The sequence below is a fragment of the Pagrus major genome, chromosome 10 (assembly GCF_040436345.1).
Source record: "Pagrus major chromosome 10, Pma_NU_1.0".
NCBI lineage: Eukaryota > Metazoa > Chordata > Actinopteri > Spariformes > Sparidae > Pagrus > Pagrus major.
In genome coordinates this window covers 1572505-1714755 of record NC_133224.1, presented here as the reverse complement: position 1 = coordinate 1714755, position 142251 = coordinate 1572505, and the positions used below count along the sequence as shown (strand labels likewise).

General features: G+C 39.3%; 10 protein-coding genes, 2 long non-coding RNA genes, 6 other non-coding genes and 1 pseudogene across 20 annotated transcripts in view; 14 read left to right on the top strand and 5 right to left on the bottom strand.

Moving 5' to 3' along the window:
• Nucleotides 1–802, bottom strand: part of LOC141003625 (uncharacterized) — a 2515-nt gene extending 1713 nt beyond the window's left edge. The window contains exon 1 of the long non-coding RNA XR_012179737.1: nt 548–802. This is a non-coding gene — a long non-coding RNA (uncharacterized lncRNA). The remainder of the gene's footprint in view (nt 1–547) is intronic.
• Nucleotides 803–2261: 1459 nt separating this feature from the next.
• On the bottom strand, nt 2262–4474 carry LOC141004047 (butyrophilin subfamily 3 member A2-like). Its single transcript, XM_073475543.1, has 5 exons — nt 4372–4474; nt 3865–4206; nt 3272–3550; nt 3075–3194; nt 2262–2794 (listed from the first exon to the last, which is right to left on the bottom strand). The coding sequence occupies exons 1-5, from the start codon at nt 4472–4474 to the stop codon at nt 2262–2264; spliced, it is 1377 nt and encodes a 458-aa protein (XP_073331644.1).
• Nucleotides 4475–5571: 1097 nt separating this feature from the next.
• Nucleotides 5572–10381, bottom strand: LOC141003651 (butyrophilin subfamily 2 member A2-like). 2 transcript variants are annotated; one of them, XM_073475065.1, is made up of 6 exons: nt 10164–10381; nt 9430–9541; nt 7944–8276; nt 7496–7771; nt 7279–7398; nt 5572–6904 (listed from the first exon to the last, which is right to left on the bottom strand). In XM_073475065.1, exons 1-6 carry the CDS (start codon nt 10182–10184, stop codon nt 6297–6299), a joined length of 1470 nt encoding a protein of 489 aa, XP_073331166.1. In that variant the 5' UTR covers nt 10185–10381; the 3' UTR covers nt 5572–6296. The 2 variants fall into 2 exon arrangements, with proteins under 2 accessions (XP_073331166.1, XP_073331167.1); XM_073475066.1 differs by having other exon boundaries at nt 7980–8276.
• A 27070-nt stretch (nt 10382–37451) lies between these two features.
• Nucleotides 37452–41659, top strand: LOC141003783 (L-amino-acid oxidase-like). Its single transcript, XM_073475244.1, has 7 exons — nt 37452–37535; nt 37981–38204; nt 38745–38857; nt 39043–39244; nt 39583–39651; nt 40067–40203; nt 40624–41659. Exons 1-7 carry the CDS (start codon nt 37505–37507, stop codon nt 41429–41431), a joined length of 1584 nt encoding a protein of 527 aa, XP_073331345.1. The 5' UTR covers nt 37452–37504; the 3' UTR covers nt 41432–41659.
• A 2540-nt stretch (nt 41660–44199) lies between these two features.
• Nucleotides 44200–52744, top strand: LOC141003733 (L-amino-acid oxidase-like). Its single transcript, XM_073475174.1, has 8 exons — nt 44200–44239; nt 45068–45150; nt 46919–47142; nt 47339–47451; nt 47765–47966; nt 48738–48806; nt 48889–49025; nt 49930–52744. The coding sequence occupies exons 2-8, from the start codon at nt 45120–45122 to the stop codon at nt 50735–50737; spliced, it is 1584 nt and encodes a 527-aa protein (XP_073331275.1). The 5' UTR covers nt 44200–44239; nt 45068–45119; the 3' UTR covers nt 50738–52744.
• Nucleotides 52745–55061: 2317 nt separating this feature from the next.
• On the top strand, nt 55062–61935 carry LOC141004046 (L-amino-acid oxidase-like; annotated as a pseudogene).
• Nucleotides 61936–80571: 18636 nt separating this feature from the next.
• On the bottom strand, nt 80572–85750 carry LOC141004045 (tripartite motif-containing protein 2-like). The gene is made up of 13 exons (XM_073475542.1): nt 85652–85750; nt 85054–85202; nt 84289–84469; nt 83935–84194; nt 83711–83849; nt 83430–83609; nt 82356–82482; nt 82091–82194; nt 81829–81996; nt 81512–81680; nt 81068–81138; nt 80813–80953; nt 80572–80724 (listed from the first exon to the last, which is right to left on the bottom strand). Exons 1-13 carry the CDS (start codon nt 85748–85750, stop codon nt 80572–80574), a joined length of 1941 nt encoding a protein of 646 aa, XP_073331643.1.
• Nucleotides 85751–96865: 11115 nt separating this feature from the next.
• On the top strand, nt 96866–96958 carry LOC141004186 (small nucleolar RNA SNORD14). The gene has a single exon (XR_012179792.1). It is a non-coding gene; the product is annotated as a small nucleolar RNA SNORD14 (small nucleolar RNA).
• Nucleotides 96959–97707: 749 nt separating this feature from the next.
• On the top strand, nt 97708–97800 carry LOC141004201 (small nucleolar RNA SNORD14). The gene has a single exon (XR_012179806.1). It is a non-coding gene; the product is annotated as a small nucleolar RNA SNORD14 (small nucleolar RNA).
• Nucleotides 97801–97976: 176 nt separating this feature from the next.
• LOC141004183 (small nucleolar RNA SNORD14) lies at nt 97977–98069 on the top strand. The gene has a single exon (XR_012179790.1). It is a non-coding gene; the product is annotated as a small nucleolar RNA SNORD14 (small nucleolar RNA).
• A 202-nt stretch (nt 98070–98271) lies between these two features.
• On the top strand, nt 98272–98364 carry LOC141004185 (small nucleolar RNA SNORD14). Its single transcript, XR_012179791.1, has one exon. It is a non-coding gene; the product is annotated as a small nucleolar RNA SNORD14 (small nucleolar RNA).
• Nucleotides 98365–99250: 886 nt separating this feature from the next.
• LOC141004182 (small nucleolar RNA SNORD14) lies at nt 99251–99343 on the top strand. The gene has a single exon (XR_012179789.1). It is a non-coding gene; the product is annotated as a small nucleolar RNA SNORD14 (small nucleolar RNA).
• Nucleotides 99344–99564: 221 nt separating this feature from the next.
• On the top strand, nt 99565–99657 carry LOC141004181 (small nucleolar RNA SNORD14). Its single transcript, XR_012179788.1, has one exon. It is a non-coding gene; the product is annotated as a small nucleolar RNA SNORD14 (small nucleolar RNA).
• Nucleotides 99658–100972: 1315 nt separating this feature from the next.
• LOC141003207 (uncharacterized) lies at nt 100973–102100 on the top strand. The gene is made up of 3 exons (XR_012179694.1): nt 100973–101219; nt 101720–101849; nt 101974–102100. It is a non-coding gene; the product is annotated as an uncharacterized lncRNA (long non-coding RNA).
• A 610-nt stretch (nt 102101–102710) lies between these two features.
• On the top strand, nt 102711–104794 carry LOC141003125 (uncharacterized). Its single transcript, XM_073474401.1, has 7 exons — nt 102711–102882; nt 102996–103072; nt 103172–103352; nt 103540–103788; nt 103889–104060; nt 104147–104295; nt 104491–104794. The coding sequence occupies exons 1-7, from the start codon at nt 102717–102719 to the stop codon at nt 104634–104636; spliced, it is 1140 nt and encodes a 379-aa protein (XP_073330502.1). The 5' UTR covers nt 102711–102716; the 3' UTR covers nt 104637–104794.
• Nucleotides 104795–105975: 1181 nt separating this feature from the next.
• On the top strand, nt 105976–113018 carry rnf175 (ring finger protein 175). Its single transcript, XM_073474416.1, has 9 exons — nt 105976–106086; nt 106422–106459; nt 106593–106734; nt 107671–107825; nt 107959–108066; nt 109162–109282; nt 109675–109808; nt 110625–110726; nt 111999–113018. The coding sequence occupies exons 1-9, from the start codon at nt 106066–106068 to the stop codon at nt 112117–112119; spliced, it is 942 nt and encodes a 313-aa protein (XP_073330517.1). The 5' UTR covers nt 105976–106065; the 3' UTR covers nt 112120–113018.
• Nucleotides 113019–114550: 1532 nt separating this feature from the next.
• Nucleotides 114551–117756, top strand: LOC141004044 (serine protease FAM111A-like). The gene is made up of 4 exons (XM_073475541.1): nt 114551–114589; nt 115196–115249; nt 116755–117343; nt 117401–117756. The coding sequence occupies exons 1-4, from the start codon at nt 114551–114553 to the stop codon at nt 117754–117756; spliced, it is 1038 nt and encodes a 345-aa protein (XP_073331642.1).
• Nucleotides 117757–118620: 864 nt separating this feature from the next.
• On the bottom strand, nt 118621–126920 carry LOC141003545 (toll-like receptor 2). 2 transcript variants are annotated; one of them, XM_073474910.1, is made up of 12 exons: nt 126841–126920; nt 125101–125395; nt 123946–124102; nt 123705–123854; nt 123142–123348; nt 122845–122967; nt 122504–122654; nt 122192–122356; nt 121885–122064; nt 121640–121780; nt 121054–121559; nt 118621–120255 (listed from the first exon to the last, which is right to left on the bottom strand). In XM_073474910.1, exons 2-12 carry the CDS (start codon nt 125369–125371, stop codon nt 119841–119843), a joined length of 2466 nt encoding a protein of 821 aa, XP_073331011.1. In that variant the 5' UTR covers nt 125372–125395; nt 126841–126920; the 3' UTR covers nt 118621–119840. The 2 variants fall into 2 exon arrangements, with proteins under 2 accessions (XP_073331011.1, XP_073331012.1); XM_073474911.1 differs by having other exon boundaries at nt 125101–125372; nt 126841–126898.
• On the top strand, nt 125249–134271 carry eslec (eosinophil lineage-specific marker). The gene is made up of 8 exons (XM_073474913.1): nt 125249–125353; nt 125657–125729; nt 129357–129433; nt 130154–130515; nt 131232–131323; nt 131459–131593; nt 132816–132933; nt 133891–134271. The coding sequence occupies exons 4-8, from the start codon at nt 130194–130196 to the stop codon at nt 133962–133964; spliced, it is 741 nt and encodes a 246-aa protein (XP_073331014.1). The 5' UTR covers nt 125249–125353; nt 125657–125729; nt 129357–129433; nt 130154–130193; the 3' UTR covers nt 133965–134271.
• The last annotated feature ends 7980 nt before the right edge of the window (nt 134272–142251 follow it).

Here is a 142251-nt window from a genome sequence, read left to right as displayed (position 1 = left end):
AGAGTTGACTGAAAGCAAGTCTGATACTTCAGTTCTCCGTCCTGTATCAGAAGATTAGAAACTGACAATCAGAAAACAGTCATTGCTGTTTTAATATACTTGCCTACCTGCTTTAACTCACCTTTACCTTAACTGTGTACTTTAACTTTGTTCAGCTAAAGTTGTTGAACCAATTTCTTTTGCCACCATGTGTGGGGGTTATTATCAGACTTTGTCACAAGCAGAAGAGGTGAAAAACCACACGTGGACATGTGACCTATTTTCACAAGGCCTGCTATACGTCTTCTATGTTTTGTTTTAGACACTACAGATGCTGCTGATAATTTAAGCTCCTTAGACACAAACCACGGAAAAAAGAAAAAAGGTAAAGGGTGAAGCGCTCGTCACAGGGTCTGTCTGTTTGTTGGAGGGTTAATATTAGCTTAACTGAAACAAAATGCAGGTCAAGCAAGATGTTTCATGTCCCAGTCTCAGTTCACACATACTTAAAAATAGGCAATAAACTGTATCTACAACCAAATTCTGGTGGCTCCCTCCCTCCCATCACCTTTTGAAAAATGCAGCAGAGGATCGTACGGGACAATCACTGTAATCTTGTGTTGATCATGGGATCATCAAGGCCAAGAATGCAGTCCGGTGGTGCTTCTGCAGCCATCAAAGACACAAGCTGGAACTGTTGCAGCAAAATTGTAAAATACTTAGAGGGTTAGCAACAAATAATATAAACGCCTGTGAACGATGAGTGAGGTTCAGGATATATTTGAAAATGACAAAATGAGTAGAGGGTGTCTCATTCTTTTCAACACATAAACTGAATGACATAGAGAAGTTCTAAATGGTCAACTCTATATCAGCATTGACCTCGCAAGGTTCAGAATTACTTAAAACAGCATATGTCATGTTGAGCCATTTTAAAGTCATAGAAGGCCTATTTGTATGTATGTATAATTTTTAAAGTCAATGTTTACACAAGCATTGATGTGTTTCGTCAAAGTAAAGTCTTATAATTCAGTTTACAGTTATTAAAACACATTCTAGTGTGCAGATGTGTATTTCAGCATAATGACTTCTTGTATTTGCATCTTTGTGTATCACAGAGATTTGTCCTCGCTTTATCTATGGAAGAAAATCTATTAATAGGAATAAAACTTGTGTATGTGTTCCTTCAAGTCTGTACATTTTTCTGTTTATCAAGAGCTTTGTTTATATTTTTGACAATTTAATTAAGCATAAGCATTTACCAGGGATGCTCTTGAGACAACAGAGAGTCCATGTTGTCTTGGATTGACAGTAGGAAACATGGACGATGACCTTCCTGGAGTAAATCAATTCATTTTGCAACATATTTTTTGAAGGGTCTATGATTGACTGTACTTTAATGTTTTATTGTTTCAAGAAATAAAGATTATATTATTATTAAACAGTTGCATTATTTCATGTGTCCATAATCCACTCTAAAGTGTCCATTTGCTGTTCAGGACAGTAATATATAATAATATGACAAAGGTTTATTAGTTATTACACACTTAGCCCCATGTTCGATTTAATCATTCAAACGCACACACACACACACACACACACACACACACACACACACAAACAAACAATATTCAGTCAGTGTCTCAGTAAAAACATGACATTTAATGGTTAATCAAAACAGAATATTGGTGTATTAAATCTAACCAAAGAGGCAAAAGTCATTTATCAAAATACTGCAAAACATTTAAAAAAGGTGACAAAACAATCAGCATTTCTGAGCTGTAACACAACAGCCACTGTAAAAAGTTTTGTTATGATTTCATCTGATTTGGGAAGAAACTGTACTGATTATGCTCCACGTCATCTTTGAGTAGATCTCACCACCAGAGGGTTGATGTTTACTGTAACCTGAAGGAAATACAACAACTCAGCAGGTGTGAACAGGTGATAATATCTGGGTCAAACTGGATTTAAAACGACTGAAGTCATTTTTAACTAAGCAAAGGGTTAGAAAACAAATGAAATAATTAACTTGTTCCATTAATAAAGGGAAAAAACGTATATAAAGTATCAGAAAACATTCTGTGATAATTTGCTCACACGTGTTGTACAAAGTATTATTTCTGTCAGTGAAGGACGGCCTCACATTTTACCAGCAAAATAATATTACAGCACAATAATTTCAAATCAGGCAATGATGTGACATAAGAAGAGAATAGACTCACAGTGGGACACATCTGGGTTGGAAAAATAAGACTGTTCAAACTGATGACACTGAGGCCCTAAAAGTTTTCTGTCTCTGACTCAAGTTTCCTCTCAGTCTCTTCTGTCAGTCTCTCTGTCTCTCTCAGCTTTCTACATATCTGCTCCTTATCTCTCTCTAGCTTTGCCCTCCTTTCTGTCATCTCAGTAATCAGATCATCTGTTGTCTTCAATAGATTTCTTGTGTTCTCCAACAGTTTCTCATGTTCCCACTTTGTGTCCTCCAGATAGTGTTTGCTTTTTTCCCACTTCTCCTTTTTTTTGTCTTCGTACAGCACTCTGCTCTTCCCCAGCCTCTCCTTCTTCTCCTCTATCAGTGTCTTCTCCTCCCGCTGTAGTGCGATGAGTTTCTCTTTCTGCTCGTCCAGATTCTTCTTCTGCTCTTTCAGTGTTGTAATCACATGTTTTACATGTTCCAGTTCTCCCTCAGTCTCCTGTAAGTCCTCATCAAGTTTAGCCTTTGTGTTTTCCAAATAATGTATTTTCTCTCTTCCTGTCATGAGCTTCTTTCTGTCCATCAGCAGCTGAAGTTCATTGCTGTTGGTTGTGCTTTCTATGTGGACAGGAGAGGAGTGAGTTTAGTTGGAAACTCTCAAGTTGCTCTTTACTCAGAAAAGATTTATGTGTTAAAGATGAACAATGAATCATATCAGTGTCTAAACAATGAAGGTAAAGTAGCATATATCAGTATCTGCTGTGGTGAATCTGCAGTCTCCTTGAAGATATTAACAAGCAGCAGGGAAGAGGGTGAGAGCAGAAGGAAGACGGTGAACGAAATAAAATCTCCTCTGGACAGACAATTTTAACAATATTATGTAGAAGTGCAAACTTACTGGTTGTGTTTTGTCGCCCTTTCCATACAATGAAGAGAGCTGCACAAATGGCCATGAAGCACACAGCGAAGCAGATGGAGATGCGAACAGCAGAACTGGACTGGACCAAAAAGAGTCCATCTAAAATTAGAAAACACAAAACAGATGTGATGAAAGAGTAAAACTCTATATTTATCTACGTAAATCAATTTTCATACCTGGAACATGTATGAGTGTCTCTCTGGTCTGGTTGGTTTTCTTCTGTTGGACTCTACAGGTGAAGCTGTTGCTGTGTCTCCTCTCCACAGTCACTCTGCTGCTGACAGTATAGAGGTCATCAGGACCTCTGACTGTCTCTGTAGGTCCAGCAGAGAGGAGGTTTCCCTCAGCGTCCAGCCAGAACACCTCAGGTTCTGGATACCAGCCTTTGGATTTACACTGTATCAGCACGCCGTTGCTGACTTTGGAAATCTCTATGTCGGGGAAGGAGGCCGAACCTAAAGCAGAGCAGAAATGATGGAGAATTTTTTTTAATTTCATGTCGATACGTCTTCAATGAGCCTGACGATTCATGTTCAGCTTCATGTGCAGTTCATACACTTTCCAGCTGAAAATTATCTTGTGTGGCTCGTACGCCTCACGCTGCTCATCACGCTTTAACTGCTGGTTGCATGTCAACATATAACATGTCATAATGCAGGCAATACACATAATTCATATTCATTCATACACAAGATGGCAGCATGGTTCCAGCTCCAGGGCAGGATTGACTGTGGATGGCTAGATGAAAAATAAACATGTGCTCACTCACCAAAGACGAGCTTCACAGTTGAGTCTATATTCATTATGGGAATGAAGCACCTGTATGTTCCCTTATCAGACAGTTTCACTCTGGACAGCTTCAGTGAAATGTCTCCGTGCTTCAGTTTGTTGATGAACAGCGATGTTCTTCCCGAGTAGGACGGATGTTGATCACCTAGAAGCTCTTGACCAGAACGCCACAGATGGACAAATCTGGGTTTCAGATCAGGTCGCGTCCACTCCACAGCTGTGGAAGCAACATCTGTGGCAGGCTCCAGGTGACATGGCAAAATGATGTCATCACCAACGGATGCCAGTATTGGCCGAGGTGGACCAATTACCTGAGGGTGACCTGGGAAGTTTAGTTAAATGTGTAAGTAAGAGGAAAAGAGAATTCAGATGCATCCATATCAATCAAAAAAGACTTTGTCATTATGAAACAGATCCAACACATAGTTACCTTCACTGACTTCGTATTAACTTCAAACACTGAAGGGAGAGTGTGATTGTAAGTTACCTGTACAGCAGTGTGGTAGAAGAAGCAGGACAACAGTGTGATGGAAAACCAGAACTCTGAAGCTACAGAGCTCGAGTGATCGTCCGTCCTTCAGCTGAAACATCTGGACTTCTGGAAATCGTACCAATTTACAAACCGCTGCTCTTCATCTGTTGTGTTCATCAACTGTAACATGAGTCACATTTAGTCGGCTTTGATTTTACAGCAAATGATACACTTTTACACCAGTGACTGAAATATATCAGACTCTTTCAGTGATGTGTGGACTTCACACACGTGTCTGTGGTTTGTTCAAACAGCTTTCAGACCTTCAGGAAGTAGTCCGACCTTTTTAGCTCTCACACTTTAATCGTTTTTTTCTTACTCTAGAGACAATTTTTCATTTCTTTCAGATCAAGTGTCGGTAAACGTTCTATAAAAAAAGCACAGAAGATAATAATCATATTCATAAAAGCTTACATACCTGTTACGGCGGCAGTGAAGTGTCACACCACAGACGACTAAACAGGGTCACATCAGATAAAGTGGACTTTCCCCCAGACGACAGGGAGTGTCACACTGTGTGATTAACTTTAAGTGTCATTGCTGTTCTGCTGCAGCTCTGCAGTACAATATTATCTCCTCATCTCATATTAAATGATGTGTTTTCACTACATTATGACATGATTTAATAGTATTGTGATGGACTAACGTGATGTATGTCAAGATCTGATCATTTATTGAACTTTATCCAGCTGAACAAATCAGTCACTATTCAACAAAATACACAACAAACACTTATACTATCTTTAGATCCAATGTTATGCTGTTATACTGACCTCACCTTCAGGACTGATTAAAACATTTTAATGTTGGAGTTATAACAAAATAATAGACGTCCACTCAAATGCAAAGGTAACAAACAAACTGAATAAAACAAAAGAGTAAATGACAGGTAACACTGAGGGTAGTTTATTGGATGATACTTTGGTTATGATGATAATAAAATAGTTCATATCCCAGCATGCCTTGCTGGGTTTGGCATCCCTCCAAATAAGATCATGTCTTCTGCCTGTCTTGGTACTGTGTGCAGTGGTTACATATATATTTATATATTTACATATATGTATATATATATATATATATCTATAGATATAGATATAGATATAGATATCTATATATATAGATATATATATATATCACAAAATACATGACATTTAACAAGAAAGCAAGTGTTATTCATGAAAAAAACAAAACATCAAAAAGGCAACATGTTCAAGTAATGCAAAAAAATCAGTTATTCTGAAGCATCAGAAACTACAATTGCACAAATGTTTTCAGAAGACGAAATATTTAAGTATTTAATCTAAATGCACATACATTTAAAATTAACCATTGAGAAAACAAAACAAATCTGAGGGAGAGCTGATACAGAGTACCATAAATCATTTGGGATCATAATCACACATACACAGTATTATTTATGTTCGTGAAGGAGGAATCAGCTTCACAAATTACAGAACAATATACAGTGAATATGAAAGAGGCAACACTCAAAAGATCATAATCACATTTTCATTTCATCCATTTTTGTGATTTTAGCTAAATACAAAGTAAAACAATCATACAGAATCACCTGAATGTAGCAGACTTTCTATCTTTCTTTGTTTTGGGCCGTCCTAATTAGTGCAAGTGTTGCTTGCCTTGCAAACAGCCGGACACCTGCAGGTTTCTTTTGTTTTCCATATTATCTTACTGAACACCTTGAACCCCCCCAGCCCCTACACACCTTCAGTTCTAACATTTTACTTCACTGGGGACTTGAGAGCTTGTAGGAGCACATTTCAGTGTGATTGTCCCTGAAGAGGCATCTGTTTATTGGTTTACTGTCCAAGTAGCTGACATTGGGCATCCCCTCTAGATTTACATGTTCTTTGTATATATTTTCATGTAGGTTGGGGCTGGTCTGTAAGCATTTTACTGCCAGAACCATCACAGGATGATGGATCATTACTTTCGTTTTCTGTCTTTGCCTGCTCTGACTTAAGTTTCCTCTCAGTCTCTTCTGTCAGTCTCTTTGTCTCTTTCAGCTTTCTACATATCTGCTCCTTATCTCTCTCTAGCTTTGCCTTCCTTTCTGTCATCTCAGTAATCAGATCATCTGTTGTCTTCAATAGATTTTTTGTGTTCTCCAACAGTTTCTCATGTTCCCACTTTGTGTCCTCCAGATACTGTTTGGTTTTTTCATACTTCTCCTTTTTTTTGTCTTCGTACAGCACTCTGCTCTTCCCCAGCCTCTCCTTCTTCTCCTCTATCAGTGTCTTCTCCTCCTGCTGTAGTGCGATGAGTTTCTCTTTCTGCTTGTCCAGATTCTCCTTCTGCTCTTTCAGTGTTGTAATCACATGTTTTACATGTTCCAGGTCTCCCTCAGTCTCCTGTAAGTCCTCATCAAGTTTAGCCTTTGTGTTTTCCAAATATTGTATTTTCTCTCTTCCTGTCATGAGCTTCTGTCCGTCCATCAGCAGCTGAAGTTCATTGCTGTTGGTTGTGGTTTCTGTGTGGACAGGAGAGGAGTGGGTTAACTTAAGAAGATCAAACTGTCTTTGTTTACGCAGTGTTGCCTTTCAACATTTAAATCATAGCCAAGAAAACGTATTTTATATTTTTGAACATTTGCAACAATATTGTAGGGATGATGAAGTGGGTAAATACAAGTCACAGACAAGGATTAGAACAAGTAGCACAGTTCAGAAAATCACATTACTGAAGTGTAACGCAGCTTTAAAACCAGGTAAAGACAACACTTATGACATATCATGATATTATAGTTACCAAAATCTGAAACAATATATAGCCATATATTATGATCACCATATAATATCAATATAATGCCCAGCTTTGATGAATTAACTTCAAGTTCCAACTTACTGGTTGTGTTTTGTCGCCCTTTAAACACAATGAAGAGAGCTGCACAAATGGATATGAAGCACACAGCGAAGCAGACGGAGATGCGAACAGCAGAACTGGACTGGACCATGAAGAGTTCATCTGAAAGTTAAAAAAAAATAAAGAAACCCACTTGTGTCGATAAGACGAGACTGTATGCAACTCATGAAGTGATAACATCAATAATACCATTCACTACCTGGAACATGTATGAGTGTCTCTCTGGTCTGGCTGATGTTGTTCTGTTGGACTCTACAGGTGAAGCTGCTGTGTCTCTTCTCCACAGTCACTCTGCTGCTGACAGTATAGAGGTCATCAGGACCTCTGACTGTCTCTGTAGGTCCAGCAGAAAGAGGTTTTCCCTCACCGTCCAGCCAAAACACCTCAGGCCTTGGGTACCAGCCTTTGGATTTGCACACTAACAACACTCCATTGCTGACTTTAGAGATCTTTATGCCGGGGAAGGAGACAGAACCTAAAAGAGAGTTTAGAGTTTAAAGAGTCAACTGCCCTTTTTTTGTACATTTAAAGTGGTAAAGTACAATCTGACCATCTAAATTATGCCACATGGGACTATATAAAGCATGTGTTCCTCTGCAGGATGATTATAGTTTTTATAAGTGCAACATAGATTAATGTTGACTTACCTACAGCAAGCTCAGCCACACAATCTGTCGGCCTACCACTTGTGGGAACGAAGCCTCTGTATGTTCCTTCATCAGACAGTTTCACTTTGGAGAGTTTCAGTGAAACGTCTCCATACTTCAGTTTGTTGGTGTACAGTGACGTTCTTCCCTTGTACAATGGATTCTCCTCAAGTACCAGCTCCACACCGTCTCGCCTCAAATGGACAAATCTGGGGTCCAGGTCGGGTCTTGACCACTCCACAGTCAGGTCACTGGCATCCACAGCAGGGTCCATTTGACATGGCAAAGCGATGTCGTCACCCATCATTGCCACTATTGGCTGAGATGACTCACCTAGGGGGAAAATAGCATGTTTTTTTGTTCACTTTATCAGCACAACAGTATTTTCAGTATTATTTAAACCATTTAGTTTTGACTGATTAATGCCACTATGTGAAAGTGAGATCATAGTATATAAATATATAACCAATTTCTCATGAACAGCAGACAAAAGAAAGAAATTACAGGATGACGACACATTGAATTTCCCATAATTTCCCAAGATTCTCAAAATTCAGTTGCTTTAAAGACTTAATCATTGGGTGACCTGACTGAGTGGCCCATTATTCTGAAACTCCAATAAGTCTGAAAAATGTCCCAGTGGACTGAGAGTCCATTTGTCCAACAGCCCACCTCCAGAACAAATGCCCACCTCTCCGAAGTTTGTCGTATTGTACAGACACTCTTCTTTGCGTTTTTTCTGCTATATATCCTCGGCCTGTCAGTGGCTTAGGCCTGCAGTCATTCAATTAACAACTGACATCAACATCAACTTCCATTTCTATTGCCCGTAATTTGGTAATATATACAAGCTAAGAAGGAGATATCTTTTGTCAGTGTCGGACTTCAGCATGCACACTTATGGATATGTTCTGGATGCAGTTTGTACCAGTACAGAATCAGCCTTGCAAAACAAACAGATTCAGTAATCATTCATGTTATACCAACAACACCATTACCAGACCAGGAAAGGCTTTTAAATATAGCTTATAAATTCAACTTCTCAACACAGCAAAGAATCCTGAACAGCTCCATTCATTTGGACAGTTCTCCACCTCACAATTTACAACATCTAAAATCCATATCTGATGTTTTTGTATCTCATTTACAGCAAAACTGTCACTAACGTTACATTTGAGACCTAGTTTAACTGTTGACCACAGGCTAATGAAATTTACAGCTTCAGTTTACCAAAAAACTAGAGGTTAGTCTGAGACGACAAAGATGCAAGTGAACCAGTCTAGTGCATCAGATTATCACAGTCGAAAGGTCAGATAGCTCAGACTAATGTGTTTTATTGTCTGTCTTTGGATGTCACAGTTACGACTGAAAAAGACACCAGGAATAAACAAGTTTTGCAGGTTTCACATTTCTCCACAATGTAAATCAACAGTTTTATACCCAGAAGTGACAGTTGTTACTACATCACAGTGAGTGTGTAATTTACCTGCACATGTCAGGAGAAGGATGAAAACAGTGTGATGTAACACCAATGCAGTGAAGCCACTGAGCTGGGGTCTAAGGAGGAGTCTGTCCTTCATGTAAATCATCCTGGAGCTCTGAAAAAAGAAAATGAGTCAACTATAAAACATGTGAGACCAGTTCAATCTTCTCTACTGCTCAAACCAACATGCTGTCTCTGCAGTGTCATAAAACTGAAGGCAGTAAATGTTCAAACGATTCAGCCATTTAGTGACCACACTGCTGGTTGAGCTGTTTTTATAAACGCCGAAACATTGTGATGTAACATTTAATTCAATTTATACAATTTAAACCTGTATAAATAAAACCAAACACTGTAGTTAAAACCAGAGGAATGCTAGGATTGAAAATGTGAAATAGAAGGTAAAATGCTGTGATTGGTTGCAGATTAACCATTCACTGATAACACAACGTACAGTCACTCTTTCATATTTTACATTTTTTTGCAAATCACTTTCGCTTTTACGTGCAATCGTTCTTTGTACATGATGTTTACCAAAAGTTACAACACATTTCTTAAGTTATTCTTTAAGCAACTGGTCGGTGGAACAAAATCCACAGAGAGCTATGAAATAAATGTGCAGATGAATCTAGAAACAGGCTATAAATAATGACATTATTAAATGGCATGTAAAAAATGTCACCAAAATAATCCATTACAAGTTATATGTATGAGTTTCTTGTAAAAAGGCTACATACCTGTTTCGTGTGTGTCACCATGTCGTCTCGTCTCAAAGAGCAGGCTGCACGGTCAAAGTCAGTCTGAATCAAACAGCCTCAGATAAAATCAGGTGTGCTTCACCACGCCCTCTGTAATTTAGATAAGGTCTGTTACAATGACATATAAATCCTTTCAGTTAGGCTCAAGTTAATAAATAAATCTTACACACAGAGTTAAATGAGTCTGCAGAGCACCGATCAGAGATCAGTGTTAGTCCGGTTTACTGGAAATGATCACGTGTGTGTGTGTGTGTCCTCCAACTGCACTTTCATTTTCTCTCACTCTGTTTATATTAAAACTTGTTTTTACGACTGACACTGAACTTTGTACCTGCTGCCGACTGAAAACCGTGAACGACATACAGTGGCACTGAGTCAACACATAGGGGTGCAACAAGGAAGCTGCTTCAGGAGAAAATGTGAATGATAACTATAGATGTCTGTACTTGGTTAACATAAATGTGTATATGGTGAGACATGAGGCTGATATTCTGCAGAGGGCAGAGACAGTGAATGAATCAAACAGAGTGGTGCTCAGAGGTGTCATTTACACTGAGCATGCTCCCCACCACTTTGTGAAGTCGGATTTTGTCCAGTTACCATCACAAACCATAATTTAACTAACATATAAAAACCCTTTGCTCTTCATCAGCACCTGCTGCAGTAACCAGCCACTGCTGACTCTCCAGATATGTAAACTGCAATAAACTCAGGGTAAGCAGCACCTGCATGACTTGTGTTATTGTTCATTAGATAATCATTTGAGCACATTCTAGCTGGCTACAATAGCTAGACTGTGACTTATAATACAGTGCTGCTTGCTATAGTTTCAAATGTCTCTTCCTATTTTTCCTCTTGGACGTCTTGCAGTTTCGGTTGGTATAAATTAGGCTACACATTTTTTTAATTTGTACCTAGCTATTGTACTTTTCTCGGATTGTCCTGTTGCATCCTTTATTGGTGTAAATTGACATATATATATATATATATATATATATATATATATATATATATATATATATATATATATATATATGTATATATGTATAACACATCCTCACACCTCAGCGTCTCCCAAAACAAAGACTTATTTCACCATTCCCAACACAACATGATTGTTGCAGCGTAACAGTGACACATCGGACCATCATTGTACGCTCATTATGTTACTTCTGTAACTTCTGGTACAAACGTATTGATGTTACTTAAGTAACTTTCCTTATGTTATGTACTTGATGAACTGCTCTCTCCTGAATGAACGTCCAGTTTTTCTTTAACCCAACTGTCCATCCCCGACCTCCTCCCTATACGGACTCCTCTTTTCCTTCTTTATAGCTGTAATAATTACTACAGCTGCTGGAAGTTGTCACCTAAACATGGACAATACATATCGGTCGAAACAAACTTAAATTGACAAGACAGACTCTTTGAAAAAAATGCAGCAAGACAGTTTAACTTAACATCATAGAAAAGCTTAATTTGCTTCCTTTAGTCAATGTTCTTAACATTATTCCTTCAGTTGTTTCTATTTTGTCATATTTCAAGGCAAAAACATTTGATATTGTTATAGCTGATATGTGACATTGGCATTGTTCTGTTGACACGGTGTTGCAGCTGTGAATGTGATGCAGATGAGTGACTGTTACATGTGCCATTATTGTTGTTGTAATTTAATATTGTCACTAGTTTGCAGTTTTGTTTCTGCTGTAACTGATTCCTGAAGACCAATAAAAAACTATTAACCATTAACTGACCCCTTACTGTATGTCCTCACCACTTTACAACACAAAGTGACCCCCTTGGTGGTTTTACCTTTATACAACATTTTTTTTTTTTTTTTTTTTTTTATTGGTTGTTTTTTGTTTTTGATGGAAAAACCCTTAAACAACAGATACAACACCCATTCAAAGGAGGACATCCAATGTTACAACACAAAGTGACCCCCTTGGTGGTGTTACCTTATATAACATATTTTCTTTTTTGTTTTTGTTTTTTTATTGGTTGTTTTTTGTTTTTGATGGAAAAACCCTAAAACAAGAATCTGCCCAGATACAACACCCATTCAAAGGAGGACATCCAATGATGATGCTTATGATGCTCTTTCTTTTTCCTACTTTCTAGTCATTTTATCTATATGATTTCTTCGAGATTTATTCTTATGTCCAAATTTCAAAAGTCATTTTGTGTTTAAAATATTTAATATATTTTTTTCTTTGTTTCCTGTTCACCAGTTGCTTTATAAACTCTAAAAGTCAGGTGTTCTGGCACCACCTGTTGACGCAGTGCTGTATTTAATCTCATAGCCACTCTGTCTGTCAGAGACCAGAAACATTCTGCTTCCTCAGTCATCACACCAGAAACAGGAAGAGGAGGAGCAGCTTCTGACTTGATGATATTTTTGCTTCAGTCTGATGTTCAGACCGTCAAAAGTGAGGCAGCATGGAGGTCACAGCTCTCTGCATCAGACTGTGTGAGTATTACTCTGTCTAATGTGGAACTGAATAGTCTCTTGATTTAATGTGCTCGCTAAACTCACAACTCTTTGGCAACGATGGAGAAAATGTTACAGACATATACGTGTTATAGTTTGGTTATAAGGCAGGTATGATACAGCACACAGCTCTCTTGTCTCTCCAGTGATGATGGTGTTGTTCCTGCTCATCGTACAAGTTGACTTCAGCTACTCTCAAGAAGCTGGTAAGTTGCAGTCAGATTTGGATTGCTGTATTAATGTTGTTCACGAAAAACTTTTGACATTTTAGTGCCACTATAATCATTCTTTGTTTCTCTGCGTCTCTGTCGTGGATGAAGCTTTCCCTCAGGTTGCTCCAAACAGGCAGCAGCACTTTCAACAAGAGCCCATTGAAGTCAGCTGTGAGGGACTGGAGGGACTGACTGGGTGGAGAGTGATGAAGAAGGTCAAAGGAGATATTAACACATGTTCTCCGGTCTGGTCGACATCAACAGGACCATGCAAAATTAAAAATGCCTATCAGACATCAGACAGTGGAGAATACTGGTGTGAAAAAGGAGGAGAGAGAAGCAGCACCGTCAACATCACTGTGACTGGTATGCAAACAGTAAAACATCAATAAGGGTCAACACAGGGACACGATACACATATTTGAGTCAGTTTGACTCACACTTAGAAGAAATCGTTATTATGCAAACAAACGTCCATAAATCTGCTTAGAAACCATGAGGAAAAAACACTTAAGAACCAGCCTCGCTTAATCCAGTGATAGTTAGTAGAACAGGAACAGCTAATAAATCATTCAGCATTCTTTAAATGGTGCCAGTTCTCATTCTACATGAAAGAAAGATTTGATTGTTATTCTTAATGTGTAACAAGTCCTACTTTCCTCACAATTAAGATGTGTTTTATCAGATGGTTCTGTAATCCTGGAGAGTCCTGTCCATCCTGTGATGCAAGGAGATGCTGTCACTCTGTATTGTAAAAACAAGATGACTTCCTCCAACATCACCGCTGAATTCTTCAAAGATGGCCACTTCATGGAGAGCAACTCTACAGGAAACCTGACCATCGAAACAGTTTCTACGTCCAATGAAGGACTCTACAAGTGCAAAATCTCTGGGGTTGAATCACCAGGGAGCTGGCTGACTGTCAGAGGTGAGACATTACCAGTGGTTCAACATACATTTGTGTTACTGTATTAAGTTGTTCGAGGATATATTAAGAGGATATGTTTAAAGTTACTTCAGGAGAATGGACATACTGATCTAGACTATGTTTTATCTGATGTAATGTAATGAAATCAAAAGGCATGTCTTTTACAGCATTAGGATCGAGTCTCTTAAGCAGCACTTACCATTATCTCTCCAGTCGCTGATGAAGAGTCTAACTCGTCCTCCCATCATGCCCCTCTGCCGTCTCTGCTGCTCTGGAGTGGCCTCGGTTTTCTGGCTCTGCTGCTGCTGCTGCTGATGGGATTACTGACGTGTCGGAAACGTCAAACAAACATCAGAGGTACAGAGATGAAAAATAAAGACAGTTAACCTCAGTGATTGACACTGAGCATACTAAAAGTTGGTAGTTCTGCGTGTTAAAACTTGCGAGTGAGCACTGATGGCTGTCACATGTTAACACATTTTCTTTTTTCCAAACAGACACCACAACCTGTTTTTACTCCAGCCAGCCGCCCTCTTCTCCACAAACAGGTGAACAGCACCAACACACACCAACCGCTTCTCAACATAAATGTATATGTGGGGATTGTCGGTATGTAAATTAACCAACACATTAGCCAGAGCAAATGTTCGCTAAGCACGTCTCAGGAAACACACAGATAAGTTGAAACTGAACATTTCTTTATGTTGCTACTTTCCATTTGTTAAGGTTGAATTTTCTGTTTTTCTCTTTCTCACAATGTTGTGAATATTCTCTCAACAAATTATTTAAAGTAATTATAAAATGGTAAAGAGTTGTGATGTTTCAGGCTGTTAAAACTGGTAGCTGTGTTTAAAAGAGTCCGAGGTCACAAGAACAACAAACACGTTGGTTAAATCAAGTGCTGGTTTATTAAAATCATACCCATCCTCCACTGGTAGAATGATATTTAATAAGAGTGTTTATTTTTGTAAATTATTGTGTTCCTTCATATTATATGCTCCTTATGTGTAAGTTGTTGTGTTTTATTATGTTTCAGTGTCTGAAGGGGCGAGTGTAGCTGCTCCGAGCGATACTGAGGTGACATATGCTGTTGTCACCAAACCCAGTAAGAAGGAAGGTAACAACTTGACACAGAGGAATACAAAATGCAATATGTAACACCTTTATTATAAAAAGCTAATTAATGAAAATATGTCACTGAGTGTTAAAAGCAACCTTCCTTTAGGGTGAAGTTTGCAGCACCACTTGTTGTTTTGTTTATATGGTGAAAACCACTGAATTTCTACTGTGACATTTTCATTTTTAAACTGCGTAAGTTTGTGTCTATTTAAGGAGTGTTGGCTCTCACAGAAGTCAGCACATCTTCTAACCACACGAGAAATCCACAGACAGTAAAACATCAATGGGCCCCTTGGTTCACTGAGTAGCTGCTCTTCTTGTGGCTGTTGTCACAGTTACAGCGCCTGTTTGCTGTCAAGTAGCCACCATGAAAATGCCGCACGACAGTGCACTCGCTATATCTATTTTGGTCAGGACACCAAGTACTTCAAGCCTTACGAAGGCTTCAACTGAGTCGGTGGTCAGTATTTTTATAAATAACAATGGGTCAGACTACTAATCAGCAGACTCGTGTAGTGTAGCAGATTTGGACCCTATTTTTCTCACAGATACAGCATGCTGGGGATGTGTCCCCACCACTTTGTGAAAAGTCAGATTTTGTCCCATTACCATCACAAACCATAATTTAACTAACTAACATATTAAAACACTTTGCTCTTCATCAGCAACTGCTGCAGTAACCAGCCACTGCTGATTGTCATGGAAAATTCTGACAAAATTGAAATTAGTTTTAAATGATCAAGACCTGATATGTAGACTGGAAAAAACTCAGGGTAAGCAGCACCTGCATGACTTGTGTTATTGTTCATTAGATAATCATTTGAGCACATTCTAGCTGGCTACAATAGCTAGACTGTGACTTATAATACAGTGCTACTTGCTATAGTTTCAAATGTCTCTTCCTATTTTTCCTCTTGGATGTCTTGCAGTTTCGGTTGGTATAAATTAGGCTACACATTTTTTTATTTTGTACCTAGCTATTGTACTTTTCTCTGATTGTCCTGTTGCATCCTTTATTGGTGGAAATTGACATTGGTGATTTTTGAGTTTGGGTGAATATAACACATCCTCACGCCTCAGCGTCTCCCAAAACAAAGACTTATTTCACCACTCTCAACACAACATGATCGTTGCAGCGTAACAGTGACACATCGGACCATCATTGTACGCTCATTATGTTACAACTGTAACTTCCGGTACAAACGTACTGATGTTACTTAAGTAACTTTCCTTATGTTATGTACTTGATGAACTGCTCTCTCTTGAACGTCCAGTTTTTCTTTAACCCAACTGTCCATCCCCGACCTCCTCCCTATACGGACTCCTCTTTTCCTTCTTTATAGCTGTAATAATTACTACAGCTGCTGGAAGTTGTCACCTAAACATGGACAATACATATCGGTCGAAACAAACTTAAATTGACAAGACAGACTCTTTGAAAAAAATGCAGCAAGACAGTTTAACTTAACATCATAGAAAAGCTTAATTTGCTTCCTTTAGTCAATGTTCTTAACATTATTCCTTCAGTTGTTTCTATTTTGTCATATTTCAAGGCAAAAACATTTGATATTGTTATAGCTGATATGTGACATTGGCATTGTTCTGTTGACACGGTGTTGCAGCTGTGAATGTGATGCAGATGAGTGACTGTTACATGTGCCATTATTGTTGTTGTAATTTAATATTGTCACTAGTTTGCAGTTTTGTTTCTTCTGTAACTGATTCCAAAAGACCAATAAAAAACTATTAACCATTAACTGACCCCTTACTGTATGTCCTCACCACTTTACAACACAAAGTGACCCCCTTGGTGGTTTTACCTTTATACAACATTTATTTTTTATTTATTTTTTTTTTTATTGGTTGTTTTTTGTTTTTGATGGAAAAACCCTAAAACAAGAATCTGCCCAGATACAACACCCATTCAAAGGAGGACATCCAATGATGATGCTTATGATGCTCTTTCTTTTTCCTACTTTCTAGTCATTTTATCTATATGATTTCTTCGAGATTTATTCTTATGTCCAAATTTCAAAAGTCATTTTGTGTTTAAAATATTTAATATATTTTTTTCTTTGTTGCCTGTTCACCAGTTGCTTTATAACCTCTAAAAGTCAGGTGCTCTGTCACCACCTGTTGACGCAGTGCTGTATTTAAACTCATAGCCACTCTGTCTGTCAGAGACCAGACACATTCTGCTTCCTCAGTCATCACACCAGAAACAGGAAGAGGAGGAGCAGCTTCTGACTTGATGATATTTTTGCTTCAGTCTGATGTTCAGACCGTCAAAAGTGAGGCAGCATGGAGGTCACAGCTCTCTGCATCAGACTGTGTGAGTATTACTCTGTCTAATGTGGAACTGAATAGTCTCTTGATTTAATATGCTCGCTAAACTCACAACTCTTTGGCAACAATGGAGAAAATGCTACAGACATATACGTGTTATAGTTTGGTTATAAGGCAGGTATGATAGAGCACACAGCTCTCTTGTCTCTCCAGTGATGATGGTGTTGTTGCTGCTCATCGTACAAGTTGACTTCAGCTACTCTCAAGAAGCTGGTAAGTAGCAGTCAGATTTGGATTGCTGTATTAATGTTGTTCACGAAAAACTTTTGACATTTTAGTGCCACTATGACCATTCTTTGTTTCTCTGCGTCTCTGTCGTGGATGAAGCTTTCCCTCAGGTTGCTCCAAACAGGCAGCAGCACTTTCAACATGAGCCCATTGAAGTCAGCTGTGAGGGACTGAAGGGACTGACTGGGTGGAGAGTGATGAAGAAGGTCAAAGGAGTTATTAAAACATGTTCTCCTGCATGGTCGACTTCAACAGGACCATGCAAAATTAAAAATGCCTATCAGACATCAGACAGTGGAGAATACTGGTGTGAAATAGGAGGAGAGAGAAGCAGCACCGTCAACATCACTGTGACTGGTATGCAAACAGTAAAACTTCTTTTCTGGGAAAAAGAGAGGGTCAACACGAAGACACGATACACGTATTTGATTTAGTTTGACGCACACTTTTAGAAGATATCGTTATTATGCAAACAAACACTTTAGAACCAAAGTCAACCTTTCTTGAGAATCTTTAGATTTTTAAGTTTTCTTCAGAATCAAAGTAATCCAGTGATAGTAAGTAGAAGAGGAACAGCTAATAAATTATTCAGCATTCTTTAAAAAGAATGCAAATTTGCATTCTAAAATTCCTCACAATTAAGATGTGTTTTATCAGCTGGTTATGTAATCCTGGAGAGTCCTGTCCATCCTGTGATGCAAGGAGATGCTGTCACTCTGTATTGTAAAAACAAGATGACTTCCTCCAACATCACCGCTGAATTCTTCAAAGATGGCCACTTCATGGAGAGCAGCTCTACAGGAAACCTGACCATCGAAACAGTTTCTACGTCCAATGAAGGACTCTACAAGTGCAAAATCTCTGGGGTTGAATCACCAGGGAGCTGGCTGACTGTCAGAGGTGAGACATTACCAGTGGTTCAACATACATTTGTGTTACTGTATTAAGTTGTTCGAGGATATATTAAGAGGATATGTTTAAAGTTACTTCAGGAGAATGGACATACTGATCTAGACTATGTTTTATCTGATGTAATGTAATGAAATCAAAAGGCATGTCTTTTACAGCATTAGGATCGAGTCTCTTAAGCAGCACTTACCATTATCTCTCCAGTCGCTGATGAAGAGTCTAACTCGTCCTCCCATCATGCCCCTCTGCCATCTCTGCTGCTCTGGAGTGGCCTCGGTGTTCTGGCTCTGCTGCTGCTGCTGCTGCTGATGGGATTACTGACGTGTCGGAAACGTCAAACAAACATCAGAGGTACAGAGATGAAAAATAAAGACAGTTAGCCTCAGTGATTGACACTGGGCATACTAAAAGTTGGTAGTTCTACGTGTTAAAACTTACGAGTGAGCACTGATGGCCGTCACATGTTAACACATTTTCTTTTTTCCAAACAGATACCACAACCTATTCTCACACCAGCCAGCCATCCTCTTCTCCACAAACAGGTGAACAGCACCAACACACACCAACCGCTTCTCAACATAAATGTATATGTGGGGATTGTCGGTATGTAAATTAACCAACACATTAGCCAGAGCAAATGTTCGCTAAGCACGTCTCAGGAAACACACAGATAAGTTGAAACTGAACGTTTCTTTATGTTGCTACTTTCCATTTGTTAAGGTTGAATTTTCTGTTTTTCTCTTTCTCACAATGTTGTGAATATTCTCTCAACAAATCATTTAAAGTAATTATAAAATGGTAAAGAGTTGTGATGTTTCAGGCTGTTAAAACTGGTAGCTGTGTTTAAAAGAGTCCGAGGTCACAAGAACAACAAACACGTTGGTTAGATCAAGTGCTGGTTTATTAAAATCATACCCATCCTCCACTGGTAGAATGATATTTAATAAGAGTGTTTATTTTTGTAAATTATTGTGTTCCTTCATATTATATGCTCCTTATGTGTAAGTTGTTGTGTTTTATTATGTTTCAGTGTCTGAAGGGGCGAGTGTAGCTGCTCCGAGCGATACTGAGGTGACATATGCTGTTGTCACCAAACCCAGGAAGAAGGCAGGTAACAACTTGACACAGAGGAATACAAAATGCAATATGTAACACCTTTATTATAAAAAGCTAGTTAATGAAAATATGTCACTGAGTGTTAAAAGCAACCTTCCTTTAGGGCGAAGTTTGCAGCACCACTTGTTGTTTTGTTTATATGGTGAAAACCACTGAATTTCTACTGTGACATTTTCATTTTTAAACTGCGTAAGTCTGTGTCTATTTAAGGAGTGTTGGCTCTCACAGAAGTCAGCTCATCTTCTAACCACACGAGAAACCCACAGACAGTAAAAGGTCAACGGGCCCCTCGGTTCACTGAGTAGCTGCTCTTCTTGTGGCTGTTGTCACAGTTACAGCGGCTGTTTGCTGTCAAGTAGCCACCATGAAAATGCCGTACGACAGTGCACTCGCTATATCTATTTTGGTCAGGACACCAAGTACTTCAAGCCTTACGAAGGCTTCAACTGAGTCGGTGGTCAGTATTTTTATAAATAACAATGGGTCAGACTACTAATCAGCAGACTCGTGTAGTGTAGCCGATTTGGACCCATTTTTTTCTCACAGATACACTTTGTTAGATCAAAATAACGTGAAAGAAATTACACCACACTAAGGGTATGTGTACAAACTGTGAAAGCAAGCAAATTAAATAATGCATTAAAACCAAGTATTTGACTCTGATGTGCAAGTAATGCTAACATTTTGTAGATGTCGACTTGTTAAGAAGAAATAACAAAAATCAACAGCTATTCTAAAATGTTTGAGGAATTGCTGTCAGTGCAGTCATCTAATGTTTTTTTTTTAGCCCAGATTGTAAATTGTGTATCATCTGCATAATAATGATTAAAACAACATCAAAATTGCAGATGGCCTGTCTCAGGAGAAAAGCCTGATTAAACCAGTCAGTATTCAAATAAATGTTGAACCATGTATTAGTGTATGTCTCAGGCTCTTTAAATTGTCTCTCTGCCAGATGATGAATCCTTCCATCAACCTGTTTACCACGTCTTAAGTCTGAGGGAGGATTGACAAGTCAACCATGAAAAGGTACTACAACAGATGTTATTTCAGTGTTATTTAGGGTCATACAATTTTTAGTTTTTGGGGTAAATTAACAAAAAAACTGAAATTTAATTTGTCTTCACAACAGAACCAGGAGGATCCAGCTACTCAGTGACACCAGTTCTCTTTGCAGGTACCAACCTACAAAGGATCACTTCTATTTTACAATGGATTAGGCAGAACTGGGAGTAATGCTGGTCTCAAGTATCTCTTAACTCTATTTTATTGCCATCACTGTCTTGTTAAGTGGAGTTCACAAACAAGAGTGTTAATGTTTTACCGATTGTGATGGTACTGTGTAGTGTCTTGTAGGTTAATGAGAGCAGATACACCTGACTGAATACAGGAACAGAAACCATGCTAGGCTCTTTAATACGTACAAGGAAGGGTGTTGTATGACCACACACATCTGTTCACATGAATGCAGAGGCCTTTAATGAATGCAGACATTTTGTACCTTAAACTGTTTTTGTCATGGTTTGGGTTTTTTCCTATTTTATTTTGTAGTTATATCCTCATGTTTCACGTTTCACTTTACACTTCCTTTGTCTGTTTTCCCGCCCCATTTGCTCCTCACCTGCGCTCCAGTAGTGAATCACTGTATTTAAGCCTGTTTTCTCCCCCACTCTTGGTCGGTTCATGTGTTTGTCTCATCAGTCCTGTGTTCTGCCCATGTCTACCTGTGTTACTTCCTGTTTTCCTTGTGTCTCCCTGGTTCGTATTTTGGATTTTATATTTTTGTATTCCAACTATCATCTTTCATTAAAGGTCGCTGGTGTTTACAGCTGCCTGCCTCCGTGTCTGCTTTTGGGTACCCTTTTGTGTAACTAACAATTTTGATCTGTTAGGCTACATGTCCATAAAACCTGAGGGTAATTTCATTTGTTCATGACAATAAAATTATTTTAGATGATATCCATGCTTATGCAATACATACTGAAAAAGAGTTTTTGCAGGTCATGTGCATATTTTAAGGAGAGTGAATGTATTCTGCATTAATGATAATGTCACCTGAATTCTCTGATTCTTCATCATTTTCATTATCTGGAAGTGAGAGTTTCAGCAAACTCATGACACCAGTGTCTGTTTTTTTATAGGTGTCAGTTCATTATAGTTTAACCACAATGTTTTCTCTTCTCTGTTCACATATCTGAAAACTGTTTCAGAAGAGAGCTGCTGCTGCCTTTACATACACTCACTGGGGTCGCATGCCATCACAAATGCTGATGTAATATTGACCTCGAAGTTGGAACGTTAATGTCATAAACTATCAGCATTATGGTCAACACAACACCTTTTCTAGATTATTATTTCACCAGCTGATGAAGTTAAAAGACACAAGACGGGAAATAAATGCAGCCATGTCATCAAAGATTGTGTAGTAAATCACACAGTATGAAAATTAATACTTCAGAAAAGGTTCCACCTCACATTTAAAATACATTTCTACATGACAACAAAATAAGCAGTTTAATAAAGCTGACAATAATTGTTTTAAAAGATTTTAAAAGAACAACACTGCAGTGCTAATTCTTATGTTCTACATGATTTATATAGTAAAAACAGACAGTCCATAAAAACAGTGCTGCCACCCAGTGGTTATTATAAAATGGTGGCAACAACATGTTACAAACAGTTTAACCACTACCACCATAACTAGTCCACAGCTAAAATACAAAACACCTTTTTATGAATGATACACAACTTACTCACAAGTCATGCTGCACAAGGCCTTTTACATTTAAATAACTTCATAGCACATGTTGATTAGTGTTTTTTTTATTCTTTGGAAATGACCTCATACATCCATAAAATCGCAGTGAATGCTCTTATCTCAACGCTTCCCCCCAATGGATCAGTTTTTCTTGTGGAAACGTATAGAGAGGATGCAATGTAGTCTAATGGTCAGCTGTAAAACAAAATTCAGTTCAAACATTAGCATGTAATATCTCCTATATGCTCCTGTAAAAAAAAAGCAAACTATGCTCTACAACATATAACACTTACATATAGTAAACAGTTGCCGATGATTGCATTTCTAGGACATTAGGCTCAAACTTCCACATAACATAGAGCAATATTATAATCAGAACCAGATTTATTGACCAAGTATATATATATACGGTTTCCTTGGTGTTTCACTAGGTGCTTCGCCAAGTGAAATGTTTATGTGAGTATAAACTTATTAATAATAAATGTATTAGTTAGTAACTCAGATGGCAGACTACAAGAGGCCCAGGAAAAAAAGAAAGTAATTGAAAAGAGAAACAAAGACAGTGAAAGGACTTCATGATCCCTGTCATAAGCTAGCAACTTCAGATCATCAAGTTAGTGGAAACCGGTGTTAAAACAACAACAGTAATTGCAATCACAATTGAAATTGCACAATTAATCCTCAAACAAACAAAATAATTATAACAAAATAAAATAATAAGCATGTCCTGAGACTTTCAGATTCACACAGACACAAATGACATTTGACATAAAAATGTTGTGTCAAACAACTGCACCCTCATCATTGCAAACTAAAAAGAGGAGGAAAAATGACGCCTCTATACATTTTATTTTATTAAACTTTTATACCCTGAGACATATCTTCATATTATATTCATTAGCCTCATGGAAATACTGCAGTTCACAAGAATAATCCTACTCCCCACGCCATGCATGCTGCCATTGTTGTGTGACGTCAGACAACAGCTTCTTCTTCAATGGTTCTGTGTGGAAAAACAGCACCAGGTTTAACAGATTTAACATTGGGGAGGTGAACTGATGGAAGTCATTGATGCACAACAGGTGTTTGTTCAGGGGCTCCAGAGCCGATCCGTCAGTCCAGAGCAGTGAATCCTACGATCGTTGCCCCTCCCCTTGGTGACTTTCTCTCAACTTCAAAATGGTGGCAGCAAGTTCAAACTGGAACACGTATGAAGAACCAACCAGAAGACTGTCACTGAAAAACACATCAAAATGTAAATAATATCAAAACAAAATGAAATCATTTGTTTTCAATGGCAAATTTTACTTCCACCTGTATTCTTAACCTTTGTAAGCCTGTTCTTTGGCCCACCCTCTGATATTTAACCTAACCACTGAGGTTATTTCTACCTTGACAGCAGCTCTGTCTCTGAGAAAACCCACACAGGAAGAGACCTGTCCTCACCAACAGTACACTTAAGTCTGATGTTCAGACAGTCAGTAGTCAGACAACATGGAGGTCACAGCTCTCTTCATCCGACTGTGTGAGTACTGACCGTCTCCGTTTGATATAAACTAAAAGATAAAGAGCTGGTTTGAACTTCAGCCTGTGAGACACATTCTGTCACGTTTCATGGTGCAAAACTGTGTTATCAAGGCTTTTAACTGAACTATTGTATTTTTATGCATCAGTGATGAGTTTTAAAAACAATGCGTTGACCTTCAAGAGTCGCTGTAAGAACTTTCTTCTCTTTTGTTTCTCCAGTGATGAATGTTTCGTTCCTGCTGGGTGCACTTGATCAGAAAGTTGGTGAGTTCCACTTAGCTGATGGCCTTGTGTTTATATTTTTATGTACTGTATTCATTCTTTAAAAATGTTTTAATATATATATATATTTTAAAATCATATTTCAACATATTATACGTGAACAAACCTCATTTGTTTCTTTGTTTTAGATTCATTGTCTCTTCATGTCGACCCAAACAGAGTGCAGTTCTTTCGATATGACCCTGTAGTTTTACACTGTAATGCATCATATGGCTCAGTTCAATGGAAATTTGCACATAAGTCCAAAGAAGAGAAACCCAAATGTAAAATAACTGATGGGGAGACATCAACAGGCTCCTCCTGCAGCTATAAAAATGTTTATCCAGAAGAAAGTGGAGAGTACTGGTGTGAAGATGGCGAGGGGAAGAGAAGCAACAACATCACCATCACTGTCACTGGTACGTTTGTATAAAGACAACAAGAATTTGTCATAAACTCATCATAAATGAAAGATGAAATAAATATCAAATATATGTTGTTCAGATGGTTCTGTGATCCTGGACAGTCCTGCTCTTCCTGTGATGGAAGGAGATGCTGTGACTCTGCGCTGCAGAAACAAGACGACTTCCCCCAACCTCACAGCTGGTTTCTATAAAGATGGCCGCCTCATCAGGAGCAGCTCTACAGGAGAGATGATCATCCGCAGTGTTTCCAAGTCTGATGAAGGACTCTACAAGTGTAACATCTCTGGAGCTGGAGAATCACCAGAGAGCTGGTTGGCTGTCAGAGGTGAGACGCTGAAAGGCTTCAGCATTGTAACAGACAAAACAGAGTTTTTATCTTTTTGCTTATAATAATAGCTGCAATGATAACGTTGAGTTTTTTTAGCTTCTCTGTTTGAAACAACCACGTCTACTGCAAAACATGTTTGAATACCATTAATTTACTTTTCAAAATGTGATTCTGGGGAAAAGACACCGCTGCTGGATTCTGTTCACTGGCAGTGTTTTGTTCAATCCAGAAAGTGAGACAAAGACATGACACCAGATACATCCTGCATCACATGTTTAGTTGGGTTCGGGGATCTAAAACATTTTGTCCAGGTTGGGGAAAATGGTGTTTTGGTCAGATATTGAGGCCGTCAACCACGTACATTGTTGCCTTAAAAAACCATAAAACATGTAATTGGATCGTAAAAGTAGATTGCAGTGAGTTCAGCCAATCTGCATCTGAAATGTTTTAACATCATTTTATTTCATGTTACTATATAATATATACTATACTATCATTAAATTCAGTTATAGAAACCATGTAACACAGTGACTCATCACTCTGTCCGATGTCATTACAGCAGATACTCTTTGTTGTCTTTGCAGCGCTTCAGCCAGAGACTCATCACTCCTCTGATCATGTCTTCCTCATCTTAAGAGCCATTATCCCCATTGTGCTGATGGCCATGCTGCTGGTGCTGCTGGGAGTGACTCACTGTGGGAAACTCAGAGTTCAACATCACAAACTTGTGTCCGCTCAGATGGAAATGCAACTACAGCAATAAAGAATAAAACGGGGTCGACGACAAAGAAATTACAAGTATGCTAATTGATAGTTTTTTGTTTAGATAGCGTAGCAGTTGACATCCCATCATGTTCTAACATCCTTCTTCTTCATCTGTGCTTGTTTTACTTGTGTTGATGAAGTTTGTCAGTCATCCAGGTCACGGTAATTCTAAGTACTGTATCGAAGACTTTACACCTCTCATCCAAGAGGCTTCTTCAGTTCTAACTAACTGGAGGGGAGTTGCAGGCTTTTAAACTCTGTGTGGGAGTGTCCTTACAGAGTCTTTAATGAAACGTGTGAGCGCTGAGTTTCAGAGTCGTTAGGGCCACTTGTGGGTCGTTGACCCAACCGGCCTTCATGGTGGTTGTTAGGGATAGGGGAGCCCAGGTGTGAATGGTTGTTGAGCTGTCTTGGGAGGGAACTCAGTACTCCATTGGAGGTGGGTTTTAAGTAATGTTGTCGGCTACCTCCACTGTTCAAAGATGGCCGTTCCAGTTGGACATAGATGGATTGTTTCCTCCTCTTTCAAACCATCTGTCTTCTCTGGCCAAGATGTTTACATTGTTGTCCTCAATGGAATCATTTTTCTCCTTCAACCATTTACACCCGGGCTCACCTAGTCCTAGCAACCACCATGAAGGCCGGTTGGGTCAACAGAAGCCTCTTGGATGAGAGGTGAAACATCTTCAACAAACTGAAACACGTCCAGTTGCCTACGATACAGCACTTTGAATGTTTTACTTGTAAATTTTGATCTGACATGTCATTATTAATGAGTGCCTGTTGTGCAAACATGTGATCATATTGCAACAACAGAATTCAGAAAAGAAAAAAAAAATCTGTAAATATGCTTGATAAGATGATGCTAATTAAATCTCCTGCTGCCCTGAGACATGTTATTGGTTGACTAACTCTTGTCTCTGAGGGTCTAGAAGCTGATGTGTTACATGCTGCGACAGTTTCAAGATGAGTTTCTCACAAGTCGATTGACCACAACTCTGACAAACCATCCGCAGAGTGACCACAGCATCTCTGCACCTCTGTGAACACACTGTGTGGGTGTGTGGACCTGAGTGTTAAATGTGTCATGCAGTAATGTTTATTAAAGTTCACTTTCCGCTTGTGTTTTCTTCCTACAACTATAAAACACATTTTTAACAATTAAAATATAATCTTGACCATATTGTTGTAATATTAGAATAGAAAATGAACATTTCATAACATTATATACAATTTTGTATATATAGCCACATGTATGTGTAACTATATGTAACTATACTTATCATTTTTATTGATATATGTGTAATAAAATTCATATCTGGGAAAATCTGTTTTTCATATGGTGTAGTTTGAATTATGTACTGCAGGGGGCAGAGTAGGACTTGTAAGTCAAGTGTGTGTATGTTTGACTGGGTTGGGTTATTCCAGAGGATGAATCCCACTGACTCATTAAAACTCCTGCTTTTCCTCTGGTGGCACCATGAGGTTGGCCTTTTTGTTTGCAATTGAAATATCTCAACAAACAATGACCCTCCCATCAGCCTCAGCTGTAGGCCTGCTTTGGATTAAGTGTAAATTATCACGGGTTAGCATGCTAATGTGCTAAACTAAGATGTTGTGTCTTCATCACCGTCACGTATGAGGTTTTTGAAGGGTTGTCCCAATAGGGGGAGATTTTCACCACTGCCTCTGACTCTGTTCTGGGGTGAAAGGGGGCCAATTGGAAATGCAATTGAGCTTTAGATTAGTTTGAGCCTCGCTGACACCTACAAAAAGAAGGTCAAGTACTCTCAGTTCCTGGTCCTGGTTTCAGGTCTGTGAGTCTCCACCCTCTGATATTTAACCTAACCACCGAGGTTATTTCTGACATGACAGCAGCTCTGTCTCTGAGAAAAGCCACACAGGAAGAGACCTGTCCTCACCAACAGTACACTTCAGTCTGATGTTCAGACAGTCAGCAGTGAGACAACATGGAGGTCACAGCTCTCTGCATCCGACTGTGTGAGTACTGACCGTCTCTGTTTGATATAAACTAAAAGATAAAGAGCTGGTTTGAACTTCAGCCTGTGAGACACATTCTGTCACGTGTGTAAAACTGTGTTATCAAGGCTTTTAACTGAACTATTGTATTTTTATGCATCAGTGACGAAAAACGAAAAACAATGTGTTGACCTTCAAGAGTCGCTGTAAGAACTTTCTTCTCTTTTGTGTCTCCAGTGATGAATGTTTTGTTCCTGCTCAGTGCACTTGATCAGAAAGTTGGTGAGTTCCAGTTAGCTGCTCATTTATAGTGATCAGTTAGTTTGAAGGATACATTTTTAGCTGGGCGGTGTTTGTAGTCGAGTGTTAAAGAAAAGAAGGAAGTAGGAAGTGTCTTTGGTTGTGAGTTTGATGGACTGATCCTTGATGATGGCCTTGTGTTTATATTTTTATGTACTGTTATTCATTCTTTAAAAAAATGTTAATATATATTTTTAAAAAATCATATTTCAACATATTATACGTGAACAAACCTCTTTTGTTTCTCTATTTTAGATTCATTGTCTCTTCGTGTCAACCCAAACAGAGTGCAGTTCTTTCAATATGACCCTGTAGCTTTACACTGTGATGCATCAGTTGAATGGAAATTTGCACGTAAGTCCAAAGAAGAGAAACCCAAATGTAAAATAACTGATGGGGAGACATCAACAGGCTCGTCCTGCAGCTATAAAAATGTTTATCCAGAAGAAAGCGGAGACTACTGGTGTGAAGATGGAGATGGGAAGAGAAGCGACATCATCAACATCACTGTCACTAGTACGTTTGTATTAAGACAACACGAATTTGTCATAAACTCATCATAAATGAAAGATGAAATACATATCAAATAAATGTTGTTCAGATGGTTCTGTGATCCTGGACAGTCCTGCTCTTCCTGTGATGGAAGGAGATGCTGTGACTCTGCGCTGCAGAAACAAGACGACTTCCTCCAACCTCACAGCTGGTTTCTATAAAGATGGCCGCCTCAACAGGAGCAGCTCTACAGGAGAGATGATCATCCGCAGTGTTTCCAAGTCTGATGAAGGACTCTACAAGTGTGACATCTCCGGAGCTGGAGAATCACCAGAGAGCTGGTTGGCTGTCAGAGGTGAGATATAAATTTCATATATTAATGACTTCTGTAGCTTGATAGGCTTGAAGCGAAGTCGTTGAATCTTTTCATTAATTCTCCTGAAAAACTCTTGTCAGATTCCCAGCATGCAACGCTTAAATGGCTGATTCATGTATCAGAACAGGTGCATTAAACTTGCAAGTTTTTTTTAGAAGCTCTTATTGGAAGTGTCGTAACGTGGCACACATAACATGAGTATCAAGAAGTTAGAATGGACATTAAAATCTGTGGTTTAATCATCTTCCTGTTTTTACTTTTCAGTTACAAACATGTCTCATGAAGATACATCAAAAGACCATGAAGGAGAGCCCTCCTTCAGTTCCACCCCATGGATCATTGTCACTGCTCTATTGCTGGTTCTGCTGCTGGTGGTGGGACTAAGTCACCTTGGCACAAGTCCCTGGCGCAGAGGTACAGATGCATTTCACTAAACACTGCAAACACATTAGCAAAAGCCTTGCACACTATGAAGGTGTTGATGCAGTGTGTCTGTAGATGGAGCTCTTTTATATACCATGGATTGCTCATCTTCACAGCCCAGTTCTGCTTTACGTTTTAGTGCACTTCCCCTTAATGGCATCTCTGCAGCGGATGTGATTTTGTTCTACAATCGAAAAAATCGGTTATTTTTAGATATCAACCTGTCAAGGATTGAAGGAGCTATGTGGTTCACTAATAAGATGATTATGGAAAAAACAGACAGATGAAACACAGATCTCAACCAGCAAAATAGTATTTTTTTGGGCCAAGTGATTTTTTTTTTATTCGCATGCAACTCTTTGGTATTTTAGGTATGGTCTAGTACAGTGTTAGGAGAGGTGCAGTGTGGGGTTGTTACTGGAAATCCAGCAGGAGATCAGCAGGAAAAACACAAACAAAATAAAACTAAACGGGGACCAACTGGCCACTCGTGGCTCTATAGTGATACTACATTGATAAATTAATAAATTGAATGTCATATTTGCCGTCACAAAAACAGAACAAACTCAAACTGTTTACACCGGGAAGTTGCTATATTTGCTGTATCATGTCTGATACTTCTACTACTATCTTCTAATCCTGATTTGCTAATGCTGACCGTTATTTTCCCCTTTTTTCTGCAGTATTGCTCTACCTGTCCACACTATCACCTGGGTCAGGCTCAACTGAGGATCAAATAGGTGAGAACAATAACTATGCATCACTATAAAGTTGCAGGAATGTGATGTTTATTACGATCTTTACATAGAGAGCACTTTCAGGCCACTAAGTGCTTCTGACAAGGAGCGGATCAAAATGACCTCACAATGACCTTTTGAGCTACAAATTGAGTTGGAAAGGCTAAAGCAACGTCTCCCTGTCTGATGTAATCACTGCCGCTCGTTGAGTCATTTGTGTCCTGAAACAGGAACAACTACAACGAACCTGCCAGTAGACAAGAATTCCCTGTTTGTTCATTTCACAGATGTTTATTCAAAGATTTGAGAAGTGAAGAAGAGTTGTTAGACGAAACGGCTTAACATGAGAATAAACACTTTTACTTTGCCAATGCCTTTCTGTGTTTTAATCTGTAGAATGTATCTGCTATGTGAGCTGAAATGTAGTTTTCTTTCTCCATAGAGGACAGCCCTGCTGATGCAGACAGAGCGGTGTATGCTATTGTCAGAAAAAAGAAGAAGAAAGGTACTTCACACAGCACTGCTATTGCTTTCATTTTACTTTATGTTTAACCCTTATACACGAAACACAGCAAGTATGCAACTCAAAAGCATATCAATGTGGTGTTATAATGTTATAATGCCCGTATACAGTAGTTCTGCTTGGTTTTGTCTCAGTCACTATAGGACGTCATGTGATAAATGTGTAGGTGCTCGTAATAATTTGAGCTTCCTGAACTCGAACCACAGAAAAAACCACAGAGAAAAAACGTTGAAGGGCCCCTCAGCAGTGTATGTAGAGTGGAGGTCATGAGTTGACTTTATTCTGCATAATAGAGATATAATCTGAGTCTTTGTATCATTCTGCATGTTTTGTACTTGAACTTTAAAAGAAATACTTATCGTCTTTGCACACTGATCACACCATCTTTTTAGCTCAAACTGGGGGATGTTTAAGATCTGAAAGTATTGACGCTACAGTAAACTTCATAAACCCATGAATTTAAATACGTAACACACACACAACTGATACAAAAACAGAATAAATATAGTAAAAACATGAGATAATTGAGCTCAGGTGGGTTTAATTCCTATTTTTACCACTGAATGCTGGAAGTTGGTAGCATGAAGCTAATCCAGTGCAAAATAATTTAAAAAGAGGTTTTACATTATTCTTAACGGGAAGCACATGAAACTATTTTTTGGCAACCAGTGGTCGACAGTGACACCCCTCAAATTGTCATCATGAAGTTGGAAGCTCCAGGAAGTCATTTTTGGTATTTTGTTAGCATACAAATAAAACAAACATTCTTTTTCGTTGTTTTTTTATGATCTCATGTGTTATTTAGCAAGTTTTAGAGGTGTTAGTGGGTGTTTGTTTTAACTTTGGACGGACCAAGGCAAGCTCTTTCTTCTTGCTGACAGTCTTTATGCCAGGCTAAGCTAATCTCCACATGGTTCCTTATTTAATGGACAGGTGTAAGAACAGTTTTATGTTATTATCTTTCTCCTGGCAAGAACTGAATACCTTATTTTCCTCGAATGGCCTTGTTTGGCTGGCGAAATGGACAAATAATTGCCGGGGGAAAAAAACAGGGTGGATAAACCTGTTGGTGCCTCTCATGACATATATTTCCATTGCTTTCATTTAATAAATTCAACAATATACTCATGCTATTTAAACACTGTTTAATCTGTTTAACACTGCTTTATCTGACTTCCTCCTTTGCTTCCGTATGAATTACTGTGCCCACTAGAGGTCGATGCCTAATTAAGGAAACATAAATGACTAACGCTGTCTCTCTCTGTCAGATGAGGATGAAATGTCTAAACGTGTTTACTACACTTTGGGTGTGGATGAAGACGAACAACTCGGTCAGACTCAAACGCTTTTTGATTGAAAACTGCTGTTGGGAATATCACAGATTTTGTCATAAACTGAATTAAGTGTCCAGTACGTGAATGTTTTGGCAACACGCTGACAAAATGACATCTGTTTTCAGAAGCAGAAGCAGAGCCAACAGGAGCAACCAGCAGCAAAGTCAAAAACACAATACATAACCCACCTTTACCAGAGGACGCCTTCTACTCTACAATCCAGTTGGTAAGCATGGAGACGAAACTGAATTTTTTGCCACATTCATGTCATATGGGGTAAATGATAGAGATTGGACCCTCACAGAAAAACCACATGAATTTTTCATGTTTTCCACATGTTGCCACATGACGCAACGTGAGTGAACATGTGGAAAATGTGATCACAGGTTACGTCACATAGAGCACATGTGGAAATTATGGTACTACATGTCACAACGCCTTTCAAATGTGGTACCACATGAAACCCATGTATTTGCCAAGATGGAACCTATGGGATTACATGTGAAATGTAAAACGTCTAACCATCGAACATAACTGCTTGTAGTCCTAGCTTAGATTTGTGTTTAATTGGTTAAAATGATTTACAGAAAGTGTAAGTCCTAAGACTTTTTTGTTTACACCCACACCCAAAGTGTATTGCTGTATGCAAGATTTGACATGACCTTCACAGTAAATAGGTTTACATGGGTGCACATGGGTTTTACATGGGTGTTAAGTCCACATTAAATTGAAGGCAGAGCTCTTTTTGTATTTTTCCTTTAAAAATGGTCAGGTAGGGAGGGACTTGTCAGGCTCGTCAAGGGGGATGTGGCTCACCTGTACCACCTGGCTCACCTGCATTTAAGCAGGCTGCAGAGTATGCTCTGGTTCACTCTCCGTCACTATGCCGGACCCCATGCACAGTCCAGTTCTCCACATGTATATTATTTGCCAAACTCTGTAAACAGCTTACTGGATTCCCTTTTGTCAAAATGGCTGCGGCTGGTCTCGGAGTTTGTGTTTGGTCCCGACTCGGCTCATTTGGTGCCCAGCACAGGAGGTCGCTGTAAGCAGTTACTGTAGCAACAAGTATTGCTATCTCTTTGTATTTACATGGGATTCACATATTATGGCATGAAAACATTCCAAACCCACGATGTGGTGCGACGTACATGTTTCAAAAGCAGGTGTTCCACATATTTCACATGTGATTTGAAAATGTTTTCACATGAAAAAATGTGTGTGGTTTCTCTGTAAGATTGTCATATTTACATCATTGGGCAACTGAAATATCTGAGGTTTTAGAGTTTAAGAGACGTAGTTATGAGTCAGATGTTGATGTTCAAACTTCTGGGAACGTAACACGAGTAAAACATTACTCCATCTGTTAACATTCCTGCCTGAGTCAAGCAGATTTTCATCCACAGTGGTAGCTGCTTAACAAAAAAAGTGTTGAAGCAGGTTTTGAACACTTACTTTGTATTTCTTTGATGCATATTATTTAGATTTGTTCTGTTTGTCCTGTGTGTTTTACAGGTCGATTAGTGACAGCTGACTGAAGGAGATGGCTTCACGCTGAAACTCAGTGAAGTGTTGGTATTGTAATTAAACAAGCTATACAGCTATGCTGTACGGTCATTTCTGTACAAATAATGTGGACAAACAAATTTACTTCATGTGATTGGTGTTATGTCATTACGTTAATGAGCATGTTGATAAAAATGGTATTGTGTGTGCATTCAAGTAGAACTGTACATGTATGAGAACAGTTAAAATTGTGTATTTTTATTTTTGTCACATCTCTTATTGTATCTCAATGAGCTAAGGACTAAGGCCTTCATCTTAGCAGCTAGCAGTTAGCTAAAGCAGTTCTCTGTGAGGGGGAGGGCCCATAGAGCTACACTGGGGGTGGGGGCTGACCAGGGTAAGTTAATGGAGTGAAACAAAGGTGAATGAATATAATTTATGTAAATAAACAAGACTTTGATGAAGTTATATCATGCAGACTTTATTTCATTAAAATTCAACTTGGACCCTTTTTAATTTGCTGCTTTTATGGTATGGCAACGTGAACCTTTATCTACTCGTTAGAAATAGTTTCAGAACCACTGCTACAGTTTCACAGTTAAACTAACTTGTTCCATCTGCCCTTCCTGTTTGCACCTGTGAGACAACAGTTCACAGGAGTAAAGCCGCTGCAGCTTGTTATACACTCGCTGTGGTCACCTGCTAGCTATTGGTGCTGCGTTATTTTTATCAGATGCACACTGAGTCTGCGGTCAAAGTAATCACCCTGATATAGTCAACGTCTAATGAAAATCTGAAGGTTACTGATGAGAAGAAATAGAACTGCTATTAAAGTATATAAAGGTCTGTTCCATGCGTCGAAGTGTATTTGTTTGTTCTCTGAAGTAAAACCACTTTTTCCTCTCACCTGGGTTGTTGATAGTTGAGCAGGCTGATTTTGCATCAAAGAATGTGTTTTAGGAGTGTGAGTCATGATTCAAATATGATTTGATAAACATTTACATTAACATTAATAAGCAAAGTTGTCTGGTACAAAGAAGTTTTTATTGTCTTAAAACCAGATAAACCAGAAAGTGGCGCAGTGAAATTAATTTTGGTGTCTTCATAATAAAGGCCAAACCAGAGGGTTGAAAATCAAGTTTTTAACCTTGTTAACCTGTCCAATACATTACACAAGACACATTAATGCCACAACTGAGCATTTTTGCTTAGTAACTGCAGTGTACCAATAACAGTCTTAAAAAACAGATTCAGACAGTCGTGGTTTCTGATGTCACAAACCTAAGGAACCAATCCGGTCAGCTTGCACAGTGGGACATTCCATCTCATGAACATAACCTTGCTGGGAAATGAGCTGAAGAAGACGTCAGGAGTGCAGATGTAGATCATTTTCTGTATTTTGAACTCTGAGTTTCTGTACTGATATGCAGGTACATTTCAGCTGCTGTGGAACGGAGCGGGCTATAATCTGGGGTGATTTGGGTATAAATGGAACCTCACATACTTAATGAGGCAAAAGTTGTGGAGTTACAACCAAGCCATTTTGAAGCCACATAGGGATTTTTTTCATGGAAAAAAAAACTCCAAATATGTAACTGTGAGGAACAGAGATGAGTTTCAGGGGTTTAACTAATACTAGGAGATGGACATTACCTTGAAATCACATATAGGTTTATGTTATGATCACCATTTTCAATGATTTTAACATTGTTTCTTTGTTTTGTCCGTCAATGTGTTACGGCAGACTAGTCTAAACACTACAATGTACTCAGCCCAGTCACCAGGATATACTGTAATGTAACTGGATGTAACTGTAATTTCCACAAACCACAGATATGTCTAAGACTGACATTTGTATCAAACATGTCATATCACGTTCACATTATTACGTATACATTATTTACAGCTGACATTTATATCAGGGGGTGGAGGGGAAGGTGGTGCAGTGCCAAACAGGTGACCAGCCGTTTGTGTGGCGACCAAAACAGATATTTTAAGGCAAAACATGATGTGTTCCCAACCCTAACCAGGCATAAGCACAGTGTTGTGACAAGAGGAAAACAGAAAAATTCAACTTAAACAAACAACATAAAGAAACATTCAGTTTTTAGTATCTGTGGTTACTGAGCAATATTTATTCTGGTGATTGGGTTGTCGTACTATACTTTATTAAAGGGGTAAGTTAAGCTCTTGGAGAACTCTTTAACTATCAGTTAGCATGCTGGTTAGCACCACTGGTTCCCATCCCATAGCCATTTGTAATCCAGTCCTCTTTAGTGCATGTTTAATTTGCCCCCACGAGCAAAACCAATGATCATGGATCACTGAGAAGTCATGCTGTAGCAACACCGGTCGCCTTCAGGTAAAAAAACGGCCGCTGATTTGTGTTGTGGAGATAAATGACATCGGTAAACTTGTTCATTTCTATTATTATTTTCAGCCATAACTGTAACACTTGAAGATATATAGTCAAACATGTTGGGCTGACTTATCTGACGTTTCTGCTGTCTTTATTTCATTTACTATATTGCTTTGCTAGCATCTTTCAAGTCTGGCGCAACAGTGACAGTTTATTAATGACTGAGATGTATACACTTTGAAATAACATCAGAAAAAAAACCAATCACACTGTATGTAAGTTAGCGCGTGATGCGGGGGTTTTCTGCTGTGGAGTAACTGTAATTTGGTCTTTTGAAATGAACTTATCTGGCCTCAAGATTCCGCTTTAAATCGCCACATGGTGGTGAAACTGAAAGAGTTTCTCTGGAAAGCAGAAATGTTGGTGCTACACCTTCCTTTGGGAATATGACCATGACAAGCATGTGGTAAGAAAAATGAGTACAAGATGAATCAATGACTGAAATCATGCTTTGTTTATTTCCTCCTTTCAGTTCTTTCCCTCCTTTTGAAATTTGTGTTGACTTTTTTTCAGTAACTGATAGTTCTGGATCAGCTGATTGTGAGGTCTCCAGGACCAAACCCCAGCACCAAATCAAAGTATTTAAGCGGCCAAGATCTCACCTCAGGTTGCTCTAACAGCAGATGCCAACATTTAGACTTCTCAAAGGGTAAGAATGCGTCATTTGATTTGTTTTTTTATCTTAATATTCAGAAGCATAAAATGTTATATATTTAACATACAAGATAAACAAATTCAAATAGAGCATGATTAAGAGGATTTTTTTAAAAATGTTTTTAACAGCATATATTTGAACATAAAATATGTAAATATAAGGAATTTACAGAAAGTTTAAAATCCTGTAAATGTAATCAAAACGTGGTGACTAACAATCAGAATCACATGATTCCATACATCAGGTTTTCTGTTGTTGAACTCATTTTGTATTTGTTTAAATACCAGCAAATGGCACTAAATTAAGGGGGGACACTACAGGTGAATGGGGTTAGAAGTTTAAATCATAGATATCACCATGATGTTGCAAGTATTGCAAGTTTTCTGATGTCTTATGTTTAAATAAACAGATGAATTTGCTTAAATTCCCAGAACAGAAATCTGAACATCAGATTCAAAATCTTGTTTATTTTATTGACATGTTAGAGTCGATTGTTTTTACAGAGAACATTATGTATATCTCTTTGTATCACTCCATTAATCAGAAAATACTGTCAACAGCCATACAAAAAAAATCTTTGTCATTTTTTAGGAATAAAATGTTTCATGAATCAGGCTGTGAATGATATATGAACGAACCACTCTGTAAAAACCTTCAGAATATAGACTTAAACTGGAAAGTCGGGTGTATGTGAGTACTACTGGAGTGGAGATTTCTGGCTCAGGGTCTGAAAAAAAACATTTTCATATTCCAAACACTTGAAAAAAGGTGAATACTGTAACATTTTAACTAACAGATATCACCATGAAACATCCCCAGCTGATAACTTACATTGACACGATTATTATCTGTATTGCAAGTTTTCTGACATTTTATGTTTACAGATGCAAGTAAGGCTATATAATTATATATGTGCTATTTTGCCTAATTTAAAACCTAAGTGTGTATTTTGAGCATTTTCTTCACACTAATTTCAAAGAAAACATGTTATGGAAGCAATATAGCCCAATCCTGTATCATAAATTTGACAAGTGCAAGAAAAGATGATGTTTTTGCATGTTGTGCCGCCACTTAAATATAAAAGTATGTGTACTGACTTTTGTTTCTTTCCCTTGATTCCTTCCTGACCAAAGAGCAAACGAAGACACACTTCGTTACCGAGATGGATCTGCCTGAGACAAAATGGAAGTTATGTGAGTATTTTCTGAGCCTTAACTCTCTTTTTGTGATCATGTGAATACTTTTACTGTAATTGTCAATTGACCCTTATTTGTGATAAAAAGGCTGAGTTATTAAGTCCCAAAGGTAGCTTAATAAATCAACTCCCACTGTGAGTTTGTGCGTTTGTATGAATGAAGCTGCTGTCTGAGAGAGTAATCTGCTGAAAGTGCTCATTTCCTCCTCACTTGATTTATTCCTTGTCAGCAACTCAGACCCTTTGAAGAAAGTTCTGCTTTTTCAGTGCAAGGTTGACACATACTGAAAAAGCAGAACTTTCTGAACTTTCAGATCTAATCACTGTCTGAGACTGTCTGGGACATTTACTACATTTACAGACAGTAAACTGATGCTGAGGAGTAAAATATTTAAATTGAAGTTCCCTGTTTAGAGTGTTTTTCTCTCCATGTGCGTTCCCAGTTGCCGTCAGTGTGCTGCTGCTCACACTGTACCCCAGCCATGCTGCTTCTCTCAGCATGAAGGAACATCTGGAGGACTGTCTGAAGGACAAAGACTACGAAGAGCTGCTGCACACGGTGCAGACCGGCCTCCCACACGTGAATACATCTCATCATGTTGTTATTGTCGGAGCTGGCATGGCTGGACTGACAGCTGCCAAGTTACTGCAAGACGCAGGACACAAGGTACAAGCAACAGGTTGATGTGCTCTGTATGGTATTGTAAAGGAAAAACATAGCTCCACAGCCCCTGTTCAGCTCCTGCTAACCCCTTGTAACTATGATAGTTTGTAAGCCACTGAGCAAAACATGTACAAAGACTTCAAATCAACATCTTTGTCGAACGTTCAAAAGACGTCCACTGAGGAGCCGGAACGAACGTTTTTTGTGACATTTATTAGACATTTTAACATTTATTGATGTTCAAGTGACATCCTTTCCCAGCAATACCCAGCAGTATTATTAGTCATAGTGGTAATAGTATTTCAGTAGTAACAGTAGCAGCATTGATTTTAGTAGATATTTTGGCAGTAGTAGTAGTAGTAGTTTTTGTAGTTATACTATTGTGGCCCCTGTAGCCGTAGTAGTAGATGTACCAACAGCAGTGGGAAAAGCAGACACAGTAATATGTTGTAGGAACATTAAAAATAGAAGTACTCCAACTTTGAAAAGCCTTTGAATCATTTCATGGCTGGCCTCACTTTATTGATCTGTTTTGGTAACCAGGTAACCATATTGGAGGCGAGCGGTCGTGTTGGAGGACGGGTGGAGACCTACAGGAATGAGAAAGAGGGCTGGTATGCTGAACTGGGAGCCATGAGGATCCCAAGTTTCCACCGGTGAGTTTATGTAATTTTTTTTTTTTTTTAATTTAGCATTTAACATATAAACACGTGCATGAATCCCTTTCCCCTCTAAAGGGCTTTTGAACACTGCATATTCTTAGCCCAGCACTATATTTAGCTTAGCCTAAGTAATTGTAGTCGCAAGCTAACACTTCTACCATCACCTCCTCTGTTAACAGCATCGTCCACTGGTTTGCCAACGAGCTTGGGGTCAAGCTTAAAGAGTTCAGAATGTATGACCCGAACACCTTTTACTGGGTTAACGGGATTAAGAAGAGGACATACGTAGTGCAAGCAAACCCAGACATCCTGAAGTACAACGTGTCGACTAGTGAGAAAGGAAAGTCAGCCGACGAGCTGATACAGCTAGCTTTGCAAAAGGTATGCAAACACAGGAAAGGAGTGAGGAATGGAATCAGGTCCTTGACCAAATAACAATTAACTTGCTGCTTAGGACATTCTGAAACTGAATGCCTGGTAATCACAGGAAAGTTGCAGAAATTAACACAGGACACTTGAGCTGTCACTTATTACCAGATAATAATTTAACACAAATCAAGCAAATGTATTTGACTCAGTAACTCAACAGTTGAGTTACATATTTTTGGTTCAGTACATATAGATAGCAGTTTACAAGTACTCATGATAACTGCATCAACTCAATAGATGATCCAATTACCTTCATCCATAGAAGTGACTTTTTACTCTTCTTTTTGTAGGTGAAAGATGAAGTGGAGACTCATGGTTGCAAGGCTGCGCTGAAGAAATACGACCATTATTCTGTGCAGGTAAAACACAATGTGATCAATAAAAGTAGATAAAAGTCAGTGGGTCAAAAAAAATTATCTTCAATTTGGAGTAGACAGAATTGTGTCCAATGTATTATCTTTTAAAATGCCAATTTAAGAGACTCATTTTCCCCAGCAGTTTTTATATTTTGCAATATATTTTTATGAAGTTAAATATTTCAAAAATTGCCAGAAAATTAGAACTGGGTGAGAACAGAGAATGCAAGGCTGACAAGTGGTTGCTGAAACTTCCCATCAGGTGGTGGGATGCATAACTCATAACTATCTGACTACATAACTCCCAATATGTGACACATGATGCTTGAAAACCTGCCTAGAGAAAATGTTTTGTTGTAATGAATTTTAAGCCTTCTTTCTGAGCCTGGCAAACAGCATGACTTTGTCCGTTGAACAGGAGTATCTACAAGAAGAAGGAGGTTTGAGCTCAGAAGCACTGAGAATGATTGGAGACCTCCTTAACGAACAGAGCCTCATGTACACAGCGCTGACTGAGATGATCTATGACGAGGCTGTCATCAATGACACTGTTACGTAAGGCCCTACATTCCTTTCTGTCCGCTATTACAGATTTCTTTTACACAGTAGAGTTACAAATTATAAAACCCCTTGCCAGAAAAAGTGATGGAAACCAAAGTCACCATGAAATGTCTGGGAAATGAAGTTCTTCACTTATTTGCAGATGATACAACTCTATACGTTTGTGTTTACACAGTTTTGATTTCCACGTTATCTGTGTATGATCTGATTCAAATCCAACAGCAATGGCAGCACAAACCAAATCTAAATAGATATGAATGACTGTGGGTTGGTCTCCCAGTCTGGATCTTCTAAACGGCATATAATCATCTAAATATCTTTAAACCAGAGCATATGGACATCATTTAAAATGTACCCCCTCTCTCTACAAGAAAGCATGCAATAAGAGCATTTATTTGTCTTTCTGTTTTAAAGGTATCATGAGGTGATTGGTGGGTCGGACCTTCTCCCGACGGCTTTTCTCAATGTCCTTGATGTCCCTATTCTTCTCAACTCTAAGGTCAAGCGCATCAGCCAGTCAGATAAGGGTGTAACTGTATCATATCAGACAGACCAACAGTCCTCTTTGACAGACCTTCATGCCGATTTTGTCCTGTTAACAACCACAGCCAAAGCAGCCCTCTTCATTGACTTTGATCCACCTCTCTCCATCAACAAGATGGAGGCCCTGAGGGGAGTCCACTATGACAGCTCCACTAAAATCATCCTCACCTTTAGTGAGAAGTTCTGGGAGAAGGACTTCATCCAAGGAGGAAAGAGCATCACTGATGGGCCCTCTCGTTTCATCTACTACCCCAGCCACAGTTTCCCAGAGAATGATCAAATTGGTGTCCTCCTGGCTTCCTACACCTGGTCTGATGACTCCCTCCTCTTCGCAGGTGCAAGCGATGAAGACTTGAAAGAGCTGGCTCTGAGAGATTTGGTGAAGATCCATGGCGAGGCTGTCAGGGAACTATGCACAGGGGTGGTGGTAAAGAGGTGGAGCGTAGATCCATACAGCTTGGGTGCCTTCGCTCTCTTCACACCCTATCAACATTTAGAGTACTCCAAAGAGCTCTTCAGTAATGAAGGCAGGGTGCACTTTGCTGGTGAACACACAGCCTTCCCTCACGCTTGGATCGAGACATCTATGAAATCTGCGATCAGGGCTGCTACAAATATTAACAATGTGGTGCTCTTGCATTCAGAGCCAGCTAAAGGTCCAGCACGAGATGAGCTCTAGGGTCTAGAGAATCATGTATTGTGGTAAAGAGAATACAGGTGCATTATGTCTAACTAATGCCACAGAAATATATATTTGAATGCACCTTTCAGAGAATATAATATAATACAAATAAAACCTGTATGGCACTGGTTTTCAGAAATTAGCTTGGGCTACATATGAACAGTATATTGAACACTGCTTATGTAACTGTCAATGTTTCTCTGTGCTTGTCCATTAAAAATGAATGAATAAACTTAAATAAAAAACTATGACTTTTTTTTCATTATGATTTAAGTGTACACAAAAAAGTATTCCAAAAAGATTTAAGAGTCAGCATCTAAGCTAACCTGTGCATTTTTAGCATGAAGGGCCCAACCAGCCACTGGGTTTGTACCCAGGACCTCCTGCTGCAACACCTCATTTATAAAATCCTTTTCATCTTGCCTCGGTTTTATTTCTACACAAACACTTCTGTATCATACATAATCAAAAGACACAGGTATGTTTGACACATCTCTCAAACTTATGGCTGCGACCTTTTGATTCAAAAACTAAAAACAAATGGCAGCAAATGAATGCTTTATTTTTGGGGAGTTGACAAGAGATAGTGATGAATGCAGCATTTTATGTTATGTTATGCTACATGTTAAGTAGAACTACAAAAAAGGGTCGCACTTTATTTTACAGTACATTAATAAGACGTAACAAGCCGTACTTTGTGTCAAATTAGACAAAAACAATAGCCAATAAGACGTAACAAGTCATACTTTGTATCAAATTAGACAAGAACAATACGCTAATAAGACTTAACAAGCCGTACTTTGTATCAAATTAGACAACTAGAAATAATGTAATGTTCATTAGACAGTAAACAAGAAAAGTTAAACTGTTATTAGACACCATATAGCCTACCCAAATTATGCTGTAATCAGAAACCGCATAAAGTCTTACTTAAAATATAGGCTACTATACTGAGACACTATTATACCAAATTATACTGTAATTACAAACCAAATCGGAGATCCTAATACACTACAAGACACCATTTTACAAGATCTTAGTCTAATAAGAAATCACACACAATGCCAGATCAGATCCAAAATATGCTAGTTAGTGTTTTGATTTTACCTTGTTATTCATAATTTTAGGTAATCATTTCAACCATTAATCCTTTACTTTTGACTAATTATGTCATGTGCATATTATCTGAGTTTACCATTTAAACCATTTATCCGTTGTTGTTATTATTGAGTAACTACCTCAACGTTTCTGCTAGTTTGCCACCTAGTTTTCATGCACTTTCATTGACAACATTTGGCTGAAATAATTCAATTCTGTCCACATTTTGCCATACCATACCTAACTTTAGTATCTCTGGATGTATAAGTTAACAGTAAGTTATCATTCATTAATTTGCATTGGGAAAATAGGTCACTTCATGTAACTCATCCAAAGCAACTCAAATTCTAAGCCTTTTTTCAAGGGCACTGACAGGATAATTAACTTATGTAACATACTTGTTTTTAATGGTGGGGGAAAACTGGAGTACCCAGAGGAAATCACACACACATGGGTGGAACATCGTGCTGTTATTCAGTGTGATGTTGCAGATAATGAGCAGCATGCAGAACTAATTATAACAATAATGGATTTATATGTGATTTTTGGATCTACGTGTAGAATACAGGATTTAAGATTAAATAAATTGTTATTATGCAATACACAATTGTATTATGAAATTTCTGTTTGAAATTTCCTAAACTACCTAAACACAAAAAACAATACAGACTAATTAATACATAATATCAATAATAAAGTCAGAAAAATAAGCTTTTCATATTGGTGTTGAGGATGAGTTCAGGAGCCTCACAGCCTGAGGAGAGAAGCTGCTCTGGTGTCTGGTGGTCCGGATCTCCTGCCATGTGGCAGCAGGCTGAACAGACTGTCACTGGGTTGGGTGTTGTCTTTAAGCATCCTTTGTGCTCTGTGCAGACACATCACTTCACCAATGTCACTGATGCTCATTGGGTGATTTTCTCAGCAGTTTTAAACACCCAATGCAGGAACTTCCTGTCCTGGGCCATGCATGAACCGTGCCAGTTTGTGATGTTTCCAGTCAAGATGCTTTCCATTGCTCCTCTGTAAAAGATAACAGAAATTGGGATGGGATTTAACTTTCTTAAGTTTCCTTAAGAAAAAGAGCCTTTTCTTTACTCTAATTACGAGAGTGTCGATATGTGAAGACCATGAGAGGTTCTCTGTGATGTTGATTCCCAGGAACCTAAAACTGTTAAAACTGGGCTCAATCACCAAAGGGCCCTAAAGTATAGTCCTCCCAAGAGTTGACCAATAAATTCACAACATGTAGATAAATGTGTCATATGAACACCAAAATTCCCTTTTTAAGATTTCACGTATTTTCCTTACTTCTTTAAAAGCTCACCCAGTTACCACTATGAGTCACACTGAAAACATCTGACTGTCAGATGACAGGTGTGGCTAACCAATTCAATCCAAAATGAATGGCTGGTTAAAAAAAAAAACCCTGCATTTCCTCATTGTAGTTGCATTTTAAGTGTGATGTTGAGTAATCTAACATTTTTATTGTGATCATGAGAACTGAGCAGGTTATTGCAGATCGCCTGATTGCAAGACCTGGTTCAAACTGAAACTGAAAACCAAACATATAGGAAGTCATGGCCATTTGAGATCAGACTTGCCAGTAAAAAATCCAATAATTTGGGTAAGTACGGTGTATAAAAGCTGTGATTTCACAACAGGTCTGCTCAGTGTAACATCAGATGCTGTCGTTTCAGGACCTTGACGGTAAGAATTCTTCATATCATAATATATTACATTTTCACTATGAATAGAACAGCATAACAAATTATTTGTTAATATGTTCTTCTACTTCTTACAAAATACATTTGCAAATTTGCAAAACAATTATATAGCAATATAAGATTGAATTAAACCAGACTGTGATGTAAAGTTCCATCATTGCAACCTAACAGAAGAGAAAGAATCATAGGTGTCATTTACACTGGGGATGCTGGGGACATGTCCCCACCACTTTTTGAAATTACCAATTTTGTCCCCATCACTTTTTAGAAGTATCATTAGTTAAAATTTGCTAACAAAATACCCTAATGTTCCTATTATTCAACACAGTAATGTCCTTGGAAAAAAAAAAAAAGTACTGTTCAAATTGAAATACGTAACAAATATGTTAATAGAAACAAAAATAACATCAGCATCAGCAAAGACAAGAATGACGCAAAAAAATGATTAATGTAAAATTAAAATATACTTAAAATATAAATGGCAATGTGTACATTTGTAATATGATGTAAGAATGATGAAATGAAAACAAAACATAGATATTTTAATTCACAAAATATTTGTAAAATTGTGTAGACTGTTGTGTAGATTGTATTGTACTGGACCCTACAAAACATACTACACCAGAATGAGCTTTGTAGTGTGATTCTGGTTAATGTTGCAATTTTTATTTTATTTTACTGTAACACTTTAAATAAATCACAAGCTAAATGCCAAAAACCTATTGTGTAACACACATACATACTTTTGCTGTCAAAGATGAAACTCCTGTCAGGACTTTCCAGGATTTAAACAGTCTGTCTCTGTTCCTAGACCTCACACCACAAAGACTTAAAGAAGACACGCTTACTTACCACTTACCAGGATGGATTTACATGCCATGAGGTGGAAATTATGTGAGTATTTTAAAGCAATATTGTGTTATCCTTTTTTATATAGACAAAGCAGTGAGAACAGCAATCTTTTACAATTCAAAAACTCTATGCAAAAAACTGTGAAAAATGATCTGTCTTAGCCATCAGGCTTGCCTACAGCTATGTTGATATTCCACTTACTGACTTGTGGAGGCTTAAAGGTTGAATTTGGTTTGATTTTTTTTATTTATTTATTTTGTTTATGTAATTATTCTGTCCTTTCAAATATGTGCTGCACAAGCATATTTTGCTGCTGTCACTTCCTTAATCCTCATCTGAGGTTTTAAGTCACAGAAGAATTGGGCACTGTATGTCATTCTGCTTTTGAGTACAGGATTTACATGGGTGCAGTTTCACTTCACTCACTAGGTGATGAAATTAGAAGAGGGAAGTATTTATTTTGGACTTTACGGGAATAAATACCACATGCTGAGTAGAAGAAGTCTGATTTGTGCAGAAAGAAACCTGCTCACTTTCGACTGCGGGTGATTTTTGGAACTGAAATCCTTCAAGTGTTCAAATGTTTTATGTCTACATTGCAAAAATGTGAAATTTGTCTATAGGGAAGCATGTGTAGAATGGAGTTACCATGAATAATAAATCAATATTTACTTTCGTTTCAACGGAGACTTTCTTTCAAGGAAACTTCTTTACACATACCATCCAAGGAAATTATCAAAAAATGACAAAAATGATTATTCCACAGATGGAATAATTATTATCAATAACCAGAGTGTATAACTTACGTAAAACATAAGTGTGTATGTGTACAATGGCGACGCAAAATACAGACAAGTTGAAGTTTCATAGAGAGCCTGAGTGAGACTTCCCAGTTCTTTTCCAGAAGTAACAAAACCTCAATCAAAATCCCATTTACATTTTGCAAGTAAATAACATTCCTTGGGAGAAAACCTTACTTAACAATATGCAATATATGTTTATACATGTTAACAATCTCATATCATTGTCAGTGATGAAATGTAACTAAGTACGTTTAATCAAGCAACATACTTAAGTACAATTTTGAGGTGTTTTTGAGGTAGTATTTCCATTTTCTGTTATATTATACTTCCTCTCCACTATATTTTTGAGGCAAATATTGTACTTTTGACTCCAATGCATTTATTTGACAACTTAAGTGACTGGTCACTTTGCTGATTACATGCTGTAGCAGAGCCAAAGTACAACATTTTAACAGATTTATTTTATCGGCAATTGGCCAAAAAAATCACTGATTCTGATAATCATAGAAAAAAGCTGAATATTGGATCGGGTAATCGGTCAACTCAATTGTCATACATCTAAATATATGTTTAATTTACTCTCACTTGTGCTTTTGATAGTAATGTATTAATACTTTTACTAAAATACTATTTGCATGGATAACTTAATAATTTACCACAATATCTTTATTTAATTCTAGGTATGACTTTTGGGTACTGATAATTGTTTAATCAATATATCTGGATATTATCTGCCTTAATGAACACAATTTCCCATGAGGCCTAGAGTTAAACGTCATCACATATGTCTGAGTGTTTATGGAAAATGTTTATTTTTTCCAGAAAGACATGGTGAATTAGAGATAGCATTGAATTAGAGAAGCTAGTGGAGAAGAGGTTAGACTGGACATGATGTCATGTGATGTGACCTTTTAATACAATAGGCAGTTTTTCTTCTCAGTGTTCAACCTGACTTTGTCTTTGCAGGTTGAGTTGCCTGTTGAAGTAACCACTGTGTTTGTTTCCAGTTGGTGTTAGTGTGCTGCTGCTCACACTGTACTACAGCAACACGACAGCTGTTAGTCTGAAGGAACATCTGGAGAACTGTCTGGAGGACAAAGACTACAAAAAGCTGCTGCACACGGTGCAGACTGGCCTTCCACACGTGAATACATCTCATCATGTTGTTATTGTCGGTGCAGGCGTGGCTGGACTGACTGCTGCCAAGTTACTGCAAGATGCAGGACACAAGGTACAAACAGCTACTTGAATTGTTTTGTTGGCCACCAGGGGGCAGAAAAACTATTAATCAGGCTGAAAGATTCAAAGCTTTAACATGGACTGCATGGACAAATTTATTTATATACGAGTGCATAAAATTACAAGGTTTTTTCTCATCATGAAGCAAACACATACAGTATGGTAAAGCACTTCATCTGTTTTAAAAGGTAACCATATTAGAGGCTAGTGGTCGTGTAGGAGGACGGGTGGAGACCTACAGGAATGAAACAGAGGGCTGGTATGCTGAAATGGGAGCCATGAGGATCCCAAGTTATCACGCGTGAGTAAAAATATGTCATAAATTTGGAAGTTTTCTCCTTAAAGGAATGTCTGTCACAGCGATTAGCTCTTGTTAGCGATGGCTAAATATGTTGTGTTGTCTTGATAGGCCCATTATGAACAGTCTTCCAATCTATGTGCTACTGAATCATTCACATTACTTAACTAAAGTCTCAACATCAACACATAACATCTTCAGATACATTATAAGCTTCTTTCTCAAGGTTATTCCAGTAGTTGTTGCACAAACAGAATCTTCTCTTACTTCGCTTCAATTTTTCGAGTCCCAAACTTATCACCCCATCTTTTTACAGGATTGTTCGCTGGTTTGCTAAAGAACTTGGGGTCAAGCTGAATAAATTCAAGATGGAAGACATGAACACCTTTTACCTGGTCCATGGGCTACGGAAGAGGACGTACGCAGTCAAGGCAAACCCTGACATCCTGAAGTATAAGCTGCGGAAAAGCGAGAGAGGGAAGTCACCCGACCAGCTGCTACAGCAAGCTTTGAAGAAGGTACAGTATGTCTGAAGGGAGGAAGGACTGATAGAGGGCATGGTGAGGTTGGGTTGGGTGGTATGGCTTTGAAATAGTATTTCAATATTGTTGGCCAATAATGAGATGATACATATTGATATTTTGAATAAATGCTTGGACTGGGCACAATATTACAGTATTTTTGACCAAAAACCTCGATACTTATATTGCAACAATGTCGTAGGGATGACTATTGGTACTTTGACAAAATTAATTTTTTGATCAATAATGAAGGTGGGTAAAGACAAGTAAGTAGACCAGTCTGTTAAGGTCACAAAAAGACATTGCTTAACTGTAATGCAGTCTTTAAAACCAGGTAAAGACACCACTTAAGTCAATAAAACCATATGCCGTTATCCAAAATCGAAGAGGAGAGTCTGATATAACAATAACGTTATATATATTGTTTATATTGCTGAGCCCTGGAATAAGGTGAAAGATAATGTTCTAAACATACATTTATTTACTTATTTGTACTTCTGATTGAATTAATATCCCATTAGATGTCAATTTAATCAAGTGTAGTTCCCAGTAAATTGTATAGATTAAAACTTTGTTTTTAAAATATCATGGTTCCAGCAGATAAACATATTTTAAGCAAAGGAACTGCCAGAATTAACATAACTGAAAGTTTTTTGCAGTATCTTAAAATGATGGTTTATACAAGGTATACAATAGGTGGTGGATGATTGTGTGTTCGCAGTGGCACCGCTGTAATTAAAACCTGGATGTAAATGATCTTTTCTGTAGGTGAAAGATGAAGTGGAGGCACATGGCTGCCTCGCTGCGCTACAGAAGTACGACCACTACTCTGTGAAGGTAAATCAAAATGAGTCAAAAACACAAGACTAAATTTAAGAGATTGAACACCAAATGTTGACAACACTTGTTTGTTTGACAGGAGTACCTGAAACAAGAAGGTGGTTTGAGTCCTGAAGCAGTCACGATGATCGGAGACTTGCTCAATGAACAAAGCCTCATGCACCTTGCGCTAACTGAGATGATCTACATCCAGAGTGATGTTAGCGACAACACCACGTAAGATTGGTTGATTTAAAACATTTATGTTTCTTGTCTTTCTCAATGTCAGAAAGGTGCTATGCTTTTGTTGTCGATACTCCAATGTGAGGTGAAATGACAGTTATCATTGAGAGGGCCAAGATGCAATCAGTCAATCAAATCTGAAATGATTAGCGATGCACACTTTCAGTTTTTCCTTGAAAGGCATTTCAGGGAACACTTTTATGTGAATGATCACAAAAGAAAAGAGCTGTGATTTATTGCCTTGTTGCTGGATTTCCTGTCTTTGATAGTTAGATAAACTCTCAATCCCAATACACCGCTTACCCTTTGTTTTTTGCGTGGTCATGCCTAGGGCTAGGGCGAAGTGTTCAAGCTACAGGGGGAGGTTTTTCCCCGGGGGGGGGGGGCGGGGGGGGATTCAGCCATTACTCTATGTAAATCTGTTCTGAGTGGCAAGGAGGCACCTGAAAATGAGAGTTAGGGATGACAACTGGAAAGGGGATTGAGACAGAATGATCCAGTTTGGCCAGTTTTGAGAAATCAAAGAAAACTTTTTCTTCCTCATTTCCAACTAAGTCTTTTGTTTATATGGTTATGGGTATTAACTTTGCAAATTGGTGACTTGGAGTACAATCAAATGCTTCTCTACTGGGACATAGTTGGTTCATAGGCAGATGTACTGCTTTGCTTTTTTTGAATCTTTACTGCAACAAGCTCCTGTCGTCATTTATTGAGCTTAATGGGATAGTCAGTGGCAGAAAGGTCAATCTTCCACTTAGCCAGACTTTAAAAACCTGCTCTCTATTGACCCTTTAGGATGTCTGTAAGGAAGCAAATGAGCCAGTACTTTGTGCAAACAAGGCAACCATTTTTGTCACACTTGATTCAATGACACTTAAAAATGTGTTTTGTTTTGAAGGTACGATGAAGTGACTGGCGGGACAGATCTCCTAACAACAGCTTTCCTCACTGTCCTTGATACCCCCATCTTCCTCAACTCTAAGGTCAAGCGCATCAGCCAGTCAGATAAGGGTGTAACTGTATCATATCAGACAGACCAACAGTCCTCTTTGACAGACCTTCATGCCGATGTCGTTCTGGTAACAACCACAGCCAAAGCAGCCCTCTTCATTGACTTTGATCCACCTCTCTCCATCAACAAGATGGAGGCCCTGAGGGGAGTCCACTACGAAAGCTCCACTAAAATCATCCTCACCTTCAAAAACAAGTTCTGGGAGGAGGACGGCATCCGAGGAGGAAAGAGCATCACTGATGGGCCCTCTCGTTACATCTACTACCCCAGCCACAGTTTCCCAGAGAATGATCAAATTGGTGTCCTCCTGGCTTCCTACACCTGGTCTGATGACTCCCTCCTCTTCGCAGGTGCAAGCGATGAAGACTTGAAAGAGCTGGCTCTGAGAGATTTGGTGAAGATCCATGGTGAGCGTGTCAGGGAACTATGCACAGGGGTGGTGGTAAAGAGGTGGAGTGTAGATCCATACAGCTTGGGTGCCTTCGCTCTTTTCACACCCTATCAACATTTAGAGTACTCTAAGGAGCTCTTCAGAAGTGAAGGCAGGGTGCACTTTGCTGGTGAACACACGGCCTTCCCTCACGCTTGGATCGAGACATCTATGAAATCTGCGATCAGGGCTGCTACAAATATAAACAATGCTGGGCTTGAGAAATCAGAGTCAGATGGAACGAAACACCATCATGAGTTGTAGGGTTTTTATATTGGCACATTTGCTTGGTGACTGCATTTCTTATCTTAAAAAGGAGGCTCAACGTGATGCTTCCTCCACCATGTAGCTCTAATCTAAATCAATGATTTTCAACATGTTATTCTCCCTCCTTTTTTAGGGAAAACTGTCAGTGATAATAATCAATACCACCAGTAGTGTTTCTCCAAGTTTGATGATAAAGTCGTGTTCATTTAAGTCTTTGTGATCGAACCACTATTAACTCTTCCCTGTATTTTGAACATTTTTTCAATTTGTGGTGAGACCTCACAAGAAAATGCACAAAATGCTTCCCTCTGCTGTTTAAAAGCGTGTTCAGCATGACTCTCCCCAACCTATAGAGTTTGTACTTCACACTATTAAAAAGCAAGAAGCACTCTGAGATCTTTGTCGACCTCAAGTGATGACTTGTAGGCGTTACAGTAATTTTTTAAAACATATTCCTATTTTCATAAATGATTAATCTAGGGAAATTGTTGTATGCACCAAACTCAGAATTAGTCTATATGTACAAAACACAATAGTTATGTACAATAAATTATTTTTCAAGTCATTGTATTCTGTTCAATTTTTTTTTTTGGGCACAGCCTCCCAACTTCTTTGGAGTCGAGGTTGCACAATTGTCAGTGTTGAAATTGCTGCTTGGTTTTCAGTCTAGAAAGATTTCTGCCAGATTCTCTGAAGGATTCGATCATATTATTGATTATAGATGCTGAAATCCCAGCATTCTTCGTGATTGCGCGTTGAGAATCATTGTTCTTAAACTGTTGGATTTTTTGCCCCATCCTCGCATGTGAACAACTGAGTCTTTTGAGGATGCCCCCTTTCATACCCAATCATGATACTATCACTATCACCTGCACCTGTTTACCTGTGGTATGATCCAAACAGGTTGTATGTACTTGTTGAAACATGTTGATGGCATCAAATTCAGAATGAGTGTGTATTTACAAAAAACACTAAAGTGTGTAAGTTTAACATTAAATATTTTGTCTTTGTACTATTTTCATTTGTTTGAATGATTTTCAAATTGTAGCATGCTACTTTATACATCATTCCATTTTCCTCTAAGATGTAGTAGAAGTATAAAGTTGCATGAAATGGAAATACTGAAAAAAAGTGCAAGTACCTTGAATTTCTACTTAAATACAGTACTTGAGTAAATGTACTTATCTACGATCCACCAGTGATTGAACCTTTTGTTCAGATGTTGGGTTTCATCCTGTTTCATAAGAAATGTTGTCAGACATTGCTCAATGCCAGGTGAAACTTCTGCATGCCAGTCAACAAGATGGTCCACGCCTACGTTTTCCTGACAAAAAAGGCAGTCTGCCAATCATTGTCATCACCTTGACCCCTCATAGCATGACATAGCATTTTGTTCAACCTTTGTTTGGTTTGGTTGGCATCCAAAGTTTTCTTAAGAAATTGCTCAAGACCTTGCTCAATGCCTGGCCAAACCACTTCAAACAAGGAAACAAGTTGGTCAAAGTAGGAAGAAAATACCAATAAGGTGCTTATCTAAAGTATACATAATTCTAAATATTACCAGGTTAATGGTAAGGATCATAGATATGTATGAGAAATTATATAGAGCTATGTATGTACATGATCATATCTGTGTATATGGTTAAACCATAGAAAAAAACATCAGAAGTAGTAGCAATGCTTCATGAAGTATGTGTTTCAGTAGTAGAGGAAGTTTTCAGATCCTTCATAGTAAAAACCACACAATGAAAATTAGTGACACATTATAATTCGTTAGTGTGTTTCAGTGTGTTTCGTCCACTAAAGGCAGTTCATATGCCATTTAACAATGGAATGTGCCCACATGTTTACAAAGACCTGTCTCCACCACAACATCCCGGATCAAGCTTGCTGCACTTGACAAACGGACTATTGTCATAAATGATTCGTCTAGGGAAATTGTTGTATGCACCAAACTCAGAATGAGTCTATATGTACAAAAGACAATAAAGTTAAGTAGTTTTTAAATGAAACATCTTTTCTTTGTGCTGTTTTCAGTTTAATAAAGGTCCCAAAATATTTTCAAATCATTGTACATATGTATCAGTTTTTTTTTGGGCACAGCCTCCCAACTTCTTTGGAGTCGAGGTTGCACAATTGTCAGTGTTGAAATTGCTGCTTGGTTTTCAGTCTAGAAAGATTTCTGCCAGATTCTCTGAAGGATTCGATCATATTATTGATTATAGATGCTGAAATCCCAGCATTCTTCATGATTGTGTGTTGAGAATCATTGTTCTTAAACTGTTGGATTTGTTGCCCCATCCTCGCATGTGAACAACTGAGTCTTTTGAGGATGCCCCCTTTCATACCCAATCATGATACTATCACTATCACCTGCACCTGTTTACCTGTGGTATGATCCAAACAGGTTGTATGTACTTGTTGAAACATGTTGATGGCATCAAATTCAGAATGAGTGTGTATTTACAAAAAACACTAAAGTGTGTAAGTTTAACATTAAATATTTTGTCTTTGTACTATTTTCATTTGTTCGAATGATTTTCAAATTGTAGCATGCTACTTTATACATCATTCCATTTTCCTCTAAGATGTAGTAGAAGTATAAAGTTGCATGAAATGGAAATACTGAAAAAAAGTGCAAGTACCTTGAATTTCTACTTAAATACAGTACTTGAGTAAATGTACTTATCTACGATCCACCAGTGATTGAACCTTTTGTTCAGATGTTGGGTTTCATCCTGTTTCATAAGAAATGTTGTCAGACATTGCTCAATGCCAGGTGAAACTTCTGCATGCCAGTCAACAAGATGGTCCACGCCTACGTTTTCCTGACAAAAAAGGCAGTCTGCCAATCATTGTCATCACCTTGACCCCTCATAGCATGACATAGCATTTTGTTCAACCTTTGTTTGGTTTGGTTGGCATCCAAAGTTTTCTTAAGAAATTGCTCAAGACCTTGCTCAATGCCTGGCCAAACCACTTCAAACAAGGAAACAAGTTTGTCAAAGTAGGAAGAAAAAACCAATAAGGTGCTTATCTAAAGTATACATAATTCTAAATATTACCAGGTTAATGGTAAGGATCATAGATATGTATGAGAAATTATATAGAGCTATGTATGTACATGATCATATCTGTGTATATGGTTAAACCATAGAAAAAAACATTTAAAAAAAACACATCAGAAGTGGTAACTGCTTCATGAAGTATGTGTTTCAGTAGTAGAGGAAGTTTTCTGGTCCTTCATAGTAAAAACCACACAATGAAAATTAGTGACAGTGTGTTTCGTCCACTAAAGGCAGTTCATATTCCATTTAATAATGGCACGCGCCCACGTATTAACAAAGACCTGTCTCCACCACAACATCCCAGATCAAGCTTGCTGCACTTGACAAACGGACTAAGCGCAGAGCTACAGTGGGACGAGGAGAGTTGGACTCTGTGTTAACGTTATTGATGCCTGGTGCTCTGACGCAGTTTAAGTGGATGGATAGTGTTTACCTGATGTTGAACTTTTAAAATGAATCTGAAAACCATATTATTATCACCATCTGATTGCTGCTGTTTACATTCACCTTGACCCTGTATGTTCAATGTTTGCATAGCATTTTTAGCAAATTTGTTATGCAACCCTGTGTTGTATACTAACAGCTCAATCACCTTTAACCTTTGAAGTGCTGTTTAAACTCACTTTCATGGAATCAAGAAAAAGTAATGTAACAACTAGTGTAATTATTACTTTTTACAGGGAGTAAAAAAGTGAGCAAACACATTCATTTACATTTTTTTGTTGCGTAATGTATACGTTACTTTTTTTAAGTAACTACCTCAACACTGATGAAAATACTCCACCAGTCCTGCATTGGATACATAATTTAAGTGAAAGCAAGTATTATCAGTAAAGTTTACTGGATTAATGTTACTGCTATACGCCTGACACCTTGACAACACCTTGACGCCATGAACAACAATGTCAATAACACACAGCAAACACGTGTTACTGACATTGTTGTTCATGGTGTCAGGTTTCTGGCTTTTGTTAAGGTGTGTGTTTGGCTACCATCCAAACTATCAGTGTTGCCAGCTGAAGCTGATGCCAACAAAGAAACAAGTTGATATGTGTATAAACCCACATTTCCCTGAGCATTTCTGCTTACATGTAATCTAAGAATCAAGGGTGACATTTTCCCACCACATTAGGTTCTGTGTAATTGGATAAGACCCAGACATCCTCCTCAATCGAACAACATAAAACCAGCTACAGGGAAGTCCTGTGAAAAACAGTCTGCCAGTGAAACACCAGTGATTGACCAAGAGAAAAAAACTGGCAGCTTTGGAAACCAGGCTGAAGACTTTGATGGGAACAGGTAGACTGAAACTTTTGCATCAGAGACTTTAATGAAGATTTTTTTAAAGAGCATCTTTGGGTTAATCAATTTGTGGGAAAATTATTTAAAAAAAACTGCTAATTTTAACCTTTTTTGGAGCAAGCTGCTTGAATGGAGTGTCTGAGGTTGAGAGGCTTTAATTTCATCTTTTAAAAACTTGTGACACTGTCATAAAAATAATAATTTATGGATTTCAGTTCATTTGACATTATTATCATTAATAATAATGGTAATAAAAAAGATCTCATGTGAAATTATTGATAAAAACCTGTATTACTGTTTTTTGCCTAGTTTTTGTTGTTCTATTTTTACAGTGAATACCAACCTATGAAGAAGCTGTTTATAACATTTGTCTGGTAGACATGGTATTTGGTATGTGCTGCACAGCGTGCTATGTCAGTTGAAGATAAACTTCCATGCGATAGTAAAGAAGGAAACAAATCTGTGAAATTTTTTGTCGACTGCGTCATTATTGGAGATCATCTCATTGCTACAGCTGGTGAACAATGAAACCAGAAAGGAATCTGTCATTTCATCCAATATAACTATCATTACAATCTCTATCAGCATACATTGTCATTTTTTTCCTTCTACTTCTAAAGTGAGTTGTTAATTAAAATGACAATGCACAAAAACCTAACACCTAATTTGTCTTTTTCTCTTCCTCATCGACATCCCATGAAGACGAAAAAAAGAGAAGCTTCAAATACTGAGATGGATCCACATGTCATGAAAAGGAATTTATGTGAGTATTTTGCAGCAATATTGTGTTAGAGACACTGGAGACAGTGATCTTATGATTCATTAAAGCTTCAGACTGCTCCTCTGCGCAATGTGATCTCATGAGATGGTATATAAATAGCACGCAGCATTTAAGACGTGTCATGTCACACATTTAAAGCTTTTCACGTGACATTTAACGGCCTCCACATTTTATGAGTTTTGGACGTGTCGGTGTTGGAATTGAACTGTTTTTTTGTCGTTATGAAAACCATAATAAATGTGTGGTAAACGTCAAATAGTCGCTGGATAAAGCCACCGTGTTGCCAGATATCACCATCTTGGCAGCGTCACTCCAGCGAGAGTGGGGATGAATCCACGTTTTAATCTCAAAAGTATAAAAAACAAACTCTGTGCTCCAGCTGCTGTCTGCTGGTTAATGCTGACATGGTCACTCGTTAATCCAAAACACAAGTGTCCCTCTGATACGGTCCATTAGTCGAATTAACCAAAAGGCACAAACACCACAAACACAGCCGAGAGGTCAAGTTCATCGACTTGTATAAACTAAGGTGAGGTCGAGCAGACAGCTCGCGGTCAGCTGTAACTCAAAGCGGCCACATAACCCTATAACTTAATGTAATTTAGAGCTATGGAAATGCAAACCATTTTTCTACCGAGCTGTAAAACACTGTCTTCTGTGTGAGAGTCCTGTGTTCATTTGACACCTCCATCCACCCTAACCTCCTCCTCTTATGTCACCAGGGATTTTTTTCTCCATTTGAGCCAAAAATGTCATTTTGTAATATTTACTTTGGTAGTAATTACAGGAAAGGAAGAGCGAGTACAATTGGTACAATTCCAATTAATTATTTTCAATTGATTTCTAGCTAAAGAGCAAAATGTGACATTTGTCTTCAAATGACTACAATAAGATGGATTCAAAGTTGGCATAAATAGTGAATGAATCATGATTAAAATCTTTTCTTGGGCCTGAGGGAGCTCATTTTTAAGGAGCTTTGGTAAATTATGAAACTTTAAAATGAAGGTTTTTTTTAAATGTAATCCCTACTGGTCCGAACAATGGAATAGTCGCAGTTGACAAAACAAAATCAAATCGAAAAAATGTAAAATATAAATCTAAAAGCAAACAGCTTTCAAACAGTATCACTGAATGATTTCTACCTGAATCTCAGCTCAAATACACTCAATGAAGCACCGCTGAAGGTTACACATCTTTTGATAGTTTCCAGTTGGAGTGTGTATTTTTTTTCTGTGTGTGTGTTTCTAGTTGCTGTCAGTGTGCTGGTGCTCACACTGTACCATAGTCATGCTGATGAGTTCAACCTGAAAGACACTCTGGCTGAATGTCTGACTGACAAAGACTACAATGAGCTGCTGCGCACGGTGAAGGACGGCCTCCCACACAAGAAAACATCTTATCACGTTGCTATTGTCGGAGCTGGCATGGCGGGTATGACGGCCGCCAAGTTACTGAAAGAGGCAGGACACAAGGTACATGTAACAGGCTGATGTGAACAAGCTAACTGCTGCTAATCAAAGTTACACAAAGTTGCCAAACAAATTACTTCCCGTAGTTTGACCATTTCTTCTCACATACATTTTTGTTTATCAAGTACATCTATACACAGCAGCAATACACACACACACATACCGGCTAAGCATCCTATAGCAAAATGTGCTTCGTATGATAACAAAGTTAATGCTAGCTGAGCTGCAGTATACACACAAAAAGCAACATGGAAAAACAGTAACTGGCATCAGACATACTAGCTGTTATTTAGTTGGCTTCAAATGAGGCTTAACGTTAACACGATTTATTTTGACTGTCCTTCAATTTTACAACATTATTGTAATATTCTAACATCGCCTCGGACTGGGAGTCACCACATTTGCTGCCTGATTCAACAGGCTGACCAAACAGTAAAACATTAAAACCCACAGCCTCCAAGTTTAAACACAGGTCACAGACAGCTATTATCGATCCATTCTTGAGCTTGGACAGTTACCGGCCCTTCTTGATAATGCAGTCCATAGTAAAATTCACACATCCTTGAGTGTGTACAGTTAAAATAATTATTGCAAGATGCATATTCAACTCCCCATAACCCCTGTTGTAACTTTAGTAATAGTATATTAGTAATAGTTAGTAAGTGCAATTGGTAATAATCATAAGCAGTATGAAAGCAAGAGCAGTAATATATTGTAGAAGTAGTAGACAGGTTGACTTCCTCTGAATTATTCCATGACTGGCCTCAGTTGCATCCATCTGTATCAATCTAACCAGGTAACCATATTAGAGGCTAGTGGTCGTGTTGGAGGACGGGTGGAGACCTACAGGAATGAAGAAGAGGGCTGGTATGCAGAACTTGGAGCCATGAGGATCCCAAGTTTTCACCGGTGAGTTTATGCAATTTGTTTGGCATTTACATATAGACATGTGCATGCCACCTCTCAGACTACCAGCTTAAGTAAGTAAGTAAGTTAAACTTTATTTATATAACGATTTTCTAAACAGAAGTTACAAAGTGCTTTACATCAACATTTGATGACCTGAGACGCCAGTCAGTGATGTATTGGGTCAGAAGTTCAGAGATATAAGCAGGGGCAAGGCTGTTTAGTGCCTTGTAAGCAATTAAAAGAGTCTTGAAATGAATTCTAAATTTAACTGGCAACTGGTGCAGAGAGGCTAAGATCAGTGTGATATGGGATTGTTGTCAGCGCGTTCGTTGATTTGCATAGAAGAATTCTATAGCCGAATTGTTCCTTAGTACAAGTATTTATTTAGCATCAGGACACCAAAATGTTACATGTACATGGACCCCTTTTGTTCAGCCAATCGCAGTCTGCAAGCAGTTAGCTGCAATCAACTTCCCAAAAGAGAGTGCCTTACTTAGAATTTACACAAAGTTATATAGTATGTATTCCTATCTAATTGGTCCAAAAACTGTTGGGGAGCGGCCCTGGTTTAAACTTGGCTCTCCCTTGTTGGTGCACAGGCTGGTCCCAGCCTCTTGGCACTTAGCTGCTCCAACCGTCTTCAGCCAGCATCCTAAAGGGGAGGAAAACCTAACCCCTAGACTCCTCCTTCAATATTCAATTGTACCAACTCAGTGATCTGAGCCCTCTATCTTACAGTATGCCTCACATGACGAACTGCATACTGAACTTTAGGGGGTTTAACTTTTGACCCTGATGATGTCTTGTCCCTCTGTTTTCAACCAGCTGATAATCAAAGTAGCCCTCTGTCCTACGGATCCTGTTTCAATCAACTGATAATCAGAGGTGGCCTTCTGCTCTATGGATCTATAGAAACTACAATGATGAGTTTATAAAACAACTGACAGGTCACAGTATACAGATTACAAATACAAAGACATTTTATTCTAACATTGTCTACCAGTTTAGTTAACAGCCTTGCTGCTGCATTTTGTACAAGCTGAAGTCGAGCTAGGGCAGTTTGATTAAGGCAAGTAAAAAGTGAATTACAGAAATTGAGACGAGGGAAGATGAATGTGTGAATAATGCGTTCTAAGTCTAAAGTAGATATTATTGATCTGATTTTAGAAATGTTTCTTAATTGAAAGAAACTGGAATTTAGGAATTTAGGAATTATTGGGACCGATGATAAGAATCTCAGTTTTGTCAGAGTTAAGTTGAAGGAAATTTGAGACATCAAATTCTTTAGCAATTATTATTAACATTTTTTAACTAATGACTATAGATGAAGTAAAGAAACAATATTTTGATTTTTGGGACAGTTAGCATGGTTTTTTGGTGCGGTGGTGGAAAAAAGTACATCTGGATCTCTCAAATGGAAGATGAAAAAACTGATAGAACCGAAAAACTCTGAAGTAAACAGTTACGGTATTGTAAAAGTCATATAATTGGAACAGTAGAATTGACTCTGAAATGGTCTATTGTCAACAGCATCGTCCTTCATTATATTAACGAGCTGAATATCAAGCGGAATAATTTCATCATGGATGACAATCACACCTTCTACTTGGTGAATGGGGTACGGGCGACGACAAAAACTGTAAAAGAAGACCCTGACATCCTGCAGTACAATGTGACAAGACATGAGAAAGGGATGTCAGCTGACAAGCTGCTTCAGCAAGCTATACAGAAGGTACATGCAAAACATAAAATAGAGACTTCTTTGTGTCGATTGGTAATCATGAATGTGAGTGAACGAGAATCACATGTGGTGTGGTGTTCCTCAAAGGTCTGTTCTCGGGCCTCTTCTATTCAAAATCAGTTTATGGAATAATCTTTGTGACTTTTTAGTGACTTTGTAACTTTTCCTTTTTCTTTTCCGCAGGTGAAAGATTACGTGAAGGTTCACGGTTGCAAGGCTGCGCTGGAAAAATTTGATAAATATTCTGTGAAGGTAAAACACAACTTGATCTAATGAAATGAGAAAACTGTAAATTAGTATTGCTAATATTTTAGTGCACTGCAAAGAGCATTAATTGGATGTGCCATTTTCAACACGTCCATCTGAAACATTCAACTAATGATTAACTTGAATGACAGAAAAAAATGGTTCAGCTTAAGGTTGTCTTTGAAGAAAAGGTTTTCATGCAAGTATTTTAAAGTTTCTCTATGTTAATAAGTCTCAACTAATGGACTCCATGTTCAGTCGTCAACAATCAACAAGTAGGACTAGTTAAAGAGCGAGGTAGTAGCTGAAACCTTCACTCACTCCATGATTGAAAACCTACAGGAAAAGCATTCTTCGAAAAATTTTGTTTCAACAAAGTTTTAAGCCTTCTTTCTGAGCCACCCTGCCAGCATGACTTTTTCTCTTTAACAGGAGTATCTGATAGAAGAAGGAGGTCTAAGTTCAGAAGCGCTCAGAATGATTGGGGAGCTGCTTAATGAACAGAGCCTCATGTACACAGCGCTGAGTGAGATGATCTATCACCAGACTCACATCAGTGATGACGTTCAGTAAGGCCCTACACTCCACACTAGTCAAAATGGGAATAACTTTATTTTTATCGCAGAGTTGAAAATGAACAAAATGTCACAAAATACAAACAGCTGTAAGCTGCCAACAAGAAGCTTCCAGGACATCTAAATAGTAACAGTTCTATGTTATTGTAAATTAAGACATTGCAATCACTGCTGTAAAGCACATGCACAAGTACTTAGGCCTAACAGCTGTGATTACTCTACACCAGGACTTTTGGAGCAAGATGTCAAGCTGAAGAAATAAATCTTCTTTCCTTTTTCTTATTAAGGTACAATGAAGTGACTGGTGGGTCAGACCTTCTCCCTGAGGCTTTCCAGAAAGCCCTCAAACACCTTGATGTCTCTATTCTTCTCAACTCTAAGGTCAAGCACATCAGCCAGTCAGATAAGGGTGTAACTGTATCATATCAGACAGACCAACGGTCCTCTTTGACAGACCTTCATGCCGATGTCGTGCTGGTAACAACCACAGCTAAAGCAGCCCTCTTCATTGACTTTGATCCACCTCTCTCCATCAAAAAGATGGAGGCCCTGAGGGGAGTCCACTACGACAGCTCTACTAAAATCATCCTCACCTTTAGTAAGAAGTTCTGGAAGAAGGATGGCATCCGAGGAGGAAAGAGCATCACTGATGGGCCCTCTCGTTTCATCTACTACCCCAGCCACAGTTTCCCAAAAAATGATCAAATTGGTGTCCTCCTGGCTTCCTACACCTGGTCTGATGACTCCCTCCTCTTCGCAGGTGCAAGCGATGAAGACTTGAAAGAGCTGGCTCTGAGAGATTTGGTGAAGATCCATGGCGAGGGTGTCAGGGAACTATGCACAGGGGTGGTGGTAAAGAGGTGGAGCGTAGATCCATACAGCTTGGGTGCCTTCGCTCTTTTCACACCCTATCAACATTTAGAGTACTCCAAGGAGCTCTTCAGAAGTGAAGGCAGGGTGCACTTTGCTGGTGAACACACGGCCTTCCCTCACGCTTGGATCGAGACATCTATGAAATCTGCGATCAGGGCTGCTACGAATATAAACAATGCTGTGCTCGAGAATTCAGAGTCGGGTGGAGCTGAACTCCATGAAGAGTTATGAGGTCTAAATCGACAGTTTTGCTAGGTGATTGCATTGCTAATGTTTAAAGCGAGGCTCATTGGGATGGTCTTCCCATAATGTAGCTCTAATCTAAATCAAACTGGTGGATTTTTGGCGGGGAAAGATGCTTTGATGTTAAAAGGCAAAAGTATAATCAGATGTCACTCACTTGCAGGGGTTTTTAGGGATTACTATCGGTGTTATCATCACAGCTAATAATCAAAAGCAGGCGTAACGTTCCTCCAAGCTTGATGTTTTTGTCATGGTCATTTTCCTCTGTATGACAGAGGGTTAATCAATCAAAGCTGAAGGCATTGTAAACCCATCATGGCCACACTGGGAGTGCTGTTGTTTAAATTTGGGGGGAACATTCTTACTCATGGCCTGTATACCTTACCACATCTGGAGGAAAGTAAAAAGTGTGGTGTGTGGTGTCTATAGTTTGGTTAATTCTGTCCAGCAGTCTGGTGATACCTCTGCTCTTTCTCCAGAGAGCAGGAAAACTACTGTGTTGTAAGAAAAAACAATGAATCAGGACAGGGATCAGATTAAAGTTTACATTATCTAAGAAAAGAACACAATTAATGAGAGAGCAAACCCTGGATTGTGTTGGGTGACATGATTACATGGAGTCAATAAAGCTACTTCAAAATAGTGTAGGAAATGGACATTTCAGTCAAAAATAAAGGGCTGTGATTTTATAGAGCTCTTGTTACACCTCAGTCAACTAAGGCTGCAAAATTCCCTGCTGCACCTGAATTTGTGATAAGGCAGAAACATGAACACGATAGAGTGTGTCAGGAATGAGTCCTTAACCCTAAAATAAGCTAACCTTTTTGCACATCCGGTTTTCTCATCTCAAAGTCAGTGGGATTGCTGAATGAGTTTCCTGTTAAACGCCTGAAATAAAGTCTGTGATTAACACTAGCTCAAGACATTTTCCAATTTGTTCTACGATATGAAGGACATCAGTAAAAACTCCATGTTTGAATTAAAAAGCAATTACATGTCTTCAAAAAGGCGTTTGCTAACAAGTGACTAAATGAGGATACAGGGGTTTTCAGGGACATTCATCTCAGTCTCATCTCATAGTCTGTCTTAACAGGAGGACTTTATTTTATAAAATATATAATTTATAGATCGATCAATTTATCTTGAAGAGTGTATGGTATAGTGTAGTAGGAAGCTTAGAGTTCGAGCTTGGAGTTTGCTTTCTGCAATAATTTAATTTTGTTTAAGGTAAGTTGGGCTTTGTGTAGAAAATGCAACTGCAATGTGATACAGATGATTCATTAATGATTGATTATTTGAAGACTTTTTTCATTTATAAATGTCCAACATCCTGTATCTATGCTTTTAAGGTGTGTTTAAGCAGAATGTTTTATCAAAAGTACAATAATTAGACCTCTGAAAATGTGCTTACAGTAAAAGATTTGACAAACTAATCTCATCATGGTCCATGTTTTCAGTGTTTTAATATTTGGTTGATATTCAATGTTATTAGTTTTTTTTCTAGTTTGTAGTTTTTTCTAGTTCCTACGTATGACACGTACATTTTATTATGGTGCGGGCTGTCATTTATTCCCTGATGACATAATATGTACTCTCAAATTTGTGATGTGCCCTATGATAATAATAATGTCTAATTAATGCCCTCATACACACACACACACACACAACTTTGACATAAATTGTCAAATCATCTACCAAATAAGTGTCATTTCACATAAATCATAATTTTTTTTTTTCATACCAGACATTGGCAACCATTATATTTTAATACTGTTATGGAAAAACAAATCACAACTAAAGTCAAGTCCCTTCTTCTCTTAAATGATCAGATACATTTTTGCAATTTAAATTTCATTTCACAACCAGCTGTTTCACACAATGTAATTTAGAAGTTCCAGTAATTACCTGATTAAAGCTATCATAACTAGAGATGACATTGATTCATATAACAAATAGTACTGTGTCTATTTTGTGTGTTGACCTTCAGACGATATGAGTAAAGTTAATTCAACAAAAAGTGGACATAAACAACTGGAAATTGGGAAAATGGACTGAAGTTGGTCGAGTATATGAAGTTTTAGTGAAAACAACACCATAGTGGTCTCGTTTGTCCCCGACTTGAGTTAATAACCAGTTAAAAATTGTAATGATAAGTGGTCAGTTTCATAAACATGGACACAGTGTTGGATAAAATCCACAGAAAATCAAGCATTTAAAAATGTTAACTGAAAACTCTTGTGTTTTTAATCATTCTCTGCACAACCACACTCACTGACTGTTGTTCACATGTACATATGATCCTGATATACATTAATGCATTTGTGTGAGTGTCAGACAGCAGCAGGATTGCTGTTTTCTTTGCATGTTGTCAAAGATGATTGATCTTTTGTAGGTGGTGGCAGGCAAATTTTCTTTAACATTATTCTTCCACAGCGAGGTCGGAACATCACAGGTGATCTACTCTCATACTCAGAGACATTTCAGCAACAGAATCTGAAATTGTAAAGTGGTTTGTGGATTTTGTGGATTGATGGTACACAGAAACTGATAAATTTACAGTTAATGTATATTTCTTTTAAATTAAGCTCCACTCATCAATCATTTGAGTCACTTCTGGTGTTAAGGTGTGCCAACACCTGTACCTATCATTTATTTTTTTCTGCCCGTCTCGTCTGACAGGATTCAAATGACCTGAAGACTGATGTTTATTCAAATGAAATAATGTCATGCAGAATGGAAACAGCTTGAACATTTTATCTTCTCTGGGCTATTTGCAGGCTGTTTTTAGCAACAACACTGTCAGAGAATACATTTTATTATTAAAATGTTAGCGAACTTACTACTTATATGAAATATCAAGCACACGTCATTGATTAACTAATCAATTGATTATAACTGATAGTTGGAAATTGTAATTACATTGACCTACATCTCTGTCATAAAGGAAAACACAGATACAAAAACTTAAATCAAGATATTTATTGAACTATTGAGTCAGGGTTGAATAAGGACCACTAAACATACAGTATATACATATAAGAAAGGATGACTGAATGAATGCATTCATTAATGGTTTGATTAGTTAACAAGCTATTGCCGAAAGAATGAATGAATTAAATGATAAATTTTCTTCAAAAAAAAACACAGTTAAGACCAATAAACATACATAATTTTAGAATTAACTCTTTATCAGCTCTCAGACAGAACACATGAGAGATGGTGAGCTCACTGTTCAGCAGTGATGGATGTGCTGATGATGAGGCAAACTTCCCCGAAAGTGATGTCCATGGCGAAGCAGCTTCAAAGATCGTCGGGTTATAGTTAAAAACAGCCAATGCCCAAAAAGTTCCTGAAGGCTGCACGGCCAACGAGAGAGGCGTCATAAGACATGAAGCCCAAGAGAGGATGAAGAGCCAAAACTGCAAACTCACTCATTCCATCGTCAAAAGACATATCATGAGATCCAGTGGAAATACAGAGAACTCGTGATATAAACGAATCAAATAACACAGAACAACAATTCATCTTATCATCTGTAGCTAAGAATCATCAGTGGAGTATCTAAAACAATACATGATAACATCACTCAAATCATAACTAAATTATTATACTGGTTAATATCAAATACACTCATGTGGTTCTGGCATTTCCTTATATCATTATGTTGGAAGTTATTACCAACATGTATTAGACAGGTTTTGAAGTAGAGTTTGAGATTACATGTTTAAACACACAAGGTATATATATACAAAGATTTAGATATGCACATTTTAGTAGACATTTCTGACACATTCAGACAGTAATGGTGACTAAACTGTTGCAACGTATCCAGAACGCTGCAGCGTGCCTCGACTGTTGTCTACCCAAATTCTCCCATGTGACCTCCACTGGCTTCCTGTTGCGGCCCACATCCGATTCAAGGCGATGCTGCTGGCCTTCAAGGCCGTCAACGGAACCGCACCCATCTACCGCCGAACACTGGTCAGACCACACACCCTTAGCACTTAAACCATAGCACTTATGTATTTAAGGTATCCTTAATAAATAGCAGCTACCACGCTCAGATGACGGCTTGAAAATTGTTTCTATTTTTTTCTTTTCTACTTATCGATGGTGATATGCTGCGTTTTTTTTCTTGTGAAAAATGCACTTATTGCACGTCGCTTTGGACAAAAGCATCTGCTAAATGCCCTAAATGTAAATGTAAATGTAAAAGGAGAGAAACAGAGAGATCCAACTTAGAGAGGAATGCAGTGAATTTACGACTGAGATGGAGGATGGATTGTTTCCTTGTCTTTCTTGACATCCTCCATCCTGGAGGTCAGAGGTCACTGACACAGAGAGCCTTGAGATCAAATCATCATCTGGCCCTGTCTAGTTTTGTTGCTTGCTTTTTGGATTTTATTTTTTAGGGTTTTTGGATTTTGGACTGTGGACTGTGGATCACATCTTAAAGGTGATTGTAGGTGCTGTATCGTAGGCACCTAGTCTTAGAAACCCACATGAAGGCCGGTTGGGTCAACGACCCAGAAGTGGCCCTAACGACTGAAACTCAGAGCTCACTTGTGTCCTTAACAACTCTGTAAGGACACTCCCACACAGAGTTTAAAAGCCTGCAGCTCTCCTCCAGTTAGTTAGAACTGAAGAAGCCTCTTGGATGAGAGGTGAAACGTTTTCAAGACACTGAAACACATCCAGTTGCCTACAATACAGCATCACCTAGATTTATCAACATCTTAAAGGTGCTATATTTTTGTATTTATCTTTTTTTCAAACTTTTGTCTCACTTAAAAACTAAAAACCTACTGTATATAACAAGACTTTCAAGCAGCATTTCCGAGAAGGGGGATATCACTCTCAAATACTCTTTCACTTAAATCTTTTGCATTGCAGACACATTTTATGTAATTCACAGGATGCACACAAACATTTTCACGTGCATAGCCTTGGTACCTTTAAAGAAGGCAATGTAGGTAAATATGGTTGTGGCAGTTACCATTAACCAAGTCCAAATTCAAATGTTAACTGAGTTATGTTAGAATTCGCAAAAGAAAATGCAAATTAATGCACCTGTCCAAGCGCTACATTATACAAATTTTAGGAATTGGGCACAATGAGATAACCTTTATGCCGATGATGTGCCCTTAAACCATTGCAATGAGCGTATCTCAAACAGTGAAAACAATGTTTATATCATGTATTATTTTGAGAAACAGATAGCATATTTATTCAGCTATGAGTAACATTTAAGTCACATGCATTGACTATATCTGTTTCCTGTTTTTCCTCGACTCCACTTTTTTCTTCCTTTGTAATAAAAACGACAATCTACTTTATATCTCAAATAATCTGATCCAATCCTCATCCTGACTCAATCTTGTGTTTACAGCCTGGTAGTTTTCCTGCTCTGTGTAGAAACAGCAGAGGTAACACAAGACTGCTGGGCAGGCTGAACAAAATTTGAGCTGCCCCCATCATACACCAAACACCGGAGCTCACTCCTTGTGAGAGTAACACAACATCGCAAACGAGAGTCCCTCCGAACCTCAACCACAGCACTCCCATTATGAATATGATTATGCGGAAAGCTCTTCGCTTTGATTGGTCAACTCGTGCCCCATTCCTGCCCGCCTCCCCTGGCCGTGGGCGAATCAGAACGCAGACCATCGAAAGACTACAAAAAGTTACAGCAATTAAAAAAATGGCCATCATGTAGACAACTGCTGTAAGGAAAAATACAGGATTGTTTTTGGACAGTAAATAACACATAACCCCTGCAAAGCACTGCAGCCAAACGAGACCAGTGCTGATATTTCTGATGCAGACACCGGCCACTTGTTTCAGTCGCCGGTAGGTGATCGGGTAAACAACAGCCACGTAGCGATCCACACAAGTCAATATGGGAAAGCACATCTGTCCATTCCAGGGGAAAGATACTGTGATGGTTGCCATCTCCAGCAACCAATAGACATGGAGGTATTTGCTGCAAATGTTCATGATATACCCAAATACTCCCATCAGCTCCATGACAGCCATGTTGTAGGTGAAAAAGTCAGAGAAACTCGTGACCGCTGGTGAGGAAACAGTACGCTGTTGTTTCCATCGCTGGAATCCCAGATTGAGGACAAGGACAGAGAGAGGGAGGAGGAAGATGACGTTTGTGAAGGAGAAGGTAGTGTACATGTCTACACCAAAGAGGGAGTCAGGGCATTGAGGGACATAGAGGGAGAAGTTGGAGTAGAACTGAGAGGGAAGGGAGTCATTAGTGGAGGATGAGTAGTTGACTGACATTTTCACACAGCAGACGCCTGTAGAGGAAAGAAACATAAAAATTCCTGTAATCAGTTGTTTGAGTCCACAGCCATGCTGACGTGCTCACAATGTCAATGCCAACAAGGTGATGTTAAGCATATATAATGTTTACTAAGTTCACCACCTTTCCTTTAACATGTTAGCATGCTAAAATTTACTGATTCATACTATGAGATTATTGTTACTTTTTAAGATATGAGGTCATAGATCAAAGTATTGGACAAATTAAAATGTTGGTAGATAAAAAGTAAATAGATTAGTACAATTCATCCTGACGGGAGCTGGACTGTGTTTTATATCTTTGTGTATTGAGCCTGTTTTTCATTTAGTTCATGAAATTAGCAAGTTTCAGCTTTGGTTAAAGTGTGTTTACTTTATCTCTCGTTTGCTGTGATGTAACACGTATTCATGTATCAGCATGTCCTCTTTGTAAGAAAAGTTGATTTTTGAGTCTCATTCCCAACGGGTCAAATACTGATGCGCTGGGATTGCAGGTCGGGTCTTTTTCCATCCCAAGGCATCGATGTTTAAAGAGTTGGGAATGAGAATGAAAGATCAACTGTTCTTACAAAGTGGCCCTTTTCAAAACATTAAAAGATCTTCACATAGTGTTAGCTACTGTTGTCACTTTTACTACACAAACACATAAAACATTAATAAGTCAATCCACGACAAGATGATTACCTCACCAAAGTTGTTAGTTCCTGATCGTCCTTCTCCTGAGTCAAAGGCATTGACTGTTGTGTTTGGCTCATGGTCCAAATATAAGTACACCTGTGTGTGTTTTGTGTGTGTTTTGTGTGTGTTTTTGTGCGTGTTTTGTGTGTGTGTGTGTGCATGCATATGTAAAGTGTGGTTGGAGGCAGCGCTGCATTTTCTTCATTGGATATGGAAAAACAATACTCGTCAGTCATTTACATCATTCACATTATTCTTCCACAGAGAGGTCAGGACACAGGTCAGCTGCAGAACAGCAGCACTGACAATGAACCAGAGCCTAGCTCAAAGGCACTAAGGCAGGTTTAATGGATTATCCTGGCTTCCTAAAAGTAAGTTTAAAAGTCTGATATCATGCTTATTTCATGGGCATATAAAGATGACTCATAATGACTGTGAATACAAACAATTGTTCTATAAAAATGTCATTGTTAGAGGTGTTTGAGCACCACTCTCTGAGTTAAATCAGTCACTGCAGTCATAACTGTACCTGTAGGGAGTTGTGGCCAAAACACACCTGAGTTAAATGGTTCAATCATGACTTTGTGGGCTAATTGTGTGCTACTTTACTTGGTGACTGACATAGTTGCTCTTAATTTTATTTTGAAAGAATCACAAGTGAAAAGCCACAGCATCATTGTCACAACTAAGTGGGACATTAAAGATACCCTGTGGAGTTTTGTTGTAAATACACAAAACTTCTATTAAGGTGTCTCACCAAGATGCATTATATGTTTATTTTAGGCCTAATAAACACATTGAATTAATGTCCTTCCTAATAAAACATCTCAAACTGTGATTTATTTGGAATATTTGTGTAGAGTTGACATCTATGTTGTCTTCCGTGTCTTCGGGGACCCAGTAACATCATTGCCCCATACTGACACTAGTGGTCAAAAACCCCACAGGTTACCTCCAGTCATGGAATGTGACTTTAAACATTTAATCAAGTACTGTACTTAAGTGCAACTTTGATGTACTTGTACTTTACGTGAGTATTTCCAATCTTCTGCTACGTTATACTTCCACTCCACTACATTTTGGAAGCAACTACTCTACCTTTTACTCTACTACATTTATGTACTGAACTTTAGTTACCAGTTCTTTTACAGATTACTTGCTGCATCAGAGCCAAGGTTGTGCATTTTTAAATTAATTGTTTAATGGCAATCAAATTAATAGAAAACTGATTCTTATAATCAGTCAACCCATAGTGTACAGTATATACATACATAAGAAATATATGAATCATGTACTCGTACTTTTGATACTCAAGTTCATTTAATATCAGATACTTTAAGACTTTTACTCGGGTACTATTCATGTGGGTTTAACTTTGATACATTTTACTTGTTACTTTGCACATTAGATGCTGCGTCAGAGCCAATTGGATAAACGAAAAACACTGATTCTGATACATACATAAAAAATATATGTATGTTTTACTTTTGCTTGTACTTTTGATACTTAAGTTAATTTAATATCAGATACTTTAAGACTTTGACTCCACTGCTATTCATATTGGTGATATTCACTTTTACCAAAGTGATATTTAAACACGATGTCTTTACTTTTACTCAAGTTTGACTTTTGTGTACGTTTTACAACACTGATAAAGACGAATCTTCATCTCAGGCTCAGGGAATGAATGCTAAAAGTGCTTTTATTTCTTGAACAGTTTAGCATTATAACATTTTAATACATAATATTGCAAACCTGTGCTTTTGGAAACAGAATGTGATTATGAAAGCCACTAAATCAAACTGATAAAATGAGGTATATGCACAATTTTTTTGAAAACAAAGCATAAACCATTTATACAACTTTAAAAAAAAACGTAGAAAAAGTAATAAAATGTCAGTATCAGTTTAAACTGCAACTTAACATCCATCCTTAGCATCCATTCTAGTTTCAATAAAAAGAACTGGTCTGAAAATCACAAATGTTCCTTAAAAGGCAGATTAACATTTAGTTAAAGATTAACAAAGGGACTTTGGTCCGTTATTTGGCAGTATATTACACCCAGAATTTTTACCAGCATAGTTTAAAAAGTTGTTCGTACCAAAATCACAATCACAGAAAACATGTACATATACAGATTTCAGATTAACGTAAATTCAGGGAACAAGAGCATTGAGTTGAGTAGGGCATCCTGACAATTCAGTCTGAATGAGTTCTTGATGTGGTTTACGTTTTTTTGGGAGGTCACAATTAAAACCCTCACATTTCAAACTGTTACCTTGACAAAAGAATTAACACATTTAATATGAATGGACTTTGGAGCTTTGTCCATTGACAAGAAGGGGGATGGTAATTCTCCAACATTTTAACCTACACACCTAAATTGTCTTTGAATGGTACCTTGAAGAAGGCATTGTATGCAAAATTGTTAGTGGCAATTAACAATTTTCCATCCAAATGTAACACAGATGTTTACTGAATTATCATGACATTGTCAGAAACAAAGTTTACACCCACTAGTTGAAACAAATTTTAGGAATTGGGCACATTAAGATAAAGTCGGTGGTGATAATTCTCCAGTCAGGCGCCCCTAACATCATTGAAATTAGCAGATCACAAACCACAGAAACATTGTTTATTTCATGTGAGAAACAGATCACATGTTGTCTGCCACTATTATTTGTCTCTTTAGTTTTGAGTGACATCTAGGTCACATGCTTTGTGTACATTATGATTTTGACTGTTCGCTACCACGTGTCGCTACACAATCTTTTCCTTCAACCCCCCTGATGTGTTAACTTGTAACAAATAAGCCTACTGCTTTAGTGTAATTCACTACTATCTCAAACAATCTACATTAACTTCTCATACTCTAACCTGACCCGATCCTCATCCTGACTCAGTCTTGTGTTTACAGCCTGGTAGTTTTCCTGCACTGTGTAGAAACAGCAGAGGTAACACAAGACTGCTGGGCATATTGATCCAAATTTGAGCCGCCCACACCACACACAAAACACTGGAGCTCACTCCTGGTGAGATAAACACAACATTGCAAACCAGAGTCCCTCCAAACCTCAACCACAGCACTCCCATTATGAGTATGATCATGTGGAAAGCTCTTCGCTTTGATTGGTCAACTCTTGCCCCATTCCTGCCCGTCTCCCCTGGCCGTGGGCGAATCAGAACACAGAGAATGGAAAGGCTACAGAAAGTTACAGCAATTAAAAAAATGGACATTAACCAGATACTTGGTATAACTTTAGAGCCAGTGTTTTCTAATGTAAAGTACATAAAACCCAGTCCTGCAAAGCACTGCAGCCAAACAAGACCAGTGCTGATATTTCTGATGCAGACACCAGCCACTTGTTTCAGTCGCCGGTAGGTGATCGGGTAAACAACAGCCACGTAGCGATCCACACAGGTCAGGATGGGAAAGCACATCTGTCCACTCCAGGGGAAAGTTACTATGACGGTCCCCATCCCCGGCAACCAATCAAGATGGATGTATTTGCTGCAAATGTTTACGATACACCCAAATACTCCAATCAGCTCCATGACAGCCATGTTGTAGGTGAAAAAGTCAGAGAAACTTGTGACCGCTGGTGAGGAAACAGTACGCTGTTGTTTCCATCGCTGGAATCCCAGATTGAGGACAAGGACAGAGAGAGGGAGGAGGAAGACGGCGTTTGTAAAGGAGAAGGTAGTGTATACGTCTGCAATAAAGGGGCATTGAGGGACATAGAGGGAGAAGTTGGAGGGAAGGGAGTCATTAGTGGAGGATGAGTAGTTGACTGACATTTTCAAACAGCAGATGCGTGTAGAGCTGTGACACAGAGATGGAGGGAAAGTAAGATTTACAGAATTAAAGAAAAAGACACATGAAATCAACTGCAAAAACATAACCCTTACAGAAAAATCACATGGGTTTTCCACATGTATTCACATATTTGTATGTTGTGAAATGTGTAGGCGTTGTACTTTTGTTGCACTTTGAGAGAAGGGAAATTGAGGCGGACAATGAAGCTAATCTAATCGAATCTTATCTACTCTAATCTGCTTGCATACTAGATGATGTTATCTGATTCTCTGTGGACAAAATATTTATAGGTTGCTTATAGATTATTTTACAATTTCAAACTTGTCTGAACTAACATCATCATTAAACAGCATGCAAATGTGTCTTAGTCACAGTGCTAGTGTGTTTTTTTTTCTTGTTCCCTTTGATGTAACACTGTGCCTTTAAAATACTATTAATAAAATAATGAGTATAAAACACTTTACATTTTCATCACCAACAAAAATAACATTTCTTGAACTTCATACCTTTGCTGCTTTTTCTACAAATGTCTTATAAAATGATAAAAGATAAAATGATTAAAAACTTCCACCTTACCTAGAAGTGTCAGCTCCAGATCTTCCCTCTCCTGTGTCAACGTTGTTGTGTGGGGGCTTGTAGTCCCGATACTCTATTAGTGCATCTGTCTGTGTTTCATGTATATGTAAAGTGTGGTTGGAAGCAGGACTGCATATTTTCTGCAGTGGAAAAACAATAATCATCACTCATGTACTTCATGAGAGGTCAGGACTCAGGGTCAGCTGCAGAACAGCAAGGCACATTTAATGGATCATCCCAGCCTCATTAAAGCATAATGTTAATAATGCTAATGCATTTAAATATACATATCTATCCACAGAGACAGAGATTTACATGAGCCATTATGTGCTCTATTCTTTTATATAAAATTAATGTTGGGACAGCTGTATCTAACACCAAAACATAACATTATGAAAAATGTAAAAAAAAAATGTTTAAACATATTTAAAGAGCATTTTACCTCACAAAAAATAAAACAGAATAGGTAGTTAACTTGTGATCTGTAATCTTAACTATTCGACTAAGAACCACCCTGGCACAACTGAAGGCGGTAACATAAAACTGAAGGCGGTAATATAAAGGAGAGATGTTCTAGTTGTTACACATATCATAATCAATCATCCAGTCAACCAAGTAAATGTATGACATTTGAAAATACAGTACTTACTGCTAATCACTACTCGTACAGGCAGTAGTAGTATAAAAGGTAGTAGTAGTAGTAGTTGTCATTGTAAAGGTTTTGGCCAGATTCAAATCACCATCCTTGTGATCATGTGCCACCCATTCATTCTCTATGGTAAAATGTTGTAATAAAAAGCTTAATATCCTAAAAAGTACAAGTAAAAAAAGTTAAATAGAAGCACACCTGTCCAAAAAGAGCTGCAGCAATGCTTGGGCAGACAAAGCACAGTTTAATGATGAGTATGCTAATGCATTGGACTGATACTGAAGGTGATTACATGAAGGCTCTCTAGTGACCCAATGGAGAATATATTATTTGGAAATGTTCCCAGAAGTGATAAAACCCACAAGCACGAGTGACCGGTGTTGCTCATGCCTCATTTAGTCTCTGTGTTTGACAGGATTCAAATAAACTGTAAACCATCTGCTACTTAGTCAAATCAGAACACCTGGGTTTTGTCCATTTGGCCGTGTGTAGATGCTGGTGTTGGTTAGAAAACTCAATCATCTATTTTTATTTGTGAAAAGACTAATAATTCAGGAGCATTAAAAAAAAACCTTACTGCCATGTATTTGTATAGGTGTAAGTAAAGGGCAGTTTGTACCAACTCTCCCTAAATTTACAAAAGGTTAAGATACATTTCTAAAGTCATCATAAAACAACATTTTAAATTTACATTTATTTGATTTTTATAATCTCCAATAATATAGAAAATGCATTTTCTGCTTTAACACTACAGATCTTGAGATGGTACCTCATTCGGCCAGGTAGGAGCTTCTATGCCTGCCCTAGAACCTACAACAGCCAATGAGTAATCGTGCAGATAAGTGACCTGCTCTCTCTTTCTTGTCCTTTCTCCTGAGCCTCTTACACCCCAGGCTCCAGATAATTCATGCATCATGTCGCCAATCAGATTGTAAATCCAATAATATGTAGTTTATATAATTTTTCAAAGCCTAAACTTGGAAATCATGCAAATGTTTCTAGACCGATCTACATGACACATTTAAACAGCAAAACTAAAATGTGTAGATAAACTTGACAGGACAGAGGAAGCTCTCCAGAGGAAACAAAATTAAAGTTTTAGCTTTTTCATCTTTTTTTCAGACAGCTCTGATGGAGCTCAGGATTTAGGACAGCTGCTTTACTCCAAATTATTTCACTGTACAGAATTGCACTCTCTTTGACCTGTTGGATGTGTAGAAGAACACAGAACATTAATTAAAATTAAATCATGACAGATCCTGTTAAGTTAAGCTGCTGTGCTTCCTGCTTAAATATGCACATCATCTGTCTTAATGGAGAGACGCACTTGTCGATTCTGCTGCTGGGGCATTGGTGCAATTAATCTAATGAATTGTGTTATTTCAATTTGCTATTGATCTGTTTGCAGATTGTGTGCCGTTTAACTGGCAACAGGAAGTTGGGCATGCCCCAATGCACTTGCGCAATGCACTTTTTATAGAACCAATCAGTCAGCTGTTATCTGAAAATAATGCACGCCTTGCGGTAGGAATCCAATTTCACAACCATGGCATAGATATACATAATTGTACCACACAATAAATAAATCAGTATTTTCAAATAATAAAGCGACCAAATTGTACTCACTTACTGTCACCCTTTTGACTGTGGTTCAAAAGTAAATATTCATTGGTGTGTTGACCCTCAAGTTATAACAATACTAAATTCAGAATTTTAGAAATAGTTACAATTTATTAAATGTGTATAAATACCAACCAACCTTGTCAGTAGAGTTTTCCTTAACTCTATTTCCTCTGTATTGATGAAGCCGTGTCTCTTTGTTTCTGCCCACAGATTGCCATACAGAGGTGTCCTGTCAGAACATATAGTTGATATAGTTGTGTCTCATGTATACGTTTGTGGAAAATAAACATAACTCTGGGTTATTTGCATGTTCTCGTCACTCTGTCCATGATGAGCTGTGGTAGATTTGTGCACACTGACATTAGACTGTACAGCAGCAATGGAGACCAAAGACTGTGAACATGCTGAACAGCCAGTTTTTCAAATGGCACTTTGCTTGAGATGGTGTTGAACAAATTTGGCAATTTCCAAAGCAACTGATGTTAGGATGCGACTGTCAGCTAAACATCTCTCAGAGCGCTCACAAAACCAAACCACAACCAATGGCTGCCATTTAGGAATCAATGCTTTATTTCAGTGTTGAGCGTGTGTGAATATTAAAGAGACAGTCCATACCAGTGAACAGACATGACAGATAGTAAATACAGAGAGAGAGAAAGAGCAGGCAAGTGACACTGTAAGAAACTGATCAGCTGTGTTTCAAAGCACTACATATCAATTTGAGGAAAAAGCAATGGTACACACCCAAGCCTGTTATTGATTAAGGAATTTCTACTTTTTTTCACCAATTGATAAAATAAATTCCATACATCATATTCCCTCAAATGGATATGTAGTCTACAAATGAGCTATTTGTTTAAAGTCCTATTGCATTCATTTAACAAATAGCTATTTGTTACATTTGCAATAACTTTCAAATCAAGATTACTGAGAAGGCAATTCCATCATATCATCTTTGAAACAACATTCATATGTATTACTGACATTAAGGCTGAATGTTCAGCAAACAAGGCCCAGATTACTTTAAGAGACACATCCTGGTTTTGTTCAAACAATCAATAATGCCAACAAATCCAAAAATTTTATCCCAGCTCAGAGTCAATGAGCAAAATTCGAGATTCAGACACAGTTAGGGGAAAAAAATGAACTCCTGTTTGGGACTTAGACAACTTACATTTTGAACTGCTATTTTTATTGAACATGCACTTATCACATTGATTTTAAAAACCTATTTTGTCTTTGCTATGTGTAACAGAGACTGCGAGCATTGTTAGCATTCATCATTGAAACCAATGGCTACAAATAACAAAAAACCTTTAAGTTAGCTTAAAATTAGTTGAACCATTTGTTACAAAAAAAGAAAGAAAACAGTACTAGAACTTCAAAATAGAGCTCCTGACCACTTGTTCACTGTGCTGTATTCTTAGCTACAGCCAACATATTAGCTTTGTGCTAAAAGTGTCCATTGGTTTCAATTAGAAATGCAATACTAACAAGCTAATTTTGCTGACCGGCTGGCGTGATTATTTTTCCCCCACGAAAACTTTCATTTAACAAAAAATAATCGAATAAATGTTAAATGCTGATTTGTCCACTCACAACAGTCAATATAAAATGTATCAAATACCAACAATCATAGTTTGATTCAACATAACAGGCGAAATGTACAAAAAGAAGAAATATAATGGGCACTTAAGAATTTCAATGCACATGGTGGAACACAATCAAATGGCAATATAGAAAGATTGAAAATGATGAAATAAATAAATAAATAAATAAATAAAATAACTGACTTAAAGTTTACTAAAACATTATATCAGTTTTGAAACATAATATATAAATGATATTGACTTTCTCCCTTCCTGCTTCAATAAATAGACTGACAGACAACATCATGTTAATAATTGAAAGGACACCACTTCCTCTACCACAAGCATGTGTTAGTCAACAACGATGTTTTCTGTTTATTAATATTGAAGATTAAAGCGACCAACTGAATTCTGATGTCATTTAAATCCTTTTCTGTTTAATAATGGATGTAAATGCTTTGTATCACTATCACCACTTACACATAGCGCTTTTCCAAAAGTAATTTGTAAATGCTTTGCAACGTCTCATTTGTCTCACGTCCTTCGCAGTGCTTCACGTCACTGTAAATCTTCTTCGGAGTGGGTGAACTGTTTGTAAAATTTTGAAGTGGTACGTTTGATGTCAACAATCACATAATACAGAGGCATGCTTCTAGAACAATGAGGTATTGTCCGATGGGTGATGACAGAACACGTGGAGTTGCACAAGCCAGCGACAGCACTTCTTGGAATTCTTACAGCATTCTAGAATCCTTGGCATTATGACGACATGAGTTGAAACTCATTTTTGAGTTTTTTGTTACCGAGACAATGGGCAGAAGCATTTTTTTTTTTCCCCCACAAGACTGTTTGACCTAGTCTTGCCTGACTGCTGTGATTGGCTGGTACCGTAGATTTACCCACGAGTTTCCTGGGGAAGCGATTATGGGTGATGTTTCCGCTGCTCTGCGGAACTAGCATAAGTGACAATGTATCATAATAACTGACGCACTCTCGCACTTTCGAGGCTTTAGAAGCGTTAGCTAAGTGGGCTAAGCAAATAATAAAAGTGCGAGTAGTAGTCACTCAATAACCTAACCTAGCTCTGTATGAATGAATAATACACCATACCAATCGTGCTAAGAAAGAGGATTAGCGTCCTCTTACCATGAAAAATGCTGACAGTGACAGAAAAGTCACACACATAATTCACACAAGGCATCACAGGGGCTAACAATAAGGTGGATAGGAAGAACTCAACACTGAATGATGCTGCTCTAGCTTCAAGGTTATGGTTTCGGGATTTTCTTCCTGGGTACATAGCCCACTGAGTTCCCCCCACTAGACCCGCGAGTTCACATTTGGACCACAAACTTTCCACTGTGAGGAAAGTTTCACAAATATATAACCTCAATTAACCAAAATATATAAAAGAAAGAGTCATAATTGTCCTTGTTTTCAGTTCAAAGTGTCCTGTCAAGAGTTTTACAGATGCCTCTTATACAAGGTCTACAATATATTCATGGCTAGTACTTGTAGCCCCAACTTGTTTTTGTGATGCCAGGAAGCCCTTCGAACAAGTGGTTAAAATTGTTAAATGATCTATATTGACCCATATCATGATGTTTTCCGAAAATTCACTAGTTTTGTTACCTAAACCAAAGCAAGTACTTGTATTTCCTAAACCTAGCCAAGTAGTTTTATGCCTTAACCTAACTGCGACTGGTTTTTAAAAACCCTGAAAATAATAATGACACAAACCCTGGTCTTCTGGGTGAATGTCACATTTGTGCTCACAGCTAGTATCTAATCACAAGGACGCATCAAAGCAAGGAGTTCAAGCCAGTCATACCACAGTACTACCAGCCAATCACAGCACAGTAGGGCCTTGGGACTTGGTGGAACACTCTTGGGGAAGCAAAAATAATGCCGAGCAGAAACAACTGGGTAAAAATGTTATTGATTCCAAATATGTTAATGACTGAGCATTTTACATGATATTATTAAAGGTATTCTCACAAATATATAGGATAGATTTATAGACTTTTTTTTCTCCTTGCAACAGATTTCTGAGGAAAAATATATGAGCACTCAAACCAAGCATAGATAGGCAATGCTGCTCGTCAAAGCTACCGTGTCAATCAACCAAATCGATCAATCATTCAATCAGAATAAGAATCAAGCAACCGTTTCTACTAATGAATCTATTGCCTAAGACTTGTAAAGAATACTAGCATATGGCAAGAAAATAAGAAACATTCCATATTCAGACAATCCTAATGTACAAACAATGGACAACAGGCTAAAAGTGGCCCATGTCTTAGTTTAATATGTGATTCATGACCATCGTTGAGTGAGCAGTCAATGGAAATTGGGCTTGGTGAGGTTGCCCTTTTCAAGCTTGCTTTATATTTACAGATTTACACGTTTACAACCACAGTTCTCTGCCGCAGGACCAGTTTTAAGTTAAGTGCTTTGCTCACAGGCACACAAAGATGCTCCAAGAGTTGGTAGCTAATGTTAGCTTCCAATTGTTAGAGTTGATCTTTGTGTACAAATGTAAACTAAGGTACAGAAGCCATAAGGGAAGTCTGTGATAATGACCTGGAGTAGCAAATGGTGTCAAACCAAGACGTAGACCTCTTTTAGCTCACTGGCCATTACTTTGTCAATTACATACAATAAGAGAAGGCAGAACATTAGAAAACGTTTTATCTTCCAATCCATCCTTTATGCATTCATCCATGCCTTTAATACTTCTTTGATCCCTTGATCCATCATTCACTCCATTGTGGGTTTAGGAAGCAGTGGTTTCTGAAGACCTTCTTGTCATTGCAACCTTTACTTGTTCTTCCTTTCCTTTTTTTAAAGCCTTATTTAATCCATTCTTCTACTAATGCCAAACTCGGAGAAAGAGGGACTTCTGGAAATTGACATCATGAATTAGTCGTTGCATAACTCCTTTTTTTTTTACTCCATCCTTGCATCACTCGGTGTTCCATTATGCGATATTTCTCAAATTTTGGTGGCAAAGTCTTGAATCCAACATCTTTCTGTACCTCCTTGTCTGCCAAAATCTTCATTCAAGAGTTCAAGACCGGTGTTTGTCCTACCTTTCTTTATATCCATGGACTAACTTTTGATGATTACTTTATCAAAACCATCAAAGGTGTCAAAACTTGATCAGATTTTCATTGTGGTTTAATGATGTAATGACAGCAAATCAGTTTTCTTTGCTTCTTCCTCTTCACCTTAATCCTCCATCCCTCCTTCCATTGTTACAGGCTGCGGTTCATGCAATCATTCCTAGAGTTTGACATCGTGCATCACATTTTTCCACCACATCTGCTCCCTCTGTCCGTCTCTCCTGCCTCTGCTTCATTTCTCCGTCCAAGCATCCATCATTGTAGGTAGCGGTAGACTTTAAAGCAGTGGTTGCCAGAGTCAGCCACTACCACATGTCCATCTGAGGTCAGAGCCAGACCTTGGGGTCCGTACAGAGGGTCCGCTGATGTATTGATGTAGGAGAGGAAGGATCCACTGCCGTCAAACACCTGGAAATGTTGGAACAACAAAGATGTATTACGATGACTGCAAAATCACTCCCAATAAGAGGCTTCTGACAGGTTGATGCTGCAGTACCTGTATTCTGCTATTGCCCCAGTCAGCTACGATGATGTTCCCATTAATGTCCACAGCTACGCCAGTGGGAGCATTGAACTGGCCGTTCCCCTCACCGTTAGAGCCAAATTTCAACACCAGCTCTCCCTCAGGGGTGAAAACCTGACCATGACAGTGAAAGAAAAAGGTCCTTAAGCAAGAAATTGAATATCTAGCTGTTCACCTTGAACAAGGGAACAATATATAAAAGGTAATGTTCAGTCAGTGAGGCCTCACCTTGACAGAGTGGTTATGGAAGTCAGTCACAATGATCTCATTGTTTTTGTTCACTGCTGCAAAGTGTGGACCTTCAGGACAGAAAGAACAAAATCAGGTTGTGCAATCAAGGTTTCAGCCAAAACTTCATCTGCCTTCAGCACTTGGGCCCGTGTCCACATAACATCTCTTTCTAAAGGAAAAGCACTGGCAGTGGACAGATTGGGCCAGAATAAGCTTCTCCTCCTTTTTTTTGAGTACCAGGATGGAGGATGGCGAGTCCCGCCTGATCTAAGATATAATTGTTGCTCGAAAAGGATAAAACATATTGTGGACACCTCAACTGCTTTCAGTGCTTATGTCTAAAACTTTTTTTTAAACATTTCAGACTGGAATGTTTTTCAGACTTATTCTTTGGCTTTTTTATTCATTTCTGGAATGTCTATATCTTGAAACAAACTCTACCTGCAAATTGCTTGTCACCGTTGCCTCGACTACCAAACTTGGTGATGAGCTTGCCGGTCAGCTGGAAGATGAATACAGTGCATGCCTTGTTGTCAACCACGATCACGTGACCATTCTGGTCCACAGACACACCCTTCGGCCCCATCAGTCTACCAGAGCCAAGCTTTGCCTGATGGACGTCAAAAACATGAAAAGTAAGAACCAGTCAACAAAACACAACAACAATTTGTTTTCATGCATTATAAAACCAGCATGAAAATGTCCCTGAAAGGTAACCGTAATCGTTCAAAAGCTCCAACCCACATTGGTGCACCTACCTTGAACTTGCCCTCACAGGAGAAGATGCTGACCCACTTGTTATCATAATCGGCAATGATGATGTCACCGCTGGGGTGAACAGCCACACCCGTGGGACGCTGCAATTGCCCCGGTGACCGTCCACGCATCCCAAAACGACTCTTAAATTCCCCCTCGTTGGAGAAAATCTAGAGTGGAGAGGTAGAGATGTAATGTATAATCCAAGTCTGAACCCTCAAACAGCCAGTTGAAGATGCAAGGACCGGACAAAGCGTGCTTTACCTGCACACACTGGTTGTTGCTGTCAGCAATCAGAATCCTTCCGCTGGAGGATGCAGCCACTCCCTGAAGGTTGGTGAACTCTCCTTTATTCCTCCCCTTCGTTCCTGAAGAGAACAGGAAAAGCAAAATGAATCAAATTTCAGCATCTGCCCTGACTATCATTTTTCTAGTTTAATCTGTAACTCTTGCAGCAGCTTAGCTTCATTAGGTGTAATAAAACAGGCACCTGAATTTAATGGTATTTTGATGATAATGAGTGTCTCACCGATCCTAAAGATGAGGTCATCCTCAATGGGGTTTTGGGTTTTGCGTCGCGGGGTGCCGAGTGCGCTGCTGGCTCTCTTTGAGCCCTTCTTCTTCTGACCAGGAGACTTTCCCCGTCTCTTTGCCCCCTCAGAGGAGCCTGTGGATGGGGTGGCGTAGGCTGCTGAGTTGGTTGCTGTGGTGGTCGAGGGGGACACCTGGAGACAACAATGGAAGGAGAAAACAGTGCTTACAAATAACAATTTGGGCTTTTTAGTAAATGTACACATTAACTTAAAAATGTTTAGTACATTTACTTTACCCAAGGTAGGGCAGGGGACACCACCACATGTAATAAATTGCTTGAATTATGTTGCATGACCGCTCTTTATGATGATTGTTATTGACTGCACATTAATGTGACCTGTGGACCTGTTTCCTGTGATGTGCAGTAAGCTAGCAAGCAAGCAGAAAGTTGAAGAGGGAGATGGACCCATTCCCCTTTGAGCAAGAATGTCCATGAATAGGTTTTTGACCTGAAATTGTTTTCCACGGTCCAAATAATAACTTTTGAGCAAGCTAACATGTAGTGCCACAATAGTATTGAGGTCATGTCAACTCTCTGAAGGGATCAGTACACTTACAAAATTCCTTGCCGGATCGTCAGAGAGCATCAGAAATGCCCTCATCAAATATCTTTCTGACATCCAATAGGGAGAAGAACTTCTGGGACATATTAACTTTTTAACATGTAGTCCCACAGTGTGGAGTCATAATTACTCTCTAAAGGGATCTATATGCTTCACTGAAAATCGTTGCCGGATTGTCAAATAGAGTTGGAAAGATCCTCATTAAATATCTTTCTGACGTCCAAGTGAGGGGCTGCATCCGTTTTTGTAACTTTCAATGTAGTTGGACATCCCTTTTATTCATGCCTACCCTCGCCTTATCTCTACTTCACAGTTAAGCCCAAAATGAATTCGGTCAGTGGTTGCCCAAGTGTTGGGTGAGTAAAAATAAACGTTCACCCTTTTTTATTAAATGTAAGAGATGTCGCCACATTTTTACTCCTCACACACCCTCCACCCACCTCTACTTCTGTCTCTGAGACCCTGCTGACAGTCAGTTTGAAGGGACTTCCTTTGATGTGCTGGTCGTACAGACGGAGAGCCAATGAGAAGTCGCCCTCTTTCGGCACTATGTACACAAACTCATAAGTCCCATTCTTGTGGTCCACTATTTCACCGTCCACTATGCTGCCATCTGGGGTAAAAACCTGGATTAACAAACGTAAACACAGGAAATGTTTAGTCATTTTTTGTGAAAGTGTGCACAGAATTGTGTCACATTGAATCTAAGTGGAAGCGTAAAACAAACCTCTGCTGACAGAATTGCATTTCCACTCTTGCAGGCTCCCCCTGACTTGTCTCTTGTCACTATGGTAACTGAGGCAGGATGTCCCACAATGCACTGTTCCAGGCCTGCACCCATTGCCTCGCTCTGGCTTGCCACCGCACTGAGAAAGACAAGGGCGGAGTTAAATTCTCTTGAATGCAAAAATGCTTTTCTATCTTGAATATTTTGTGTCAGCACGGTCTCACCTGGTCGTGACGATGGTCCCCAGGTTGTGTATGGACTTCCTGAGCCCATCAGTCTCCATCACCAGATCCAGCTGGTCGTTCTCTTCCGGCAGACATGGCAGGCCGAGGCAGGCTAGCTCGCCCAGCCTCTCCTGGAGCTCCCGCTCCGCCTGCAGACTCGCCACGCACGCCTCCCCAGCCAGAGCCTCCTCCGACTGGGTACAGGAGGCCGTGATGTCCCCCTCTCCCCGGATGAGGCTGTCCACCTGGGCCTGGAGGACCTGGAGACATGACATAAAATGTTTTTGATGTGTTGTCTGATGTTTTGTATCTCGTGAAGTAGAAATCTTGTTCTTGCCAAATCTTGCAGCTGACCTTCTGTTTGAGCCCATATGTGACTTCCAGCTCCATCAGCAGAACACTCTTCCGGACGTCCAGCTGCTTGTGCAGATCCTCAAAGCTCGACTGGATGTCCTCTTCGATGGAAGCTCTCTGATTGGTCAGCTGTTGGAGGATCTCCTTAACGAAGGACAGGGCGTCTGAAATCTGAGGGAGTCTGGGGCGATAAATATGAAGGGCAATGAGGACAAAAAGCTTGTACAATTTATCTTTTATCATTGTCATTCATTTACAAAATGACATCAACACAGTACACACCAGGGAATGCTTTGTTGTTCCTTGTTTATCTCATTAAATATTCATGCTTGTAACCCAAAGTGAATATAAGACTGTTTAATCATTTTCTTTATTTAAAATTCCGCATCCTGAACCACTAATGGATGGACGTAATGAGCGTGCAAGACACACTGCACATGCGTGTTTGCTTGATCGCCATCATTTCTCCTGTTGTGTCCTCATTGCTCCAACAGTCCTGCATTTCCCTGACTATCCACCAGATGTCAGCCTCTCCTGTTCACTCCAATACATGTGTCACACTCGTATCTGTGTTTCCACTGTGTGTCCTTATAAAATGCTGGATTGTAGGCCTAACGAACTACTTGAATATTTTTATTATAACTTTATTTATATAGCACCTTTGAAAGCAGAGTTTACAAAAGTGGGAAACTCAGGAAGACAATATATCCAAAGGGCCCCAACCGGGGATGAAGTCGTAAGAAGTGCTTGTTAACCAATGTCTACCTGTTCTGGACGGTCCCCAGCTTCTCCTGCAGGCTGCTGCGGTGCTGCTCCAGGGCCTGGCTGAGGTCCACCTTAGTGTGCTCTTCATGCTCCGACACACAGTCCTCACACAGCGCACACTCGCAGGCCGAACAGTACAGGTCAGCCACCTGTAGATGAAGAGGTGAGCACGGTGGCAGAGAGAAAGAATCCAAAGTTGTGGACAAACTTCACGTAGCAAACAATCTCACTGTTGTTCTAAGTGCTGTATCGTAGGCAACTGGACTTGTTTCAGTTTCTTGAAGACTTTTCTAGCCCTAGCAACCCACACGAAGGCCGGTTGGATTAACGACCCACAAGTGGCCCTAACAACTCTGAAACTCAGATCTCACACGTGTCCTTAACGACTCTGTAAGGACACTCCCACACAGAGCTTAAAAGCCTGCAACTCCCCTCCAGTTAGTTAGAAGTGAAGAAACCTCTTGGATGAGAGGTGAGAAGCACTTATAATTACCATGACCTGGATGACTGAGAACCTTCATCAACAATCTCACTGCTGGATTTCAGCTTTTTGCTTGTTGTCGTGTGTGTGAATTGGTTGACAGATATATTTTCCTACCTTCCCTGCATGCTGCGGGCAGGCGTTTTTGCCGGGCGGAGCCTCCAGGACGGTGCACTCCTCACTGCTGCTATCTGGGGAGTGTTGGTGGGCCTCCATCTACAAGTGGCAGCCTGGTGGGGGTGAACCTCCGAACACACCCCTTATTCCACACGGCAGCCAGGGGAAGGGGCTGGATGTTCAGGTACAAGGTTTCCTACTGTCTGCTTGTATTGTTCGCTTCTGTCAACCCCTTGTTTCACACTTTATTCCATTGTGTGTTTGTGAGGGAAAGGGCAAAGCATTCAAACAAACTCCTTATGATGACCTCTGGCACGAGTTGGATCTTAGGCTGAGCATGGCTTTTGCTGTCAAGGGCTAAACATTCACACACACACACACACACACCTGTCTGGAGCCTGCAGTCAAATCTGAGGGATTAAACATCCAGGTGCTCCAGGATGTTTCCACACAGCACCCAGGAAAAAGTTCAAAGAAATCAGATGTAGGTCTTCTTTTTCTGTAATTTTAATGTTCAATCATCCACTGCTGTCAGAGCTTTAATTCCTTGATTTCTCTGACACAAAGAGGGAGGGATAACATGTCAGACATGCCCTTTAATTGAGCCTGTGGTCCAGTCCTGTTGGATGAAAAGGCGTAAAGGCATCCCAAACTCTGCAAATCTTCCAATTACAACGCCCGTCTGCTTCCATGTGTTGTCTATTCCCAGAGCAATATACCAAAAAGTCAATCCTCTTCACGTCTGATTTGAAGGAGCAGACGTCGGTGTAGATTTAATTCACAGAGAGTTCAAACTGAGGACAGTTTGCTGGGGAGAGAAGAGAGAGACGAGGATTAGGTGGAAAAGCAGATAAACATGGATGTTAAAAAAAAAACAACTTCTTGGCTGTGTTCTTCTCTGCCACGCTTAATGAGTTTTATGTTTAAAGAAGTGCTTCTGCTACAGGAATTGGAACTTTTGGAGGAATTAAAGGAACACTTCACCCAAAAATGAAAATGTATATTATTATCGACTAAACAAGTGAAGTAGCTGGGAACTGAAAAAGTAAAAACCAACCAAAAAAACATTAAGTGGTTCCATGCAGCTCGTCTGGTGTAAGAAGCCACGAGATCCCAAATTGATTTCAAACGATTTTCTTTACACCCTCAACACGGTTGAGGTCGGTTTATTTTTGCAAATCACTGATTCTGCAAATCAGTGGTTAAAGTTATAAAGTTGTGTGTTTGTTCAGTAAACTGTGACACCCTGTCCCGAAAAAAAAACAAAAAAACACTTTGCTCTCTTGGCATCCTTCTTCATCCCTGGCAGAGTCATAAAAATTGAAAGAGTGTTTATTGGACGATTAATGCGTGTACAGTCTCCCCATTGTTGGGTGTTGTTGATGAGATATAGAGCAAGAGCAGGCATCGATTTTGACTTCATGGGGGCTTTAAATATTTGCACTGTTATATAGTCAACTGAACAAGGAGGTTATTGAATTTTGAATGATGTCCATTATTGTTTAATGTAAATGTGAAATAAAATGTAGAATCAGACAGCTGAGGTTTATTTTAAATGTATTTCCACTATCAAACAGTGTCAGTTTTTGTGCCCTTTAGCTGCAGTTCCTTTAAACACCAGTAGATGGAACACCGAGAGGATTCAGACTACCCAGAGGTGACTGGGAAAACCCCAGACTGCATCGCCCTGATGGTGTTTCCCTCAACTGACAACTGTCCAACACTGAAATCAGACAATGTGATATTTTTGTCTTCAAATGTGTGAGATTAGTTCATAATGAAGTCGACAACGTGACAGACAACACGTCAACAGCTTGTCTTCCCCACTATAGGAATGCCCATACGTTCCATCCAGGTGGCGCATTAGATCCCTGCACACCCCTAATTACCTCCCAGACGGTACGCTCTGCAGTGAGGAGCAGATACAGATGGTACGATCCGCAGACGGGGAGGTGGGGGTGGAGGGCTGTGCTGCATGTCGGATCAACAGAGGGAGGTGAATGAGGAGTACGATACCAATAAAGAGCTTCGAGGAGCAGAAATGTAGGTCACCAAAATGTCTTCAAAGTGATGGAAAAAGAGAGGCTGTGGTTTCCATGGCGACAGACTGCATGGGGAGGGGTGTGGAAGAGACAACAGAAAGTGAAGCAGTTGTGGTCCCCTTTAATCCTAAAATCCTAAATTTAACAGCGTGTGCGCGCTCTCACGTTTTCACAGAGCTGAAGCAATCACATTGATGATTCAAAGTGTCCCAGTTCACGAAAGAGACAGACGTGATGAGGAGGAGGTAGGATCAGTGTGAATGACGAACATCTGTAATGCCACACCACTTTAAAATGCACGCTGCATCGGACATGTTCTGCAGAAGTGGCCCTAACAGATGTCGGAAGTAGTAAAAGAGTCGTTTTATTGACAATTTTATGGTTAATTTAGTTTTTTTTTGTCTTTTATAAGCAAGTTGAAAATGTTGATCAGATGCTGACATGAAAGAAAATACATTTAAACAAACTTCAGCTTGTTTTTGTCAAGTATCTCGAGGTTAAAAAAAACTTTTTTGCTAGATTTTCTTTTACATTTCCACACTTTTTAAAAAATATAATATGTGAGAAATCTGCATTAAAAAGTCTAAAAATGACTCGTACTTACATTATCCCAAAGGCTGACGATGCTAAACAATGTTCAAACCAAAGAAATCCACAAGTTCACTAAAGGTAACGGTTATAAACACTCAAAAAATGCAGGTCACATCCATGGATCACTGCTGCAGTCAGGTTGATAAACAGGAGTGAAGATAAATCCACTTTTTAAGCCCAGAAGTTACAAAGTAATCTCTGAGCTCTCCTCCCGTCGGTAAACGGCTCCGGATCAGAGCTGAATCTGATGAGACTCCCGGTGTTTATTCCTCCAGAAGGTCTGGATCTGCACCTGACTCTTGAGTCAAAATAAATATACAAGTAATAAAATATATAATAACTGTCAAAATGTTGCATTAAACTATATGACATCTATATTTACGTTTAGTTATTTTGCTAGTAGAAATAGAGAAGTAAGATACATACCTGATACTACACTTTAACTACAGTATTGATAATATTGACTAAAGTTGCAGTATGTAATAGTTAACAGTATAAATAAATGCTACATAAAAGATATTATTGTGTGGAAAATTTTGATAGAAAATTGGTAAATTTCAATATTGGGCAGCTAACAGTGTAAACAGAATAACTTGCACTATTTGTATATATTTTGTAAATGTTTTACATCTTCGAGTGCACACAAATATGAGCAGCAATTTATAAGTTACACTAAAGATCTTCTTCTGACTGTTTCCAATTAAACCTTCAACATTTACCCCTTACTATTATTAGTATTAGTTCCCCTTTAATTTTAAAATTGTTCTCATCTCTGACAGCCGTTCTTCTCTCCATCATATCTCTTTTCCTTTGTGTCATTTTTCCCTTGTTTACTGTTTTGTGTCTCCCTACCAGACTGTATTTTTTTATTTTTACCACATCTGTGTGTAAAAACATGAGCCCCATGTTTGGGCTCATATTTTTTATTCTGTTGAATAATTTATAAAGGGGAGGGATTATGGTTATGAGTTGCCTGTGATCTTGTTCATAATCCTGTTTTAACACCTCCCCCCTCAAATACTCTGTTCAGAAAACACAACCTTTCTGACATCAGAGTGGCCTAACACAGACACACACACACTTTATGTCTGTCTGACACACACAGGCTCATCACACACACACACACACACACACACAAACACGCACACACACACACACGCATGGATTTTTTCATCTTATCTCATTTTTTCAGGAAAATTCACTCTCCACTCCCATAACTGCTGCACCCCCACACTTTCATTCAAGTATTGAATGCTGCAGTACAGTGCTGCAAAGGATTATGGGGTGACACTGAGGCTCTATTTGCAGGGTGTGTGTGTGTGTGTGTGTGTGTGTGTGTGTGTGTGTGTGTGTGTGTGTGTGTGTGTGTGTGTGTGTGTCGGGGGCCTTGTGATTCTGTGGTGACTGTTTGTAACTGTCACTTACAGAGCGAGAGACAAATGAACCCTTTCTTTCTTTCTTTCTTTCTTTCTTTCTTTCTTTCTTTCTTTCTTTCTTTCTTTCGAAACCTAAAAAATGACGCAGCTGAATTTGAAATTGGGAAAATCTTTTGGGGCCGACCCAAACTTTTAACCACATCTGTGTTCCCGTCATCGGCGCGATATAGGATACGTATCGATGTTGTGCCAAAAGTCTGATCCCCAGTTGAGCAATGCTGCCCTCCTGCAACTGACTGAGATCAATCTCCACGGTCGGGTGGAGGTTAAGGTCTGTAGGAGGCTTGCAGACTTCAGAATCGTGACATCATACTTTTTTTTTTTTTAAAGTTCGGATAAATGAAGCATTAAATAGAATTTAACAACTTTTTTTTATCAGTTCTTGTTACTTTAAGACAATTTCAAACTTACAAAATTGAAAAATCAAAAAACGTCTCATTTTTTTCTGCTGCCCACCTGCAGTACTGCCACACTCTGGGAATCACTGCTCCACACAGTTCACTCAACATATATTCATCTATTTATCTACATTTCTATTCAAATGTACGTGCAAGTTGCGAGTTTTGAGTTTGCACATCAGAACAAAACTTCATGTGTGTATTTTTGCACTTATGACCAATTAAAGGTTACAACATTAAGGTTAGAATCCTTAAAATCTTTGTCGAATCAAACTCAGTTTCTGAAACGATTTGTTTTCAGAAACAGGTTGCTGAGCTGTTTTGTAAAATAAGAGAAAATTTCCTGTCGCCATCAAGGGGCGTTCGTCCAATCGGGTGAAGCCAGGGAGTGTTTGCGTGGATGACGGAGGGTGGAGTCTGTTTTGGTCAAAGCTGGGAAGTGTCGCGTGCCTCTGTGGACACGTACTTTTACTGCTAATGCTAATTTTCTACTACTGCTGCTTCACATTAAAAGCATTCAACTCGGGAAACAGGGGGAAGCTTTTATTGTGAAGCAGTTGCAGGAAACACAATCTATTTTTTAATGATTCATCAAAAATGCATCCACAAAACAGCACCCAGTGTTGGCATTGTTTTGTCAGGAGACACATTTGTATTTTTGTTAGGAAGTCACATCAGAGTGTATGTTAATACTGATATAGTTTTCAATTTCACGGCAATAAATTTAAACATTAATCTGCTATTTCTTGTCTGTTTAATCTTGTAGCACCGTCTTCACAATAAAACATTATTTCACATTTTGATGTGAGACGAGGAATCTTACAAACTGAAACACGCTTAGCTGATTGGAAACCTACTCACGTCTTCTCGGTTACATCGTCCTGAGATTCTGTATTTTAAAATGACAGGCGCTCGATGAGGATCAGCTCCAGGTGAACTGCAAGAGTCAAACCAGTTTCTGAGGAGCTGGTCAGTGAATCTGCTGTGTGACGTCACAGTGACAGAGAAAGATACAGCTGAGGTATACTATACACACCACACACACACACACACACACACACACACACACACACACTGGTAATGTGATCTCATTCTCTTCATTTTCCCATGGGAAAGTTCACGGTCACTCTGTCTCTCTGGTTCAGTTTAATCACTCGGTGTTGCTGCAGGTCTCTCGCCCTCTCTCTATAATCTGTCTGTCTGTGTTTTGGTGACATTTCTTAAAATCATTTAACACCTAATAATGTTATTATGCAGAGTCTTCATGCAAAGATATCACCAGGTTCATAATCTCAGAACCCATCGGGCTTTTGTTCGACTATGAGCCCAGTGGTGGCTGGTCAGTAGAGGGCGCCAGGACGCAGACCCCCCCCCCCCCCCCCCCCCTCTGTCTGCATGAAGAAGAATCATGTTGGATCAGATTTTAAGAAATCACTTTATTTTCTATTTCTTCTTAACTGAGCAACGTAAATGTAACATGGAAATCTTATACATTTCTATAAAAAAGCCTGTTTTCCTCCCACACACACTGTTTACCTGTAGCAACCAAAGCCTTCTAAAATGTGATTGGTCATTGCTGCCAGGACTCTCAGTCGTTTGGTATTCATTTTGTCTCTATGTGGTCGTTCTGTGTCTCTTCGTGGTCGTTCTGTGTCTCTTCGTGGTCTTTCTGTGTCTCATCGTGGTCTTTCTGTGTCTATGTGGTCTTTCTGTGTCTCTTCGTGGTCTTTCTGTGTCTCTTCATGGTCGTTCTGTGTCTCTTCATGGTCGTTCTGTGACTTTTCGTGGTCTTTCTGTGTCTCTATGTGGTCTTTCTGTGTCTCTTCGTGGTCTTTCTGTGTCTCTATGTGGTCGTTCTGTGTCTCTTCGTGGTCGTTCTGTGTCTCTTCGTGGTCGTTCTGTGTCTCTTCGTGGTCTTTCTGTGTCTCTTCGTGGTCTTTCTGTGTCTCTATGTGGTCTTTCTCTGTCTCTTCGTGGTCGTTCTGTGTCTCTTCGTGGTCTTTCTGTGTCTCATCGTGGTCTTTCTGTGTCTATGTGGTCTTTCTGTGTCTCTTCGTGGTCTTTCTGTGTCTCTTCATGGTCGTTCTGTGTCTCTTCATGGTCGTTCTGTGTCTCTTCATGGTCGTTCTGTGACTTTTCGTGGTCTTTCTGTGTCTCTATGTGGTCTTTCTGTGTCTCTTCGTGGTCTTTCTGTGTCTCTATGTGGTCGTTCTGTGTCTCTTCGTGGTCGTTCTGTGTCTCTTCGTGGTCGTTCTGTGTCTCTTCGTGGTCTTTCTGTGTCTCTTCGTGGTCTTTCTGTGTCTCTATGTGGTCTTTCTCTGTCTCTTCGTGGTCGTTCTGTGTCTCTTCGTGGTCGTTCTGTGTCTCTTCGTGGTCTTTCTGTGTCTCATCGTGGTCTTTCTGTGTCTCTTTGTGGTCTTTCTGTGTCTCTTCGTGGTCTTTCTGTGTCTCTTCATGGTCTTTCTCTGTCTCTTCGTGGTCGTTCTGTGTCTCTTTGTGGTCTTTCTGTGTCTCTATGTGGTCGTTCTGTGTCTCTTCGTGGTCGTTCTGTGTCTCTCCGTGGTCTTTCTGTGTCTTTGTGGTCACTCTGTCTCTTCGTGGTCTTTCTGTGTCTCTATGTGGTCGTTCTGTGTCTCTTCGTGGTCGTTCTGTGTCTCTCCGTGGTCTTTCTGTGTCTTTGTGGTCACTCTGTCTCTTCGTGGTCTTTCTGTGTCTCTCAGTGGCTGTTCTGTGTCTCTTCGTGGTCGTTCTCTGTCTCTTCGTGGTCTTTCTGTGTCTCTATGTGGTCGTCTGTGTCTCTTCGTGGTCGTTCTGTGTCTCTTCATGGTCGTTCTGTGTCTCTTCGTGGTTGTTCTGTGTCTCTTCGTGGTCTTTCTCTGTCTCTTCGTGGTCGTTCTGTGTCTCTTTGTGGTCTTTCTGTGTCTCTCCGTGGTCTTTCTGTGTCTTTGTGGTCACTCTGTCTCTTCGTGGTCTTTCTGTGTCTCTCAGTGGCTGTTCTGTGTCTCTTCGTGGCCGTTCTGTGTCTCTTCGTGGTCGTTCTGTGTCTCTTCATGGTCTTTCTGTGTCTCTTCATGGTCTTTCTGTGTCTCTCCATGGTCGTTCTGTGTCTCTTTGTAGTCGTTCTCTGTCTCTTCGTGGTCGTTCTGTGTGTCTTTGTGGTCGTTCTGTGTCTCTGTGGTCGTTTTGTGTCTCTTTCTGGTCTTTTTGCACCACTTTTTTGTCGTCTTTTGTCTCTTTGTCGTGGTTTCTTGTGGTTAGTGTCTGTCTCTTTGCAGTTGCTCCGTGTCTCTTTGTGGTCTGTCTCAGGTCATTTTGCATTGCTTAGTGGTTATTTTCTGTCTTTATTTGGTCATTCTGTGTCTCATAATAGTGGTTTGATTGACTTTCCATAAGTCAATGTGTATAATTCCTACAGCGGCTCTGGTCTCAGGGCCTCCTGACCCCTCCAGCCCGTGGGCCTGTGCCCGGTCAGTACCCATAGCTACAAAAATCAGGGTGGATGAGCCCAGTTTCTGTTCACAGAAGTGACGTACCTCCTGTTACTGTTAGCACACAGGATGCTAATGTGCTGTACTCACAGGCCTGACACACACACACACACACACACACACACACTTGTATTTGCTGTGAAGCTGAGGTGAATCAGTCTGTTCCTGCGTTCGTTCATTCATTCGTACTCCACCCTCGTTCATCCTGCAATCTGTCCATCCTCATGTCCTCCATCACAGCTCCGTCTCTCCCCTCTTCCCTCCTCTCCCTCCCTCCCTCCTTCATCCCTCTCTCTCAGGAAGGCACACCACGCTACAGATGCTGCTGTCATCCCCAAACATTCCTCCACCCATAAATCCATCCATCCACCCTCCTCTCCATCCATCTAATCCATCCTTCCACCCCTCCGCCCTCCTCAAAAAGAAAGAAAGCCAGCACTCACCATGTTCCCCTCAGTCGCAGGTGATCACTGAGCTCCTGTTTTCCAGCCTGAAGCCATCGCGTCATGATAGCGTCTTGTTTGCTCCCTCTCCTCTTTACTGTGTGTGTGTGTGAGTGTGTGTGTGTGTGTGTGTGTGAGTGTGTGTGTGTGAGAGAGAGAGAGTGGGAGGGGGAGGATATCATCGTCACGGCAACACCAGCAGCTTGCAGCAGCAGCAGCACCACCAGGCCGAGGAGGGGGAGAGGGAGGGAGAGAGGGAGGGAGAGAGGGAGGGCGGCCATCAGGCCTCGCTCCAGCATCCACCAATGAGGAGCCAGAGGAGGGAGAAAAGGAGAGAGGTGATTGGTTCATCCATCTGTCAGTTACAGTAGTGAGGGCGTGTGAGTCTCTCTCTCTGTGTGTGACGATGTCTCTCTCCCCTCTGCTCTCACTCGTATCAGCTCTTAATAATTCTCTTTTAAAAACGTAAAAACACATCATTTTTTCAAACAAATTGAAAAGTGTCACCGAACAATAACTCATTTGTGAAATCATGTCTTTTTATTCTTTATTTGTTTCTTTAAGATGCCACTTTTTTTTCAGTTTTCACCTCCTCACGTTCCAAAATGTGTTGATTTTTGTACAGTTTCCTCAAATCTGTCTCATTGTTGTTATTACGATTATTCAGACTCATTAAATATTACTATTGTTACCTTTTTGTGTCACGTTTTTTCTGCTAAATATATTGTGCTGCGTGCAGGTCATGTGATAAAATTGCTTTGTTAATATAGTTTTCTCAATACTTGTGATAATATTCATATATATTATTTATAAATATCATTTCATACATGTCTTATTAGCAGTGATGCGATGTAACAAAGCACATTTATTCAGGTACTGTACTGTAGTGCAAATTTGAGGTACTTGTACTCTACTTGAATATCTCCATCTCCTATTTATTTATTCTTCCACTTCACTACATTTCAGAGGCAAATATTGTACTTTTTACTCCACTACATTTATTTGATTACTTTAGTCAGGAGTTACTTTGCAGATTGTGCAGAGGCAATTTTTTTTAAACTAGTCTATTTCATCGGTTTGATTATCTGTCAGCTGTATACAGCATGTATTTATGGGTATAATTTAAATTTACTCGTACTTTTGTACATTAGTACATTAATTGCAAGTAAATTACTTTTTATACTTAAATATCAATCAGATACTACAAGACTTTTACTTAACTACTGTTCATATATTGTAAAAAGTGCCCAAAAGTCATAGTTGACTAAAAATAAAGATATCATGTCAAAATATTACTTTGGTGAAAGTGAAAGTCTGCCATATGAATAGTACTTGAAAAGTCTTAAAATATCTTATATCAAATGTACTAAAGTATCAAAAGTACAAGTAAAAGTAAATGATATATATATTTACATTTAGTTATATTGATTTGTATCATTATTATCGCTAATAAAGTGAATTAAATTGAAATTGTTCTACTTTGGCTCTGATGCAGCATTTAATCTGTAAAGTCACTAGTAAGTAAAGTAATCAAATAAATGTAGTAGAGTAAAAAGTAGCAATATTTGCCTCCAAAATGTAGTGAAGTGGAAGTATAAAGAAGCAGGAAATGGGAAATACTTAAGTACAGTACTTACTACCTATATTCTATCACTTTGTATGGGTGACTTTCACTTTAAATAATAATAATAATAATAATAGTAATAATAATAATAATAGTGATAATAATAATAATAATAATAATAATAATAATAATAAAAATAATAATAATAGTAATCATCATCATCATCATAATAACACGGTATGTAAAGAGTACTTGGATAAATCAGTGAGTACTGGGCAGTGAAAGTTGTCTGCTGTTCAGCCTCCAGTCCAGCAGGGGGCGGTGCGGCGCCATTACCCAGTTCACCAGCCGCCATTTTGGAACAAAAAGAAGCGAGCGCTCTTCCGGAGTCACTTCACGCTGCGGAGGATCCGGACGAGCTGCGGAGTCGCGACTCTCTCCGACTTTACCGGTAAATATACTTTAAAAACGACTCTTCACACAGCAAATAAAAGCTTGTGCGTGTTGAGAACAGTGTGTAGAAGGATACGGCGGCGATATCCAGCACAGATGATGAGTTTATTTAACGGATGGAGGTAGATTGTCTCAGAAACATCGCGTCTGCACGTTGTCCAAAATATCGCTGCTGGCGACTAAACTCAACGTGTTTAAAGAGTTAAAGAGGTTTTTCTTCATTTCACTGCTGTTACAACTATATATCATCAGTGGCAGGTTAAAGAAAGGCCTCGTGTTTGATACTATGTGATATAGAGAACATATAAATAAACTTTGTTTAAAGAAAACGTTCACTGGTGAAGAGATGAAGCCATGAAACACACCAGTGTTTGTTTCTGTAGCAGAGGAACACGTGAGCACGTGAACTGAGACTCAACAGGTTTTATGAAAAGTAAACTCAAACAATATATATTTAAAGTGCTTGTACCTATTCAAGAAGATACATTTATTTTAAAAAGAAGAAAAAAGGAGGTTAAGACATGTTAAAGATTTCTATAAATGGCATAATTTAAGAAAAAGACATACGATGAAGTTATGTTTCTTGATGCGAACACTTTTATAACGAATAACATGCATTTAACTGAATTCATCAAAAAAAATTTTTCCTTTTCAGGTTGTGAAATGTTTCGTCTTTGCCGCTCTTTTGACCCGAGGACGCCGGCGTCACCTCGGCGCTGTTGCCCGCAGGTCCGAGAAGGTCAGAGATGATTTTATTAAGATATTTTCCCTCCTGACTTTCTGAACCACGTGTCCGTCTACGCTGTGATGACATTATTTCCTGCCATTCGTAGTTTCCACCAGAGGTCTAAAGACCAAAGATGGTCCAAACCTTCCTTGGATGTCTGAGCGTTGTTATCATTAGGAGTTTACTGATCTTTGCTTTTGTTTACAAGAAAAACACTTTTAATTTAAAAGCTGTTTTATACGTTTATTGAATTATAAGTTTGCTTGTTCTCAGGTGGATAATGACCTTCAGGGACACCGTACAGAAGCTGCTCAACGATGGAAGATGCGATGCAGAAATGAATGTGCTCCACTGGACCCTCGGTACCGGTGAGCTGATGAATACATTTACTGAGTTTATGTGATATCAAAATGAAACTAACTCGATGCTGAGCACACAATGTGGTCGTTAGAGCTGATCTGATTAGTTGATGGAAAGAGAATTACTTGCCAATCATTTAATTTTCCAGTTTGGATTATGACAGTATGTTTTTATTAAGTGAAAGCTGTTCTTGTGCCAACATTTGACCGAAAAAAAACCCTTAAATCCTCCTTTAAAGTTAAGTAGCACCAATATATTTTGATTATGTCAATGAAAAGTCTGAAACGGTGAATAATGCCGATCAGGAGTCCTAAGTGATGACGTCTTTTTACCCTCTGAACAGTCAAAAGTCGAACACTAGTCAATTTAAAATGATATACATCGGAGAAAAGGAGCAAATTCTCATTGATTTATTTTGAACATGTACAAACAAAATACCAATTAAACCTTTCCCAAAAAAATGAGTCAAGAACAACATGTCTCCGTATGAGATGAGTCTCTTCAAACGATCTTTGAATTGCGTCCACGTGACTGTAGAAGTGCCTGCAGGTTTTTCGCTGTGATGACATTATTTCCTGCCATTCGTAGTTTCCACCAGAGGTCGACAGACCAAAGATGGTCCAATCCTTCCTTGGATGTCTGAGCGAAAAATAAAACTTTGTAACATGTCTCCACACGTCTCTGCTTTCAGTTCTAACTTTCTCTCTCACTTTCAGGGTGAACGTCTTGATGTGGTGACTGGTGAAGATCACGGCGCGTGCAGCTGGTATGTTTTCTGATTACAGTCTTTGATAAAGTAGCTGCTCTGAAAGTTACAGTCCTGTCGCTGTGATGACATTATTTCCTGCCATTCGTAGTTTCCACCAGAGGTCGACAGACCAAAGATGGTCCAAACCTTCCTTGGATGTCTGAGCGAACAATACAAATCTGTCAGCTTGTCACTTCACACCTCTGCTTTCAGATCTAACTTTCTCTGTCTTTACTTTCAGGATGAACATGTTGGTGGTGATAGTTCAGCATCCATCAGAGTTCTTGTCGGCGTGATTGCAACCAAAGACTGCAAAACTGGTATGTATGTTTTTAGGATTACAATGTTTGCTCGAGTAGCTTACATCCTGTCGCTGTGATGACATTATTTCCTGCCATTCGTAGTTTCCACCAGAGGTCTACCGACCAAAGACGGTCCAAACCTTCCTTGGATGTCTGAGCGACTGTAGAGAAGGGGAATGGTGACCATTTTTGTTTTGTAATATCGTAACTGAAAAGATTTCAACTCATTTTCAGGCTGGATGTTGGAGTGTGGATGTTGGTTGAGGCGCCTTCATCCGTCTTCAGTACAGTAGGTGAGTGTCTCATCACTATGTTAAGGTCCTGAGGTCTTATTCTTTCATTTAATCGGCTAAAAAGCTTGCTGGGATTAAAAACAAACAGATTACAAACACATCGATTCAGGATGTGAAACGAACATTTTGGTCCCTACAAACTACACGATACTGAAATTGGTTTATCAGATCAGCATGCAAGTGAGGCACCTGATCCTCCTTACTCGATCAGCAACTCTGATACTCAATTCTGTTTAGTTGTTTTATATATTTTATATGCTGTACAACTGATAATTATAGTAATCTTTAATTGAAGCTTGGAAAGAAAAATTAGAAATGTTAAACTTGTCCTTGTCCCAACTAATCAAGTGACGTTGTAGTGTGTTGGTTTAATAAAACAAGCAAACTGAATCAATCTCCGTCGGCTGTAGGAAATTATAGTGTATATATTTTTTATTTTTTTTATTTTTATGGACAACTATAGACAATAAATCGTGAGTTGCTGCCCTAATTTTTGGCTTAATTTATAACTTGATGAATAGTTGGAGCAACATCGGGGTTAAATTCAATTAGGTAAACATTAAGTAGTTATAAAAATGCGTAAAATAACTTTTAATTTGACTTTTTAAAACCTCTAAATTTCCTAAACCCTTGACTAGAACCCGACTCAGGTTTTGCCTGAGAAATTGGTAGGTTTTTTGTTTCTTTTTATTGAAACCTCTTTTTATATTAGAAAATTCAACTCAACCTTGATCTTTCTACCTGCTGCCATAATTCGCTGTGATGACATTATTTCCTGCCATTCGTAGTTTCCACCAGAGGTCGACAGACCAAAGATGGCCCAAACCTTCCTTGGATGTCTGAGCGAATTCAAAACATGTGAATAAATCAAAGTTTTGTCCTCAGCTTATCGGCTAACTTGTTATTACATGTCACTTTCAGGGTGGAAGTCTCTGCCGGAGGTGCTTCATAAATACTCTCCAGTGTCACGTGGTGCTGCTTCTTGTCTGGTATGTATTTTACTTTGAACAATATATTTCAGTTTGTAAATCCGGTCCAGCTGTAATGTACAGACTGACGACCTACAGTTCGCTGTGATGACATTATTTCCTGCCATTCGTAGTTTCCACCAGAGGTCGACAGACCAAAGATGGCCCAAACCTTCCTTGGATGTCTGAGCGAATTCAGTTCTAGTTGTACCCATAAGATCAAAGTGTTCTGCTTGTTGGTTAATATATTATATTTCTTCCATCCGACAGGAAGGACAAGAACATGGAGCTGCATCGATTCGTCTTCAGTCGATTCAGGAGGAGGGTTTTTCCCCAATCGTTTCATCAGTTTTTGTATGCAGAGAAATTTGTTGATCAAAGATCAAACTGTTGCATCAAACCACAATGAAATAAAAGTTTGAGTGTGAGTTTTCTTGCCTACATGGTGTTTTTTACTTGTGAAATTTGTCATTTTTACAGGGCTTTGGTCACAAAAATACCACAAGACTGCACACAAAGTTCTCACTGTAGTGACCTGAAAACATGATATTGACCAGAACATAAAATTTACTTTTTCATTTTGTGTGTGTGTGTGTGTGTGTGTGTGTGTGTGTGTGTGTGTGTGTGTGTGTGTGTGTGTGTGTAAATGAAATACTACTAGATATTCAATAACTTTGTCCTGTGTTATTTACTTGCAGTGAGTTGTGTTAAAGTGGTGGGAACAGGTGCTAGGAAGAAACATTTTTTTTTTAACCAGTCTTCAACATGTGATTGTAGGCAGTATAAAAGGAGGTTTACTATGATGTCAGATTATAAAACGGGGGGAAAACATTGCATAAAGTCTTACAAGGGGCATATAAATTATGAAAATCAATCATAATGAAAAGAATAAGGTTAACGATGTCTACCTCGGCTCAAATAAATTTTTGATTATTACAGAAAATATGCTCTGTGGCAAGTTTGATACTTTTCAATTTTTTTATTTTCAAGATAATAAACTTGTGATTTTTTAAATGTAAGTGAAATTGCCAAAAGGAAAAACAATGAGTCCATGTTGGCATGATACTTATTGTCCCTGATGACCTCTGGTCTCATTTAGCTGCTGTTTTTTTGGACTCGGACGTATAATAATTTAAACAACGTGTGAATATCTGAAGTCTGTAGTAACCACAGACCTTATTTCAGACATTTAAAGGTCCCATATTATGAAAAACTCACTCTTTCTGGGATTTTGGGTCTATGGTGCTGCCACACGCATATAAACTTATAAAGACCATCCGTGCTTTTTTGAGTGAGATACAGATGTCTGACAGCGTCTTGCCTGCAGTTTCCAGATGAGCGAGTCAAATTCGGTATCGGTCACTGACGTCACTGACCGATCATTTGAATATTCCCGCCCACACAGTGTCTCCACCCACCAGGTACAGCATCACCGCCTTGGAGAGCCGCCATTACTCTATCCAAAGCACCATGTGGCGGCGCAACGAGAAGTGCTCTGTCGGCGGCTGTAAAGACGAGCACGCCACACTCCATCGTGTCCCAGCCGCAGAGGACCAAAGAGCGGCATGGCTTGATTTCATTTTTGAAGGCAACGTCCCAGCTGCAGTTTGCAAAAAACTGTTCGTGTGTGCCAACCACTTCGAGACTGACTGTTTCGCCAACCTCGGTCCGTACAAGGCAGGATTTGTCGACAGACTTCTTCTAGACGGTGGCGCAGTTCCAACTTTGCGTGGAATACCTGCAGACGAGGGACATGTAGGTATACAAATAACTAGCTGTGTGTTTCTTTGTGTTTGCCATTGAGAACAAGGTAAGGCTAGCAGCTAACCGCTAGCTTCTCTGACCACACCACAAGTTAGTGCTACAGCAGAATCAGTCTGTGTAGCACGTTTCTGATCTGGCAAATCATTTAGTGCATGTCCTAGGGAAATGTTAGACCGTACAAATATTTAGCTGTGTTTATTTTGCAATTTTACACGAACTAACCAAGCAGTGCTTCGCCACATAGTACAAGCTAATGCTAACAGCTAGCTTCCAAGTTAACACTAAACGCTAGCTCCTAGTTAGCGATCTGCATGGTCTCCACATGCAAACTTAGAGACCCAGTCGGCACAATCACAGCACAATTTTCTGTGTAATGAGTTTCTTCTCCTGGAGTTCATTTATGAGTGATCCTTTGTTATGCTTTATGTAGCTGTTGGCATAGCTATGCACGTAAGAAAAAGTTGATGTCGCTTCTCTTGTTTTCTATATAGGCCAGTACATCATCACAGTTACCTGTTCGCCCTACAAGGGATACTGGCTGCCAGACTGAGCCACCTCAACGACGCAGTGTTGGCACACAACTCTCTTCCAGGACTCTTCAGTCACATTACAGAAGTAAAGGTTTGTAGTGTTCTAGGTTGCAAATTGCTTTTGATCAAGTGTAACAATGAGCTGTTGCAGCCTTTAGTGCTTGAATCTATACTGTAACAGTGCTGTCATCATGAAAAATATACTTTTGTTACAGCTGTCCAGGCTACTGTGTCCTGCAAGGATTTTGGCACGGCCACTGATCCCTTCATAGCCCCACTGCCTTTTCTAAGCTCAACATCCAAAGAGCGACCGTCTAAGAGACCTCGCCTGGAGGAGGATGAGGATGAGGAGGAGGAGGAGGATTCTCTCGAGGGCAGCTCAATGATGGCTTCTCAAGGGCTGGATACAACCTACGACCCTGAAGACTCGGTCACAGCTTTGACAGAGTCGACAGTCATGTCGTGAGTTACAGAAATATCTTTCTCTAAATGTATATAATCAGTTTTCAGTTTTTTTCCTGAAACGGATGGTGTGTATTTCAGCAGTCCTGCTACATTTTAACTTTTCAGAGATGCTGCATCCACTTCCACACGGGAGATAAGGAAGTACATAGTGTACGAGACCTGTCTGATGGAGCTGTTTGAGGTGTGTGCTGTGTGCAAGCGTGTATGCGCTGTAAAAACCAAAAGGCTGGGGACATTTGTATCAGTGGAACAGCTGTGCAACCATTGTGAGTATTCCCGAAGTTGGAAAAGCCAGCCTCTTCTGGATAATACGCCAGCTGGGAACGTACAGCTTTCTGCAGCAGTGTACACCAGTGGAGCCTCGTTCTTTAAACTTCAAAGGGTAAATGAAGAATGAGTAAAGAATAACTCGCTCCATTGTTGAATATGGCATATAATGTTCAATATTATTAAAACCTGTTGTTGTTTTTGTCTACATCAGGTGTTCAAGGCAATGCGTCTGCAGATTTTTCTGTACGACACGTTCCGTCGGCATGCCAGGATGTTTATAGAACCAGCTATTGTACACGCATGGAAAAATTCGCAGGAGGTGATGTTGCAGCAGCTCAGCGAAGAAAACAAAGTCATACTCGGTGGCGACATGAGGGCTGACTCTCCAGGTATATTTTTGGAAATGCTAAGAGTAGGATATGTTTGATTGTAAATGAATAGGAAGACTGTCGTAAACACATACCACAGACTTCAATACAAGATTGTGACAATGTTTTCACAGGGCACTGTGCAAAATTTGGTAGCTATACCATGATGGACCTCAACACCAACACTGTTGTCGATCTCCAGTTGGTTCAGGTGGGCGGGACGAATGAAATTTTACTGTTTTCTCTTTTTTAAAATTTTGCCATGACACACATTTTAAATATGGATCCGTACTTGTGATTTTTTTGACAGAGCAATGAGGTTGGTGGAAGCTCACACATGGAGAAAGAGGGCCTGAAGAGGAGCCTGGCATTGTTGGGTGCACGTGGTGTAACCCTCGACTGCATCGTCACCGACCGTCACCCACAAATACAGAAACTCCTGAGCGAGAACAACATCTCACAGTTCTACGATGTCTGGCACATGGAGAAAGGTATATTTCCTTGTGTTGCAAGTGAGGGAAATTGCATAAATATTTGCTGAATGTATTGGCGGGCTTTTTTACATACAGAAAGCAGCTTGTAGGCCTGTACCTGGTGAGTCTACACATAAGGCTTCATGACAACACATTCATATTGGGTTAACTTTTATTGAAAAAAATATTTATTCTGATTTTGTAGGAATTTCAAAGAAACTAGATAAAATTAGCAAGAAAAAGGACTGCCAAAAAGTAAAGAGGTGGATGCCAGCCATCAGAAACCACGTCTATTGGACAGCTGCATCATCGACGACGGGGCCGGAGAGAGTGGCTAAATGGACCTCCCTCCTGAACCATGTTCAGGATGTTCATACACATGAGGTCCCCATCTTCCCAAAATGCCTCCATACAATTCGCAGAACAAGGGACAAGAGTAAATGGCTCTCAGCAGGTTTGTTTCATCCAACTGGTTTGGTTATATTGATTAGCTGCAATTACAGTCATTACCAATAATATGATATGATGTAATATATAACGTTTTTGTCTTTCAGCAACTCCTGCTTTCTACCACCTGGAGAAGGAGCTGACCAAAAAGACAGTCCTGAAGGACATTGCAAAACTCAGTCCCCACCACCAGACGTCCTCTCTGAAGGCGTTCCATAGCGTTATCCTGCGGTTCGCTCCAAAAAACGTGGTCTATCCATATCTGGGAATGCTGTGCAGGTAAATTAAACTGTGATTACTTGTTGAGAACATTTGCCCATTTCTTGCAATTGTTTTCATGTTTGATTTTCTTTTTACTGTCCAAGACTCTACCTGGCTGCACTGCATTACAATGAGAATGCTGATAGAGGACAAGCCACCACATCATCAGGGGATCCTCTTTTCAAACTGAGCTTTCCAAAGTCCAGGAAGGGGGAGAGCAGAGCCAAACCAGTGAAGACTGAGGCGACGTTCAGTAAGTGTTCATTTATTTTATCCACTCAGAAAAATAAACATTTATATTGTACATGACACAAAGTACTGCAACGGTACTTTCAACACAATAAATAAACAAAAAACACTAACTTAAATACCTGAGAAACTACAAAATTCAAAGTGCAAAATGTCAATATATGAACAGTTGTTGTGTGTGTGTGTGTGTGTTGCACAGGGTATGTTGATGATTTGATGGACCTGATCATGGAGAAGGTCTTTGTCGACCCATCATCGTACAGAGCTGAGATTCTGAAGATAAACATCCCGCCGGACCTGTCTTCACAATATGAGCATCCAGACAAGGAGGTCATCGCCAGCTAGGTCTCAAGATTCAAACTCCCGACGTATCCGAAGTACAACACACGATGGGATCACTACCCGTATCTTCCGCCCCAAGGAAGCCCCAGCACCAGCTCACGACACTTCTATAAGCTAAATACCTGTAACGACTGAGGAGATTGAACATTGTTAGTCAACAGGTTCTATAATGTCAACATCTGTGTTCACATTTTTCTAATTTGGATTCAGTGAATCCTTCATGTATACTGTATTTCTATGTACAATGACTGCAGTCAATAAATGTTTATTGTATCTGTTTGTATCTATTCATGTGTAATATACAGTATTTGCTTAGGAAATACTTTGCTATATGTTCAAGAAAAAATATGATCTGAATTGGTGGCATTGGCTGATTTATATTTAGTTTATTATGGTGTATGAACAGTGAAGTTAAGAAGGTTATTATAGATAAAACTCACTGCTCTGTCCCCCGTAGCTGTAAAGGACCGTAGTCAGCCCTGTAAATGTTGTAAATGTAAATTGTTGCACAATTTCCACATGTGCACCTAAACAAACAAATAAAAAAATGATGATTCATGCATGTATAAAGCTAAAGAAATAAGAAACCTGGTATACCAGTATTTGCTACCAATAATAGCATCCACGTTTTAGATTTGAACGAGCGTGCTCTCGCTAGCTAGTACTTTTTCTCAGCCTGAGGTGAACGGCCAGTAGTGCTAGGCCAGGCTTTCTCAAGTTTACAACACAACACATCTGGATGACAATTTGGTACCTTGAAACTTGCAAGACATAACTTAACGTTTTGTGAAGAAGAAGCAAAATATAGTTTACTTATAACTGTAGTGTAGGCTTACTATATAATTGCATAGCTTCTAGAGATAGTAGGAGAGGTAGGCAAGAATCTGTTCCTAAAAGCTATTTCCAGCAAACAACTTCAAAAACATGTTTTCTGGAACATATGTTGTTGAAAAAGCTTTATAATATGGGACCTTTAACTGAAAACCCGTTCAAAATACCCACCGACTTCACGACGAGGGAAATGGAAGTTAAAAAATGCAACTTATTTATGGGTTTTACCATAAAACCCAAGATGTTTCAATGAAAGTCAATGAAATTCACTACACTCTGATTTTAACCTATAGTATATTGAAAACGCATCACAACATATATCTTCCACGTGACTCTTACTACTTATTTGGTCATTATTTTGCAGCAGAATCAGAAATGCATATGTCTGGAAAGTCAAAACATTTATTTATTTTTAAAAAAACATGCTTTTAAAAAGTGATAGGGACAAAATGAGCCATTTATATGACGCGTATGGTTTTTGGCCCTGTTGGCCTGCCATACACGCGGCACGTCGGGCAGTGGGGAAGCTGCTGCCACAGCAGAGCTAACGGAGCTGTGTTTCGCCGGCTAGCTTGCACCTTTGCAGGCTAAAAAACAAGGAATGGCGGGCGTGCACCCCCAGGTAAGTGAGCCCGGGTTACTAACGCAGCTGTTAGTCCTAATTTACGACTCTTTTAACGAAGAAAATGAGCAAAAACCGGTGGTTAGCTGCAGCTAGCCGCCTGGTTCAGGTCAGCTGTGAAGGAGCTGTCAGTTCTCAGGCTGCAGCTGTTGGGACGTGGCAGCGCAGACACACAAGAAACGCCTTTTTTCTCCAGTATACATCACGTCTTATTGTATTTACTTCACCCTGACTGAATGCTACGTGTTAATAAGCCTGGAAAGTTGTGTTAACCTACATAAAAGCGTCCAGAGAGACTCCCCCAGCTGCTATTTCTGTCTCTGCCTCTGTTACAGGACGACCTGCTGAAGATGACACACAGAGAAAACTGGAAGTGAGCACAACCTGTTTCTGTCCACTGATTTTCATATGATCATATATTGAAATTATGCATTTTTTTTTCTCCTCTCCATGCATCAGCTGCCTCCACCCTGTCCTCACAGTGCTTGTTTCTGCCCTCTTGTCAGGGTGCAGCACGAGCGTCTGCACGTGAAGCACAGGGGTCACGAGGCCATGCATGCAGAGATGGTGCTGATCCTCATCGCCACGCTGGTGGTGGCTCAGATCGTCCTGGTCCAGTGGAAGCAGCGGCACCACCGCTCCTACAATGTGAGTGGTGAACTGTGTCAGACGAGGAGGGACGGTTCATCGACCCAGTCTGATGTTTATGAGAAGGGAAAGTTCACCGCAAATCATCTCCTCCTAAAGAAGCTGGAGACTTGATTTAAAACGGATAAAAACAAGGAAAAAAGTCAATTTAAACTTTGCCGAATTAGCTTTAAGCACTTCCTGTTTGCAGTGAACCTGTGCATGAACAGACAAACATCACTGGATCACTTTGATACCGAAGAAAACTTAAAAACGTGATGTTTCCAAGGCAAGTTCTGCACATGAATGGACTGGATTTCGAAGCAGATTTATGGAGTCATCACCTCCTCCTGCACGTTCTGATAGAAAAGCCAGGTGAATTCTCGTGGTCCACAAAACATTTCTGGTTGTTTTCAAGTCTCCAGCTGCTTCAGTTGTTCAGCAGAACGCTGCAACTCTGTTTTGCTGTGAAGCTCCAGAAATGTTTCGTGGACTACGACACTTCACCTGACTTTCCATCAGTTTTGCGTGAACTGTTCCCCTGGTGGATCCTACATATCTGTTTGGTTTCACACATTCTTTAAATTCCTTCCTCCTGCCCAGTAAATATCCCATCTTATAAACTCCAGTCCTTCAGTTTATAACCAGCTTTTCTGCTAAAATTCATAATCTCCAGACTGTGACATAAATCTGACGACATCAGCGGCGTTGTTCGCTCAGATGTGACAAAGCTCCTCTTTGTCAGCGCCTCAGGAGTTGTAACCATGGCTGATGAGCTAACATGTGTAAAATAGTCCTACTTAGGTTTTTAATAAGTCTGCCTCAGAAGGTTTCACAGTGTGTACCATCCATTTAGACCGGAAAGGGGAAGACGGGTCGGGCTGAAGCAGCAGGAGAATCACTTCTCACAAAGTTTGATAGAAAGTAAGTGTAATAAAGTGTCGTCCTCCTCCTCAGCTGGTGACTCTCGTCCAGATGTGGGTGGTTCCTCTTTACTTCACCATCAAGCTCTACTGGTGGAGGTTTCTGTCCATGTGGGGCATGTTCTCCGTCGTCACCAGCTACGTCATCTTCAGAGCCACCCGCAAGCCGCTGTCCTGCAGGACGCCGAGGTGAGACGAGGACAGACGTCCTGACATTCATCGCTGGGCTGTCTTTCATTTCAGTTTGTTTGTTTGCCATCGCCAGGAACCATTCGACCATTATACGAAGATGTGCTGTATTAATGGTGTCTGTGTTTCTCAGGATGGTGTACAAGTGGTTCCTGTTAATCTACAAGCTGAGCTATGCGGTGGGCGTCCTGGGCTACCTGGCCATCATGTTCACCATGTTCGGCTTCAACGTCTTCTTCAGGTGCGTCGCCGCTCACAGTCAGTAGATCAGAAGTGTCTTTTAAAGCCCAAACTGAATAGTTGTCGCTGTGTCATTTTTGGTTGTCGCAGCCCTCGTGAAAACGTCATGTATGAAATTTACCTTTTCACATTTGGAAATTACAATTTCACATAATGTTTTGACATATTTACAAGCTGCACAGGTGCTTGTAGTCATAAAATCTGGCTGAAATATGTGTCTTCCTGAATTGTGCAGCTGGTGAAGTCTTGAAGTGGTATGAAGGTTCAGATATTGATGAATCTGAATCGTCACTGTGCCCTCGTTTCATCAATAGACTTAGGGAAGGGAGTTACATCCACATTGTTGACATCCAAACAAAAAGTAACGATAATCTTTTTTAAATTATCGATTATTCTGCTGATTATTTGCAGTTGTTTAATCTTTAAAATGTAAGAATTGTGATAAAGGTTGCCGTCTTGTTCAAAAGCCCAAAGATTCTTCATTTACTGTCACAAATGACAAAGAAAAGCAGCAAATCCTCACATTTAAGAAGCTGGAACCAGCAAATATTTGACATTTTTACCTAAAAAATGACTTAAACTATTATACAATCAGTTAATTCTCTCATTTCAGAAGCTCGACAGACAGAATATTTAGCTTTTTTCCACCAGTTTTGGTTGAAAAATGACCCAAGCGATTAATAGATGATCAAAATAGTTACTGCTATTTTTTCTGTCGATCAACCAGTCGTTTAATTTCTTAAACAATCTGAAGAACAAATCAGGGAGACACTCCAGAAACCCTCAATACAGCCACCATTATATTTAATATGTGGTTTTTATGTTTTGATCTCAGCTGTTCAACAGATCTCTGGCTGCTCCAGCAGTTAAACAGCAGATCTCTCTCTTTATTTAAAGCCTAATAAAGAGACTGTAAAGCCTGGATGTACAGTATAATGGCCTGTTGGAGTCTGGACACTCAGTGGAAGTCATTCCTGTCAATATAAATGTGTCTCGGTTCAGCTAAGCGCAGTTTAGATGGCGTTAATTGGCAAGATAATACACATTGATTGTTTCTACTTGTGAAGAGACAGCTGATCTGTCTTTCTCCGTGCAGGATCAAGGCAGAGGACTCGATGGACGTTGGTGTCATCATGCTGTTTTACGGGCTTTACTACGGCGTCATGGGCCGAGACTTTGCCGAAATCTGCTCTGACTACATGGCTTCTACAATCGGGGTAAAGCACCTTTAAAAAGATGGATTCCTTGTGAAAAATCAGTTGACAGTCACAGTTTCAGTACTAGTTAGCCGCCTTTAGATAGTTAACTTTATGAATGAATACATAAATCTGTCAAATCTGAACAAACAGACGTGATACACATATTTTTAGTTTCGGTGAGACTCATAGAAAACAGGCGCTCCTTGTAACTGCAGAACTTGCCTTGCAAACATCACAATTTTAGGTTTTCTTCAGTTTTAAAGTAATCCAGTGAAAGCTGTCTGTACATCCATTCGTACACCACATACAGGAACTGCTAATGGCTAATTCGTCACATTTTTAATGGTGCCTGTTGACATTTCTATTGTTTTAAATTAACAAATCGTTGGCCTTGCATGTGCATTTTCCAGTACTACAACAAGGGAGGCATGCCCAGCAGGAGCCTGACCAACGACATCTGCGCAGTGTGCGGCCAGAGGATCCTGGTGGACGTGGAGGAGGAAGGATTTATAGAAGACACCTACCAGCTCTCCTGTGGACACATGTATCCTAAAGCTCAGTTAAATCCTGCAGGAGAAAAGGCTTTTTATGTCTCCTGAGTCCTCACAGGGAGGTCAGAGGTCAAAGTTAAGTTTCTGTGCACTCAGCAACAAACTGTTCATGGATGCATTTTCATGCTTTTATCTGCCCCTAAACCATATTATTTCAGAAAGACTCTATTATTAAACTGCAATCGAAGTTACCTAAGATGTTTGCGAAACTCTGACGTATTGATTGACGTCCAAGTTGACCAGTTAGGAGCTTCTAGACCGGAGACCCGTTCTCTCTTCTTTAAATCCAACAATATACATCTTATATGGGTTTTCTTAAGTCTGAACATGCAATTTTATGTCATTTTATGCAATTTCCTCTCATTATAGTCTTTTTTCCACCTCAGCACTTGTTTTTGACTGTTAAATTTGCACAAAGTTAGTGTGAATAAGGAAATAAAGAACTGTAATGAGTCAAATGCTCCCTTTACTCACAACCAGGGGTATTGTGAGGTCACACAACGCTGGTTTTTGCCAGGTGCCTGAATATTTAATTATAAAAACATGTGTTAAGAGTTACTTTTCAGTGATATTGTTATCTAAATTGTACTTGGACCATGTAAGAGTATATGATGCGGACCCATTATGTTTCCAGCTAATGAAATGAAATACTGGGAGCTTATTAATCGACTTGTTTAAGTTTTTGTCATATATTAGATTGAAATGTCAACCTGTGTGATAATTGTGTAGCCATTGGTAGACTGTGTCATTTGTTAATGTAAGAATAAGGAGTTTCAGTTTTTCTGCCTTAACCTGCCCCCTCGCCTCAGATTCCACGAGTTCTGCATCCGCGGCTGGTGCATCGTGGGTAAGAAGCAGACGTGTCCGTACTGCAACGAGAAGGTTGACTTGAAGAGGATGATGAACAACCCGTATCCTTTTATTGGCCAAGCGGTAGTAGGGAAGTATAATTTGTTCATCACACTCGTCATTAGACAGGGAGGCTCACAAGTTCACAGAGATTTCCAAATCTTCACGAAGAAGATCCTCAGAGAACACGATCTCTAAATTATCCCCATATGTTCAGAAAAAGTTAAAAGTTCTCCCTGAAGTCTTTTACGATACGATAACAAGATGTTTATAGATGAGATGACTTTCTTTTGCTTTCCTTTCCTTTCCTTTCCTTTTCTTTCTTTTGCTTTGCTTTCCTTTCCTTAACTTTCCTTTCTTTTACTTTCCTTTCCTTAACTTTCCTTTCTTTTACTTTCCTTTCCTTAACTTTCCTTTCTTTTACTTTACTTTCCTTTCTTTTGCTTTGCTTTCCTTTCCTTTACTTTCCTTTCTTTTACTTTCCTTTCCTTAACTTTCCTTTCTTTTGCTTTCCTTTACTTTACTTTACTTTCCTTTCCTTTCTTTTGCTTTGCTTTCTTTTACTTTCCTTTCTTTTACTTTCCTTTCTTTTGCTTTCCTTTCCTTTCCTTTCCTTTCCTTTCTTTTGCTTTGCTTTCCTTTCTTTTCCTTTCCTTTGCTTTCCTTTCTTTTGCTTTCCTTTCCTTTGCTTTCCTTTGCTTTCCTTTCCTTTGCTTTCCTTTCCTTTCCTTTCCTTTCCTTTCCTTTCCTTTCCTTTCCTTTCCTTTGCTTTCCTTTCTTTTGCTTTCCTTTCCTTTCTTTTGCTTTCCTTTCCTTTCCTTTGCTTTGCTTTCCTTTCCTTTCCTTTCCTTTCCTTTGCTTTCCTTTCTTTTCCTTTCCTTTCCTTTCCTTTCCTTTCCTTTGCTTTGCTTTCCTTTCCTTTCCTTTCCTTTCCTTTCCTTTCCTTTCCTTTCCTTTCCTTTGCTTTCCTTTCTTTTCCTTTCCTTTCCTTTGCTTTGCTTTCCTTTCCTTTCCTTTCCTTTCCTTTCCTTTCCTTTCCTTTCCTTTCCTTTGCTTTCCTTTCTTTTCCTTTCCTTTCCTTTCCTTTGCTTTCCTTTCTTTTGCTTTCCTTTCCTCTCCTCCCACCTTTCCTTACATCATTTATGTCCTTCCTGTCATCTTGTTCATTTCCTCTCCTCTCCCTCCCTTTCTTTAAAGTTGGCACTGTCTCTTTTAAAATACACCCTTCACAGGCTGCACCCTGTTTAATTTGTACCCCTGTGGTCTGACAGGACTTAACCCATTAAACCACGTCTTCTTTATTGAGTGCTCTCCTTAATTCTTTCGCTTGCCAGCTGGGAGAAGACACATGTCCTGTACGGGCAGCTGCTTGATTGGCTCCGATACCTGGTTGCCTGGCAACCCATCATCATCGGTATCGTCCACGGGATTAACTTCTCCCTGGGCCTCGAATAGAGCCCTGAGGAACGCCGCTGTAGGTACGTCCTTGAGTCGCGAACGGCGCGAGAAACATTTGGCAGCGAAGTGTCAAAGTCAGCGCTACAAGGAGCTGATTCAGGCTGCTTCTGAAGTCTTTTGTTTCCTCGGTACATGTTGTTGGACTGAACGCTTGCACAGTCTCCAGCAGAGCGATGATCCCAGGCGGTCTGGGTCTCTGCGTGCAGAGGACACTGTGATGCCAAACTGCAGCCGACTTGGACAAAAATATTGAAGCACAGATCCAGTATTCGATCATTTCAACGCGATTGACATGAGAAAGTCTCGAGAGGAGTTTACTTTGGAACGTGTGGAAACGTTGCCGTCATGCATGTCATGTTTTTGTGATAAATCATTGCTTTACTTTGTACTGTATGATTAAAAAAAGCCTTTTTAAACAGTTTTATAGTTTGCACACGCATCACTGCTGCTTCTGTTGACGCCACTAACACAAGCTAAGTGTTTCAGATTTATTACAAAACAGACCATAGTGTTACATGACCCGTTTACATTTCATGTAGTTTTGTTTATTACAAAAGGTTTTATTGAGGATGTCTGTTTAACTGTCGCTGCCGCCGATCCTCCATAATGGAAACTGTCTGTGGTGCGAATAAGACTCAGACCCACCTCCAGGAATTGAACCTTGAACATCATAAAACAGGCTATAAATAAAGGAGATTGGTCATCCTCATACAAAACTTTGGTAACCAGCCTCTAAACAGTCACTAACAGGAGTTTGTTCACATCTTTAAGAGGCTCTCATCCTTTGCTGTAGAGCTACAACAAGAAAATCGCTTTCTTCTGTCAAATGGACATTTCTCTGTTGTCAAGACTGCTGCTGATATTGACTTTTAATTTATTAAATGTTTATTTAACTTCATCAGTGTGTCAGAAAATGTATTCATGCACAAGCTCCCAACGTCTCTGTTTCTCCGTTTCTCAGACCGTTGTTCTTTACTAACACCTGTTTTGTTGTTAACTGTTGAAATGGGGATTTAATCTCGACTTGTTTAGCAGTACTGGGTCATGGGTTTGGGTGTGTTGAAAGGCTTAACATGATGCATTTGTAATGGCCCATTACAAATGGCCCATTACAAATGGCCCATTACAAATGGCCCATTACAAATGGCCCATTACAAATGGCCCATTACAAATAGGTAATCACAGGTACATCCATAATATGCTCGCACGTCATTGCGCTCTTCAGTGCCAGTTGACCAAGGTTAAGGTAAGATGCTCAGATATTTAAAGTATGGATATGCTTTTGTTTTTTTTAATGATCACTTTATTACTATCATCTAAGAAGACACTCACAAAAAATGACAGTGATTAGTTGATGAGACATAGCGATGTAACAGATTTAAAATTAGAAAAAGAATAATTTCTTTGGGTTTCTCAGTTCTCCAAAAAGGTTCTGATGTATTGCGGCTGAACGTCTAACTCTAACATCTTAACCCAGTCCTGATAAATAAACTGAAGCTTTAATGAAGTCACACAGTCCTTCAGTAAAACTTTGTCGAGCGTTTTTCTCTGGGCTGTGTCAGGGACTTTGACCTTTATTGTTTTATATCTGTTGTAGACGGTCGACAGCCCTTTTATACAGAATTCGGCAGCTGGGCTTCTAACTGGTTTTAACAGACGACATCACATTACCTCAGTCCCTTCATTGGCTCCCCGTCCGTTATAGAATTGATTTTAAGATTTTACTGATCACCTTTAAAGTGGGGCTGGCTCCGACCTATATAGCAGACATTTTAATTCCCTATGAGCCAGCTCGCAGCCTTAGATCCTCGGGCGAGGCCCTTCTAACCGCTACAAAGTCGAGGTTATAAACCAAAGGTGATCGTGTCTTCGCCATCAGGGCCCCTCGGCTTTGGAACGCCCTGCCTGAGGAGATAAGGCTCGCAGGATCTTTTATAGACTTGCCTTTATGTGATGTCGTCCTTTTGCTTTTGCTCCTACTGGCTGAGTTTATTATATTAATTTATTTGTTTTGTTTATTTTACCCTTTTTGATTTATTTCCATTTCTTTATTTTGTTTATTTTGGTAATTTTTTCATTACTTCTGTTCTTCAGTTATTTGTTTTCAGACTACAAGTTTCCTTTGTTTTGTCAAAGCACTTTGTAAACTGTGTTTTTAAAAAATGCTCTATAAATAAAGTTTATTATTATTATATTATTTGCCCAGAGGACATGACTGGTTTCAACCATCCGTTGAGGTTTTGGGTGGGCAATAAACAGAAAAAATTCTCAAGAGCAATTCTTAATTGGGACGCCCCTGAATGTTTTTAAGGACAACCTGGGGAAATTCAGATTATTGATGGAACATTTTCGATGCAGAATCAGCCACAGCTTGTCTGATTTGTTTGTTTTGTGAATGCATCATTTTATCAGCACGAGTTTGATCACCATGGAGAATCAACAGCCAGGTGGAGCTGCAGGCCCTCAGGTGAGTTCTCCTCATGAGCTGATCAATGTACAAGTTGTAAAGTCAGAATCAAAGACGTTTAATCTCATTTAGACACTTGTTAGCAACTGCTAACCATTTTTAACACATGAAGAGCTTCATAATTAAACTGTGGGACATTTAATGATGGATTTTATGTTGGAGAACAAAACATGTAAATATGTTCAGCCTGTAGTAACCACACACCTTATTTCACACCTTTAACTAAAAACACATTCAACAGACTCCCAGACTTTGAGACGAGGGAACAGGAAGCGCTAACATGCTACCTGATTTCTTGGTTTTACGACTACAAACGGCAGCAGTCTGTAGTTTGTAGTTTAGATGACCCTAACGTATGTTTTAAAGAAAAATCAATCAATCATTTTACAGCTGTCAGATGTATTATTTAACTGTAACTTGCCACAAAACATTATAATAATCAAGAATAGCCTTTGGAAAGATTTATGCAGAGAATCTAAACCAAATTTAGACCCATTCTGAAAAACATTACATTACAAATTCGACAGGGAACGTAATGCGATCATATTTATCCATACAATCATTTCTTGAACGAGGTTTGATGTTTTTACTTTTCTCATTTTGCAGACGGGTAGATACAGCCATGTGCCAGTGAAGGAGGAGAACTCCAGTGAACCCACAGTGAGTGGACTGTGAAACATGGACAAAAAAGGCTGCATTTTTATTACATTCATGGATGTGTAACCTTACTTATTTCTTCACTCTGATTTCCTGTCACATGACTTAAACGTCTCCACCACTGAGCGTCTTACTGCACAATTACTATCCAGGTTTTCTATAAACTGATCAATGTACGAGTTGTAAAGTCAGAGTCAGAACAGTGTGTAACTAAAGTGGCCTGTGAAGACGGACTAGTGAGCAGATGAGTCTCCGTGTTTGCTGTGAGGACGTTTAATGTCCCCGACAACCTCTGTAGTCTCATTCAGACACTTGTTAGCAACCGCTAACTGTTTTTAACACATGAAGAGCTTTATAATTAAACTGTGGACATTTAATGATGGATTTTATGACGTAGAACAAAATATGTTCAGCCTGTTGTAACCACACACCTTATTTCACGCCTGTGTGTATTAACATGAGTAGAGGATGCAAAACCAAATTTGGACCCATTCTTAAAAACATTACATGACAAATTCGACAGGGAATGTAATGGGATCATATTTATGTATACAACTGGTAGATACAGCCATGTGACAGTGAAGAAGGAGAACTATGATGAACCCATGGTTAGTGGACTGTGATACACTGCATGTACAAAAAAGGACAAAAGGATGTGTAACTTATTTTTTCACTCTGATTTCCTGCAGGACGGACGTTTACATCATTTCAAGAAGAAATTCAGATGCAAAGTCCACAAGAAATCCGATGTTGATTGCGAGCCACGTTGGACAGTGCTGGAGGGAATTGTTATTGTGTTTAATTTCCTTTGTACAATAACAAAAAAATACAATGAACTGAAACGGTCAGATGAAAACCTTGTAATTCAGCCGGGTGCACAGCATGGGGAAGTTACTATTGCAACTAATTTCCCTTGTTCTTGTATTGATGATGAGGAATCTCGGAAAATATCACATAAATCAGAAGCGGTTGAGATCCAAGTCAAACCTAGCACAAACACAGAAATACATTCAAGAGACCAATATTCTGTTTTCTACACTGATGCAGTCGGAGGAACAAACGCCAAAACAAAGAAGCTTTTTAAAAATAATGCTGTTGAAAAGTTCGACTGTCGGTGTGTTTATGGGGAGAAGGGGACGACAGTGGAAGAGCAAAGAGACGGTCGCTTCAGTGATGATCTCTGCAACTACACTTTGTCTTGCCAAGGAAAAATGTTTGAACGTACACAAAAGGTTGACAAACTATATGGAAAAGAATTCAACATAAATCTTCCACAGGATAAGACAGTAAAAGATAAAAAACAGCAGGAAAACCCAAGACCATCAGAAGACTCACAATACCAGAGAAACACAAGGTCAGTCTTAGAGGTAGCATATCAGAACGGAATCAGTGTCAGAGTAGCACTGGAAATCAGTGATGACCCTGAGAAGATTTATGAATTACAGCATCAGCTGCTTTCAGCTCGGAAAGAACAGATGCAGAAAAGATTCCCTGATGATTTTCACCAGAAAGTACTAGAGCTGAGGAAGGAAAACTCATGGAATGGAAAGATCCAGCAGTTATTCAGTGACATGCACAGACTCAGGAAGCTGCTAAAACTGAGTGAGTCAGTCTGCAAAGTGATTGTTAAGAATGTAATTAAGGGCACAGGCTTTGTGTTGTTTGGCAACTACATCTTAACTAACGCACATTTATTTAAAGATTATGTTGAAGGAGAAACACTGGAGAGGGGTGTAGAGGTGTCTGTTGACTTTTATTTTAACTATGATGACACAATTTCCCACCGCCACCAGGTAGTTAAATCTTACATCTGCCCTGAAGGTGATCTTGACTATGCCGTACTTGAGTTCAACACTGAAGGCCAGAGGGTCTCCAACCTAAAAACCCAAACACAACAGAACATTAAGATACCACCAGGGCTCCTGAAGGACTTTAGTCCAGTGCCTCCGAGTGGTGAAGCCTATCTTATCGGTCACCCAGGAGGAGAAGTGAAAAAAATGGATCCCACATGTATCATTGAGAAAGAGAAGAGGGAGCAGGCTGTCGATGATCATTTACATCCATACAAAGACAGTCCTCTCACTCTCTACTCAATCAGTCACCTTATCAGAGAGCAAGACATTGAAAACATAATGACTGATGGGAAATTGGCAGAAAAAGTGGTGACCTACAACACTTTCATGTACCATGGCTCCTCTGGCTCTCCAGTGTTTGATGCTCAATGCAAAGTTTTTGGTTTGCACACTGCAGGATTCGTCTATGGGTTTCAAAAATACAAAGAGAGTGTGATAGAGTATGCCTTTTCTCTACACACTATATTGAAACACTTCGTGAATATGCTTAAGACAAAGGGACTTGAAGAGTTGTTAAAGAGATTTGAGGAGGCAGCAAAGGGAAACTCAGACCTACAAGAAGTCCTTAAGTCTGTATCTGAAGCACAGGTAGTCAAGGCTGAGCCAGCAGACGTTGGAAACCTCTCAGACTCTTCTGAACCAATGGACACTGATTAAGTATTCAGTCCTCGGGCAAGTGTCGAAACACATCTGGCTGCACAGGTTGTTGTTTCTAGTTGATGAAATCGTTATTTTCCCAGTGAGCAAATGATTAAAGTGATTTTATTTCATTACAGCAAATGTAAATGCTGTTATTATAATCATCCACTGTGGTGGTGTAGTTTTTATTTTCACGGCAAAAATCTGTACCCCTTTCACACTGGACAAAATAACCCCACTAATGCCTGTTTTGACTGTTTTGTTCTTTTCCACATGGGCTAGGATTAGATAGTGAGGCTTTACTTTCATATTTGGTTCATTTTAAGAATAGTTAGCTCTTGGTTTTGGTCCTCTTTTGGTTTATGTCTTTGTTTTAACAGCACCCGTTAGCTCTTTCTTTTGTAGTTTTGCCTGCACCTGTGATTTGGATGATGTTTTTGATTAATTTTGCAGTACTAATTAAAACTTGTTTGGTTCTCTTCAGAATCTGTTTCCTGTCATTTGTTTCCCCCCTCAAAATGTTATATTGTTGTTCCCACCAGTTTTCTCTTCTCAGTCTAGACAAAGGGTTGCAACAACGTCTTGACCAATTAAGTTTTATCCATGTCTCTTTGTTGCAGGTACATTACACTTCAGTTCACTATAAAATCCCCACAGTCTGCCATGTAAAATGTAAAAGCATGTGATGTCAGGGGTCTGATGTGGGTATTAAATGAATAATGATTCAAGCAATCACAAACAAAAATGACGTTTGAGAGAGAAGCTACAGTTTGAAGTCTAGTAGAGCGATAAAATACTAAATGTAGTGATGAAACACACGAGCTAAGAGGCAAATATTTGTAGAATGTAAGTGTAATGACAAGACAAACTTACAGTCATAGCTGAGATTTTAAAAAAAGGCTTAAATGTTTATTGCATGGTCAAAAAAACCACACATTTAACGTGAAGGAACAGTTCAGCCAACAATATGAATCCAGTCATCATCTCCTCCCTCCATGTTGATATAAAGTCAGGTGAAGTCTCGTAGTCCACAAAACATTTCTGGAGCTTCACAGTAAAACAGAGTTGCAGCGTTCTGCTTAAACAACTTGTAAACAAATCAAATGTCTCCAGACAGCTCGTCTGGCGTAATCCAAGACTCCAGAAGCCCTGAGATCACAAACTGATTTGAAAAGATGTTATTTACACCCTCAACGTGTGGTCCAGCTCGTGCTGAGGGCTTCTGGAGACTTGGATTACACCGGACAAGCTGTATGCAACTGTATCCATTTTATGTTTCAGACAGTCTGATGATCCAACAAGTTTGAAGCACACTGAGGCCTCAGAAAAGTGTTTCCGATGTCACTGTGTGTATGTGCAGTGTGTCCCCTTGTAGTTTTAATAAAAGCTCCTCAGGAACTTAGTTTTTCTGCTTCTGTTTGAGTAACACGTCCATGTTATAGGAAACACTCTTATTACTGGAAGTTGACTCTTTTCATATAAGTGCTCAGGCTGTTTACTGCAGAACTGGTTTCACATCCGCTGACAACGTCCTGTGGTTGTGCCAAAAATTAACCAGCTGCTCCCTCAAGTGGCCATTTCATCAAACTACCAGCAGAATACCTGACTGATGCTGCACTACATTGTCACTTGTAAGCTGAACGTCTGTTATTACTCTGACGTTCCTGCTTAAACTGAGGAAATATGATTGAGATCAGATGTGATTGATTGTTGTGCAGCTGAGGGTAAGTTTGATTTCATCAGATGTTGAAAGAAACCAGAATGACCTGATTGATACAGATCTTTCTCGTTAAATTAAGTGATGAAAAACCAAGAAGGAACTTTTTTTTTTAAGATGACCGAATGGGTCATAACAAAGACTGCTCAGTTCAAAAGCAATTTGTCAGCAAAAGCAACAAGTAAAGTCACAATATTTTCCTTATTTATGACATTAAATCACAGGCTTCATCTACATCGTATTCCTGCTCCTTCATTTCATCTTTACTCCTCCCTTGTTCTCCTCTCTGTCCTTTTCTTTTCCTCTTCTTCACTTCTTATTGTTCCTCCACCCTTTTCAGCTTCTGATTTTGTCCTTTATTCTTCATCACTTCGTGTTTTCCCCCTCAGTCATCCTCCTCTTCTTCTCCTCTCAAAGCGTTGCGGAGACTCTTCCAGAACTCCCCGACCCTCTCCTCCTCCTGAGGCCACTCCAGGTAGGTGGTGGAGCTCATGAGTTTGCGCAGTTTGCAGAAGCGTTTGGGGATGTCGTCCTTGGACAGCGGTTCCAGCAGGATCAAGATGGCCGCATCTCGGCCGGAATCTCCATCGAAAAGCCAGAAGTGGGAGAAGTCCAGCTCGTAGCGGCACCAGTCCGACTGGACAAAGTTCTCTGAGAGGACGAAGACGGTACGCCGGCTGCGCTCCATGGCGCTTATGATATTATCCACAATCCAGTGCCCAGGAAGGAAGTCCCGCTTGTGGAGGCACAGGGTCAGAGGCCGAGGATGTCTGGGATTCATAAGGCCTTCATCAATCTCCCTGCGGGAGTAGAAATCAATAAGAAGGTTATGTTTCTCATTGGGTTTAGATTTTATGTTTGGTCTGTGGGGTTCAGTGGGCTGTGGGGAGTCAGCTGCAAAAGTCATGGCATTGACAACAACATGTTTCTGATTTGGTAAGACATTTTTCCAAAAGCACCAACTTAACAGGAACGCACCATTTCTTCAGACTTTTAAGAGAATTTCTAAACTGTACATTTTTACTGGTCACCAGAATTTGCTAAGTACTCAACCTTCTTGATTGTGTTGCTGAAGTGGTGTTGCCACAAGACTTCTTTAAATTACAGTCAATAGTCAGATTAAATGAACAGCATCTAAAGTAAAAAAATCAAGCAACAAAATACTGGAAAACTAATATTGTAGGCCAAATTAATGGATTGGTTTGGTAGCTGAATGGTTACAGCACTTAGATCCAGCTGCAGCAATTGTTGCACGTCATACCTGTCCCTCTTCCCATTTCCTGTTTGCCTCTGTACCTCATTATCACAAGGAAAGACCCTAAAAAATATGATTTAAAAGAAACCCAATTAATAACATTTAGCTGGAAGGCTACGAGCCATGTGTGGAAAAGATTGGATCAAATGTGTTCCCATGATCATCTTTCACCAAACTTTAATTCTGATTTTTTGAAGAGTTTTGATGAAAACCTCTTGTTTCTTTCTATTCTTGCTGAAATTTGGTAAGTAGCTTTGCAGCTTTTGAGATATCCTGCTAACAAACAGACAACAGAAATGTGATGTTAGAAGAGATAACAAGAAAAAAAAAATTCTGACGTAACCTCGGCTCCTCCAGCTCAGGCACCAAGAAGTTTTCCACCCAGCTAGCATCTCTCTCACTGTAGGACACAAAGGCGTCGAAGGACAGCAACGCTTCTGAGTCTTCTCTATCATTGCGCCGTCGTTGCCGGGAGTTACGCTTGGCCCTCAGCCAAGCCCATGTCATCTTGAGGTACCAGATTGCATGGAGGCGCCACAACAGGACACACAGCAGGATGGCGACAAACAGCGCCACCCCACAGCACACAGACACGAACAAAACCCGGTGGCATTCAACAACGGAGAGGCGGACTTGACCCACTTCTTCCCCCTGCAGGAAGAGAGGAGAGTCGCAGATGTAGGCGTCCTCTCTGTCTGTCAAATGCACATCTCCATTTCCTTTAATGACTGACTGGAAGAAGTCAACGAAGTCACAGGAGCAGACAAATTTGTTCTGACCGGCCTGGAGGCTCTGGAGTCGTTGGTACGACTGGAGGTCTGAATGGCTGAGCATGTTCAAGGTGTTCGACTGTGGAAGAACGAGAAGGGTCACACTGGGGAATACGAAGAGGATCAGAAGAGGAAATGTGATATTTAGTTGGTCCCTACCTGTATTGTAAGTGTTTGCAGATTGGGGAACAGCGATCCAGAGGGCAGCCTCAGGAACTTGTTCCCAGAGAGGTGGAGCTCTCTCAGGGCAGGCAGGGCCTGAGAGAAGTTTCTGAGGTCATTGTTGCTCAGATCCAACACCTGTACAGGATAAAGATCAAGGTAAAAGTGGGTTATTGGCAAGTATTTTTGGCTTGATGGTGTCAGGTCTGTCAGGATTGCTGCTGCATGAGCCACTCTTGTACCTTCAGAGTTTTGGGTAGACAGGGGGTGATGGTTGTAAGTGAGGTCCAGGAGAGGTTGAGGTATCGCAGGGTGGAGGGCCAGGAGCAGCTCTGGGGCATGGAGTTGTATCCGTTCCTGCTGATATCCAGGTGGGTCAGCTTGGAGAGCTTCAGTACCAGGTGGGTCAGCATGGAAAAAGACTGAGGGACAGAGACAAACAGGTCTTCAGGCGGCAGGTCATTTTACTCCAAAACCTTCAAACTGTTTTTGGACTTCCTGCTGATTGGATACACGCAAAAATAATTCCTTAAGGTTTCATGAAGGCACCTGCAGAGCGTTTCCGCTGACGTTTAAAACTCGTAGGTCCTTCATTGTGCCGTCACCATCGCACAGCGTCTCCTTAAGAGTCATGTCAGTCAGCAGGTTGTCGGAAAAGTCCAGGTACTGCAGGTTCTTGAGCAGGGCAGACGTCTGACAGGGCATCACGAAGGCCTGTAGGTAAGTTAGCATTTGTTTTCAGTTAAGTATATGTCAAAAAGGATTAACTCATTAGATCATATTCTGTTTACAATGTCCAAACTTTTGAGAATTGGTTTGACTTATGATAAAAAAATGTTTTAAAAAACACGTGTTCTTTACCTTACAATTTACGACAGACACCTTCCTGGGATACTGCAGCAGAAATCCCAGCTGTAGAAATGAGACAAACTTAAAGACATCCAGCACCACGGCGTTTCGTATGTGGAACTCGTCAATGCTTTTTTGATCAGTCCAGCTGGCTGTCTCCCACCTAGCACCAACCAAAAAACAACAAACTATTTAACAATGAAGATTAAGACACAGTTTGCTTCTGAATATTATTTACTTTCTTTATAATAGGTTTTACCCTACAAAACAGTACTATGAAAAAATATATTATAAACAACTTTATTTTCTCTTTTGTTGGAGAACACCTAGATTTGCTGTTTTTTGTCTCCTACCTGCCCTCGCCTGTTAACGTGACGCCATCACCCGAAAAGAAGGTGAGCGGTACTCCACTGAATGCCTCCAGGAAGTGAACAATGGCCTCATCAGACACAGACGTTTTGCGTAAAGTTACGTACCTGAGGAGTGACATCATAGAACATTGACTGCCAATCTGATGTTTATTTGACATGTGTTATCTTCTCACTGGTGGTCTTGTTGCTTATGTAGAATGAAAAATGTTTTATGGAGGTGACTTAATAAGTAATTCTGCATGAATACTAAAACAGAAGAAAGGTAGACTGAGGCCAGACCTGACTCTCTTATTGGCTGCTGCTTTGAAAGGCTGAACGGTATCATTCCCAATGAGATGGAGGTCTTCTAGAACGATGGGCGTCTCCGGGTATGACACGTCACTGAGCACAGCTGAGGCTAAGGCCTCATTTGTTAAAAATGGACTGTGGAGGCTCAAAGTGACACAACCCAACGGCCAAACGTATGCCAGAGTACCGGACTCATACCTGCAGAGAGAAAAAGACAGTGGATTCAAAAATCAGTGCTTAAACTAAAAAAGACAAATCCCGCCAGAGGAACAAAACACACACACTCTGTAACTTACCTTGACACAATCCCACATAATTGCTTCAAATGTGGATTAATGCACTGTTGAAAACAGTCCCTCACAAATGCACTATATAATTCTGTTTGAGTATCGTTCACTTATAACTACAGTTACAGTTACCAGTGGGCTTGAAGCTGAGAGCCACAGACACTGTAGTCGAAAAGTATTGAGAGATGGACTAACACATTAAGTCACCATAGTGATCGCTTTTAAAATCTGACATATACAGACTCAAAAACAACATCACTTCCGAACCTCGTCAGGTTATTGGCGTGCACAGTGAGCTCCTCCAGCTCAGTGACTCCAGACAGATCTCCTCTCTTTAGCTCCTCCAGAGCGGGACCTCCAAACCGAAGCCTCCTCAACCTGACCAGCCCCTGAAACACCGGAGGAGAACCCAGGCAGCTGCAGGAAAAGAGGGCGGTGAAGCATGTGAACATCATACGCAGTCTGGAGGTTTCTGCTTGGTCTTTAAACTGTGACTGAAGGGTTTTACCTGTATGGGTTGTTGAGCAGGTTGAGCTGCTGTAGAGCTTCTAGCTTGTTGAACCATTTTTGGTTGAGAGCAGTCAGCTGATTGTCAGACAGATCCAGCTCCACCAGGCTCCACAGAGAGTCGAACGCTGACGGGTGGATCTCAGCTATCCTGTTACCTGGATGACAGTAATATCTACATATAAAACATCCTACATCCTTGCAAAAACAAGTAACCCGTCCTCATCAGAAAAGAAACATAAAGGTCAACTCTTCAAGCAGCTTATTATAACCCATAATTACATTTGTTGTTAAGCGTGACCTCTAGTGGCCGTTGTAAGAAGAACGGCAGCAAAGGAGGAAGTCACATGAAGATTCATAAAATCCACTAAAGAAGGACGTCAGGTAAAACAAGCAAAGGACTTTTACCCAGGAGAGCTCTGTTCATGTCCCGTGTGAGCTGTTTTAATTTGATAACATCGTAAACTTGCGTCATAATTAAATGAGTAACGTACTTATTTTAACCTTAAATATGATGCTTTTAACCTTATCTAGTACTTTTATTGCCTAAACCTAACCAAACAGCAATGGTATGACGAAGGTATAGTACGCTGCAGTTTGGCTCTCATCTCGAAAACAAACTTGGTGACAAAATGTCCTTTTTTAATGTTGTTGTTGTTGTTGTTCTAAGCAATTTAAAACCTTTTTGTCCACATTGGCTTCAAAAGTGTGCTTCTGATGTTCATTCTTGACCTTAGGCACAGCGAAACCATGACCAGAAGTATTTTAAATGTTTGGAAAAATCAGACATTTTTACATCTTTGATTCATTCAATAATATGATATACTTAAAAGCTTTGGATGAGCTAATAAGTGACATTTGATTTAAATCATTCATAGATTAATTGATTCATTGTCACTACCTTATAGTCAGTATATTATCATTAATCATAGTGTAATACATTAATATTAATTGTTTTACATATCCCATTTTTTTTAAGGCTTTTTTATGTTTCCAAAATGAGATGTTAAAATGTTTCTCTCCAATAAAGTGGTAGATGTCTACTTATAAACACAAATATAGATGGAAAATGTCAGAAACATCATGAGTCCTTCATCACTTACGCTCATGTGTTTTTTATCTGTACCCATACTGAATAAAATCCCACCAGCCTTACCGTGAAGACTCAGAGCCCTCAGTTGTCTGTGGCCTGTCAGATCATCGTCCGTCACCACGGTGATGTTGTTGTTGGAGAGGTCAAGACTCAGGGCGCGGTCCGTTACCATGGGAACCCGTGTGAAGCCGCCATAGGAGCAGTTACAGGAGAGCCGAAGGTCGCAGCGCCCGCAGGATGGCCTCTCGTCATCTGGGTTTGACCTCTGACCCCAGCAGAGAGAGAGGAGGAGGATGATCTGGAGGGCGGAGGAAAGGTTGGTTGGCCGGCCCATACTGTGGGGGAGAGAAGGGAAATTCTGATGGCGGTGGGAACAGAGGAGGGAGGAAAAGAATCAGATTAGCGAACCAAGCAAGAAAGTCAAAGAAAGTGAGACAAAGTGAAAGAAAACAAGGTGGAAGTAAAATTTAAAAGTACAGGTACGACAAAAACAAGATTGTTACATTTACACTTTTGTTTATGTTCAGTTGTACTAAGACTATGCATATACCTGTGTAACAGTCCAGCTGTCTTACGGTTAAACTCAACTAAAATCATCCGCTCTGTCTTCTGATTGCAGGCTTTCCACCTGAGTGCCTGAGGCCCTGTCACACCAGAAAGTACAGCAGAGTTCATCCTCATATCTTCTCCAAGTATGTGTTTCTTGAAGCTTTGTGATGTAGTCACTGCTCGTAGGATTAGTAGCTATCTAAGCCGGTTGGCAAACACCTTAGCCAGCTACACATGCCAGCTAACCATCAGTCAGGAAGCTCGCTAGCTTGGTCACAGATTCGATAAGTGTACACAGTTAAGAAACAAAAGATGTATTTGTAGGAGGGTTAGGGCTACTGTGAAAAATCTGCCTGTTTTCTTGGATATCTGAGAGTCCAAATTCTGTTTAAGTTTTCTGATTTAAGTCTGACTTTGTGACTGAGCCTAAATCCTTATTCTGAATTTTTTTTTAATTTAAATTCAGAATTCTGAGAAAAAAGTCAAATGTCTGATTTTAAACTCTGAATTCAGACTATTTGTCAGAAATCTGACTTCAAGAAAAAGTCGGAAATTCTGAGATTAAAGTTTTGAGATTAATTTTAGTATCCAGACTTTAAGGAAAACATGTCTGAATTCTGGGGAAAAAAGTCACATTTCTGACAATAAACTCATGATTTTGAGAGAAGAAAGTCGGATTTCTATTGAAAATTTAAAATTTCTCACTTTTTTTCTCAAACTCAGAACTCCGAGACATTTGTCACAGTGGCCCTAATCCTCTTAAAGGCTTGCCACAAACTTGGAGGTACAGTATTGTTGTATCGTAGCATTAAAACAACACAGCGTACAGATTTGACTTCAGTCTTGGTCGTAAAACGGACAATACAAGAAAAATACAGTAAGCTGATTTCCGTTCCTGTTTGTGTTGTGACTTCCTGCGTTCATAAAGATCTGACTCGTCATGACAGTTTGAAATACAAAATTCAGACACACAGCGGCTGCCAGAATCATTAACTGGAAAAAAAAAAAAATCATACGTGATGAACTGTAACTGCATTAATTCTGTCTTACAGCCCTCGTTTGCTCAAGTGCTTCTTGTATTGTGTAATCCATCTGGTTACGCAGTCGTACAACAACAAGTCACAGTCGTAAAATGAGAAAATCATAACTGGAACAGCGTTGATACAATCGTTCAAACATGATGGCATGGAGAGAAAAAAAAGTACATTTCATGTTTCATGTTTTGTTCTAGGATTATAGTCTGGGGTGCCTTACCTGATTCACTGCTGAAGTGATTCTTAATAATGCAGGAAAAACTTCAACGTTTGGGGGAAGAGTAAGAAGTCTTTATGACTGTAAGTCATAAAGGATAGAGGAAGTTAAATCTCTGTGGTAGTTGGAGCGTAGTGTGAAAAGAGGAAGTGAATATGAAAATTCACTTTCAGGGGGAAATCGGTGCGGTCCCTTTAAAAACGAGGCAGTTAAAAGAAAAGTGCAGTGAATTTATCTTTTGCACATTTTCAGGCTCGTTTCAAACATGAGGTCAGACTTGTAAAACATATGTTCATGTATTTTATTTATTTAGAAATAACATTAAAATCAGCTTGAACTATATAATATGTGACAGATGATAATAATAAACTACTTTTGAGCACCAATTCATTTTTTTTTTTTAATTATTTGAACTTGTCTTGTTGATTATAACTCACCACAAGCTGAACTAAAGCAGTCCAATGCTGTATTATCTAATTATCATAATGTACTGTACTCAGTATATGAACAGGGCCGTGACCACAGTGATTTCCGCTCTATCTCTGGCGTTCTGGCTCTGAGCATCACTTCCTCTTTTTCCCCACTCAAGAGACTTCTTAGGCTAAACAAAGAATCACAAACAGTTTTAAGTTTTATTCATTTAGTTTGTTTTATGAAAGAAACTCTATAATAACTAAAAAAGTGACAGACTATATATATATATATATATATATATATATATATATACACATATATATATATATATATATATATACACATATATATATATATATATACACATATATATATATATATATATATATATATATATATATATATATATATATATATATATATAGATCTGACATGTTAACATCCAAGGTTTTTTTTTCATTATTTGTGTCAATTGAACAGTGTTAAATTTCACATTACATTTCATATAATTGCATCATATTACAATGATATGAAGAGTGGACACAAGCTTATGATTAAAATTAGTGTCATCTTCATTTTTATCAAAATATATATTTAATAATGTACTAATGAATTTATGATGATGATACAATCTATTGACAATAATATACCAATTATTGCAGGTTTTCATATGCTGTGTGTTTATTGTATATTACATTGTATATGTCAATATACACTTGTTTGGGGTTGAGGTTGAGAACTTGAACTCAAATTTTGCTTCGTCATTATTACATTTCCCATGAGTTTGGGATCAGATGTTACACAAACAATGGATTGATTTCAGAGGTTAGCTCAGCAGACCTGCTGAGTTACTTTGTCTTAACCTCTTTACTTATTATATATCATCGGGTGAGCCTTTGTGTCCCTGTTATTCTTTCTCAGACTATTGTAATCACTGAGTTTTAGGTTACATCACTGTCATTTTATTGTCCACAGTGTCACATTGTATCACGGCCTCCCAGACAATCGGTAGTTTCAAAAGAAACAGCATGACACATCAAAATCTTGTTATTTTATCTGAAGCTGCTCTTCTTTAACGCCCTTGTATTGTGCAAATCTGAGGTAGTATCTTTTTGAGACCACTTGAGACTGGTTAGATTATCTTACATTAAATCATTCATCACATATGGTATAAACATTGTGTTACTTTCCCCCTTATATGCAGCCTCCTTCCCACATTGCCCACTGGTTATTAGTTTTCAGTGTGTAGCTGATGCTGCTGAACCTGAACAAGCTTTTCCTTCAGGTTGTACCCCAACAATAATGACCGCTGGGAAGCTTTCAAAATAGTGATTAAAAACTTAGTGGGATTTCTGATTTATTGTTTTTATGCCAATTATAGCCATGGTACATCTGTCTATCCGTCCCATCCTCGTGTACGCATTATCTCAGGAAGGCATTGAGAGAATTTCTTCAAATTTGGCACAAATGTCCACTTGGACTGAAAGATGAGCTGGTCAGAATTTGTTGATCAGAGGTCAAAGGTCACTGTGACCCCACCCCCCGTAAAAATATTTCCTTTCTTGACATTTTGTGAGTTTACGGGCTAGCTGGTTAGCACGCTAACTTCATTAGACATCTCAGACGTCAACACTGTTGTTTCTTCACACTCTGTTGATAATCTTTTTAATTTTTTTATGTCTTAAACTAAAATTCAGGCCATATTTTATAAATTGCTCCTGTCAGAGTGCAATGACATGGTACTTTTTAAGTGTAAATGACAATAAACCTAATCCTTGAACCTTGAATCCAGCTAGTCTCAAGTGGTCTCAGTGTTTACTTGCAAAACCCGTCTGTAACCCAGATTTGCACAATACAAGGCGGTAAAATAAGAGCAGCTTTAGAGAGCACAAACAAAGAGTCTGGGAAGCAGAGACCCTGAACAATGAAATTTAAGGTCAATGTAAAATGATGTAACCCAAAACGTGTCCTGCTGTCTAAAAAGAACAACTGTATACACAAGGGCTCATCTGCTGATATACAATAATTAAAAAAAGGTCTTTGTTAGTGCAACACTTGATCTGAGAGCTGCTGTGTGTTCATGGGAAAATGAATTCATCACACAGGAGAGGCATCAGGATAAAAGGCAGAGCAGCAGCAGAGGACAGCATCGGGCTTAGCACACAAGCTGATCCTGAAACAGGTAAGTCTGCTTTAGATTGTTCATGACAGTTGTTAGAAATTGTAAAAGAAATTGTTGCTTTATTACTGTGTGTTTGCAGTACGTAGTTTTTTGTCATTGTGAGTGCACTGTCCAAGAAATCTGCACACTTTATTCTCAAGCACAGATATGGATCACAAGATATGAATTGTGAAGAAATATATTCTGTGCTCCGTATATTTATTTGCATTTTTGCCATTATAAGTGCACTCTTCTCTAACGTCTATACAAATTATAATCTTTTTTCACACTTTATGTCGTGCAAAAAACTTTTGCTTGTGCTCAAAATTTCCCAAGAAAGTAATGCTAGAAATAATAGTAACAACAGTAACTATAATTGTCATTAATACAATAACAGTAAGCTTAAAAAAACGTAAATTACATCATTTAAAAAAATGTAGTTGCACGTCTCAAGAAAACAATATGGAAATGCAATAAAAACAACAGTGTCTAATGCAGAATCAGATTTATATACCATTTATTTGTTTATAAGTTTAGAAGAATTGTTGTTGCTGCCTGGATTATGTTCACTGGCAAGGAAAGGAAGGAAGTGTTTCCAACTTTAACATCATTAACGTGGTCGATTCAGTGACGAGGGGCTCTTGACAAACTTCAGTGATTACCACGTCTCTAGAACCAAATATCTTTCAGACTTGTTGCAAATTACAAAAATGATCAATGATCCTAAATCTTTGTTGACAGGCCACACTCTCATTTCATCATCATCATCATCATCATCACCATGAAGTGGCTCAGTGTGTCTCTCGTACTGTGCTCCCTCCTGACCCTGAGCCGAGCCGTCCCGGTCCACTCCAACTCCACCTCCACCTCCACCTCCACCTCCACCTCCACCGTGATGTCCAGACAAACGGGCATCTGCACGTTCATTCAGCAGCAAAGCCTCGACATCATTGGTGTGTTCATCCCGCAGTGTGACGCCCACGGGAACTTCCTCCCGCAGCAGTGCTCAGGGTCGACCGGGTTCTGCTGGTGTGTCGATGTCCTGACTGGACAGAAGATACCGGGCACCAAGACGCCGCCGGGGGCCGTACCTGTTAAGTGTGGTAAGTGATGACCTACAATTTGGAGGTACATACCGGCCCTGTTCAGACCAAGTGGACAGCTCTGAGTGCAGGTGAGAACACCGCTAAGATGCACTGAGGACACATTTGAGATTTTTCCTCAGTTACCACAACATCACCAAACTCCCTTAACAAATGTAGTGATTTTAAGAGTTGTTGAGTTAAAACGAACTTTATAACGTAGTGAAACTCTGTCTCTGACAGATTCTGAATCATTGTCTCCTTCTTGTAAATTCAGCATTAAATGAAAACCTGAAGTTGTGTGTTTCCTTGTAAAAAGTGTCAGTTTGTGGCAGCATGGCTGCACCAGCCTGTCTGCTTCTGTGTCTAAAGTGCTAAAGTCTGACCTGCCAACATTTAGCAGCTGTTTGAACACAGTTTACACTGATTTCACCATTTACACTCAATTTATGAAGGAAGAAACATTTTATTGATCTAAACATGTCACATTGTACAAATACACTGCAGATTCTTCATTATGTGGGACATTTTTAAATTCAGCATGTTATACATTTCTTTATGTGTGTTTAAAACATTGTGTCCTTTTCGAGCTGTCCACTTGTAATCAGATTACTTGTGGCAGATATTAATACCAGGTCTGAAAAGGGCTGGACTTCACTTGAGTGTTTATATTTTCTGCTACTCTGGTAGTTACTGTAGTTCTTTTGGTTAATTTGTAATATATATATTTGTTGTAGACATGGAATACTACTGCCCCTACGAGTGGTCCCACTTTGGCAATCACTGTTTCTACTTCGTCGACAGCCCGAAGACATGGGTTGAAGCTGAGGTGAGGACGATAGAGGGAGCGTCCCCCTGAGGCTGCAGTGTTCACTCCACAAAATTAAAGTGTTGTGACAGAGTCATTAATATACTGACAAATAACTTGATGTGGGGAAACTGTTTCTTCTCTCGTCACCTACAGACTTACTGTCTGTTCGAAGGAGCAAACCTGGCGTCCATCCACAGTGAGGAGGAGTGTCACTTCATCCAGTCTTTGACTAAAGCACACGGCCACGACTTTCCCCAAACCTGGCTCGGAGGCCACAATGCCATACATGTATGTTGATGATGTTACCTGACCTTGTACACCCTGAGATTCTCACATTCAATGTTTAATATACACACATTTTTCATTCTGAGCGATACAGGCTAGTCTGATATCATTTTTTTTTTTTTTGGCAACGTTCTATACATATTTTGTTTCCATTTTTTTGGACAAATATATGTTTTAAGTGAGAATATTTCACAGTTGACCAATACACATTTTCTATAGTGGTGACAGTAATAGTATGGAAGCCCTGAGCGGTAAGTAAAGAATTGTATTTCTTTTCTGATGATCCATTTTCTAAATTTAATCTAAATAATTTTTTCTCTCCTGTGTTTATGACTTGAGAGCTGATGGGGAAAAAAGTTTTGCCAGGATAATCTTTACAAATGTCTTATTTATTATACTTCTTATTTCTTTTTTTTCCCCTGAAAAACAAAAAATGTTCACCTGGTTTCACCCATGAGAAATAAAACAAAACATTTTTATCCTGGGGAGAAAAAAAAATCACTTACATAAAAAAAACACACACTTTTATTTATTTATTTATTTATTTTAAATTAAAAAATGTGTGAGACAGAGAGAAAAAAAATCAGGACACATTTTTTTTCCCAACAAAAAAAAATAAATTCTTGTGGCAAACCTTTTTTTCACTCAGTTTCACACATGAAAAAAAGTGAATTTTTTGTCTCAGGATAAAAATGTTTTTTTTTCAAATGTTTTGTTTTATTTTTCATGGGCTTTTTCATGGCCTAACCCACTTGAGAGCTGGTTGGGGAAAAGAGGTTTTGCCAGGATAATCTTTAAAATGTCTTATTTATTATACTTCTTTTTTTTTTTTTTCACATTTTTCACCCGGTTTCACTCATGAAAAAAAAAAAATGTTTTTATCCTGGGAAAAAAAAATCACCTGTGCTCATCAAAAAAAAACAAACAAAAAAAACACTTCTTTTTTTTATGTGTGAGACAGAGTGAAAAAAAATCAAGACACATTTTTTTTCCCCCAACAAAAAAAAAAACTTGTGCCAAACCTTTTTTTCACGTGTCTGGTAGAAACATGAAAAAATATAGTGAATTTTTTCCCAAGGTAAAAATGTTTTGTTTTAGGGTGAGTAGGGTGAGTTTGTTTTTTGTAATTTGTGAAATCGATTATCTGGAGATTAATTCTTTTTTTAATAGGGGAAATTGAGTGAATATATATATATAGTATATGTTCATGTCCGTCTGTCCACAGCCTTGTTTTTGGATGTGGAATGACGGCACCAAGTTTGACTTCGACAACTGGTACATGAAAATGAACATGGACCAGGAAATGCAGACAACTGACTGCTGCCTGAAGATGAACTATGGATGTAATAACACACACACACACACACACACACACACACACACACACACACACACATAAACTTTTAATATTCAACCTGTTTCAATATTTCAACCCTCAAAAAATTTGGTTTTATACTATTGTATACTAATACTGTTCTTTAGGAGTGAACTTTATGTAAGACACGTCAGACACATCTTTAGTGTTACGTGACATAAATAACTTGCATTCTGAGATTGATTATGTCCAAAACACAACTAAACCACGACCGTTGACAGCGTCATCAGTCCAAAACACATCTGATGTACTTATGTCACTGACTTTACTTATGTCATGTCACTTCCTAACCTCTGTTATTAGACTGAGTGTAGCTTCTTTAACCCAAAATAAGATCTTTTCCTGAACCTAACCTAACCAAACCATAACAGTCCAGAAGTCATTAAATGTGATGCACTTGAGTAATTGATTTTACCTAATGTGAGTTATGTCACTTCTGTTATGAGACTTAACGTCGCTACTTTAACCCAAAATAGGATCTTTTTTTCAACGTTAGTAACAGTCCAACAGTCATATTATGTCATAATCTTGAATGTGAACTGTTTGTCCTCAAGCTTTAATTTGAAAGAATAGAATAATACATATTATTGTTATCTTGACCTCGGAGCCCTTTACATGTAAAACTGACAATAGAGGGGCAGGTAGAGGTGTCTTAGTTTGAAGCCTGAGGCCACTGACCAAGCTGCTGTAATTAATGCAATATCTAGAGAAATGTCTAAAAAAAAACAAGTACATGGACTCATAATAAAGCTTCAGCACTGACTGCAAATGATATGAGAGCGGCCCAAATCATTGCCAAATGATGAAGTCATCACCCTAGAGAAACCGGTCACTTCGTCAGAATATTAGAATATTACTAAAACCTGTGAAGCCTTTAGCCTGAAATCCTTGACTTTAAGTGTTTCTGTCTGTCTTTGCATTGCAGATAACCTAAAGTGGCACAACGCTTCATGCAATGAGACTCTCCCATTTGTTTGTTCCAAGATGATCTACTTCTAGGTCCAACAGTTGGAGTCACAATCAGTTCCTCATGCTGCTTTCTTTCCTTCGTTTTGGTAGACATTACTGACAGATATTAGCGTGCATGGCTTTAGAGTTTAGTCTTCTTTGCAAAGACGTGTGTCTATACCAGATATGGTTTGAGTCTGGCTAATCCACCTGCAGAGCTGATTCTGGGCCAATGCTAAATCATGTTGCATGTGTCTCATCTTCTGTAAGAATTGTAAATCTTACATCAGTAACACTATCACTAAACACATTGGAGCTTTTAGAAATGATATCAATAAAAAAATTGCACACCACTGAACTGTGAAATAGTGAAAGTTTGTGTCACAACATAATACATCATTCATTTCTACATGTGTTAAACTAACGCAAAATATAAAAAACAAAACACTTTTTTAAAATAATGTTTGTCTAGTCTATATATAGTTTTTATTTTAAGGAGATATGAAATACCAATTAATAGCATATTAGTGTCACATGTCAAATCAAGCTTACTTTGCCCCAAATGGAATTTAAGTTGAATTTCTTTCGAAAGAGTTCTGGTTAGGCAGCTAGTGACTGTTGTTTATTTATTAAGGCCTGTGATTTCATAACGCCGCACCTTGTACCTTCAGCTCAAACAAACAGCATTTACTCAATCGACCTAATTTCCCGACAGTAGAGGACTCACTGCATGTTCACCAAAAAAACACACAATGATGTTACTGTGATAATATACACAAGGGAAAGATAATAAACAGTGTTTAAAATCACAAATAAAAATATTCTGTAGATGATACATTTTTAAGGATCTGAAAAGATCACTTCACACATCAAAAAAAAGTTTTTGTTCAAGATTTTTTTTGTTGCTTGAAATCACACATGAAAACAATTATATTTTGACTAGTTTTTCTCAAGTTTTTTTTTTCCCAATGAGAAAAGACATTACAGGAGAGATTATTTCTTCCTGAAATTTTTTCCCCCTACACATATTTTCCCTGAATTTTGTTTTTTCATGTCAAATTTCAACTGGTTTTAGCCATGAAAAACTAAACAAAACATTTTTTGTCATGTAGAGTTTATTTCTTTTTTGTTGGTTTTACACATGAACATAATTATTTTTCTACCAAGAAATTATTTCCATTGTTTTTTTTCTCCTGAAATGTTTTTTTCACTTAGTTTCACAAAAAATTATCCTGAAAAAAAATTATGTAGAATTAATTTTTTCTCCACGTGTGAAACGTGATTTTTTCCCCCCTGAAAAGTATTTTTTTCATTGTTTTCTACAATTTTTTTCTACTGAAAGAATTTCTCCTGACATTTTTTTCTGTAGAAGTTGTTTTTTCATGTGTGAAACTGGGTGGAGAAAAAAAGTCTTTAATATTCTTTTCTTTTTTACTCCTAAAAAATGTCTTCACACATGAAAAAAAAATTCTAGTGAATACATTTTTTTCAAAAGCATTTTTCTCCTGAAATTTTCTTTTCACTTGATTTCACAAGTTTAATTTAAAACACATGGAAAAACTTTTTTTCCACTTGTATGAAGCCAAGTGGAAAAAAAACTTTTTTCCAAGTATGAAACTTGGAAAAAATGTTGTTTTTCAGAAGAAATTTTTTTACACATGGAGAAAAAAAAACAAGTGGAAAAAAAACATTTCAAGAAGGAAAAAATGTCTCCAGATTCTGAGAAAAAAGTGAGAATTCTGGAAAAAAAAGATTCTGAGATATAACTCATAATTATGGGGGGGGGGGGGGGGGGGGGGAGACATAATTTTGGGGGAAGAATCGAGTCTGATATCAAAGTCGGAAATTTGGGGGAAAAATTGTTTCTGAGGGGAAAAAAAAGGCAGGAATGAAAATCGATTCAGATGTTAAACACAGACGGTATGCCAATGCTTGCTACTTCTGACTGGCATATGCCGCTTCTGACTGGCATATGCCACTTCTTGCCACTTGTTCAGGATTGATATGCTGTTGATGAATAGGAAACCACTCCTGATATCACCATGGGGTTGGTAAGCTGCAGCAGACAAGTTAGCATACAAATTTGCGCTACATTATCTCTCTCAGAACTCTGTTGGATTCAATCTTGAGGTGAAAACAAAAAAAAAACAACAGCAACAAGACCAGTGGACGTGGTAGGGTAGTGGTTAAGTGGCTGACTGGCAACCTCACAGTCATGAGTTCAAGACCAGGTGGTAGCCAGGAGTGTCTTTAGGCAGCAAGAAGCAGCAAATTCTAGTTGCACACCATTTATTAGAGGTGTCTGTCCGTCCTTGGAGAGTGACTCTTCCTGAGGTTTCTTCCATCTTATTCTTTTTTTACCTCTGTTAAAAGGTTTTTTTTCCATCAACATGGCAAGTTTCTGAAGATTCTGAGGAAAAAGTCAGAATTCTGGGAAAAAGTCAGAATTTGGGGGAAAAAATCGATTCTGATTTTTAAAAAAAGGCAGAATTTGGGGAATGAAAGTCAATTGACATGTTAAAGTTCAACACAGAAGGTATGCCACTGCTTGCCAGCAAATGCTGCTTCTGACTGGCATATGCCACTTCTGACTGGCATATGCCACTTCTTGCCACTTGTTCAGGATTGATATGCTGTTGATGAATAGGAAACCACTCCTGATATCACCATGGGGTTGGTAAGCTGCAGCAGACAAGTTGGCATACAAATTTGCACTACATTATCTCTCTCAGAACTCTGTTGGATTCAATCTTGAGGTGAAAACAAAAAAAAACAACAGTAACAAGACCAGTGGACGTGGTAGGGTAGTGGTTAAGTGCCTGACTGGCAACCTCACAGTCATGAGTTCAAGACCAGGTGGTAGCCAGGAGTGTCTTTAGGCAGCAAGAAGCAGCAAATTCTAGTTGCACACCATTTATTAGAGGTGTCTGTCCGTCCTTGGAGAGTGACTCTTCCTGAGGTTTCTTCCATCTTATTCTTTTTTTCCCTCTGTTAACCCTCTAGGCGCCAAAGTCGCATTATTGCGACAGACAACATTGCTGAATAAAACATCCCATATCTTTAAATCTACTGCCTTGTGCTGTTGCTGCTTGCTACCACTAGATGGCAACTAGATTCAGCTTCAATCCTGACATCATTTGTGGGTGTATTTCTATGCAAAATATCTGAGAAAAAAAAAGTTTGAAACCCGACACCAGCTGTCAGAGCGGCAGATCGGGAGAGGAGAGGTTTCTTCCATCTTATTCTTTTTTTTCCCTCTGTTAAAAGGTTTTTTTTTCCATCAACATGGCAAATTTCTGAAGATTCTGAGGAAAAAGTCAGAATTTGGGGGAAAAAATCGATTCTGATTTTTAAAAAAAGGCAGAATTTGGGGAATGTAAGTCGATTCAGATGTTAAAGTTCAACACAGAAGGTATGCCACTGCTTGCCAGCAAATGCCGCTTCTGACTGGCATATGCCACTTCTTGCCACTTGTTCAGGATTGATATGCTGTTGATGAATAGGAAACCACTCCTGATATCACCATGGGGTTGGTAAGCTGCAGCAGACAAGTTGGCATACAAATTTGCACTACATTATCTCTCTCAGAACTCTGTTGGATTCAATCTTCAGGTGAAAACAAAAAAAACAACAGCAACAAGACCAGTGGACGTGGTAGGGTAGTGGTTAAGTGCCTGACTGGCAACCTCACAGTCATGAGTTCAAGACCGGGTGGTAGCCAGGAGTGTCTTTAGGCAGCAAGAAGCAGCAAATTCTAGTTGCACATCATTTATTAGAGGTGTCTGTCCGTCCTGGGAGAGTGACTCTTCCTGAGGTTTCTTCCATCCTACTCTTTTTTTCCCTCTGTTAACCCTCTAGGCGCCAAAGTCGCATTATTGCGACAGGCAACATTGCTGAATAAAACATCCCATATCTTTAAATCTACTGCCTTGTGCTGTTACTGCTTGCTACCACTAGATGGCAACTAGATTCAGCTTCAATCCTGACATCATTTGTGGGTGTGTTTCTATGCAAAATATCTGAGAAAAAAAAAGTTTGAAACCCGACACCAGCTGTCAGAGCGGCAGCGGCTGAGCGGCAGATCGGGAGAGGAGAGGTTTCTTCCATCTTATTCTTTTTTTTCCCTCTGTTAAAAGATTTTTTTTCCATCAACATGGCAAATTTCTGAAGATTCTGAGGAAAAAGTCAGAATTTGGGGGAAAAAATCGATTCTGATTTTTAAAAAAAGGCAGAATTTGGGGATGTGTAAGTTGATTCAGATGTTAAAGTTCAACACAGAAGGTATGCCACTGCTTGCCAGTAAATGCCGCTTCTGACTGGCATATGCCACTTCTTGCCACTTGTTCAGGATTGATATGCTGTTGATGAATAGGAAACCACTCCTGATATCACGATGGGGTTGGTAAGCTGCAGCAGACAAGTTGGCATACAAATTTGCGCTACATTATCTCTCTCAGAACTCTGTTGAATTCAATCTTAAGGTGAAAACCAAAAAAACAACAGAAGTAAAACCAGTGGATGTGGTAGGGTAGTGGTTAAGTGGCTGATTGGCAACCTCACAGTCATGAATTCAAGACCAGGTGGCAGACAGGAGTGTCTTTAGGCAGCAAATTCTGGTTGCACATCATTTGTTAGAGGTGTCTGTCCTGGGAGAGGGACCCCTTCCTCTGTGACTCTTCCTGAGGTTTCTTCCATCTTATTCTTTTTTTCCCTCTGTTAAAATGTTTTTTTTCCATCAACATGGCAAGTTTCTGAGATTCTGAGGAAAAAGTCAGAATTCTGGGAAAAAGTCAGAATTTGGGGGAAAAAATCGATTCTGATTTTTAAAAAAGGCAGAATTTGGGGAATGAAAGTCGATTCACATGTTAAAGTTCAACACAGAAGGTATGCCACTGCTTGCCAGCAAATGCTGCTTCTGACTGGCATATGCCACTTCTGACTGGCATATGCCACTTCTTGCCACTTGTTCAGGATTGATATGCTGTTGATGAATAGGAAACCACTCCTGATATCACCATGGGGTTGGTAAGCTGCAGCAGACAAGTTGGCATACAAATTTGCACTACATTATCTCTCTCAGAACTCTGTTGGATTCAATCTTGAGGTGAAAACAAAAAAAACAACAGCAACAAGACCAGTGGATGTGGTAGGGTAGTGGTTAAGTGCCTGACTGGTAACCTCACAGTCATGAGTTCAAGACCAGGTGGTAGCCAGGAGTGTCTTTAGGCAGCAAGAAGCAGCAAATTCTAGTTGCACATCATTTATTAGAGGTGTCTGTCCGTCCTGGGAGAGTGACTCTTCCTGAGGTTTCTTCCATCCTAATCTTTTTTTCCCTCTGTTAACCCTCTAGGCGCCAAAGTCGCATTATTGCGACAGGCAACATTGCTGAATAAAACATCCCATATCTTTAAATCTACTGCCTTGTGCTGTTACTGCTTGCTACCACTAGATGGCCACTAGATTCAGCTTCAATCCTGACATCATTTGTGGGTGTGTTTCTATGCAAAATATCTGAGAAAAAAAAAGTTTGAAACCCGACACCAGCTGTCAGAGCGGCAGCGGCTGAGCGGCAGATCGGGAGAGGAGAGGTTTCTTCCATCTTATTCTTTTTTTTCCCTCTGTTAAAAGGTTTTTTTTCCATCAACATGGCAAATTTCTGAAGATTCTGAGGAAAAAGTCAGAATTTGGGGGAAAAAATCGATTCTGATTTTTAAAAAAAGGCAGAATTTGGGGAATGTAAGTCGATTCAGATGTTAAAGTTCAACACAGAAGGTATGCCACTGCTTGCCAGCAAATGCCGCTTCTGACTGGCATATGCCACTTCTTGCCACTTGTTCAGGATTGATATGCTGTTGATGAATAGGAAACCACTCCTGATATCACGATGGGGTTGGTAAGCTGCAGCAGACAAGTTGGCATACAAATTTGCGCTACATTATCTCTCTCAGAACTCTGTTGAATTCAATCTTAAGGTGAAAACCAAAAAAACAACAGAAGTAAAACCAGTGGATGTGGTAGGGTAGTGGTTAAGTGGCTGATTGGCAACCTCACAGTCATGAATTCAAGACCAGGTGGCAGACAGGAGTGTCTTTAGGCAGCAAATTCTGATTGCACATCATTTGTTAGAGATGTCTGTCCTGGGAGAGGGACCCCTTCCTCTGTGACTCTTCCTGAGGTTTCTTCCATCTTATTCTTTTTTTCCCTCTGTTAAAAGGTTTTTTTTCCATCAACATGGCAAGTTTCTGAGATTCTGAGGAAAAAGTCAGAATTCTGGGAAAAAGTCAGAATTTGGGGGAAAAAATCGATTCTGATTTTTAAAAAAGGCAGAATTTGGGGAATGAAAGTCGATTCACATGTTAAAGTTCAACACAGAAGGTATGCCACTGCTTGCCAGCAAATGCTGCTTCTGACTGGCATATGCCACTTCTGACTGGCATATGCCACTTCTTGCCACTTGTTCAGGATTGATATGCTGTTGATGAATAGGAAACCACTCCTGATATCACCATGGGGTTGGTAAGCTGCAGCAGACAAGTTGGCATACAAATTTGCACTACATTATCTCTCTCAGAACTCTGTTGGATTCAATCTTGAGGTGAAAACAAAAAAAAACAACAGCAACAAGACCAGTGGACGTGGTAGGGTAGTGGTTAAGTGCCTGACTAGCAACCTCACAGTCATGAGTTCAAGACCAGGTGGCACGCAGGTGTATCTTTAGGCAGCAAGAAGCGGCAAATTCTAGTTGCACACCATTTATTAGAGGTGTCTGTCCATCCTGGGAAAGTGACTCTTCCTGAGGTTTCTTCCGTCTTATTCTTTTTCCCTCTGTTAAGATTCAGTCCTACACTTCGCTGAAAGTGTGAGTAAAACGCTTGATAACTAACTTTTAAGTGCAGTTTTCAGCGAAGAATTTTTTACTCATAAGTCAACTCTTAGCAGGGTTCTTAGGAGTAATTCTAAGAAGCTTGATAAATACAGGCCCTGGTCTTGAACTCATGACTGTGAGGTTGCCAGTCAGCCACTTAACCGCTACCCTACCTGGCCCACTGGTCTTGTTGCTGTTGTTTTTTTTGTTTTCACCTGAAGATTGAATCCAACAGAGTTCTGAGAGAGATAATGTAGTGCAAATTTGTATGCTAACTTGTCTGCTGCAGCTTACCAACCCCATGGTGATATCAGGAGTGGTTTCCTATTCATCAACAGCATATCAATCCTGAACAAGTGGCAAGAAGTGGCATATGCCAGTCAGAAGTGGCATATGCCAGTCAGAAGCAGCATTTTCTGGCAAGCAGTGGCATACCTTCTGTGTCAAACTTTAACATCTGAATCGATTTTTTCCCCCAAATTCTGACTTTTTCCCAGAATTCTGACTTTTTCCTCAGAATCTTCAGAAACTTGCCATGTTGATGGAAAAAAAAACCTTTTAACAGAGGGAAAAAAAGAATAAGATGGAAGAAATCTCAGGAAGAGCCACAGAGGAAGGGGTCCCTGTCCCAGGACAGACAGGTAGCTCTAATATATGGTTTGCAACTAGAATTTGCTGCCTAAAGACAAACCTGTCTGCCACCTGGTCTTGAACTCATGACTGTGAGGTTGCCAGTCAGCCACTTAACCACTACCCTACCAGGTCCACTAGTCCTTTGCTGTTGTTTTTTTGTTTTGTTTTCACCTTAAGATTGAATCCAACAGAGTTCTGAGAGAGATAATGTAGTGCAAATTTGTATGCCAACTTGTCTGCTGCAGCTTACCAACCCCATGGTGATATCAGGAGTGGTTTCCTATTTACCAACAGCATATCTATCCTGCACAAGTGGCAAGAAGTGGCATATGCCAGTCAGAAGCGGCATATGCCAGTCAGAAGTGGCAAGCAGCGGCATACCGTCTGTGTTTAAAAGGTTTTTTTCCATCAACATGGCAAGTTTCTGAAGATTCTGAGGAAAAAGCCAGAATTCTGGGAAAAAGTCAGAATTTGGGGGAAAAAATCGATTCTGATTTTTAAAAAAGGCAGAATTTGGGGAATGAAAGTCGATTGACATGTTAAAGTTCAACACAGAAGGTATGCCACTGCTTGCCAGCAAATGCTGCTTCTGACTGGCATATGCCACTTCTGACTGGCATATGCCACTTCTTGCCACTTGTTCAGGATTGATATGCTGTTGATGAATAGGAAACCACTCCTGATATCACCATGGGGTTGGTAAGCTGCAGTAGACAAGTTGGCATACAAATTTGCACTACATTATCTCTCTCAGAACTCTGTTGGATTCAATCTTGAGGTGAAAACAAAAAAAACAACAGCAACAAGACCAGTGGACGTGGTAGGGTAGTGGTTAAGTGC

Coding starts and splice junctions, on each gene's coding strand:
- LOC141004047 (XM_073475543.1), bottom strand. CDS start 4,474: ATGTTTCAGCTGAAGGACGGACGATCACTCGAGCTCTGTAGCTTCAGA. Junction 3,195..3,271: donor GACACTCATACATGTTCCAG/GTATGAAAATTG, acceptor TTCTAATTTTAG/ATGGACTCTTTTTGGTCCAG. Junction 2,795..3,074: donor AGGGCGACAAAACACAACCA/GTAAGTTTGCAC, acceptor CTGTCCACATAG/AAAGCACAACCAACAGCAAT.
- LOC141003651 (XM_073475065.1), bottom strand. CDS start 10,184: ATGGTGACACACACGAAACAG. Junction 8,277..9,429: donor CCTTCTCCTGACATGTGCAG/GTAAATTACACA, acceptor TTTTCCCCCTAG/GTGAGTCATCTCAGCCAATA. Junction 6,905..7,278: donor AGGGCGACAAAACACAACCA/GTAAGTTGGAAC, acceptor CTGTCCACACAG/AAACCACAACCAACAGCAAT.
- LOC141003783 (XM_073475244.1), top strand. CDS start 37,505: ATGGATCTGCCTGAGACAAAATGGAAGTTAT. Junction 38,858..39,042: donor AGGATCCCAAGTTTCCACCG/GTGAGTTTATGT, acceptor CTCTGTTAACAG/CATCGTCCACTGGTTTGCCA. Junction 39,245..39,582: donor TACAGCTAGCTTTGCAAAAG/GTATGCAAACAC, acceptor TTCTTTTTGTAG/GTGAAAGATGAAGTGGAGAC.
- LOC141003733 (XM_073475174.1), top strand. CDS start 45,120: ATGGATTTACATGCCATGAGGTGGAAATTAT. Junction 47,143..47,338: donor TGCAAGATGCAGGACACAAG/GTACAAACAGCT, acceptor CTGTTTTAAAAG/GTAACCATATTAGAGGCTAG. Junction 48,807..48,888: donor ACGACCACTACTCTGTGAAG/GTAAATCAAAAT, acceptor TTTGTTTGACAG/GAGTACCTGAAACAAGAAGG.
- LOC141004045 (XM_073475542.1), bottom strand. CDS start 85,750: ATGGAGGCCCACCAACACTCCCCAGATAGCAGCAGTGAGGAGTGCACC. Junction 82,483..83,429: donor GCAGGGTCTCAGAGACAGAA/GTAGAGGTGGGT, acceptor GGCTCCTCTGAG/GGGGCAAAGAGACGGGGAAA. Junction 80,725..80,812: donor GGGGCAATAGCAGAATACAG/GTACTGCAGCAT, acceptor CAACATTTCCAG/GTGTTTGACGGCAGTGGATC.
- LOC141003125 (XM_073474401.1), top strand. CDS start 102,717: ATGCGTCTGCAGATTTTTCTGTACGACACGTTCCGTCGGCATGCCAGG. Junction 103,353..103,539: donor TGTCTGGCACATGGAGAAAG/GTATATTTCCTT, acceptor CTGATTTTGTAG/GAATTTCAAAGAAACTAGAT. Junction 104,061..104,146: donor TATCTGGGAATGCTGTGCAG/GTAAATTAAACT, acceptor TTACTGTCCAAG/ACTCTACCTGGCTGCACTGC.
- rnf175 (XM_073474416.1), top strand. CDS start 106,066: ATGGCGGGCGTGCACCCCCAG. Junction 106,460..106,592: donor ACACACAGAGAAAACTGGAA/GTGAGCACAACC, acceptor CCCTCTTGTCAG/GGTGCAGCACGAGCGTCTGC. Junction 110,727..111,998: donor AAGAGGATGATGAACAACCC/GTATCCTTTTAT, acceptor TTCGCTTGCCAG/CTGGGAGAAGACACATGTCC.
- LOC141004044 (XM_073475541.1), top strand. CDS start 114,551: ATGGAGAATCAACAGCCAGGTGGAGCTGCAGGCCCTCAG. Junction 115,250..116,754: donor AGAACTCCAGTGAACCCACA/GTGAGTGGACTG, acceptor GATTTTCACCAG/AAAGTACTAGAGCTGAGGAA. Junction 117,344..117,400: donor TCTCACTCTCTACTCAATCA/GTCACCTTATCA, acceptor GGAAATTGGCAG/AAAAAGTGGTGACCTACAAC.
- LOC141003545 (XM_073474910.1), bottom strand. CDS start 125,371: ATGGGCCGGCCAACCAACCTTTCCTCCGCCCTCCAGATCATCCTCCTC. Junction 122,065..122,191: donor TCAGCGGAAACGCTCTGCAG/GTGCCTTCATGA, acceptor TCTGTCCCTCAG/TCTTTTTCCATGCTGACCCA. Junction 121,560..121,639: donor TGCAAACACTTACAATACAG/GTAGGGACCAAC, acceptor GTTCTTCCACAG/TCGAACACCTTGAACATGCT.
- eslec (XM_073474913.1), top strand. CDS start 130,194: ATGAAGTGGCTCAGTGTGTCTCTCGTACTGTGCTCCCTCCTGACCCTG. Junction 131,324..131,458: donor AGACATGGGTTGAAGCTGAG/GTGAGGACGATA, acceptor CGTCACCTACAG/ACTTACTGTCTGTTCGAAGG. Junction 132,934..133,890: donor CCTGAAGATGAACTATGGAT/GTAATAACACAC, acceptor TTTGCATTGCAG/ATAACCTAAAGTGGCACAAC.